The following is a 117,622-nucleotide window of genomic DNA, read 5'->3' as shown; positions in this document are numbered from 1 at the left end:
TGGAACAACAGAATACATCCAGATCACGTAACAATAATAATAATGTTTCTTAATGTTTAAATTTCCTAATTCCTTAAAATAATTTATGCAGGTGTTAGCAGCATACCTGCATTTTCAAATGTTCTTTTTGTCAAATGATCACAATAAAAGGCATTCTGTGATATTGTGATATATTTATGTTGTTTTCTGAAAGTGTAAATAGAGGAGGTATCTGATTCTGCTCATATAGATTTGTTTTATACAGACTTTATACAGACTCTTTAAAATCCATGGCGAATATCTTATTTAATTTTAAACAAGGGCAGAATCAGGATGCTGGTTACTTTTTCTTTAATCAAAAGCAAAGCAAGCACAACTGCAAACACTGGTTGAGAAATCTGAAGAATTGTGGTGACTATACTGTCTTCTTTTTTTTTTTCCTTGCATAGGAAATGTAGTTGTTTTATCACCATTTTTGAATGACTAATGCTGTTGTGCAGAATTGTGTTTTGATCCACCGCAGTACATCCAAAATAATTAACCCCACTGGCTTACTGTTCTGAAATGCCACTAACCTTCTGAAATACGCTTGCTTCTTTTTTGAGGGCTGTTTGCAAATTGTCATAATATCAAAATATTACTTAATTTGGTATTTGAGAAAGGGAGCTCAACTGGAGCACATGGGACCAGATATGCATGAGCATAGTGCCAGGTTTATGTGCCCCTAGCCTGGTTAGTGTGCCTGCAGAAATGTTGCAGAAGGATGGGCTGGGCTCTGTATTTACAGCTGCTCCTGACTACTCTTCATGGCCAGTCCCTGAAGCTAGTGCTTTTCACAAAATCTGAAAACAAGGAACAAAGGATAATTCCTGCCTTCGTTAAAACCATAGCAGAGGAAGGAAATAGTGCTGGAAGGGATTTTGAGAGTCTGTCTAGGTTCTCATCATATCTCAACCTCTGATCAACTGCCCCTGATGTAATGCAGGAAGCTGGTCAGAGACCTGCAGTGGTAGAGATTTCAGAGTGTCTCTGAGTGGCAATAGTCCTTACTTAACTGGTCTGGTAAGCAGGAAATTTCCTAATACCTGACCTAACTGGTACACATGGAAAGTAGCTTCTCCCTTTCCTCTTGATGCAGGTAAACACCTCCTTCCCACCTTCCCTTGTAATCTGGATTTTCAGAATCTTTTGCCCTTTTTGTCTCCCCCCTGTTAAGGTTCTTGAGTTGGTTCTCAACTATCCTGGACTGTAGACCTGAAAACTGAGCAGACTATTCCAGTTTAAATAAAAACGGCTGGATAGATTTAAATTACGTTTTCATTATCTTACTTGTGATACTCCTTTATGCATTCCAGCATCAGCATAATGCAAGGTAGCCTAGCACCATTTGTGATCCGCAGAACTGTGTTTTTTTATCCTGCTACATACTTGTGCAGTTGATTATTCCTTTGGATGTGTAAAACCTTCTGTCTCTCCTTGTTTGGTGGCATTTCAGTTGCTCCAGGCTGCCAAGATCCCTCTGAATTGTAAGTTGTGCTCCAACATAGTTGGAGCCCCTTCCTATAAATACAGTCTCCAAATATAAGTGTACTCTGTTCAGTTATCAATGATGTTGATGAAGGTCCTGGATAGTTCTGGATCCAATATGGATCAAAGTGAAACCCTGTTCAATGTATGATTTCAGCTTTGGAGTACAAATTATTTCCACATAATTTTGTATTTATATTGCCTAGACTGTTTGTTTGGAGTTTTTTTGTTTGGAGCACATTATAAGAAACTCTTATGATCCTCAGTCTTTCTCTACCAACCACAAAGCCTGTTAAAACCTCTTGATTTAGTAGAATTTCACTTGATCAGTTTTTATATTATATCAGTTTGATATTTCCTTCCCTCCTTTGAGAGAGATGCATTCCCTTTTGGGTTTTCTGGAACCTCATTTTATTGATTCTTGGAAATAATCAGTAGCAGTTTTAACATAGTTTGAACCATAAGGGACCTTCACCAGGTCCAGTTCTGTCCAAAAATCTTTAACTAGTCAATTTCAAGTTACTTTCCAGTTTATTTGTTCCTTTTTCTAGCCTTAGACTTTTGATGGTGGTGGTAGAGTGAAATCACATTTGCCTTCTAAAATTCTGAAGGCTGAGGTTGAAAGTATCAGCATCACCAGTGATGATTAAATAGAATTTCCCCTCTGTGGAATAACAGAAAAATTTTTTCCTTAGTATTCTTACTATGCATCTTATTAACAGGTTTGCTATCTTTAAAATCCAATTTTCTAACTTTTTGGGAGCTTATCTTTCAGGTTTTGTCCATACATAGTCTATATATTTATTAATAAATTAGTTATTTGACCTACTTTCTATTTTATTTCAGGTCATTGAAGATCTCATGATTCATCCAACTTAATCTTTATCTCACTTCCTTCCCCACCTCTGTATAGATCAAATCCTGCAGTTTTGCCTTTCAGCAGTAGTTCTGTAATGAACTTTCAGCTGTCCTGAACTCAACAGTTCTTCTACTGGTTCTCTAGGTTTAAGCCTCCATGTAATTCCTCCTTGTTTTTGTAACAAAGAAAATAGATTTAAAAGGGTCAGATTAATTTGTAATTTTGATTTCTTCTCTTTATAGCTAATGAGAATTTCAAGTAAGGAATTTCTTCTATGCATTTTTCCTTTGTGCAGAGATTCCTGCTATTTGTGCTTAGGTATGATCCAGTTCCACCTGAGGGAGATGCAGATATTCAGGTTCCCATGGCAGTTTTTGTAGGATGCTAACTCCTGCTAGCTGATGCTTCACCTAGCATTCCATGAGCACCATGAGTGCTCTCCTTTTCACATCTCCTGGAGCAAAACAACTGCCTTTTTCCAAACATACTCATTGTAGATTATAGGAGTGTGCCAGTGGGGAATAAACACCACTCTCACTAGAAAGGGCCAACAAAGGTTCAGGTTGGACATCAGGAAAATTTTCATCATGGAAAGGGTGGTTAAACACTGGAACAGGCTGCCCAGGGAGGGGGTAGAGACACCATCCCTGGAAGTGTTCCAAGAAGGATGTGGCATTTAGTGCTGTGGTTTAGTTGACAAGGTGGTCTGGCCAAAGGCTGCGCTCAATGATCTTGGTGATCTGTTCCAACTTAAATAATTTTGTAGTTCTGAGATTCAGAGAAAGAAATTTAGGATCTGATTCTGAAGTTATCACTGCATCTTCTGTTACATCCTGCTGGATTTGTAAATGTTAAGAAAATTGTGCCTTTGGTATAAAAAAATCATATAGAAACAAGGAGTGCAAATTATTGGGGCTTTTTAAAAAGAAATACCAAATATTATGGTTTCCCATGAAACTTACTGTATAAAGCTCAGTTTTATATGATGTATGCACACAACACTGTAAAGCATGTTACCAGACTCATACCAAAATGAATTTGTTGTAAACAGTTCCTTTTCAGATGTTAGCACATATATGAACTAAGAATGATCTGAAATACTTTAAGAATAATGTTATTGGCAATGGAATACATACATACTACAGATTTTACAGATTACAGCAGAAATGTGTTGTGAAATCAATGTGCAAGTTAATTGAAAATGCATTTAAGAATAATTTCAGGAATTATTCTGAGTCCTTTTGCCACTGCTTATGGTTTTATGGCAAGAATTTTCTGTTGATTCATAAGGACTGTCCCTGAACACCACCTGAAAGGCACACAGACAAAAACTGAGACACTGTGAAACTGAGGCCCTGGCCCTAAGGTGGATTTACTCTTCAGGTCTGGTGGCTTCATTAGCATTTTACACCAGTAGGAGACTGGTAAGCAATCACACTAAGGCATTGCTAGACATCAGGAAAATTATCTCTAAATTGTTAATTATACACAAGGTGTAGTTAAAACAAGAAATTTCTGTTAGGTGCTAGAGATTTGAATGCCATTTATGTACTATTAGAATATATTTCAAGGAGGTGGAGCTGGAGTACAGTTAGGACACATAACAAAGAACAAGAGCAAAACATTTAAATAGTAGTGAGGATTGGGAACTCTCTGCCTGGAGACAACTGAATGAAATTTAGATATTATCTAGAAGTTAGATTTTTTTTAAATGCACATTGTTCCAGTAAAATGGTTAACAATGGGCTGGGTTTTCACTGGCTGGAGAGAACACAAACACAGTCATAGGAAGGCAGATTTAAAGGCCATAGGACACCTAGTACGAAAGAACAAGAAAAATGAACAGTGAGAGATGCTTTTTTTCCCAGACAGCAGAAGTACATGATGTCTGAGAGAGACAAATGCTGTGAGATGGTATCTCTTCTGGAATTAATGGTAGCCAAGATAGTGTTTAAGAACAATTCCTGACAGACTAGTGCTTCAAGTCCTGGTGAATCTCAGTCTGATCTGATCTGCTTCGCTTTACATACTGCACCTGGAAACCTCATCCAGCCTGAATGAGCTAAACCCATGCATTCCGTATTTCAGCAATAATGCTCTTAGCAACAGTGCTCAAATTCACTGGTGACACAAAGCTGTGAGGAGTGGCTGATACCTGCTGACCTGCTGGGAAGCAGCTCTGTGGAGAAGGACCTGAGGGTCCTGGTGGACAACGAGCTGCCCATGAGCCAGCAGGGAGCCCTGGTGGCCAGGAAGGCCAGTGGTATCCTGGGGTGCATTAGGAACAGCATTGCCAGCTGATCCAGGGAGGTGATCTTGCCCCTGTCCTCTGCCCTGGTGAGGCCACATCTGGAGTGTTGTGTCCAGTTCTCAATACAAGAGAGATATGGAGCTCCTGGAGCGGGTCCAGTGGAGGGCAACAAAGATGATTAAGGGGCTGGAGCACTTCTGTTGTGACAAAAGGCTGAGGGAGCCAGGCCTGTTCAGCCTGGAGAAGAGACAAGAGATGACTGAGGGGGTCTTTAAAATGTTTGTAAGTACCTGAAGGGAGGCTGTCAAGAGGACGGAGCCAGGCTCTTCTCGGTGATGCCAGGCAATAGGACAACACGCAACAGGCTGAAACTGAGGCACAGGAAGTTCCACCTGAGTGTGAGGAAGAACTTCTTTACTGTGCAGGTGACCATGGACTGGAACAGATTTCCCAGAGGAGTTGTGGAACCTCCCTCAATGGAGATATTCTAGAACTATCTAGATGCAGTCCTGTGCCATGTCCTCTGGGATGACCCTGCTTGAGCACGGAGGTTGGACCAGATGACCCAATGTGGTCCCTCCCAACCTGAGCCAGTCTGTGATATTACTTTTGCACTTCAATAGCTTAATTCACCGATGTTGAAAAGCATTTGGTGAAGGTGGTAAAAGGAAAACTACTTTGAAAAGAAGTGTCTTTTCAAGGTAAATTTAAAAAGAATTTTAAAGCTAACTATTCTGGTAGGTGGGATCTAACAGCTGAAAAACCTTCTTCGTAAAGAACAAAGGTTTTTCACAGTGTTGGGAAAATCCAGTGCCACACTGTATAGCTAAAGCATGGACGCACAGCAGGATGAGCTTCAAGCCAACCTTGATCCACATAAAGCAAGACAACTTGGGTTTTCTGTAATCTTTTATGTCGACTAGTTTCCACGGTCTTTGTTTCATCTTGGAGAACATGGATAAAGTCCCAGTCTCTGCAGCAGAGCAGAACAAGAGCATGTCTGTCTCAGCCCTCCTCGTGCTGGCCGTGCTGTGCCACCAGCAGTGACAAAGGCACGCAGCAGTGTCTGGCCCTTTACCCAGGCCATGAGGAAGGGTGAGCAGCAGGAGCTCTCTTGGTACCACAGCTCTTTCCCGAGCTCTGCCATCCCCGGTAGTCTCAAGGATAGATAGAGAAGCTGGAGCCTGGAGAGAGATTTTGGCTGTGGATGTTGTCAGTCGTTTTGCTAATGACTGCAAGGCACTTTTATGACTCTAGTCAACAGTAAAGGCTTAAATGTAGCCAACTTTGCTGCAATAAAATAAACAGTTTTGACACAGAAGGGAACAAAATAAACTTGAGCACACTACAGTTCAACCACCCAGGAGTTTTTCTGGTTTAATTTCCCAGTTTCTGCAGTCTGGCAGCCTGGAGACCAAAAGGATAACATCATTAAATAAAATATCTTACGAAGATCATATAAGATTTCATCACAGAAGCCGCTTTGACGAACGAATGTCTACAAACGTTCCCATGGTGTGAAGACCTTTGAATACGCAATATATGTAATATATGTAATACCTGCGTGTGCACAGCCTGTATACATGAACTCACACGTATATACATGACTCACAGGTGAAAACTAAAATAACAAATACATAGCCCAAGTGCGGGCTGCACGTCGGGCGAGCGGTCGGAGGGTGGAGTGAGAGGGACGGGCTGGGCTGGGCGGCTCGGCTCGGCTCTGGCTCTCCGCGCCGGGCGGGCGGGCAGCCCGGCACTTTCCTTTTCGGCGCGGGGAGGAGCGGCAGCTGCGCAGGCGTTGCTCGCACCCTGTTGATTAGTCAGTGCTGGGATGGCGCTTCCTGGGCCAGGCGCGGCGGCGGCGGCGGGCGGCCCCAGCCGGTCCCGGGGGGCGGCGGGAGCAGCAGCAGCCGCAGAGGCAGCAGCAGCCGCCGCAGCAGCGGCAGCAGCGGGCGCCCGGCGGGCCTCCCTCTCTGCCTAGCCCCGCGCGTCCCGGGCGCCTGGCGCGGAGCGAGCCGCGCTCCCTCCCTCTGTCCCTCCCGGCGCCCCCTCCGCCGCCCGCCCCGCTGGCAGCCGCCCCGCCGGGTGGGAGCACCCCGCCGGCGCTGCCTGTCTGGCTGCTCCCTCCCCTCCCGGGCCGGGAAGATGGACCCCGGCCCGCCGCTGGGCTGCAACCTCAAGGACGTGAAGTGGAGCGCGGTGGCCGTGCCCCTGGACCTGCTCGTCAGCACCTACCGGCTGCCCCAGATCGCCCGGCTGGACAGCGGTGCGTGGGGCGGGGAGCGGGGCCGGGCGGGCGCCGGGCTGCGGGCGGGCTGCCGGACACAGTCCCGGGAGCGCCCCGTGCCTCCCGCGGCTCCTGGGAGCGCTCTCCCGGCGGTCCTCGAGCCGGCATCTGCTGCTGCCGGGGCTCGGTGCAGGGCTCCCACTCGCCGCGGAGTCCGCGCGTTGCTTTGCACCAAAATATCTGGGCAATGTGCCCCTGTGCCCCCTCCGCGTGTGCGGAGGGCAGCTTGGTGGAGCCTGTTTGCCGTCAGCAGCCTGCCCCACTGAGAGAGGTCCTCGCAGTCCCAAATTAAGCGTGGAAGGGCGTTTTCAGCACTGGAGACTCGGTGTTTTGATGAAGTGATGCCACAACAAGGCCAAATGAGAAGGGATACAGAATAGTCAAGTGGGCTAAATCCCTTGTGTTACAATTCCCTAAGAAGGCCACGGATCTGTAAAAAAAAATGAGTAACATAAGAAGACTTTGCAGTCTCCGGATAACTTTTTATTACAGTTCACTTGGGTGCTCACCTGCCGTTTCCAAATGTGCAGCTTTTTGTTTACTCCAGGAAATATGAATCAGGTCTGACAGAACAGCTATGACAGCACCGTTTTACCGTTCCTAGATCCATGTCTTGAAAAGTAACATGTTGGCACAGAGAACTAGGGAAATATGGGAATTTTTATATAAAGGCTTGGACAGCTGCTTTGTAATAATGTGTATGTGCATTGCTTGGTAGCTCTATGAAAACTGTCCAGCTCTCTAAAGGAATGCAGAAGATTACTCACAAATTGGATAAAAATTCTAGGCTTTTTAATTCATTATCTTATGAAGTCATCATGTACTTTTATGATGTAATAGAGCAGTTCTTGCTTTATCAAGTTTTGTATTGATTTGAAAAGTTAAAAATGAGCACAGGCATGGTCCTCTGTTACTTCCCAGTGTACAGGTCAAGACCAAGACTGTTTTATTACTTAACTGCAGTTTTCATAATGCAGTGATGATTTTTGACTTTGCCCCTGGATTATGCAGTATTTTTCTTTTCACTCGTAGTACTTCCTCAGAGCTGGCACTCAGGACTAGATTAAAGAAAGGGCGTTTTTTGCTTTTTTTACTGCATCTGCCTGTTCATCATACTGTCAAATATATGTTGTCCTGTGAGAATGGCAAAGCTGGTATGTTAAGGAGTTCCTCGTGGCAATACCTTCTGTCACTAGGAACAGCTAAGATGGCCTCCAGTCACTGCACTTAAGGCTGTTAATTTACTTGAAGCTCCTGGCACTGATTCAGGCTTTAACAGGATGTATATATCGATGACTTATTAATTTCCCTCTCTCTGTGTTACACCTCCAAATCTCCCCATTTCTCTTGTCTTTCTTCATTGGAAGGTACTTGAAAAAGCTTTGTGGGTAGAGAAAGTTCATGGGTTTTGAAGCAAGCGGCTGTTGGGGTTTTTCTTGGGGGGGGGTGGGGGGTCCTTGTGTTGGAGCTGTTGATGGGAATATCCCATAATTGTTGGGGAGACAAAGATGTTGTGGCTTTTGTGCAAAGGCTTCTTTGTCCCATGTGCCACATTTAAGAGCATATGCGCAGGCAAGTGGATGTAAACAGACCTGAGCTCCTCTGCCCATGCCCTGAGATGGCCAGACAGGAGGCAGCTGTTGGTGTAGGTGTCCTGCAGTAGTGGTTCAATCCTGCACTGCCAGGAGGCAGGATCAGGTGGGGCTCTCTGAAGGGTTTCGGGTTGGAGCTGATTTAGGTCTGCCCGGTTCAGCAGCTCGTGGGTCTGGTTCTACCTACTCAAATGCATGTACTTTTAACTTCAGGCGCTACAGACAGCAGACAAATCAATATTTTATAAAGAACACAGACGCCATGGTCTTGGGGATAGGAAAAGAATGCTTTTCCTTTTTCCAGAGAAGCTTATCTTGCAATAAGAGAAAGCAACCATGAATCAGTGCATAGCCTTCTAAAGGAGGAAAGTTGGGAATGTGCAATGCTTGTGGAATTGACTGGAGCATGGGCTGTTGTGGAGTGGTTGCTCTGCATCCCAGTTCTTGTCTTGCAAGGTTAACAAGTGAAGCTCTGTTGGAAAATTTCTTGATGCAATGCTGAAGAAAATAAATGCAGAGTCCAATCCAAATCTGTGCCATCCAGTGCTTAGGAAGTTTAAGGCTACCTCTGTTAGCAAGGTAGTGTAGTGTGCCACTTCTGTTAGGGTGTGGCTCTTATCTTTGGGTCAGGGTTTGTTTGCAGAGAAATGCCCTCATGTCTTCTTCAGGTGCTGAATTCCTCTCCAGGTCAGTGGAAGCTGCATATGTTTCATGCTGTTGGAAATCGAGCCACCTGTAGATGTCTGTCTTCAGTCACCTTTTGATTCTCTGGTTGGCCTCTGTCTGTAGCAGCAAGTTGTTTCTTGGCTGCTGTTTCATTTCTCATGAAGTTTTGTGAAGGCCAGAATTTGTTTCTTCTGGCAGACCAGGATGTAGGAGAAGATTGTGAAGCTGGACTTGTATTGTGTTCAGAAGATGTCAGTCTTACCTTGTTGTTTCTACATTTCTTAATGGAGTTTAGCACTTGGTGGATAATGTTCTTAGATGATACCCACACAAGGTGTCCAGTTTTGCACTGTTGCTTCACCTTCTGGCCTCTCAGTATGAAGCGGAAGAATGGATATGATCAGTTCAGTTTTATTCTTTGAGCTTGGATGTGCAGCTCCTGGAAAATTGCCCTTAAGTAATTCAGTTTGATTTCTTGACAGGATGGAGTTATGAAATATTTATGTGCACTAAATTTGGTCCTCTGCTGAGAAGGGAGGGTTTTTCTTGATGGTATGGGAGGAAGTAGTCTTTTGTTACATCAAGATATAGTTGGAAATAGTTAGGCATTCATGCCTACCTTATCCATGATAAATATGGTAACTTATGGGTTTTCTGTTTTTTTTTTTTTTTTTTCAGAGTTTGAAAACCTGAAAAACTTTTCAGGTTTTTTTTTTTAAGACTGGTTGTGTTTCAGGTTATGCTTTTGGACACTGTTAAGTCATAAATCAAATTTTGTTTGTTTCAATGTGTTCATGTGTTTGATTGTTTTCCTGGTGAACATTGTTATATTAATTGAACAAATAGACTGAAAAAAACCCCAAACCTGTCACTCTTGAAGGGGGCAAATAGGTTTTGTGTGGGTTAACACAACTTTAGTATTTCTAGATCATAACTCAAATACAAAACTGCTAAAAAAGTGCTGAACACCCTACCAGAGAAAATGCATGGACTTGATCTCACACTGTGGAATTCACTGAGTGGGCTCTTTCAGATGAAAAGAAGCAAGACTTGAAGAACAAGAGAGGAACGAGCTTTGTGCTGTGTTTTTCCTGTCCTCCCCCCTTTCTGCCCCCTAGTCCCGATTTGCATTGTCACAGCTGAATATCACCCCAGTGAGAGACTTGTGGGTGGGTGCACTGGGGGAAAGATTTTGCTCTGGGAACCCACTGCAGAAAGAGATCTTATCGCAGCGTGGTTTTTGCAACGGGGCAAAAGGTGAGCATGGCTGGCCTGTGAGAGCCAGGGCTGGATGTGAGGCTGGGCTTGGCTCTCCTCAGACCATCAGGAGAAAAAGCTGATGGCAAAGCTCTCACTGTGCCTTGGTGCTGGTGCAGAAATCATGTTGTGCGTGGTGATCTCAGGGCTTTAAATTTCTGGTAATTATTTTTCTAGGGGTAATTTTGGAGGGTAAAAGAGAAATGCTGTCAAGGTTAAGATCTAGAAAATATTGCTTTGCATAGAGCTGTGCTTTAGGTCAAGATTTTTTTTGTAAGCTTACACTCCCTTCAGACTCCTAAGAGCCTGTCATTCCTTTTCTTAGTGGAACTCCCTTTTTCCCAGACAGTCTTGATGTGTTTTCACAAGTAAAGATCAGCCTTTGCTTGTAGCTATTTTTTACCCATATATTGGGTATGAACTGGAAGGATTTACAGAAATTCCCAGTTTGTGTACAAAGACTAAGGTTTATGTGATTAAAAGGCCGTGTGGTCCTTTGATTTTTTAAATTTTTTTTTTCCTAAGTGATGTCTTTCCTAAGGAAAAAAAATATGTGGTGGTCCTGTTGGGATCAAATATAGTGGCACTTGACCTCAACTCACAGAAAAGTGATTCCCTACTGTGCATGGCAAGGAAAACATGCTGAACTTTCCTGTGGAGGAGATGATGGATCTCGATGAGCCATCAAGGTAGTGAAGGAGATTCTTCCTTATGCATTGTACGTGTGCTGTAAGATGAAATGGCAGAATTGGTGGCTATGAAGAAGGGAGAAATCTGTAAATGGGTAACAGATTTAAAAGGTGTTTTTCTTCTTTCTTACCCTTAGGTGAACTCCTGTGCATATCAGTAGTGGGTGAATAATGGGTTTGTACTCCTGTTGCTCCTGGGGACAAAAGGATTTTATTTAGTTTTATTTCAGGTTCTCTTTTTCTCTTCCATTTCAAAACTTTCTCGTGGTGGCAACTATCTGCCTCAGTCGTGTTCAGGGGACTATTGTTCTATTCAGCACATTACTGTAGAGCTGATTCCAGTTCTGGAAACTAAGCACCCTCACATCTTATCAAAGAAGATCATACTCAATAGAACAGCGTGGCCATGTACATAATGAAAATTTTGCATTGCATCACTCCACAAATGCGGGTTATCTGTGCAGCTGAACAATACTTTGAAACTACAAAGAGGCTTATTCTTTAAAGGTCTGAATGCTGCTATCCATGCTTTAATTGTCTTGAATGACCTTCTCCTTTTGAGAAGCTAGTGCAGCATGTCTCAGTAGTCTGCTATTGAATAAATCTTAAAAAGGCATCGTGTGGGAGTAGGGCAAAGCTTTTGAACGGACCAAGAAAGAGGTTTCAGATATGCTCAGACCCTGGGTAATGGCCGTGATCTGATTGCCAGCTTAGGTGTGGCTGCCTTGTCCAGTTAGGTGTGGTAGGTGATAGTTCTTATGTATGGGGCAGACAAGACAAGTGTTTGATTTGACTGCAAATATCCTCAAGATACGTTGTATCCACATGGCTTGATTTCTTCCTTAGGTACTGAACAGCTTTGAAACTCCGACTGTTTATGCTGTGTGTTCTGCCATTAAAGAATAATTCCAGTAGTATTTCCTGCTTGCTTCCTCTTCTTTCTACCTTCATTGTGTGGTCTGCTGTTTCCATCAAGACAACTGAATGAAAAAAAACAATTGACAGGTCGCCACTAACCACTGCTCCTGGGTTTTTGTTTTGGTTGTATTGGTTTTTTCCTTTTCCCTTGCTGGCAGAGATGTGTTCCATAAACATTTTAGTGAAAAAGCTTTTAATTCATTTAAAACTTGCAGCTACTGAATGGTATATGTGAAGATTGTTGTGCCTTTCTGGAGATGGAGGCCAGTACCTTGGCAAAACCTGTTCCCAGGAGTACCCTGGACTTCCAGTGAGATAGATAAAGAGTTCAGCTTCATACCCATTTTAGTAGAGTGTGTATTGCGTGTTCTTAACCAGACATTTGAACCCTTGGTAGTGTGTTAGGGCTGCTAGGATGGAAAACAGTTATATTGCTCTTACTTCTTCTTTGTGAAGCCTACGAAGCCTTACATAACTGGATAAACACTTCCTGGATAATTATGTAGTTCAGGTATTGGAAGGTGAAATACCATTAGTCTTTTCTTAACTGGAAGTGCTATAACTTTTAAGTTCTCATCCAACCACCTCCCACCCCCCATTTAAATTACATCTAGCTTTAAAATAAAGCATGAGATACACATAAAATCTAAGGTATTAAGGTGCCTCAAACAGTTAGTCAAACCCCTAAGCATAAAACAAATGTGGTGTGATGAATCATATGCTGCTGTTGCAAGGAATGGTATAAGTCTAGCATAGGAAAGAAGGGCTTCGTTGTTTTCTGCTTTGTCTGTAAGTGCTGTTCTGGAACTAGGTGTTCCTGGCTTCGGTGATTACGTGAACTGGCACTCCCTGTAATGCCCCAGCAAAGGCAGCTATGCCAAGATGAAATGCTGGAGGATATTGGACAGCATGGTCTGGTGCAACAGGATTTGATGGAAGTTGTGGGAAGAGTTGCAGTGTGTTCCAGTCATTCCAGTGGTGGTTTGTCAGAAGCAAAGGGCATGGGTGTTGCTGTATTTCCTTTTGGCATTAGGAGTAACAAGTTGGTTGGATTAGGGCAGCTTAAGTCTCTCCCCTATAGGAAAATATTCATCATCTTAATGTGGATTGCATATGACTCAAAACCAACCTTCATAAAACTCAGTGAGCCAATATTTCAAGTCTGAAATTTTTTTTGCTTTTAATGGTGCTTCTCCTTGGAAAGAGTTTTACGTAGCATTTGTGGTCTGTGATTTTCATACCATTTGCAGTATGAAAAACTTGTGGAGCAAACTTCACTGTGCCTCCACCTGTAAGCCATGTCTGCTCATCTAAAGGGCTTAGCACAGAAATGTAAAATTGAGGTGTATAAGCAGATTGAAGAGTGTCTTTGCTGAGGATTAGAGCCACATCTGCACTGCAGTCTCTGAGGCGGTGTGCAAGTCGGCATAAAACTAATAAATCACAGCTTTGTCAGGGCACCTGCATGCTTGGCTGAGGCTTTGAACCAGCAAGAATAGCTGCTGTGTCTCAGTATCTCCTGTACCATTGCTATGTGATGTATTGCCCTGCCAGGCTTGGTGCTGCATGGTGGTGGGGGGCTTGGTGCTGCATGCTCCTGGGGTGGGGGGGGTGTGGAGTCCAGCCTCCTCATCCTTCAGATTGCCTGTTATGTAGAGGGAGATGCTCCTGAGACTGCAAGGTGCACACTGAGTGGATCAAGCCAGGATGAAGATGTGAAATGCCAAGCAATAGCTGCCAGAGCTGTGTTTTTGGGGGTGTGGGGAGCCCTGTGCCAGGGATTGCAGCTCTGCACACCCAGGCAAGAGCTGATGTGCTGTCAGCAGAGGAGTGGATGGTGATTTTTCCCAGGAAAAGCAGCAAATCTTGTTGCTGTGGGGAAGGTCACTTGGACCTTCCTGGAAGTGCAAACGTTCAAGAAATGCAAAATTACTTGAAAAATGTACTTTTTGGTTTTGAGGTTTCTCTTTCAGGATGTTATAATATTGTAATCACAGAGAACTTGGATGTGTGTGGATTTCCTTGGTCTGTGAGAATGTCACTGGGCTTCTAAGAGAACCAAGAATAAAGATTTAAACATGGTCTCAGAGGCTGGAAGCACAAGAGCCCAACCTGATGAAGTTGATACTGGAGTTGCTTCATACCAGGGCTGAACCGTAGTGACTCAAATGTTATATAAAACACAACATGCTGCAATTCTGTTTGTGAAATGAGCAGGGAAAACATTGTGGTGGCGACAAGGAAGTTGGGGCATTTCTCCTTACAGTCAGAGCTGGGGGAGTGGGAAGAAAAGCTGAGTAAAGAAGTAAAAGCCTTTTTTGATGGGCCATTTTGTGCCGTGTGCTGCTTTGTTTCTGTCCTGGTGCTATCATGGCAAAACATCTGCCTGGCATGGGTAAGGATGTGGCTCGGTGGGTGACAGGTTTCCAGGGACAGGCTGGGGGACTGCAGCCACTGGCTGGGATACAGTGGGGGGTGTGCACCCTCCAAAGGTGATGTGATGGATGAGAGGCTATGTGGGGACATTGTTCTGCTCTGCAAGGAGGATGTGGGCTAGTTGCACAGAGTACATAGATTAACCACCCTGAAGAGAGTACATAAGGATTCACTCTGTCCTGAAGGGCCAGGCTGTGTGCCCAAGGCTGACCCAAGGGCACAGGTGGAGGAAGGTCCCTGCATGCAACATAAGCAGTCATTTCACGACTGCCCTCGACTCAGTGTTGCGCTGCCAGGGCTGCTGCTCAGCACTGTGTGAGCTGGGCAGCTGGACTGAAGCAGAACATGTTTGCCTTGCAGCTGGGTTTGTAAGAGCTATGCAGTCTAAATACTCAAGTTACTACCTTCCAGGAGCTATTTCCAATAGTCCACAAATGCTTGGATACCCCCTCTCCTGTGTTTGTTTTTCAGTTTGCAGCTTTTCTGTTGTTGTGGTTCCAACTGTCAGTTTTGCTTATTTGCCCCACTGAAAGCTATTCTTGTTGCTTCCTGGCACCTCACCATTTTGGAGATGAAGGAGGAAAGATTGGGCTGGGAAAATGAAGGAAACTTTTTCTTTAAGGAGAAGAAGGAAAACGGCATTTGTGCACAGATCTCTTCTTGCCCAGCTTTCCTGTTGCATCTTTCAGTGTATCCCTTTAGAGCATGGCGGGTTCAAGGAACCCTTGGTTCCAGTGTGTGTCATTTTTCCATGCCCTGTCCTGCACTTTTGGGCTTCCAGGAGGTGTTGCAAGGTTATCTGCAAGGTTGCTTGTCAGGTAAAACTCCCAGCACTGTCCAGCAGTGGCAAAATGGAGCAGTGCAAGGAGCTGCTTCTCGTATCCTTTCTTGTCTTCACATAGGATAGTCCTTCCTTTCACCCCTTCCATCTGTTGTGCTGTCTTCTTCCTGTGCAAACTCTGCTTCTCCGTACCTCCATTTTTTGCTCTGCCCTCTTCTTTTTTCCTCAGTGTGGAGGAAGTCAGGGTCTTTGTTGGACCAGAGAACAGTGTGGTGTTTTGCTGTGTGTGTTCCTGGAGGGATAGGTGCCTATGTACTACCAGACATAAGAAAGCAAGCAGGCAAAGTAATTTTAGGCATTTCTAGAGATTTCAGTGTTTCTGATCACTGGGAGCAAAAGCTGGAATTGCAGCTCGTTGCTGTCAGAAGGAGCTGCAATTCCTTCCCCACTGCAGAGGGGCAGCTGCTATCAGCGCAGAAAACATGGGATCTCCCCCTGTGGAATCCTGCATTGTGCTTCTGACATGATGTTTTGTTTAACTTTGGTGAAGGGAGTTTTGCTGGCAGGACTCAAATGTGAATTGATATGTAATGCTTGCTTTTCTTAGCCCACATTGATTGCCGGCTTGACCTAGAGAATGAGAGTGGGTATGCTGTGTATTTGTAAGAATAATAGTAATCCTTGTCAATTTGTGATATGATGTGATGAGCCAAAAGGAGAATCTTAGGTGTGTATCCTTGCTGAAAGACTGGCTTCCAAAACAATTATTCCTGCTTCCTTCTTAACAGTTTTTGTTTAGGCTTCTATGTATTCAAAGGACAAACTGCCCTGTTTCCTCTTTGAAGGGGCCACAGGCACACACATAGAGTTAAATCTGAGATCTTACCCGAGCTTCACTCACGTAATTTCATTATGGTCAGACTTTTTTTTTCCCCTGTCTTAATCTGTGAATGTAAAGCAGAAAGCTCATAGCAGGAAAATAAAGCATCTGCACGTGTGTGACTCAGAGAGGTGAGAGGGCTCAAAATACAAAATGTAGTAACAATGCAGCACAATGTGTTGCTGCAACCCCTGGACCCAGGATGTGGCTGCAGACCAGCAGCAAAGCTGTAACAGCACTGCAGCCGAATGTAGGGCGAGTTGGAGGAGAAGAGTTTTCTGTTGCATGTCTTATGGGTTGCAATGTCAAATATCATTTGGATTCCTGTCAATATATAACAAAATATCTTAAGACCAAATTGCCTGTGGGCAAAGATAAATATGCCCTCAAGGGGAGAGTGAGGCATGATGGGCTTTTTTTATTCACTATGTTCTGCATGCTGCTTACCAAAAGTAGAAGCTTTCCTTCCCACAGGAGGGTGGGTTGTTTTGGGTTTTTTTTTTGTGTGTGCCTTCTTAAGTTGATACAAATATTATCAGAGAGCTGTTAAGAGCTGTTATTCACTTGTCTCTTATGTTTTATTAAAAGCAAATCCATTCTTCTTATGCTTTACAGCTTTACATGGGAAACAATGGAAATAAACTGCATTCAGGATTAAGACTGTTCTTGATCAGAAAAGATGTAGGGCTGCTTTAAATGTGTTCCTCCTGTTAGTATTCCTGTATTACTCAAATACTGTTCCAGGATGTAAGCAGACCAAACAGGTGCCTAATTAGAATTGAACATCCATACTTCTGTCTCTGTATGCGGTCAGCCCACGTTTGAAGAGGCATTACCTGCCTATTAGTGATACTTGAATTTTTCCAGGTTGAGCAGAAGGGGTAGGGTGGATGTAGCTAAAATGCAGAGGCAATGGCAGCTCCAACAATCAGGTGCCATGTGTGCACAGCCCATTAGTGCCTGCTCAGCCTGTGAGGGCACAGGGAGGTGGGCCAGGCCACTGGGCAAGCAGCCAGGTGGCAACCCCACTTCAGAGCAGAGCTGAACTTTTGTTCACTTCCAGCTGTTTTTATTTCATCCTTAACCCAGGCTGCAAGAAATATGAGAGACAAATTAAATTGTAATGATGAGTTCTCTGAAAGCCAAAGAAAAATATGCTTGAGCAGCTCCTGCATTTGGGCTACTTATTTTTAATTGGGAGCTTGTCCAAGATGCCCTGAGTTCAAGCAGGGATCACTGCTGTGCAACACAAAGTGCTATAGTGTCCCTTTAGGACTTGGGATAGATAATGAGAGGATAGAGCATGTTTACTTGGATGCTATTTTAAAATATCATCTAATTATAAATAACTGTCAATGAGAGCTCCCCAGCTCTCATGCTGTGCCCAGGAAAAGTCTGAATGAATAGACTGTTTCTCTGTCTGCCAGGACAATCTGGAATCAAATTCTAGCTCTTAAATCCATGAGGTTGGTAGGGTTAACATTTTCTTCATTGGCATCCCAACTCTGGGGAGCTTTACCCAGTCTTCCCTGACCTCACTGCCCAAGACCTGTGCAGCAGCAAAGGTGTGCAGTGCCTCTGGCTTGATCAGCTGAAGCAACCACTCTGTAGTTGTGCTTGGACATAAATGGGAAGTCAGTGACAGTGTGTTAAGTGTAATGCTAAATGCTGACCTCCCACCTCTGAAGTATTAAGCTTCTCCAGCTGGGAACCTGATGCTAAACAGGCACTTGGAAGTGTGGTCCTCCAGTGGACCTCACAGTATTTACAGGCACATCTAAGCAGAAGCTCTCTAGAATGAGGAATGCCTGCCTCTAGTGAAAGAGAACCTCAGTTCTCTGAATGAAATATTTAAAGGAGCTTTTTTGTATGGCAGCAAACTGCTCAGAGGTCTCATTACTGCTGCATTTTTCCTTTGGTCAGGTAATGCTGTTATTCTCTTTACCTATCAGACTGCTTTTGAAAGCTACTCTTTGCATTCTTCATTTCCGGGCCTGGTGCCTTCATTGCAGAGGGCAGGGAAACATTTTAACTTTTTTACCCCTTTGACTTTGGCCATGAAAATTCAAAATGGAAAATTAACTACCTGTGGGATCAACATAACTCCTTTCTCTTGCTCCCTAAGGTAACAATAAGCTAGGCTGGAGCCTCTCTTGGATGCAATGAAAAGTTATTTAGCTTTTTCTAACCTGTGACCATTTTAAATGCAGTTAACTTGTCATTCCTTGCTGTTTTTCTTAGCACTTCAGATTTGTGGTCTTAGATGACTTCAAAACTGGAGAGCTCTCTTCTGTAAGAATCTCACTTTTTTAAGGAATTGAGTGGTTGTATGATTTTTTTTCCTTTTTTTTTTTTTACAATGACAAATAGTTGCCACTAATAGTTGGCAGATATTCAACATGTTGCAGAGTGTCAGAATAGTTTAAAGAATTGCTGATATTTTCTAGGCTGTTGTAAGTAACCATGGTGTTTGACTGTTTTGTTTGATCAATCATAGAATTAAATCTGTCATGAGGATACAGCAAATCTGCAGTTACATCTGATGATGCTCAATATTAATAAGAAGAGTAATTATGGTAGCAACAGAAAGTTACTCTGTTTTGGAATGTGAATGTTAAGATGTTGTTGTACTGAGTGGTTTTTTTCCCCTGTGTGGGAGTGAAGAGCAGTCTGTGTTGAAAGATGTGTTTTGGCTTGTTTGGCTTGAATTCATAAAAAGTAAGGTTTCTTATTCTGGGATGTTAGTTCTGAAGGCTTGAAATAAACACAAACAAAGCTCAATGAAATCTGTGTTGTTACTACTCTTTCTTTTTTTTTTTTTTTCCCACTAGTTTTCTTATGAACACAAAGCAAGATGCCAAGGTTCAAACTGTGAGATTGCTGAAGTCAGCAGAGAGTTTACCATCAGTGGCAGTGGCACGAAAATTCCACTTACTGCTTATTTAAAATTTTGTCCTTCTCTTCCCTGCAGTAGGTCAAATGGGTTTTTTTGAAGACTCACTGAGATGTTGTCTCTGTGTATTTGCAGCTAGGGAAAAGCTTGCCTTGGAACAAACTGGATTTTTCAGTGGATTAATCTGTCCCATAGCTTTGTAATGAGATTATGGTTTATGCTGATTTGTTGCGACAGTACTAGTATATCCAGTCATTCCAATAGCAAAATGCTAATCCTAGAGAAATAAATCTGTCTTCTTGCTGGCAGGCATGAAAAGAAGAGGTGGTTGGGAGTCTCTGCTCTCTTGTTAGGTATTAGTGGGTGATAGCTTAAGTTCAACATCAGTTGGATTGAAGCAATTTGATTTTATCAGGCTTTTGCAGAGGGATTGGAAATTGCAGAAATAAAGCTTTATCTCCTTTCTCTTGATTGTGAAATATTTAATGGTTGCCCAGAGCAAAGTCTGATCACAGTACTGTGAGGCTGAAGGATTACATCAATGCACAGAGTACCCCAGGTAGTAATATAAGGCAGTCTGTGGGTGATGCTGTCCTTGCTCCTTCCTCGCTGAGCACTTAGGGTCAGTGAAGCAAGCTGGATTCCCTGTTCAGACAACTGAAAATTGTCGCAGTGCAGCCAACAGTAGTTGTGTTTCAGCCAAGGTGTACAGTGGCAAGAGGCTTCATCTGGGACAAACTATTTCTTGGGTAGGTGCATCTTGCCCAGCTCTCCCTGAAGCTGCAGGAAGATACAGTGTCCCTCCCTCCACTATCTCAGGTGGAGACAAGTGTAATTGCTGGTGGCAGACCTTGCTGCAGATGAGCAGCTTTTGGGCAGCATTGGATGAGGTTGGACAAATGTCACGGACATTTCCTACATTGTCTCAGCAGTGAGTTGATGAAGAGATGATGTGAAATTGTTGTTAAGTTTGTGAGGCACAACCTGAGCTGGCTTTGATGTCTAGCTCTCAAACAAAAATATTTTTAAAACATCTTTTTTTAAACTCTTTTGTAATTAAAAAGCAATTCTGAACATCAGTAGGTTGAGTCTTAATCTGACAGCACAGAAGAATTTTGACTAATTTTGCCTGAACTTCCATGCTTACAACTTTTCCCCACTTCTTGTTTTTAGCAAAAGAAGCAAGAATATAAGTCATCTTAAAATCAAATTAAGCATGAATCCTTATGCTGTCAAAGGAAACTTTTCACTCACTGGAAGACATGAAGTCTGTGCTGCTGATGGAAGGTCAAGTCAGTATTACTTGGGGTTTATTTTTTTTGGAGAGAGGAGTGTTAAGTTCAGTTTGAATCATGACAGAAATGCTCATTGATCCAGATAATGGGAAGCAGCACAACTCAATGTGCTGCAGGAATGGAAGTGTTTAAATGGAAGCACGTATTGAAAACTATTTGGGAATTTGTTTGAGAAGGAAGAAAGGAAACTCAAAAGTGAGGCTGACTATCAATAGCCGTAGATATAACTCGAATATTATTCTAGGTCTTTATGTTGAAAGCTCAAAAGATTGTGTAGCTGGGTACAGAGCCTTCTGTTTTCATCTTTTCTACTATGCTCAGACATGGAAAGTCAGTTGAGACCACTGTCAGGCTTGCCTAATGAATCTGCCCACTTTAAATTAAAAATTTAGTACACTACATTATATAGCCCTGAGATGTTTAAATTTTAATGTGGTTTGTTTTGGTTGGGTTGTTGTTTTATTTTTTCATCTTACTCCTAGGAACTACAATATTTGCTCCTAGAAATTATAATATTTACCCTTTTAACTTACTGGCAGTCTGTATTTAGACTTTGCATGATATACTCCCACGCAAGTTGCTATGCTTTCTTTGAAACGAGGGAGTTTCTCGTTTCTCTGATCTGCTTGGTTTTAACTTTTTAATCAACCTTTTTTTGTGTCTGTATGAAATCAGAAAGTCAGACTGATAACATGAAGTGGCTTTCTGAGAAGGTTCTTCTTCAGTAGTAGTAGTGTCTTCTACAATTGCATGCTCTTTCTACTTCTCTGCCATTAGGCATTTTTTGCAGGAGTAGCTCTTTTGAGCATCTGTTCAGTCACAGTGATATAAAAAAAAATTCAATTTTTGTAGGTCTAATGTTGCTAAAAGTGGGCTTCATCATGTAGCAAAATATTTCTGGGGTTTTCTTCCCCTTCCTTTAAGGAACATTACAATGATGTGATTTTTTTCCCTAAAAATTTCCTTTGCTACTTCAGACTGAAAAATTCAGATGCTCTTCTCTACCTAATGAACTTTTTCTGCTGACCTACATCACAGACCAGTGCTTTTGTCAAAGAAATAGCACTGACAGGCTGAACAGCTCAATGGAGATTTGACTCAGTAACAGAGGACAGTGCCAAAGCTTAAGCAAGCAAACCACCCTAATTTAATATTTATTAGCCTTTGACATTCATTGAGGTGCATCTCCATAGATAAAACCCCAGCAGATAGTCTGCAGTATGATGCAGTGGGCAGAGAACAAAAGGTTTGATTTTCTCCCTTCACCCTCCCTCAGAGTTCAGATGGAGTTCTCATAAGGAGAGGTGGCACAGCCTGCTAAATAATAATAAAATAATTTATCCTAATTTAAATATTCAGACTTAGCAAAAACTTTTTGTTTCTTCACCCAAAACGTAAATCCCAAACTCATCATTATAAAAGAAGAAAGCTCTAAGTATCAATGAAATTATCTGTAGGAGAAGAGGCAGCTGTTGTGCCAGTGAAATGCTGTGGCAGTAATACAACTGGGTGCTGGAGGTGGTGAAGGATCATGTGTTGACAGCACTGTGCAAGTCGGATGGAAGCTGTCCCGTGCACTGTTGCAAGGAACTTGGAGTTCTCTTTCAATAGCTTGTTGCCCATGTTAACACTCTGAGGCTTTTTTTGTGGGTGTTTTTTCAGAGACCTTGTATTCTTAATACCATGAAAGCAACTAACTCAGTGCAGTGCTGCTTGAGCTCTACTGGTGCTTCTGCGTGTCCCTGAAACAAATGAGTTTCAAATTGAAATTAACAGTGAATGCTCTTTGTGATGCAACCTGGTGTACATCTTTTTGTTTTGGCTTACTTGGTTTGTGTGGGACAAGAAGTTGCCATCTGCTGTTTTTTTGTGGATTTTATGCCTTGTTTTTTTTTTTTGTTGTGTTGTATTTTAAAAAAATCAGAAGCCCAAACAAACAACTGGCTAAACAAGAGCTAAAGTGCTGAGACCTCTTTGAAGATTATGTAAAGGATGAGCCCACCAGTGAGAGGAAACAAAGACTCTCAGATAAGAATGGCTCTTGAGTTATGATTGATCTTTTCTTTCTTATTTTATTTTTTTTTAAGACAGAAGAATGTTGTGGTACCCAGCCTTGTTTTAACACCTGGTGTTACTGCAAAGCATACCTTGGAAAGGCTTGCAGGTACCTGTGGTGCTCCCAGACCCTTGTTGCCAAGGAGACTGAAGTGTGTGCGATGCCTGCAGTTCACAGCTGCTCACAGGTGCTGCGTGTTTCTGACCTGTCTGTGGTCTCTTCAGGTGTGCTGTCTCATCACTGCTCAGCCTTGAGCTTCCCATTTTTAGATGGGGTCTCCCCCAAGCTTTTGTGCTGAGAGGAGGCCTTGGCTTCATCTTTTACCTTCTGTGGATCTCCCAATAAGAGGAAAAGAAATTGAATTCATCTTAAGGTGTTACCTTGTGTGGGAGCTATGTGACTAGGTGTATCTGTTGAAACACAAATTTGCCTTTCTAGAAACAAGACAGCTTTTATTAGTTGGCTAGTGCCAGATTTTGTAGGTTCCTTCTTTTGCCATGAAAAAGCAGCACTGGCATTTATACTTGTGCTAGCAGTGTGACCTCCCTCTGACCCAGAACATCTCTTTGCACAGAGCCACGCAAGTCTGTAATACTTTTTTATTTTTTTTAAACAAAGATAGATTATAACTTCATTTCATACTGTGTGGAGCTGTCCTTTTGTTTTCATGATGGGGTAGGGTAATGTTAAGGTTTATCTTAATGCATGGCTTGTTTGGTCCTCAGCTTGGGAAAGTCCAGGGAAGCTGCATGCCTAGTGAAGCAGATAGTGTGTGACTAGGGCTCCTCAGTGTAATGGGTACATGATGAATAAGAACCTCACTTCTTTCTTTTTTCTGGCTCCTGATAGTTTTGCTTTCTCTTAGCTTTCAGTTGTTGCCAGATAAACCTCTTTCCCCTGTTACACTAGACACATGCTGACAGTTCTGCCTAATTATTTCACAGCATAGGTGCTTACCTGACCAGCCAGCCACCTCTTTTTCCAGTTAGCACGTCATTCCTAGCAAATGTTAGTGCAAACTCAAGGGGGAATAAGGTGGATGTTATTCTTTTGTGTAGTTTGGTCGGTACCGGGCTGAGCACCCAGTCATGATTTTTAATATTGCTGAGATTTTTCTATGTAATGATATGTAATGTGATTATGGAACATTAGATTGAATAATTAAACTCACCACCTACTTAACTGACCAAGACAGTCGGGGTGATGCACTTAATTGTATGGCATCTGTTACCTTGCATGCAGATGGTGTTCAGGCTTAATGAAAACACATGGCCCTAAGTCTTGCTGAGTTTTCCCTGGGGTTTTCACAGGCATCTTTTTCATCAGTTATTTCACCAAAACCATCTTAAGTTTCTTGTGAGCTCCTGGTTCTTTTCTGTTAGCTGCTTCATTCCAGATAAAGCAAATTCAGCATGCTTGAGCTGATGTGCAAGGGACAGCACTAAGCTCACTTTGCAGTCTTCTTTGATGAATGAGATGAGTGGAATGTGTCCAGAACCATCTTCCTGGCAGGAGGAAATGGTATCTTGCTCATCTGGTGTGTGTAAATGGAATCTCTTGCGTTACTGGAATCTTGCATGCGACGACTTCTCTTTCTCTGAATTACCTTGTTACCTGCTATTTTAATGTCTCCAGACGCAAAGCTTGTGCTTTAAGGCAGTGATGCAAACTCTTAGCCACAATGACAAAGTATGTGGCATTATAAAGCATTTATATTCCTGTACATCACTGCCTATTTTTAGCTGTGTAGTTTCTGTGAGTAAGTGAGTCATATTGGTCTGAACATTTTGCAGTGACTTGAATATTAGTTTTTCCAATATTAGGAGGAGAACCATAAGAGTTTTGTTGTTGGATTGTTGGTTGGTTCTTTTCATTTGTTGCACGAATTTTCTTTAGTGGTTGGTGTTGAAAAGTCATTGTTGTCTTTGGCAAGCAGAGTACGTGGGACCTGTGTGGGTTTTCTTTTGTGGACTGTAATGGGACATTAGGAAAAGGCTCTTGTGTGAGAGAGTGGTCAGTCACTGGAACAGGTTTTCCATGGAAGTGGTCAGGGCACCAAACCTGTCAGAGTTCAAGGAGCATCTTGATGATACTTACCCATATGGTTTAGTTTTAGGCAGTCCTGTGAGAAATGAGCAGTTCGGCTTGATGATCCTTACAGGTCCCTTCCAAACTTGAGATATTCTGTGATCCAGGAGGAAGCAAAGAGGAGACAGGAGTGCTCAGATCCTTCAAAACTGAAGTGGTCTTCAGTTCTTCTCCTGAGGCTTTGGGGGAATTCATAGACATTTTGGAATTGTGAAATGCTAAACTAAATAAAAATGTGCGTGTCTTTAGAAAGTAAGCAGTGCAACAACTTGCAGAATTGTTTCTTTTCAAAAGAAATTACTTTCTTTCTGTGCTGTAGCATAGACATATATAAACTCAGTCCCTGCATGTAATTGACTTCTGTTTTCTCACCTGGTTCTCAAAAAGTATAGGTGAAGACATAATTTCATCTCTGAATTTATAGGTGAAGGTATCCTGTTCCTCCTTCATCAATCTTGCTACAGTTGTTAGCTGTTAAATTGAAATTGGAATGTTTACAATGACAGAGTCAAGATTTGCCAAATGTGGATGATCCAGTTTTGGAACTGGAAAGAAATATTAAAGTAGTATTGGTATTTAATGTAGATAGTATTTAATAAGCATGGGACTCTTGATTAAGCAATTACCATTTTGTAATGACTGTATCAGTATGTGAATGATTTTCCTTTCCTGATCAGTGTTTCCCCTGCAACTACCTTTCAACAAGCGTGGTGTTGGCAGTATTAGAGGGTTTTAGGAATTGTACAGAAATGGGTCATGCAATTAAAAAATGATAGTGAATTTTATTTGCAATGAACACCTGAAGACCTATTGCAGTGCTGCTTTGGTGGTGCTAAGTGAAGTACTCAAATACTGATTGTGGTCAGAGTGCTCATGGGAGATCAGCCTGTGTTGGAACATACTGTCTAAGTTTTTAGTTTAGAGGTGTGAGGCTTTTAATCTCAGGCAAGGATGGGTGTTGACACTTGATTTAGGGTTTAGGAGCTGCTAGTGAATCATGGGTGTCTTAATCTCAGGTATTATTATGAATAAACTTGACTCATATTTTGGAAGGAGGTAGGCAACTCGGGGAAAGGTGGGGAATTGCATGTGGTAGTTCATTGCTTCTCTTGACTTCTGTTTGGGGGAGTAAAAGACCAGCACAAGTATTTGCCTGTAGATTCTTTGTAGTGGTTTAATTATATTGCAGGCATGTGGGGCAGGGAGGAGAGGGTGAAAAGATAGAGCAGCTACTCCATACTGGATCATAAGAGACAAAACTGTTACTAAAGATGAGTGGCCTGTGTTCTCTGTTTTCTCATGGCATCTTATTTTTATGTAAGCAGCAGCCAAGGAGTGTGTTGAATAGGTGAGAACCGAGTTGCGTAGCTGGTGAATGTGAGGGCTGCCGAGTTCTCTCCCACACAGCTAAAATGTGATTAATGAAAGGCTTGCACAACTCCTGCCACTGCGGCGGGGGGAAATCAGATTGAATGTGTGTGGCTGTTTTGCAAGGTATGGTTGGCTGAGAAAGGTGTAAAGGGATAACTGAGACTGGGCTGGGTTGGGCTGGAACAGGAGTCATGTAGCAAAGGTTAGAGGGGTCTCCAGCCTGGAAGGTCTTCCCCTCCAGAAAGAAAGCACTTTAAATCAGTGAGCAATTATTATGGGGAAGACAGAGTAGAAGAAAAGGTAAGAAAGAAGTGAGTTGCTTTGTTGTCCTCAGTCACGTTTTCCTTGCATAGCTTAGAGACCATGGTTAGCCAGGTGTTTTTGAGAGCCCTTTAATCCCTTGGTGACAAGGAGCCTCTTCCTATAAAGCAAACAAATCTGTCTCACCAATGGTTAGGAAAGATCAGGGCTTGGTAAGGACAGACCTGCCCTTTCTTAAGGAGCCAAGGGGAGTGTCAACTCCCTGTCACATCTGCTTCACCTTGTCTCCTCCAGTCTCCTGTGGCAAAGCACAAAATTAATTTCCGATGTAATTGGTTGCAGCAAATAATTGGTGTAATGAGAATTGTGGTTTCCAAGGTTCTGTTTAAAAAAATACAGCTACTTCCAGCTGCAGACTCAATTACGTAGTCACTCTTGGGCCTGCCTTACTAATCTCTTTTTACACTCACCTGTCCCACCCAGTTTTAGTGGAGCAACCACTTAAACAGATCGCAGCATGTGATCCATGGCTGGAAGCACCTTTTCATAATGGGTGTCTTTATTTTCCTAAGAATATCTTCCTCAGATTCTTCGAGGGTGACCCATACTATAATTATTTCCCTGCAATCCTGGATGTTAAGTCCAGCCTCCCTCTAGGTAATATTCTGAAATTATACCTACAGATTGCAAGGCAGAGAAAATGTATACCAGAAATGCTTTGTGTTTTATTCCAAATTTGTTCACCACTGTCAGTGAAATTAGTAAAATACTAGGTCTTCCCTTAGGTATCATTGGTTGGATTTTGCTGTGGGACAGAAAAATTACTTGTTGCCACAGATTATAGGAAGCATGAGTGTAGCTCTCAAAACTGAAACATGAGTTTCAAATAGCACCTATTATTATTATTATTATTATTATTATTATTATTATTATTATTATTATTATTATTATTACTGTTTTTGTTGTTATTATTGCTGTGCTTTCCCTCAAAATCATAAAGCTTTGCAGCAAGCTGAAGGTAATTTTTATACATACTAGAGGTTGCCCTGTGAGCAGAAAACAAGAGACACTCAAGGTCTGATAATTTGCTAAAACTTTGCAGATGCGTAATTCAGCAGATACATCTGAATTTCTTTCAAGATATGGATGGGAAAAGAGTTCCCTTGTGCTGCATGGTAATTTTGCCACTCTTCCATAGGCTTTACCATATCACTTATCCCAGTGAGCTGTGGGTGGAGGGGTGGTGCTTCCCAGGGATCAGGAACTGGTGTTAAGCAGCCTGCTTGTCTGGGCTGCCAAGGGATGTGGTCCAAGGAACACCTGGAAGCCAGTTCATGAAATAGCCTGTTTACCTGGAAGCTACTTTCTGTGGAAAATAAGGAGACCTAGAAATGTACTTTCATAGGAGCAAGAATAACTGGTACTAAGGAGCTTTGTATACCTTCTGACTTCTTAATTTTTTTGTTTTTTGTTTTTTGTTTCTCCTCTACACTCCCATCATAGTAGTTTACCCATGGTTATAAATTAAAGACACAAATGGGCAAAGCAGGAATTTTTTAAGGTTTAACAGGCCATGGAACAGCAGACCCATGGAAGTCCATCTGTTGGGATCTGCAGGTTTGGCCATGTCTCTCCCTTGTTTAGCCAGATCCGAGTTTCTGGAGGAAACAAGCAGAGTCCTGTGGCCAAAGGGTGTCAGAGCAGATGGTCGTAATGGTCTCTTCTGATTTAAAATCTTAACAATTCTCACACACACCAGTTGCTCTGTTTAAAATCGTGTAGGAGGGTGCTTTCTGATAGAATGGGAGCATGAAATCAGGCAGGAATGGGCTATGTAGAAGCTGTTGCCTACGGTGGAAGAGTGCTTGTTGTGGGCAGAAAAAAAGCTCAGTGGGAAGTACCTCTCCTCTGCAGAGATTGAACAGAGGAAATGTCTGCTGCCCCAGGCTGAGAAAATTCTCATTCTTCCACTGAATTTTAGGAATATCAGGACAATGTGGAGAAAGTTCAGTTTGTTGTAGTAGCTGAAGGGGATGGGTTTTGCCCAAACTTGATGCCAGGGCTTAAACTATTTGCGTTATTTTTGGCTGTAACTGCAGAGGGCTGGTGGGAGAGAAGGAAAATGAAATTTAAAGTTTCATTATTTTTGGACCATGTTTAGTGTCTACTGAATGCTCTTGAAAGTCCAAGTGACTGCTACAAAGACACCTGGAGAAAGGCTGGTTTTTGTGTGCTTAATGCAGAAGTGTACTGAGCAGGACTGCAGGTGTGTAAGAGCAGTTCTGTGATGAGCACTTTCCTGCTCTGTGAAATTTTGTACATATATCACACTTGAGATGTGTAGCTGGCACTTTAAGTGGTCTAATATGGCTTTTGCAGCTGCTGGAAAACCTAGCAAAGCACTCTAGACCTGATCACACACTGCAAACTGTAGAACAGGGTAGGATACTCTGAAGGAATGCAAAGTTGTGAGAGGCAAGGGAAGAAAGGAGAGCTGGGTCTTTGGCTGTGTTTAGAATGAGTTTGACAAACACTAGAGTACAACAATACGAGGGAGTGCCTTAGAAAGGTGAGCAACACGTCTGGGTTCAACCAGGCTTCTGAGATGGGACTTAGATGTTTGTGAATTTTTTTCCTAATATTTATTTATTCATTTCTTTTCCTTAAGTGATAGGATTAAGTTTATAGACATCTGAATGGCTAATTAAGCAGTGGCTCACAAAGGGATAGAATGATAAAAATGAAATCTCTGGATCTGAAAGTGTGATATCCAGTAACTACTGTATGCAAGTGTGATGCTTCTCTTTTAAAATATGAAAATGTGTTGGATTTTTTTTCCCTTTATTTAAAAACTAAAGGACCTTTTGAGTATTTGTATTGAGTGAGATGGGCAGACCAAAATAGAAATATGAAAAGTGGGTTTATGCAGAAAGTTGAAAAGGAGCCCCAGAGCCACTACTCAGTAATCTGGATTGCATCTCTGTGATACTGTATTGGAATACACTGCACTCAGGTATTTTGCTTCATGTTTGTTTTCTGGAAGGTAAGGTGTTTAAGTTGTAAAAGTGAATACTGGACAGAGTTGAAATTTACTTAATTGAATTTTTAATTATCAAAAAGTCTGGGAAAAAATAAACACCAATAAGAATAAAATGCTTGTTGTGATGCTTTCCTAATTCATCATGCAGTAAGTATGGTTTGTTTTATTTTTTAAAAAAACACTACATCTGTTTTACAGGAGAAACTATAGAAGGTCTTCGGGAGAGCGATTATCTTCTGATTCATTCGTGCCGGCAGTGGACAACAATTACAGCTCACAGTCTGGAGGAGGGTCACTACGTCATAGGGCCAAAGATAGAAATCCCTGTACATTATGCAGGTAAAGCTAATGTTGACCTGAAATACAAATTCAAAAATAATGAATTGCCTACCACTTATACTGATCATTATATTTGAGAGTGAAGCTAAGCTTCTCATGCCATCGTCTGTGAGTTAATTTTTTAGTAATGTTACAAAGCAAGAGATACTGACTTGCTTGCAGTGCTGCTAAATAGATGTATTTCATTGAGCAACACATTGACAGAACACGTAGCTGTGTAGATGAATTGATTTCAATTTGAGCATAATGAGTTGCCAGCACTTCTCGTGTGTGAATGTGGAGACACAAGTGTGAAAGTTTGAAATTGCCTTGAAATGTTTGGTCAAAGATGGAACAGATTTTATATTCAAGCTGGGGGGGATTTTCTGATGTTTCCATGTTGAACACCAGGGACTCTTCATAATAATACTGCAGTTTTAAGCTAATGCTCCTCACTAGTGCCTTGTCTATGCCTTCTTGAGTGATAGAGTAATACTGTTGTTCCAAGTAGCTATGATCCAACTAATCCATATTTATTTTATGATTTCAAATTATTTTTACTTTGCTAGGAAATTATTTTTAATACTTTTTCCTGCTGTTTAGTGTTCTTATTCACAAGCTGAATAGAACAATACAATGAGAGTGGGAGGTGCTTATCTTACAGGAGTAGATAGAAAACTTTCCAAAGCTGGAAAGTGTGAACTGAAAGAGCCATGGCTACAAAATAAAGATGTGGGCTTAGTGTTTTAATTAGCCTTCTGTATAAACAGTTATCAATGGAATAATGTGCTTGGCTCTGCTACAGTCTCCTTTACAACATTATGCACTGAGGCTGTGCTGAGTTGGACAAGAGCTGGCTGAATTGCTTTGTGTCAGTCACACCAGTGTGGCAGCTGCAGCGATGCACCCTATTCCAGTGATGAAAATTACACCACTTGCCTTCTTAGGTACTGTTTCTCCTTGGAGTTCACTGCTGGAATGTTACTTTTTCTAAAATATGTTTAAAAGCTTTGATCTGATGGCATATAGTGTCATAATGTATGTGGCTTTAAAACTCTCTGAAGTTAACTTTCTTAGGATAAACATTTTCTAGTGCTTATGCTCAGTAATGTTTATTTTTTTTTTTTCTTTTTTTTACACCTCCTGGCTGCATAAGCTCCAGTGGTGTGGACAGATATACACTTCACTTCCTTTGAACTGCATGCCATGTTTAAAATCCTTACACTGATTCCTGGAAGGAGAATGGAAATAAAATGGTTAATGGCATAAAAGATCTTAAGCGTTTTACTGAAGGCTTGGTTTGGTTCTTTATTTTTAAAGTTAACAAAGATGTGCTAAGTAGTGTTTCCTGACTCTTCATGTTTCCATTCATTCATATCTTAAATTTACACAGACACCAGAAAAATAAAAATCTATCCCCTGAGATACTGCAAAAGTGTCAATGTGCTTTTCTTCCTGGCTTGTGTTAATGCAGGAAAAGAGGGTGTGTTTAGTTAGCAAAATACATTTTGCTGTCAAAGAAGGTTCCCTGCCACAGAACCCTTATTAATGAGATGAAAATACCTGAAAGTTCAGAAGCTTCCATCTAGTGAGGACACTTACTGAACACGAGATGAGCTCCAGTGTTGCCAAAGGAACTTCACAAAAATGGTCTGTGTTAACTTGCAGAACCAGAGCATGTCTGATGGACTTGCCTCCATGTAAGGAGAGATGAATCTATGCATGTGAAGGGTTAGTTAGCAAAGCACTGCAGTTTGGCTCTTGGATGCTAACATCTAAATGCAGTTAGAGGTATCTTCCATACCCTCGAGATTTACTTGTGCTGCTGTGGAGTACCATACAGAGGTCTGTGAGCTAGCACTGAGTGTGCTGTCAGTGCTGCCCTGTGCAGTGCCTCCTGTTCACTGCTCTTGGGATCCAGAACCCCCCGCTGGAGAGGCCAAGTTTAACGGAGCTGCCTAAGCCGGCTTGCAGGGCTGGGTGCTGACCTGGATTATAGGACTGATTTTTGCATGGTTAAACTTTAAACTTCTGTCAGCTAAAATGTACTACCTACCAGAATGACCCTTAGAGATGGAATATAAGAGCTCATTGAAATGACTTTCAAGGTTTGTTTTGGCTTTAATAGAGTACCTTTTTTTGTTTTTAACCCTAGAAGAATTTCAATGTCACAAATTGCAGCATGATTTTCGTTGTAACAGTTGAGCAGGAAGAGACACTGAAACTGATTTTATTTTCCTGAGATTACAGTTTAAGTACCACAAAGTCATCACTCATATATATATAACTATGAGCATAAAGTAAATCTTATTTTGCTACTTGCTAAATCAGGTTTTGATACACTTATTAAACAATACAATAAAACAAATACAAAACAAATACAATAAATCCTTACTAAACAGGGGAATGTTGTATTTTACATTTAAGTGGAATTTTATTACCAGAACCTGAGTTGTGCAGTCTTGCTGGTGGTGCTTTCCCTACTATGAAGGTGCTACCCTGATTGTTTCTTTTGATGGTGGCAGACATGATTAATTTTTGCTGTTAAAGATCATATATGACAGCTGTTAGTGTAACCTTTCTCTCTTGAATATTCTCTCCAGTCTGTTTCTCTTTAGAGTAAAAATTAATGTAGCATCAAGTTAAATTTTAATGTAATTAAAACCAAATAACTAATGTGTTTCTGGCACTTAAAACAACAGAAGTCTTCACATGCATATGGAATGGAGAGCATATCAAAATTAATGTCCTGATAGTGCCCCATCTTGGCCTGAAAGAATGGGTTTCACTAGAGTCTGAGGTAAACCATCACAGCAGATGGACATTCCTTTGCTGTCGTTTGCTTTCTTCAAAGGTGCACAATTCACACTTGATACTTATAGGAAGGTCTTATCAGCTCTCTGTCTGAACTAGTTATGTTTTGTTCCTGGTACTCTGATATCCTTAATTTCTACTCTAAAAGCAAGTGTATGTTACCAATACCCTGCAGCTGATGTTAAATACCACTGCTACATTTTGCTTAGGCAGCATGGTAACCTTTACCTTGATAAATGTCTCCCCTGGTAGCCTCTGGAAAATACTGGTTTATGATCTCAATTTGGAAGATACAGGGCCTGTTGGTATTACACTTTGCTGTGCTGAATTACACTTTGCTGTGCTGCTGCTTGCCAAGAAAGATACTTTACATTCTTCTGCAGAAGCTCTGCATAGGAAGATGTGTCCCAGGACATACTGGTTACCACAACTGTGACATAGTCTGTGATAACTAAAAGGCACTGAAGACACTCTCTCAGGGTTTTAATACTGTGGCCCTGAGATGTTGTCTGATTCTTCTTGCATTAGTTTCCAGGACTCTACAGCTCAAAACTATCTTTCTGAGGATTCTGAGGTTTGTGTGTTTGTGTTTCTGAGGATTCATCAGCTCAAGCCACAGAGGTGTTCTGCTCTGACTGTGAATGGCTTGGGTTCAATCTGTTGTAAATGCCTCTGCTACATGGCCATAGTTGTTTGTGTGCAGATTATTGATGTGAAAGTGGATGATCAAGTTGGTGTGGTTGCTTAAAACCTGCTGCACAGGAAAAGTGGCACAGAAGGCTGTGGAGTGTGTGCATACCCCCACCTACACACTGCAGTCTTCTCTTTCAAAGGCCATGCTAGTGTTGGTGAGTGCATGCAATGAAAGAAAAAAGGACTTTGGGATGAATTGGCAGCATCCAGGTAATTTTGCCCCAAATACTCACTCCCATGTTTAATCAAATCATAACAGGACTTTTAGTGTTGGGGTTTTTCAGGGCCTTATCTCTCTTGTTGCAACTGATGGTTCATTTTTTCAACTGTTTGGTTTTTTCCATTCTGAGAGGAAAGCTGTTCCTTTGAGATGATATTTAAAAAAAAGGACAAACACAGAAATGTAAAAATCCTTTTCTTTTTCTGTAGTCTTCTACTCAGTTTTGCCCAGAGTTTGGAGGGAATGCCTCTTAGGTCTCTGCTGCCATCTGTGTGCACAAAGGAGGCAACTAATAAAAACATTTCTATAAAGATATTAGAAAGTAACACCCTATTCCAGGGTGTGCCACACTGTAACACATCCAGGATGTTGAAAATACTCCTGTGAACTCGCACCTCCCTGCCACAGTCTAAAGGTGTGCAGTTGCTTATACAGAGTAATCACTGGTGCCCTGCTCTGGTTGCTTACCTAAGTGTGCTGATAGCTTTCTTAATGTCTTTTAAATGAGGAAATATAAAACCTTGTCATGTGAACCTTCCACAGGTGGGGTGTTGGATAGGAATGAGTCAGAAGGCCCTTCTCTGGTGTTGGAACTGGTGTACAACAAGCACCCCACTGAAACCTGTTTCTGCGGGTTTGATTTGTTCATCACGGAGCAGTGCCTGATGGGCCTGCTCTTCCCCGTGTCCTGCTAACACGGAGGAAGACGCTCTCTGCAGGTCTTCTCAGGAGTGAACTTGCCTTGGCAACAGGAGAGCAGGACAGCTCCCTGAGATTTGGCAGCTGCAGAAGTTCTCTCTCAGGTCCAAAGGCACGGCTGCCTCCAAGGCGCAGTTTGGCCATTCCTGTAGGCTTATTGCTCTCCCCTCTGGAAGAGCCATCCCTTGGACACTGAGGGAGGAGAGCATGGTGTGACTTAGGTATCTCCCAGTTGTCTTGAAGTGATGACAGTGACAGAAGCTGCTGTTCCTCATTAGCCACCTGAATCTGCTCCATCCTGGTTTAGGAGGTCTGGAAGAGCTCAGATTTTTCCTTTAGTGATGCTGTGCTCTCTTGGATGTTTATAATATGTTGGGTCTTCTGTAAGTTTGCTGTAGAGCTCTCTTCCTGGCCCTGGGGAGAAGAGCGAACATTAGACTGGCACGCATCCTTTGCTTGTCAGCATTATGGTATCTGCTGCCAGCTTGTGTTACTTTGGGGACAGAGCCTGCTTAAGTTCAGTTCAGACTCTCCACTCCCTCAAATGCAATTTAATGCTGTCTGCTGCTCAAGGAAAGTGGTGCTGGACAAAGAGCTCTTTGTCTGGTGCTTTGCCTGTCTTGGAAGAGCGGGTGGTGCCAGGGAAAGCTATGCCTGTTCTTCTGAGTGAGCTTAGCAGCACAGCTCCGATGGGGTAATTTTAAGTTCAAAGAGGTGGATGAGATCTAAGGCAGGGAGGGACACTGCCTTAGAGAGAAAACTGAGTAAAGAACTTAGGTGAGTCCTTTCCAGCCAACAGGCATACCACTCCCTGATATGAAATGTTTTGCACTTTAATTTGTGTTACGCTTTGAACTTGACCTGGCACCAAGCTATCACACAGTTCTCCTGAGGCTTTTGTGCTCTGCAGCTGAATATCTTTCTAGAGAGCAGGGCCTGAATGCAATGCTCCTGAGAGAGGCAGGCTGCCATGTGTATGTGGGCTGGTAAATGATTAATGAATGGATATCTTCTTCCTCAGAAGAAAACCAAGAAAACAACCTACCCACATATTTAATTCCCCCAATACTCAAGTTTTGTTTAGTTTTTCCTTTTTTTTCTGAAGAGTTGTGCATCTGCAAAGCAATTGGAGATTTGAAAACTTTTCACAAATATTCATAATAAAAGAAAGCATTGCCACCAGCATATAGCCTTCATGCTTTTAAAAGAGAAATATGACTTCTTTAGTTCTGAAGACTTGACTGTGTGAAGTTTCTTGAGAACAACAAGCTTTCTCTCCCCATAAACATGTAGAAGAAAGTGTATTGGGTATTCATTTAAAAGTCTGATTGTAGAGTAGTGCCTGAATATTACAGAGAGAGGGGGCATTCATTTTATTGAACCATTTGTGCCTCCTCAGCTCTGAGATCAGTAATGTCCATAACACTTACAATCGCCCATACAGCATCAGTACATGTTTTTCTGGAAATATTTATGTGACGTGATTTTATTTTGTTGCTACCTCATTTTCCCCACAAAGACTTATTTTTTTTAGTCTAGGAAATCACAGCTTTGTAGTCTGGAAATTCTTCATATTCCTGACTTCTCAAACCTGTCACCTTGAAAAACTGGATGCACTCATCTTATATACAAGCAAATATCCATATTCATATTTTTTTTTTTTCCCTCAGAGAGTTACCTTCAAGTTGCCAGACTTTCCCAAGATCTTGTCTGTGATTTCACTTTCTGTGCCCATTTAAATTTTAGCAAACACTTCTCCATTGATCTACAGTGCAATATCAAATTGCAGACTCAAAATGCAGTTGATGAGATTGCTGGCAAAAATTGCTTATTTCTTTTGCATCTCTGGGTACACTTGTTCTTCCTGTTCTTTCATCTCCCCCTGTTAGCCAGTCTGGTGAAGCAGCAGCTTTTTATCTAATTTTAATGAAATATTCCCCTTTTTTCAGATCACCTGTGTTGGAGAATCTTGTCTACTTTGCATTTTGTTTTATAACTGCTAAGGAAAGTATACATATGTCTTTTTTTTTTTTTTTTCCTGTTTCTTTCTTTGTGTATATACAACCTTATGTCTATGAGAGATTCCTGGTATCCCCTACAGAACTTGTAGAATTTGCTTGATGTTCAGTTTGATGGGTGGATATATCAAAGTTTGTATCCAGCTTTTTAATGATACCACATTCAACACTCTTTTAGTTCCAGTTTACCTTTCAGATATTTCAGATGGGCCAGACAGCAAAACTGGAACTGTTATAAGAGTCTGCAGCCCTCAAAGACTTATGCTCTTTGATGTAATGAAAAAAGTGGGATTAATTCACAGGGTAGTAATATTCCAAGCAATGGAGGAAAAGTCTGTGTCCCAGGAGTTCAAGGAAGAAAATACATATTCTCTCTTTCTTTGTAACCTGGAGTAAGAGTCTATGGTTTGTAGGTACCAGTTCTACTCTAAAATATGCTTGGTGCCTTAAAGGGACCAAAAGCTTGTGATGACAATGATATTTTTCAATGCTATTGCAGTGAGGTAGTAGGTGGGAAGAGGTGTATACTTTTAGATACAGCTGTCTTGTTCTCTTACTCTCCTCTACCTTGACTTCAGCACAAGTATAATCTTATCCTTGTTTTAAAAAGAAAAACCCTAAGTTTTTCCTCAGCATTGAACTTTGTGTTTTATTTGTGAGAAGGGAGGTAGGAAGAGAGAGGGAAAACTTGCAGCTTTTACAGTTGATGGCTCCTAATATCACTCCTAATGTTCCTCTCGGACTTCCACAGTTCTTGGCTGTTACTCAAAGTCTGCAAACTTGAACCTTGCTGAAATTCAGCTGTGACCTTACAAGCATTCACTGTAAGGTGGTTGGTGGGGTTTTTTGTTTCGTTCTGTTTTCTTGTTTCAGATCTCCATGAGCAGCAAAAAAAGCCAGTTGGAGTTGCATCAATTAGGAAAATGTTCTAGAGGCTTGTACAAAAGAAATTAACTGGAGAGGATGACTTTTTGAAAGATTGCAATTGAGGGAAGGGTAGAATAGCAGCCAGGAAACTGGTTCCCAGAAGACTGGGAGATGGCGTGAATCACACGGGATTTGCTTGGCATTGCTTGAATTACTTGGCCTTAGCTCTTGGCTGGTACAGTGGAGTGCTGGGCTCATTTGCATGATGCTGGAAAGACTTAAGTGCCTGGGAGAGGGTCTTAAAAGCTGACTAACTTAACCACTGGGAAGCTGAGGGAAAAAGGCTGATCCCCACTGGGAATGAGGTGTATTCAGTGCTGCACTCGAGGTTCTAGTCTGATCGCACATTTCTATTGATTTGAAGATACCCTAAGCACTAGCTACAAGAAAATTGGAAATGTGGCTCCTGAGTTCCCAAGAGACAGCTGTTCTCTTTCATGAGGTCTAACTTCAGAATTCAGAAGGGAGGAATTGCATGAGCACTACAGCCTACCCAGCTGGTGAGCTCCTGCCAGCAAGGTTGGGGCAGGGAAACAATTCCTGTTTCTAGGCACTGAGCAAGGCATGAATAAAGTGAGAAGCTGCTTCACCCCTTGCCTACCCCAACAGGCCTGGAGAAAACCATACAGTTAAAAGTCTTTAAGGATAGGTAAGGAGCTCAAAGAGGGTTTCTTAGTCTATACTCTGTAATTACAATCTGGAACTTCACACCAGTTTTCCTAAAGTAGGAATTTTACAGTTTTAACACCACCCATCTGGCTTTGAAGTTATCCCTTAATTAGGTAAAGAATAAAAATAAGGGAGTTGTAATGGCTGTGTTTAATCAGTTAAAAAATATGCTTTCTCTTCTGTGCAAACTCGGGGGAAGAATTTTTATTAAATTCTGAGAAATGGGGTATTTTGAATTGATGGTTCATATGGCCAATGATTTTTTATTAATCTCTTACATAAGGCTGCATGAATTTTCATTTTTACAGAGTACCAGGTACAGAAGAAAGTGAGCACATGTAACTTCTAGGAATGAAGCAGTTACCAATGCAGCTATCCCATGACTCTTATCTGCTAGTAGTGGATGAAGACTCTTGCAAAGAAGTAAAGCCCTTAATGCTTGGGGAATTTGGTTATGTACTATTGCACATTTCATTTGGTTGATTCTTCTGCTTTTGGTTTCACTTTGTTTCAAGTTCATCCCCACTTTTTCCTTTACTGATGACTTGTTACGTGGACTAAATCTGTATGGGAATTTGTGAGGGAAGAAATTGCCATGAGCTTTCTATAATTAGTCTATGAAATCTCTTTCAGACAGACTGTCCCTTTTCCTTCTGGGGGCCAGAGGGGGAACTGTTACAACTGAGCTAACATGACAAACGAGCAAGGCAAAAGTTACTGATGTCTTTCCCTTCTGTAAATACAGAACCCAGCTGGCAGGAATGTAGAGCAGGAATTTTGATAGGTCATGTGTGTTTAGGGAGGGAGCTGCAGAGAAATCTTGTCTCACAGGGTGACGTCGTCCTGTGAATTTTTGGATGCCCAAACAGATGATTTTTTTTTTTTTTTTTTTTTCCCTGCTGGAGCCAGTATTTGCTGCTGAAAACAACTGATAGGAAGTGTTGTAGGAATTCTTCAGTCAGCATCCTCCCTGTGGAAACCAGTACACTTCATGTCTGGGAACAAGTGCTGGTCACGTCAGTGCTGCCAATTAAAGCAGCTGACATCATTGATGTCCTAAGCTTTGACTGAACTACTGTGCCAATAGGAAAATAAACCCGTGCTATTTAAGTCATGTATAACTGTTTATATGGAGAATGTAATTTGTGTGATTAATTTAGCCTGTGATCCAAGGCAGTGATTCTGCTGTGTCAGGGAAAGGCACTTCTGTGAGCTTTGAAATTTAAAGAAGTGGAAAAACTGGCGTTTTACTCTGTCGTGGGCTGTTGTGCAGAGATTTTCTGTTCTCAGTTGGCAGAGATGAATTTGTTTCAGTGGCAGGGAGGGGAGGGAAGCTATTAACACTAATAGCAAAGGTGACCATTATTACCTGCATAGGAGGAACATGGGTATTTAACTTCTTGCTCTGAAGGACCTGTGTAACAGAGAGAAACTGAAAGCCTGTACTTACTTTCTTGCAGCTTTATGTACAGATATGAAGCTCTGTCATCCATTCATCCCCTTTACTGCAGGTGAGCCTCAACTCCTCTGTTGAGCCCAAGTGTACAGTTTGACTCCAAAGCTGGGTGGAGCAGAAGCAAAGAAGGAAATCCATTGTACCTGTAAGAGGGCTTTCATAAATGTCCTCAAACTAGGAACACCAGGCGGCTGAGCCACCTGTCACAAAATCTACAGCACTGACAGATGCTACTGTCATCTTGGATGGTTGATAGCCTATGTAGAGTTAAGAAAGACCTTTCAAACCAATGTGTTAAGGTTATGTTTTTTAGGGGAGGCACCTTGACATCACGCTCTTTAAATCTTTGTCACCAGTTCAACCTTTCCGGTTCATCTCACACGAATGCTATATTGCAGTGGACTGGGAATAGCCAGCCAAGGCTGGCTGGCTGCATTTGAGTGGCTGAAATAACTCAAACCAGCTGCATCTGTTCCCTGTTGCCTTGTTTCATGGCAATCACCTGATCCTTCTTTTGCTGTGTGTGGACCAGCTCATCATGTGAAAGGTCCCATTTTTGTTATGATGGCTGCACATATGCTCAAAAAGGAAGAGGGATGTGTGAGTAGGATGCAAGATCCCACTTGAGAGTCTTTATCAAAATGATGAAAAATGCATTTGTTGTGTTCTGCCAGAATAATTGGTTTGTGTATTTTATTTAGTTTTTTTAAACAATTTATAACTTTTTGAGCATAGGCAAGTGTGTGTGTCTGTGGAGGAGAAAGCATTCAGAAAAAGTACTGACTGGGAAAGCTGTCTCTGCTAAAATGCTTCATGGGCTTCTGCATTTCCAGACCCCAAAAGTAAAGTCTGTGTAGGCCAAGTGAGATCACTGTGAAGCTTGATGGGAAAAGTGAAACAGGTGAGATGGATGGGCAGGGTGACTTGAATAATCCAGTTCTTTAGCTACTATGTCTCTACTAAATCAATTACATGGGCTCAAAGTATGTGGGAGAATTTTGACATTGGCTACACAAATGGCATTGCCAAAAATAGAAGAAAAACAAAGTAGTGCTGCATTAGATTCATGGATCTGAGTTGAGAGATTCTTGCAAATGTGGCTTAGAAACCCAGAACCAGCTGCTGGGAAGGATGTGTCCCTCAAGAGTCAGTGTAGGAGAAGAGCTAAAGCATGTCCTGGGGTGTGGGATGAGAAATACTCTGAGTAGGAATGAAGTTGCTGTATGATACTAAATCAGCCTTAGGCTTCACTAGACATTGTGGGACTTTGGATGGGGGAAATGGTCAGTACTTGTAACTGTTCATGGTATCACATTTTTTTCTGTGCAGTGCTGTTGAGCCATCCAAGAGGAGAGTTGCTATAGAAACATAACACGTGAATTTAGACAAGCTTTCTAAACAAAATCAACAGAAAACCTGAATTTGAGTTCAGACTGGTAGTGTCTTAAAACAGAATGTAAATAGAAGAGAGTAACATTTATAATCAGATCTCGTATGCATATGTTCCTATCTGAAAAACTGCTTTATCTGAGTCTAAAAAAAGTCTGAGATGGACTCAAAATCATATGGGTTGGGGTGGGTTGCTTGTTCGCCTTTTTTTTTTTTTTCAATTTGATTGCTGCTGACTGACCACTGCCCCACTTCAGGAAGTTTGTGGCTGTTTGTCTACTGGTGTGTCAGTACAGCTGTTTGTCCAGTACCTGTTTACTGGTGTGTCAGTACACACACTGTCAAAGACACATAAAAGTGTCAGAGGATCTGATGGATCTAGTGAATCCAATGGTCTGCAACAGCTGTTCCAGGCAGATGGCTGGGACCAGATGTGCTTGTGCTGACTTTTGTCACCCTCTGGCTGTGGCAGTGTTAGGGCAGTAGTATAGGGAGGGAGAGGAGTGAGTGGGAAGTGCTGGTGGAGGGGGCAGTAGGGGACAGTAGCAGCAGCAGCATGGGTGGTGGTGGATGGCAGCAGGAGGAAGAGATGGAGGGACAAGGGCTCCCTACTGGGAGGTCAGGAAGCACCAGCCTTGCAAGGATGAGGCGTTCTGCCAACCCTGCTTTGGGATCGGGGCTCTCCTGTCAAACTGGTATCTCACTCTGAGCACTGAGTAGCTCTCAATGCTCTACTTAGGAAAATTTCTGGTGCCATTTTAGCAAAAAGTTGCTTTGCTACTCTGCATTTCTGGTTAAAAATTTAATGACTAGAATTAGTCTGTCTAGAAGAAAGAGACATATGGCAAGCAAATGGCCTTTTTTAATGAGCCTCCCACTCAGCAGTTGGCTGCTCATCCAGTTTGTGTGTGGCACAGTCTTAGAGCAGCATCTTCTTGCCAGATTAAAAAAAAAAAAAAAAAAAAATCCTGCAACTTTTTGGTGAGTCTCCTTTCAGGAAGGGGGTTAGGAAACATCATCATGTAAATATTAGAGAAAGACAAAACTTCACTGTAGCTTCTGCAACACTTTGTTACCAAAGCTGTAAGAAAATATTCCAGAACCTGGTTTAGAAAACTGGAAAGCAGAGTTCTGTGCACCTCTCAGTGGTGGTTGGGTACCATGTATACTTTTCTAGAGCACATGAAATTTTCAATAATAAATAAAACAAAGTAACATAATATCTGACTTCTGAAAGTCACAGTAGTGTGAAAGGCTGTAATGAATTAGTGCAGCTGGTCTATAAAATCTTATTAAAATTTATTACAGTAAATACTTGTTGGAAAATACTGTATTTGATGGCCAGTTGTGAGTCTGGAGGATTGATGGGACCATTGTTTCTAAACCAGGGTGCCACCAGTATGGGAGCATAAAATTTATGATAATCAGTCTCTGCTGTTAGTAATGGCTCTGTGACTGATCTAAGAGAAATCCATTGCCAAGGTGTAGCTGTCTAAAGATTCATGGAAGCAAAAACTTCCTTATTTATGCCCAACTTCCTCATTCAGCCGTAAGACTTCAGATGAACTTGTGGCAAGGTAACACGTAACACGTAACCTTGCCTGCTGAAGAATCTTCTGTGCTGTGGCAATGACTTTTAATATTGGCTCTGACGTTTGTGTTTGTTCTCACGTTGGAATTAGTTTATGTGTAGCAAAGGGAGAATACCTCATGCTCCATCATCTTGCTGCTAACCCCTTCTGAAGTTCTGCCTCGCCTCTTGTGCAGTAGTGCTGCTTTTCCTTCTTGCTGTGATTTCTAACACTTTTCCTGACCACTCAGTGATTGCTTTGAAAGTGTGAAGTACTTTGCTACCCTCCGCAAGCATTTGTGGCTACCCAGCCCTCAGCTGAAGAGTGAGGGCTGCTTGTGCAGTCCTTTATCTTGAGCACTGCCACTACATGGTGGGTTTGTTGGATCCTGTGTAGGAAAGAGGCTGGTTAAATACTTCCACAAGAAAAAAAGAGAGATGTGTTTCAGACCTGTTTCAGTAGGACTGCCTGAAAAAAAAATATCTGAGGTACTGGAGTTCACTGGGGTGGTAGCAGCAGCAGTGTGCACCTAACCCTTTACCTGGTGCTATTTACTTTGTCTTTAGTTGCCATTACTAAAATCCTTATGGCTCTTTCAGAAGAGAAAAGGAAGCTATTAACAGCAACGACTGTGTTCATCCGGCTCTTTTGATAACGTATGAACTCATAATTGCAACTTAAAATAACTTCTCCCAGTCCATCCCTTGGCTGCACAGTTGTTATCTAAGCAGCCTGGAAACAGAGCTGTGCTGCTGGCCTCAGGCACTGCCAGGTCTGGTGTCTGCAGACTGGTTTAGAATCTGGGGATGAGCTTTTCAGCTGGCCAGCACACTCTGGGTGTTGGAGGTCTTTTTGTAGACTGTTAATCTTCAGTCTTGCAGGCTTTCTTCCAACTGTGGTGTCTAGCAGGGACTCTTGGGAAGCTCTCTCTCCCCAAGCCCTGCCTGGACACGTGCTAGCTGAGTGTGAATGTACAAACCTTTTCTATGTCACATTGCTGGGGACCAATTATAGCAGCACAATATGGAGGGGGGGAGGGTGGAGGCATTTGACCCTCTGTATTTGCCAAGTCATATTATCATAGCAAGGTGTGAGTAATAGCCTCTCTCTCTCTTTATATATATATATATATATGTGTGTGTGTGTGTGTGTATGCACACCACAGTAGCAGATCTTACTTTGATTTGCTTTCCAAACTATCAGTATACCTGACGGCAGACTACTCCCAGATACTTCTTCTTTGTGTGTAAGCAGTAAAAATCATTCAGTGTGAGTGGGTTGAGCTTCTCAGGGGGGGAAATGTAAATATATTTTAAGGAAGGTGTGCTCTTACAGGCAAATAACTAAAAAAGCAATGTAGCAAAATTGCCTACCTAATTTTACCAATGTAGCTAACCTAAACTGTGTTCTTTGCTGTTGGGATGCTTGTGGGGGATTTAATTTTTTTTAAGCTACATTTTCCATTGTAAAGCATAAAGGGTGTTTACACTCCTATAACATGGTAATTAAATAGGATCAATGAGGAGCTGATAGGTCCTGCTGACTGTACAGTAAGTAGTTGACAGTTTCCTACATGGGAGTAAACTCATAAGGTATCTAGCTTGTTTCCATTGTCTTAAGTTCATCTGAAAAAAGGTAAAGAAAATTTAAGGCAACTCAAAATCAGGTTTTTGCTCTTTCTATCTCTGGTTCTCCAAAAATAGCCAGAAGAATTCTTTCATGTGCAGTTTTCAACAATACTATAGTACTTTAATATATTTCAGTATTTCATTTAGTTTCAGGTGTCTAATGTCACAAATTTTAAGAGCACAGAATAAAGTTAACTGATGTGCTTGAGGGAGATGGTGAAAGAAGTATGTTGTGCTGTGAAATTCCTCTATGACATGTTGCCACAACTTGTATACATCTGAGTGGGTGTGCAAGGAAGCTGGTGTTTCTATTAGAAAGTTCCTGCAAAATAAATTTGAAGTCCAAACTTTCCATTTTGGAAAAAGCTCTTAAAGGCGTGGGGAAGGAAGGTTAAGTCCTAGAATTACAAACTCAGTAAGTGTTTAAGGGCTATGAAAATTAAATTTCTCTTCCCCAAGTTTTGAAAACCAAGCTACTATATGAATGCTTCTGAGAGGATTGCTCTGCTCAAATCACTAGCAGAGTTATCTGCTACCTTGCTTAATAGAAGGCTACTTTTTCAGGGTAAGAACATTTTCAGCTTTAAATGCCTGTTGTGCTCATAAGTTGCTCTGATGGATAGGAGTTGTACTGCATGTAAACAGAGACCCTCACTTTGAAGGGCCTGTGTCATAGGAGCCATATGTGTGATTTATGTGCATATTTCTAGTGTTTGCATTGTGTGTGGTGGTGGTGGGTATTGATTGTTTTCCATACTTGCTGGTCCAGTCACCGTGATGCTTAGATGCATTTATAAAATAAAGTGGAGGAGAAAATAAGCATTGCTGCCTGGGGCCTCCCCTTGAGCACCAGTAAGTCCTGCTCTTCCAAATCTGAATCAAAAGTTTCAGCTGTTGCATTTTGAAAGGCAGCACTTGAGTAATACTTGATCTTGTTCATAATTTAGTTGGATCGGTTTAAAACATACTCCCTTTGTGAAGGCTTAGTTGTTTATAAAGCTCAAAACCTTGTTTGGATAGCTATTTGGAAAACTAAAATGGGGGACCTGGTTGGTAAGCATTTGCCCAAGGCTTCAGTATCATTGACTTCAAAAGAAATTAACAATAGAAGCAATTTGGGCTGGTTTTGGCAGATGGGGCTTTTTGTTTTTTGCTTTCCTCAATTGGAGGGATGATCTTGGGAATAGAGACTGAATACTTTGACTAGCATTGTTATAAATATCAGTCTCCCTTGCAGGAATTCTCTGTACTAAACAAACAAAACTGTTTTAAAAGTTTGTTCTTATGTGTGAGGAATCATTAAAATGAATACAGACACCCTCTTACCTATGTCCTCAGACAGTTTCTCTGAAATAGATTTAAAAATAACATTGTGTGTTGTCTTTTTACATTTAGGCTCCATGTTGTTGTATGCTGCAGCATGTCGTATCATGGCTTCTTAGGCCAGATGAGTTTCACTAGTTAGTCATGCTTAAAATTAACAAATGCTGTAACTCTGAAATTTATCTTGAGTGATTGGTTTTGTTGTTCTAGGGCTTAGTAACCCTTGTCAGGTAGTTCTTCAGCAAGTATTGTCTTTATTTGATATACTCAGCAAGTTGTTTCCCTTGGTAATTCCTCACTGGAGGAAAAATTCTTCTTTCTCTGCCATAAGGAAGTGGCTATGGCACATGGATGATGTCAGAACTTTTGGGTAATGTTTGGTGTAAGTGAAAAAGCAAACAGCATCAGGAAAGGATTAAACTCTTCACTGGCCTTTCAGGAAAACTTTTGTGAATGTATGTAACATTTCCTTATCTGAGCCATTGATTTTTTTTTTAAATCATTTTCCAAGACAGTGATAAAAGTCACAATAATTTCAGTGGGAGCAGAGCTGTATTACTGATAAGGGCTCTTGAGAAAAGAGATTAGTTGTCCCTGAGTATTTGGAAATATTTGTATTCTCTCTCTGGTGTTCTGCTCATACTACTATGGTTCAAAAAGGGAGAAATATAAGGGAAGCAATGTAGGTTGCTTTGGGTTATATGAGCGCAGTGCTTTGGATCTATGGGTTCACCTCAGTGAGAGATGGTGGAGGCTACAGATGGCGAGGTTTCCAAATCTTACTCAGGGACAACTAAGGTTCAAAAGCCTTTTTCCTTAAACATTGGCTATAAAAGAACATCCATCTATATACAGAAGTAAATGATAGCAATATCAGTTTAATGCCTAGGGATGAATGGAGATAATGCAGATAGGAGGGTGTATATATTTGTTTAGCTGATTTTATATGAAATGTGGATCATATATAATGGCAGCGACAACAAAAATGTTGTCATTTTTAAATTAAATTTAGCTGATCGTAATAGCAGCAACAAAAAATATGTCCTTACAAACTCAGAGCATGTAAGTACAATTACTAATTTTAAATGCACAGAATTAATGATTCCCAACCACCCAGAGCAGTGAATTTATGTGTGTTGCATTTTGGGAGCACCTTTTAGGTTCCTTACTCTTGACTGCTGTGGCTCAGAAACACTAAGGAGTGAACAGTGTAAATGTGGTTTCCACTGAAAAGAGCAGGTGCAAGACCATATAAAAAGGATTTGTATTATTTAATGAGAGCACCTCTTGAAGAGCTGAACTGCAGACTCTTTGAACCATATCCAATCAAACATTTGTAAACAGATGCCTTCAACTGTTGCTTCTCTCTTTCCTTCCAGTGAAAAAAATTGCAAACATTAAAACTAGCTGGTAGAGGTTAATACTGTATGATCACTTTTTAGTTTTTTAGTTTGAAGAAGAACAAGAACAAAAAAAAAAAAAAAAAAACCCAAAAAAAAAAAAAAAAAAAAAAAACCCCACAACACTCTACACATCCAAACTGTAGTTGTCAAATCTCCTTTTTTTGGTGGCCATGTACATTTGTAGGATTTTTCATTGTAAATGGAATGTATACTGTGCAGAAGTCAGTAACTCAGTAAATGTAAATCCCCACAGTACTGTTTTCATGGATGTCTTTCAGTCCAGTGGTGATGTTTTCTTTCTTCCTTTTCTACATGGGAGTTATCACTTATGATTTGTGGAGACCTAATAACTTCGGTGTTTGAGTATTCCAGAAGGTCTGGCTAATAGAGATGACAAAATTTTGTCTGAACAGTTACAGAAGAAAGCGTTCAGGCCAACATGGAAATCAAACTTTGGGTGTTGACACCAGTATTCTTCTAAATAGTGTAAACGACCAGACAGATTATTCTTAGCAATGATTTACAAACCCACTAGAGATGTGATTGCATCCAGATTATAACGCAACGTTTCCCTCTGAGCTGCAAAGTCAGTTATTTTGTCAGTAGAGATTGTTAGATTGCCACTGTTTTATTTTTATTCCTGTTGTGCCCATGTGTGGTATCACCTCAGTGTTTTTGGCTGCTTAACAGTCTTGCAGTAACTAAAGCAAAATCAAAGTAAATATATGAACAATAGCTAAGACATTGCTAAACTCATGTAAAGATTTGGTAAATCCCCCCAAACAAAATAAAGAAATTCCCCAGAACAAAAAAAATTCTTCTGTGCCTGGTAAATTCTTTTACTGGAATCTTTCCCCTTATGTTATCAGACTTATTTAACTGTTTATTTATTTAATTATTTACTTTTGTTTTTGTCTGCAGATGTACTGGCTCCAGGCATTGGCGACTAACCCGAGTTATATTTGTGGAGTTGATGTTTGTATTATATTGATTGTGCTACTCCTAAATATAGCAAAGTCACTTTTAGACTGTTCTCTCTCTCTTGTTTTGCAGTCATTCAGAGATACATGTTCATCTGTTAAGCACCACTGTCCTGCAAGTTCAATACCTTAGCATTTCAGTTTTGAGTAAAAGTTTTGTGATCTTGAGATTTGTGAAAAGCAGTAGTGGAAAAAATCCCTTTATGTTGTATTTGACTATGAGAAATTTGTAATTATATTTTTGAATAGCTGTTAACTGTGAGAGTAGATTTTGGGCCATTTAAAAAATCCCTAAACATTCCTTTATTTTAGTGTGCAATTAACAAGACAAACATATTGTCTGAGAAAAGCAATTATTAATTTCCTAAAAAGTTACTGGTATATTATCTTAAAGGGTGCTTTGTGTTAGAATAAATCCTTCTCAGGTCCAGAATGGTGGCAGTAGGTTTTCTATGGTTTTTAAGTTCTGTAAACCTTCCAGTAAGAGGCTACTTATTGTTGTAGTCTTGTAATGACAGGACAGTGGGGCTACTCCTGTGGTTCTTTGTGAGATGAACTGCATTCTTGGCTATGAACATACTGTTCAAAGTCTTGTTCTGGAGGCATCTCAACGTTTAGGTCCAGCCAGGAGAAAAGGAGAACTTCCCAGGTGAAACAGGAAGGCAGATGAGGCTGAACTTCCACAGGCTGTACACAGCAAGAAAGTTTTATAACCCATGTCTAGATAAACTGCTCTTTTTAGATGAGAGACTCTGTATTTTTATTTACCAGATGCTACAGGCTGAGGTGATGGAAAATGAAGGGGAATTCCTGGCTCTGGGCTGAAGTATTTGTGTGGGCTTGTGTAATAGAGACCCAGAATTAAGAATAGTAACTGAACTAGCCTGATCCTGACCAGAGACCAGCTTTAAAAGTACTTGGTCTCTGGCTAGAAAGGAATATTTGTGAGAACAGTTGCAATTTGGCACTGAGTTGCAGTGTATTCGTGAACACAGATGCAAAGCTAGAAGAGCATCATGTAATTCCAATGGAAAATGTCTGCCCAACCACTAACATTTCAGAAGCAGCAGCAGCAGCTTTTGGTTACGTAGTGCTGGATTTTGAATCCGTTCACATGCCCCAGCTGTGCCTCATCTCTGGAGTTGTCCTCCATCAGCTCTGCAGAGGTGCCCCACTGCTGGTGTGTGGCCCGTGGTGGCCAAGTAGGACACTGCTGCAGCACAGCAAAGTGGAACACCTGCTATACCAGCTCCTTGCATGCTATTTCTGTTTGGTAAACAGAATGTAAAGCACTAGAGGAAGTAGTAAAGACAATCATTTATAATCTCTTAAATTCATGACGTAATCAGGACTCTTGCAAGAACAGATTTTGTAACCATCTTTCCTGTTTTATTAGTTTTATCTTGTGTTGCAAAACTCTTCCTATTATCAGATCAGTTTGTAGGTGTGTTTATTCTTAGGGGCTGGGATTTCTTTCACCCACAAACTGAACTTTCAATGTCTGGTGTATTTACGTTACACCCATTTGCCATTTTTGAGTTCTTGAAGGATTGCGGTCTGCCGTTTAACATTCTTCACTGACCATGTAGTACTAGAACTTTCTTGAGTCTGATTTATATGACCTTTCAAAGGAGCAACCAGCCTAGTTCAGTTAGTTAGTGCATGGTGCTAATAACTCCAGGGTTATGGATTTGATTCCTGTATGGGTTGTTCTTGTAACAGTTGGCCTTGATGATCCTTGTGGGTCTCTTTCAACTCAGAATATCCTGTGATTTGTGAATCTGTACAGTATATTTCCTCTAAAAATGCTTAATTCCATAGCATTTTCTAGTCCTTTCTTCATCCTGCTGAAACTAACTGGTAAAAATATCTTCATATGATCTGTGTGTTGGCTGCTTACACATAAATGTGGATTTAAAAAAGCAGTTAGTTGTTAGCCTGCTGTATGTCTAACATACTGACAAAGGTTTTAAGCAGGACTGAAATCAAGCTGACAAGGGCTTAAATCATACAGCTAAAGGATATGAATGCAGATTTGTCAACTGTTGTAGCCCTAATATCTAAATAGTCCTTTAAAAAACAATTGCTGCTTTGTTGCCAAGATTTTCTTGAGGAGTTTTTTTTTTGTTTATATTTCTTTAACAGAGGTGGAAAAGGTGCTTGGGCTGAATTTTTTTCCCCTCATCTTGGAAGGTAATACATCCAGAAGTACAAATGTGTACTTCTAACAACTTGTTTTCAAAAATGCAGCATTTAAAAAAAAAATATTTGTGCTGCAGAACATTGTAAGCATTCAGAAAAAAATGCTACTGTAACTTCAGAAACTTCTTACTTGAACAAAGCTGTGACTGATCTTAAGCTTATTTAGTGGACACTCCAAAATTAAAATAACACTTGCACAATCTGGTCAGAACATGGAGCCATAAAACCATTTTTTATTCCATGCTTTGTTCTTGCATGCTGACACATAGCAAGAAATGTGTTTCCAGGTGTTTGTGCATGTGTATATATGCACACAGTAATACCCATGATCAATCACCATACTACAGCTCATTTTCTTACACCTAATTCTTTTCTGAAGAAAAGTGAGTATCTGTAGGACATGTTCAATTTCAAACTTGGTTCAACCAGTTAGAGAGCTTGACAGTTCTTTATTATTTCTCTCTGTAGAGCAGCTATAATACCTGAAGCATCATTCAGATACATAGGCAAGTAGTTCTTGTGGTGGGAAACTTTCTTCCTGCTAAAGGCAAGTTAACAGAGGAGAGGTGAAGAGAAGATGGCAACAGAGCATATACATTCAGGGCATATGCATGCAACTCTTTAGAGCTGCATGGATCTTCTTCAAATGGCTGTATGATTTTTTTTTTTTTAATCTGGCAACCTCTTCCTCAACTGAGTGATGCTTCCTGTCTCCCTTTCTTGGTAGGGAGCCTGCATGTTCTGCCAGAAAGCAGCTGTCACTTGACACAATCTGTTCTGTGCTCCGGCGTAGGCTGGCTGCTCAAAGGGGAGCTCTGTTGATTCTTACACATTAGGAGATTAGAGAGTGACTTCAACCTCCCTTGGTTATTAGGGCTTAAAGACCAGCTGCAGAGTTAAATATTTGGAGCCTGTTTCACTAGCTTTCTGCAGTGAAGTGTGTCAGGGTTATGTGTTGAAGGAGAGAGGGGTGTGCTATTCTGACATCTATTCCAACATCGACAGATGCCTTAAGTGTATCATGGTAGATGTGGAAAAGGGAAAGTGGGGGGAAGGAAGGTGTGAGATTAAGGGTTTATGAAGTGGGATTTTGGTTTTGTTTTTTGCAGAGGTTTACCTACAGTCCATGTTTTAAAATTTATGTAAGGTCCATGTTTTAAAATTTGTATGTATATATCTGTTGTCTACATACATATACTCATATGCTCATACATATCCAGATATACACACACCTGTCTATCTATCTATCTGTTTGAAACTGTGATAACTAATTACTACTGCCACCTTTTTCTGGTGCCTGTTAGCAATTCAGAGTTGCAATTCAGATGTTCTTCCTGAAGGCCAAGGTCTTGCTGCAAACAGAAGAATAATGGGGTAGTAATACTAAGCTTCAGTAACAACATTAAGTGAAAGAAAAAAAAAATACTTCTGCAAAATAATTAAGTCTGTTTGGAAGATAATGAACTCCAGAATCACGTGCCAAGGCCTAGTTGCAAGGCGTTTCTGAGTTACAAGAGACACTTGTATGTCAGCTTAATTCTCTAGAATAAGCTTTAATTAATAATTAGCAGTACAGGAAGTTTTGCCATCTACTGAGTCACCTGAGAGTCCTGTCTAAAATGTCTCCTCAGGACAACTTTGAAAGAGTCAGTAGTACCCTACATAAATATCTTACTAATGCTCTGTTTCTGTGATTATTGTCCAGACAGTCTGATATGAAAGTTACACATTTCGGGGTATATTATTTAAATTTAATTGAAAAGCAGTGTAGCTGAAGGTTGTAAGAAGAATTGATTATCCTTCGGCATTTTTCATAGTCCTAAATCTGAATGAAAAAACATTATTTTTGTGTAATTTTAAGGCATCCTTACACTTGCAGTGTATTCAGCATTAAATTTAGGAGAATTTCTTCTAAATACATCTTTTTTTTATTCTTAACATTTATACTTCTATGCAAAGACAGCACAATTAAGGCCTATTAGCTAAACTAAAGTGGTTTGAGAAGGTAATGTTAAAAATCATACTTCAGTGTATATTTAGAGTTCTCCAATGGTCTCATAGGAAAGCAGATTGTATACAATTTGACTCATTTATTTTACTAGAAAAGCAATTGTAGATAACATGGAATGACTCCCATCTTGGAAAATGATGAAGAATATTTCAAAGAATGCAAATGGGTCAACAGGAAAAATTGTCTGTTTAAATGCAACCTCATATTTAAATGACAAGCGGTGACTTTTCTTGGTTTCTTAAAGTGCTTATTTTCTTCCTTCAGGTTGTGAAATTGAGATTTGTCATAATAATTCAGAAAATTCATGAGTTCCACAGACATTGTCCACAACTGTTTCAGCTGTTCAGCATTGTTAGCAATCATGAGATTGAGGCTCCTCACCACTTTCCCACCCCTTCCCTCTCTTCTGTCTGTAAAGACTGTTTTGTTTGTGTAGTTCCTTGGAACGAAATCCACTGACAGCAGTCTGTGCAATAGATTTATTAAGCAAATACAGTAGCTCCTTCTGTAGCTTCCTTTCCTGTATCATGCCTGTGACCCCTGGAGTTTTTCCAAGATAATGTCAGTCTTATGCTTCATAGTTGGATCCATTAATTATGTTTATGTGGAACTGAGCGTCTTAGAGTTCATTCATTCATTCATTGCTTCTCTCCACAAATCTTGCCAAGTTAACTGGTTCCTAGAGGTGTCTGGTTCCACCAGAAGGCCTTTAGGTTATGCTCTGTGGGACCACCTACTACCTGGTCATTGGTGAACTAGCAGAGTGGTGGTGACACCGTGCTGCTCCTTGTTTCCAGCTTTTGCCTAACACTTGAAAGTTAAAATCCAGGACTACCCTGGAAGCTATTTTAGTAGCAAATTCATGTGGGCTTGTGTAGTTGGAGATAGTCACTGTAACCTCACTGAAGAGGTTGGACCACTTGAGATAGTCACTGTAACCTCACTGAAGAGGTTGGACCACTTGAGATAGTCACTGTAACCTCACTGAAGAGGTTGGACCACTTGCCTCCTGTTGAAGTTGTTCAGGGTTCTCTTTTTAATATTACGTCTTTGACTCATTTGAATTTTTTTTTTCTGTAAAGATCCTGATATTTCTATGGCCAATATAAGCTGAATAACAACAACAACAACAGAAAAACTCCTTGCTTTTCACAATTGCATTAAGTATAGTCAATAAAACATTAAAATTCACTGCTGCAGGGGTAACAAACTTGGAAGTCTTCCTGTTCCCTCCAAAGTCTCTTGTGTATGAACTGTGTGTACTCTTAACATAACTTCTCTAAGCCTCTGCAGGAAAATATAAGGCAAGTGGTAAAAAATCAAATGCAAAGCAAAAATTAAGGGTCATGCCTCACTGATTAAACATACCTGAAAAAAATACCTTCTCTTTTAAGTAACGTGATGATCATCGACTATTTGTCAAGCCAAGTAAAAGACAAATGTGTGGTGCTTCTCACCATGTTCTGCTGCTGTAGGTGTGAGCTGCTTGGTGCTGCACAGACCTGGAAATCTTCTGCAAAGGTGTCCACTGGGTTCATTTGTACTTTAGTGGTGTATTGAAGTAAGAACCTGAATGAAAACAGAGCAGAAACAGTGGTGGAGCAAGCCTGGCAATACTGAATGATGACATCTTTCATGTGATGGTAGGAACAGGAAGTGCAGCAGAGTGGGATGACAGAACGAAGCTTTGGTTACTAAATATGTTGATTGCTGTCAGTTCTCTGCTAGTCTAATCCTTTCCTAGTGGATGAGTAGGATGTGCAGGGCTTGCTGCTCTGTAGGTTATTTTCTACATAAAAACTGTATTACCTTTGCAGGTTGATGTGTGCTTACATCAATCAAAGGACAAGCTGGTCTGACTTAGAAGATGAAACTTCTGTTTATGAGGACTCTTGATTGCATATTGACTCAGTTATGCCTAGCTGATTGTGATGACACTGTACCTCGTTAAATTGAATTAATTTGCATGTTACCTCTGGAGTAATCAAGAATATCTATAACTACCAAGTGCTTGATTTTGTTCACATCATTACTCTGAAGCATAAACTTTCAGTAGTGACAAGAAAGGAAAAGAGTAGATTTCCTAGCGCAGTTTCCCTGGGAACTTGATTTGGAGTTTTTGATTAAGATGGTATTTGGGGCTGATGGATTTGCCCCATTATTTTAAAAGTAGTAGATGACAAATCAGAGTTTGTAGTGGATGTTGATTGCTACCAGTAAAAGATTGTTGGGGGCCTGCCAAAACATTTGGTTATCTGGCTTTTTCCAGGTGTGTTTTTATTTGTGAATTCTCTTACTTTACTAAATTTTTCCTAAGGGCTTTCCTGGAGATTTAGATGTTGTCTGTAATCTTATAAGGCAGTTTATAAACACATTTAATTAAAATCCATATAAGGACTTAAGGTTTATGGGTAATTATGGCTGTCCTGCAGCAAATGAAAAAACTGCCTGACAATTTTGCATGGGCAAATAAATGTAAGTAGACTGATGAAAGCTTCCATTTGAAGCTTAAAGTCTCTGCTTGTCCTCTGTCTGAATTGAAACTAGAAGCTCATGACTTAGATGTGATGAATCAGTTCACATTCAGAGGCTATAAATCCTGCACAGATGAGCCAAAACTGAGGAATACTCCCCATAATTTTTATTAACAGGAAAACTAGCTTTTGATGGGTGGCCACCCTGTGCTTGGGAGAGCTGAGGTGGTTTTGATCTTCTGTGATCAGAGCAGAAACTCAGCCCTAGGCACAGGTCTGAGACTTACAAATAGTGGCAGATTACTAGTACTTGACCTAGTTGTAGAGGGGGAGGGAGTTCAGGATTAAAATCGTACTGGAGTGACTCTTGCTTAGAGACCCTACTTGGAGCTACAGCTGCCAACCACCTCTTCCAAAGGGCACTACAGGGGGTTGGGAAGCCAGCCTGGCTCTGCAGGGAGTGTGCTGTCTTCTCTGGAATGTGAATGGACTGCTTGGAAGAAGATGGAGGCCTACACTTTTATAATCTGGGTGCACAAACCTGAGCCACTTTTCTGCTGAGGCTGTTGCAGAGCTACATCATAGAATTATAGACGGGACCTTAAAGATGCTCTAGTTCCAACCCTACTGCCATGGGCAGGGACATCTTCCACTAGACCAGAGCCCCATCCAGCCTAGCCTTTAACACTTCCAGCGATTCTCTGGGCAATCTGTTCTAGCGTCTCACCACCCTCACAGGAAAAAAATTCTTCCTAATATCTAATCTAAACCTTCTCTCTTTCAGTTTAAAGTCATTCCCCCTTATCTGTCACCACACCTGTCCTGGTAAAAAGTCCCTCCAGTTCTCTTGCAGACCCCCTTCAGGTACTGGAAGGCTGCTCTAAGGTCTGCCCAGAGTCTTCTCGTCTCCAGGCTGAACAACCCCAACTGTCTCAGCCTGTGCTCCAGACCTCTGATCACCTTTGTGGCCTCCTCTGAACTTGCTCCAGCATAGCCCTCCTTTGCTACTTGCATCAAGGCCAGTGCAAAATCCCTGTGTGTCCATAATGAGATAATCAGTGCTAGTTGATTATACTGGCAATTTTGGTGGACTGCAGAGCTGTTAATCTGATGGTCTGTGATTGTTCAGAAACCTGAATTTAATGGCCTGAACTTTCCAGTCCCACATTTCTGTGGAGTTTACATCTTGCTAGTGCCAAAATGCCAGCTGATATCTGAGGTATCAGAGAGCAGAAGACCTTTGGCAAGCAGTCTGACCAGTTTCTGGCTTTTCCCCATAAATCAAATAACTGACAGCTTTTTGGGTAGCTGTCTAGTCTCTGATTTAAATCTTAGCTAATTTTTTAAAACCTGGATACCCTGGAATGTCCTATTTCTTTATGGGAGAAGTGAGGAGGAAGGAAAGGAATATGCAGGCAGAGAGGGGCAGAAGCTGTAGTGTTTGTAGGTATGTTGTCTCACTGTGACAACAAGTTATATAGAGAGGCATAATATTTTTGTTAGACCAGCTGGAATTTCACAAGATACATTTGGAAAAGGCAGGCAGACTTTTGGGCACATGGCTCTTAGGGAGGAACAGCTATTTTTGCACTGCATGGGAGGGATGAGACACATGGAGTCCTTGGCGGGAAGAATAAATGGAGGATTTGAGTATTGAAGTAGGAGGGCAAAACAGTTTGACGTAGCACAGAAAAAGTTCTCAGCCTCCAATCTCATCTTTACAGGGTGAGATTTTACACTTTCTTTTCTCTGTGACTAGGCATTGTTATTACTAGCAGATAGCAGTGTGGAAAGCACCCGGTTTAGACCTCTGTGGGCACCACGTTGGTTTTTATGCACAGAGTGGTTTGGTTTGGAAGGGACTTTAAAGCCCATCCAGTTCCAAGCCTCCTGCCATGGGCAGGGACACCTTCCACTAGACCAGGTTGCTCAAAGCCTGATCCAGCCTGGATGGAAAGTGGTGCCTTCAGCTAAGACTAGTTCCGATTCTTGGTTCTTGGGCATCTGGGAAATTTGCATTCTGTGGGAAGGTGCAAGTGAGGAGAGTAGGCTTTCTTGTTATACAGGGAGAAGAAAAATAGCTGTGTTGGAGACCTTCTCACAAGCAGCCAGTAGTGCTTACCTGAACATGAGTCATCTCCACATCAATATCTGATCTAGCTGAGTGGAGAGACAGACTTCTTGTGTTGCAGGGGAGCCTGATGACTGCCTGGTTTTTGAGGCATGAAAGAAATGCTGCCTACACACTTAAATCCAAGAAGTGAACCATGGTAAAGGATGTTGTAGTAGGAAAATCCACTGAAGATTTCTTAGAAATAGCCATTTTTTTTTGTTTATACAGTTAAAATAGATTTCTTTTTAAATGAAGGAATTCTAGTAATATTTTTAAAAGTAAACAAAAAAGCCAAACAAACCCGGACTAACGTATGTCTGTGCTGTAATATATCACTAACTGTATGTGCCTTCCTACCCTCTAATCCCAACCAGTTCTTCAGAAGAGTGAAGATGGTTGCTTAATGTGTAGTTTTACACTTAATTGATTGAGAATAGATTGAAGGGGACTTCTGCAAGTCCTCCTCAAAAGCATTCATTTACCAGCTACCAATGTAACAAGGGTCCAGAGAGTGAGCTGGGTGAATGTTGTTTTATACTGCATGTGTTCACCATCTGGGATTAATCTGGATTAAAGAGGGCACACATGCAAGATTTTAATCTAGGCATTTTAACCATGTGAAAAAACCCTACTGGTGTTTTCTAACAGGACAGAATTCAGAGTGATTTTTAAGAAAATTTTGATTCTCTAAATAACATCCTAGCACCATTTTACTTCACAAGCTAAATGCTTATATTCACTATAAGCATTGTTTGGGAGGCATGTAACAGAAGATAAGTGTCATGGTTGATGTCTTACATGCATTTAGAATTCTAGATTTGTTTTTTTAGTTTTTATTGGGAGTAGTAGGGTTACTAGTATTTAAGCAAACAGCATCCTTAAAAGTCAGACAAGCCAAGGAGTTCTAAAAGATGCTTGTTGATGGTTAGGGGGCAGAGAGATCTACTCACTTGATTTAAAAGAATATCCTCTGGACATCTAGAAATATTTCTAGAACTCAGGACACTTTCCTATGCTGTTTCCAGACAAGACTGTTGTGGAAATTTATATAGTGTTTATCTTGGTAAAAATAACACTGCTTCCATAAAAGACTTTGAAATGTTGGCTGTGGTTAAGTCAGTTTCACCCTACAGCTGGAAAAGGGTTCACATCAGGAAAACTGGAAAAGTTATGGTTTAATAGAAACCTATTTAGTAAAATGTGAAAAATAAAGTTTTAGAAAAGGCTGAACTGTGTTCATTGACAGAAAGTGCAATTCATAACTGTTGGTCTCATGTAAGTCAGTAGCATCTTTCATTATAAATGAGCGTGGTTTTAATAATATTTACTACAGTTTAAAAACACTTCCCTTTCCTGTCAGATTTGAGTGTTGCACAGTGCTGTATTCAGACATTTTTGATATAATCTACCTTAAGTAGCAATTCAGAAACGAGCCAGGCAGAGCTGTTTCTTAAATGATGTTCCCTTTTAGAACCAGGACTTGCACTGTGTAGCTGCTAATGCTTGAAAGCAGCTTTGAAATTCAAGTTGGTTTAAGGATGGCCTCTGCAGTCCATGTACAAAGGAGAGGAGCTGGCTCACTTCAACTCCTTCATGCTACTTTGGTTTACAACAGCTGAAAGAAGAATCCAGGGATTTTTATTTCTTTCTTGAAAGAAGGCTATTGCTAGGCCTGTAGCAGCTTGTAGAACTTGTATGGGTATATGAGGCAAGGAAAACATTAATCATTACTTGGGAGGCACCATGGAGATTTCACATTTTGTAGTTCTTAATGTTATGGCTCATTTCTGCCTTTTATGGTATTACTTCAGTGGTTATTTCTGTAAATCCTTACATATTCTTAATGCTTCATGTGACTACTTTCCTTAGGAGGGAAAAAAAATAGAACATGTTTGCCTGACACATTTCAGAAGGAGAAACACATTTCAACAGAAGCTTCTTTGGGTATTTTTTATTTGTTTCTTGGACTAATTGACTTTGAGGAATTCAAAGCCCATATCAGAACTTTAGGAAGATCTTAACAACCCTTTACTAGGTGATGAACAAAGACATACATTCAATTGTTTCAAGCAACAGATTTTGTCTGTCACTCTCTGTCTGTCCAACAGAATTTAGAAAAAAATAGGAATATTTTTTATTAAAATGAAGGCTATGAAGGAAGTTCCTTCATAGTGTTTTTTTCATCTCTTTCACTAGGAACTATTGAGTCTTAAGACATGCTTACATATGCATGATATATCTCCTACCCAACGCTTCATGTATTAAAAATGCTTCTTTTGACTCTTCCTCAACTCACTGACCATTTCACTGCTCCTGCACACCAGCATCCCTTTTGGAAAACTATTGGGATGTTTAACACAAACATCATATATTCTGTGAAGTTGCAATGCAGCACAGTTTGTAGTGCATGTTATTTACACACGTTTCTAAAATATGGGGAGTATATTTGAGATTACAACAGTTGTTATTTGTAGGGGAACACAAGCTCTCTGAACTCATGAATGTTTTAGAGAGTTGTAGCCTGAGTGCTCCCTTGCTGGGTTTTTATAGTCTTAATTTGATGTTACTACAAAGACAGAAATCTCTGTGTGCTACTGAACACTTTGCTTGTTTACCTCAGTGATCATTGCTGGTGCCTCTTTTTTCTAGTTGTTGGTCAGTTCCCCAAGATATTCTACCTTACTGAAGCTCTAAAGAAGAGGGCAAATAAAGAATGTGTTTCTTTTGCTGTTCCATGTGACACTTGAGTTGTTTTTTTAAAAATACTGTGTTTGCCACCAGTAGCTCTTTTACCCTGTTCTTTCTTTGTTGTTTATTTTAATGATAGATTTTCTTTCTCCGGAAGAAATAGCAAATATTGTCCAGGCAGACTTGGTATGTTGGAGGGTGCTTGGGGGCAAACAAAATGAAATGCCCTTTCACCCATACAGACAATTTAGATTCAAGCAAGAAGTGTTTGTGGTCTGCATCTAGTACTCTGCTCTGCCTTGTTTTTTTTATTATTATTTTTTAAGAAAGTGGTCTTTTGATATGTCTGAAAATCAACCATCCAAGCTCCTGATTGTTCCAGTTTTAGAATTCTTGACAGCTGAAATGGACTCCGCTTTAGAACAAGAGCATGAATAAAGGTTAAAGGCAGGCATCAAGCACATTGCTGGCACCAGACATCAAAGATTTTATTTTCAGCTGGATATTTAGAGATGGAAAACAAATTTAGTAATAGTTTACTTCTGTTTATAAATCTGAACATGAGTCAACTGTGTCATGCTGTTGCCTCAAGGAAAGAGGAGGGGTGAAGTGTCTGAGATGGAAGTCAGTCCGTAGGATGATACGGTTCTGCTCTCCCAGCTGTTGGTAAGGCAGGAGCTGAGCAGCATGTTCACTTCTGACACCAAATATCAAGAAAAGTGCAGGCAACTGGAAATCCAGATGACAGCAGCAAGAATAACCAGGAGCTGGAAAACACAACCTCTGAAGAGAAGAGTCCTAGAAAGGGAGATTTAAAAGAGTTATTCCAAATAATCCAAAAAACTTTTCTGCATATGAGGATGCTACACATTAGCTTAAAGTGCCTTGACAGTTTAAGACATCTCCTATGTTAGAAGCTTTCAAAACAGGTCAGATATTTGCCAGAATTGGTTTAGAGGTAACAAATTCTGCATTGGAAGTGAGAGAATGGAGGGAAGAGAGAATCTTTGGACATCTGCTCTTGTTTCCTGTGATTTAAGAACTGAGCTATTATAAAGTTCCATTCATACCCATTCTTTCTCAAATGTGTGCATGGTTTTTAGCATTTTTATTAATGAATTGAATGTCTGGCAAACAAACGATCAGGCATGGATAGAAAATTAATTTAGGTTAAATATTATTCTAGATTAAAACAGCATTTATTTCATTATAGACAGATACAAAACTTACATATGTAGGAACAAAGGCATGTAAGTTACATTTACAGGATCAAAAACACACTATGTTAAGAAGCATCATTTCTGAAAAGGTCTTGATTATCCACTGTGAGATTTTTTAATCTAATTTCTGTGGTAAATGGGCCTCATAGTAACCAATGGGTTGAGAAACAGAGGCATATACGAATCTCTCTTTGGGACTGATGTGACTGCAGCCACAATTTATGTCTAGTTTTCACAGTGGAGCAGATACTAGGAGAAAACAAGAATTCCTAGAAGAGGCACATTAACATGATGGGCTGGACAATAATATCACTTGTGAGCTTTGGAGGCTTGGAAGGAAAGTTAGTTTTATTCAGCTGTGGTCTTGAGGAGCTTTCCCTTATCAAAGCAGTGAAATGAAGCCATGTAATGTTAAAGCTAGAAGAGCCTGTCAGGCCAAGTCACATCAGAGTAGGAATCAAAAGTAAACAAAATGGTAACAATCAGCATGAGGACAGAAACATTAATTTGAGGGTAAAACTTCCTTCCCTGGAAACATTTCAGTCAAGATTGATAGAAGAATTTTTTTCTTCCTTTTTGGAATAAGCAAAAACCCATAAGCCTTAACTCAAACGAAATAACTCATTGCAATCCTCTGGCTTGTTCTATCAAAGAGATAAAGACTTAGATGATTACATTGGCTCCTTCTGGCTTCATAATTTATTTTGCAAAATGAGGAAGAGGGGGATGATTAAATAGGAGATTAGCAGCTCTAGTGGGAGTGGAAGGGGGGTTTTCCCATGACTGGCATTTTGTAATCGCTCTCTGAAAATGGTGTTTTCAGTCTTTGTGCCTGTTCTTTTTAGATCATTAGTATTTCTATCAATTTTCATATCAGAGAAGTATATTTTAGCTTTTATTCTTCTCATAGCAGGGAGGACATTGTTCACTTACCGTCAAGTGAATTCCCCTCAATTACTGAGTTTTTTTTTCATTGTTTAATTTGTTATTTTGTTTGACACCATATTTTCTGGAGTCACATAATTACAAGCAATCTTCTTTCACAGTAAAGAAACTACTATAAAAATATGTCCTGAAAACTGTAAAATCTGACAAAAAGGCAGAACCAGGTAGTTGATGGTGTGGATCTTGTACATGTTAAATATATAATGATTTTCTGGGGGGGAGTGGGGTAGAAAAGGCTTGGTTTACATTTCCAGTATTTAACCATTTATAGATAAAACTATGAAACTATACAACCTTCACGTTGAGGGAAATTGCAGTAACATACTGTATCAAGGGCATGTCAGAGAAGGAAGGTTGCTAGCTTCAGAATGATCTTACTGGCAAGCTTAGTTTTAGCTGTGAAGAGCTCTCTGCGAATTTTTGTGCATCTGGAATTAGTGATCAGCAGGAAAAAGTCACTGGGATAGCTGGGGGCTGTAGCATGTGGTGTTATGAGAAAAACTGGAGGAAGTTAGGCTTGGAGCCTGGAGAAGAGAAACACTTCAAGGGGTGACAGTGTCCACCAGCCACAGGGAGTTTTGAGGCAAGACAATGAAACACTTCGAGGGGTGCAATGAAAGAGCAATGTATGCCATGTCCATCAGGGCAACTTAGGCTTGGATGTAAGGAAAAGCTTTGTCACCATCATTGTGCTTAAAGCTGGGAAAGAATCACCCAGAGGTGATATGAAGAGTCCATCCTTGGACACCTTCCAACCCAGATGGAACTGGATGCTGGAATCCACCTTTTAAGTTAGTCTTGCTTTGAGCAGTTCATGACCTCCAGAGGTCCTTGCCTGATTAAGGACATTACAGATTTGTCTTGTGAGGACAGACATCCCTCCCCTTTATTTCCTGCTTATTGCTAATTGCTGAATCTGTAGCACTGAAACCTTACTTTAAAATGGACAATTTTATTCTGATGTTTGTCTGATTTTATGAGATGCTCTTAAGAGTTGGACAGCAAGATGAGGAAAGGAAGGAACCTGTCTTTATCACCTGCAGTCTACTGGTGATGTTTCTTTCTGTGGGAAAGGAAGTTTGGTGGTGTACCACAAGGTGTAGTGGTAAGGGTTATAGGCATCTAGTTTCTCATATTTCCCAGCTTTCTGAATTACTGCCTAAAATCTGGAGCTGATGTTGAGATTTGCTGTTTTCTCCCTTTCTGCTAGGAAGTGGGGATGTGTGTGGGCAGCTTTTTGTCCCACTCCCTTTTCTTCTTGTATCTCTCCAAAATACTTCTTCCTAAACTTTGCAAATGCTGGCAGGAGAAATTTTGGCATGTGCATAGCATTAACTGTTCTCCTATTTCTAATCGATAAGAATACACCTTCAAAATTACTAAGAATTTTTTGCTTTGGAGTTGGTTGTAAGGTTTATTTTGCATCTAATTTGTGACTAAGTGGCTGTAGCATTTATTTTAAAATAAGACACCTCCATGATTATTTTTTTTCCCAGTTTTGTTGACTTAAAGGAATTTTTATGTTTAGCTGTTGATGTTTTCTGGACACTTCTATTAATGTTTGAGCCTAGTAAGGGCAGGTCTTGAGTTCATAGCTGAAGTTCACTTAACAGATGGCCATCCTTGGCTAACTTACTTGTTCTCCTCCCCCTCTCTTCCCTTCTCTAGAGAGAGAAGGTCTCTCTGCTCATGGCTGTGAACTTGTGAAAACTGGATTCTACTGGTTTAAGCCCTTATGCATCTAGGCTGGGAATACTCATGTTCATCTGAGTAGTTGCGCTGATGTACGCAGTTTTCTTTCTTGTTCAACCTCTTTTGTTTTTCCTGCTTCCACCCACAAAATCTTCCCCACCCTTCCAGGTTGCCTCTCTGGCTACTGAAACATCCACAGTTTTTCACAAAGCAACTGGATGGTTTTCACAAAGCAGAAACTAAGCTCTGTATTTTAGGATTTAGGGGTTTTAAGCATAAACAGTCTTTTACGTATTTTTTATATCACCTCCCATAAACTATCTGTGCACTCAAATTTTCATGCCATCAGACATAATGACCCCGATATCCTTGAGCCTCACTGTTTCCTATTTTATAAGCGTGGCACCAGATTTCCCTCTTAACTGGGACATAAGTTAGTTCCTTGGAAACTCTTCTTTGTGTTCTGGTAGGTTGGGGCTTCAGGCAGGGATGGAAGGAGAGGGCTTAGCAGTTCTCTGGGATGGATGCCAAATAGCTTCCTCTGAATCCTCACCTCAACTCTCTTTTCCCCTCATTTCTTGGAATAGAATAGATTCGCTGTGCTAAATAGGGTAAATTTTCCTTTTCGTAGCTGAAAGACCACAATTTCTAAGCTTCATAATTTTATCATTTTATGTGAATTTAGTTTCTTGCTAGATATAACTATTAATATCACCGATCTTTCTTTTTCCTTTCCCATCTTCCGCAATTTCTTTGTTGCAGGGCTGATAGTGACAGTTGCCAAGAGTTGCAAATAAAAGATAAAATTAAATACCTCTCAGTGCAGAATTTAGTACAAGAGTGAAACCCATGTCTCATAGCTCAGCATAGGTATCCTTAAAAGGTAGGTTAGTCATACATTCTCCTCAGGGGCAAGTGCATGAAGTGCCAGTACTGTGTTTGGGAGCATTTAGGTTCAGAGACCTGAAGCTGACAAGTATGAATTTAGGATAACAAATGAGTAAATGAAGCCTTAGTGTTCTGGAGGAGTTCACAGGACGTTCTTGCTTTTAGCATGCTTGAACAACTCTGCTCTCTGTCACACCTGCTTCATTCACACAGCAACTTCCAGCTTTGCACCAAATGGCAAAAATTTGACATCCTGAACTTCCTTACTGAGCAATAAATTCCATCCTGTTTAATGAAGTGCGACCAGAGGTCTCCTGCTGATCATGTTCAGTTGGGTTTTTTCTTGAAATTAAGGGTGTCTTTCTGTTTATTTTACAATACCTGAGAGCAGTATTGTTTTAGGGAGGCAGCTACTTTATTACTGAAGCATTTAATAGTAACCAAACCATTTTACAAAAACAGATTCAAATGCAGCTTTACCTAGGAAAGCCATGGAAACACTTTTTTTTTTTTTTTTTTGGTTTTTTTTTTTGGTTTTTGTTTTTCATATGGAAACAAATGTTCTGTTCTTGTACCATGTGAAACTGGAATAGATTCAGGTCAGGCAATGCATATTCATTCCTTGAGACTCCTTGACAGTTTTAACTACAGTCATTTCCCTCTCCAGCCCACTCCTTTCACTTCTAACTATGAGAATGGGAATTCCTTCATCTTTTTGGAATTGTGCTTGCATGTCTCTATGCCTTTATGGATAAAAATCTGTTAAATTTTGTCTACATGGAACAGATTTAGTGCGTGAATTGTGTTCTGAGGTGTTGCGATATAAAAATATCAGCATTCACCAAAAATGGCTTTCAGATGTAGGCTTTTTTTCTGGATTATTGTGGGCCCTTTTTATACTTCTTTCAGTATTATGAAATTTGTTATGGGAAGTATTAATCTGGGTGAGTCATGGTAGATCAGCAAAGGTTCCTTGGCTGAGATCTGAAATGTCACTGATAAAGCCTTAAACCTTGTCCTCACATAAATGAATGTATCCACTAGTCTGCAGTGATGCCAATTAATTATGTGCAAGCAGACATGTAATGCCTTTCCTCTCTGATCTTCACCAAACATCTGATGGGAAATCTGTTCAGGACAATAGCAACTGCCTCTTTTCTTTGGAAAGTTGAGAAATAGCCATAGGGAGCATTTGTATGAACTACCAGGTGTAAAAAATGTTCCATAAAAGCTTTTACTAAGCTGGGATCCCTTAAGCTGGGATGTGACATTACACCCAGAGGAGACTCAAATCAGTTATTGGCTTTATTCATTTCTAAATTGTTCTTCTCTCGCCTGTTTTGAGAGTTTGAGGGTTCAAGTGGCAGCATTAGGAGTTGAGAAGGGTGTATTGTACTGAACAAAATGAGGGCTGTTCTCCAAAACCCTGTCCCCTGTTACACAGGGTCCATCTATACTGCAGGAAAAAAGAATAAGTAACAACAGATTAGTTGTGCAGGGAGCCACACAAAACACATTGCCTGTGTGGAAGATTCAAGCCTCTTCTGAACACTGAATTCATGTGCTGCTGAAAAGGTCTCCCCTCCCCCCAGCTTCTTGAATCAACACCTTCTTTTCTTTTCTTTTCTTTTCTTTTCTTTTCTTTTCTTTTCTTTCTTTTCTTTTCTTTCTTTTCTTTTCTTTTCTTTTCTTTTCTTTTCTTTTCTTTTCTTTTCTTTTCTTTTCTTTTCTTTTCTTTTCTTTTCTTTTCTTTTCTTCTCTTTTCTTCTCTTCTCTTCTCTTCTCTTCTCTTCTCTTCTCTTCTCTTCTCTCTCTTCTCTTCTCTTCTCTTCTCTTCTCTTCTCTTCTCTCCTCTCCTCTCCTCTCCTCTTCCTCTTCCTCTTCCTCTTCCTCTTCCTCTTCCTCTTCCTCTTCCTCTTCCTCTTCCTCTTCCTCTTCCTCTTCCTCTTCCTCTTCCTCTTCCTCTCTCCCTTCTCCCTTCTCCCTTCTCCCTTCTCTTTTTTATTTTCTCTGTTACAGAACCTTAATGTGCTGGAGGTCACTGGATATTTTCCTCATTAAAATTTATGTTTTGAATAGTTACCAGGTCACCAAACTGGCTAAATACAAAGAAGGAGGATTTAGCTGAGTCTGAGCCAACCATTTACTAATAAATCTCTTGAGGTCTCTAAACACTGGTGAATCTCAGCATCACTTTGATTTGAAGGCAGATTAAGGATTACAAATACTTTATAAATATGTTTTTAGCTTTGCTGCCATTACATGAAGGTGAAGGATTCAGTGCTACTTTTTCACCCTTTCTTACCTCTAGCAGCAGACTGGAGTGATTTCTTTTGATAGGCTGAAAAATGTTAAGTGTTTATACTCCATCTGTACCCAGTGCATGAAAGAGTGGTAAGTGATGTGGCCAGAATGCATTGGTACAGAACTTGGGGAATTTTGGTATCACAAAATGGGGGAGCCATAGAAAAATAAGGGTTGACTGGTAAACTTCTCTTTCCCACAGACTGGATGTGGATGAATAGTGGATGAATATTTCAACTTTCATGGCTGTCTTAAGTCTGGATATTTGTGCCTGATTCCCACTGAGGAGTGTGGTCTCTGTGGGATTATCACTCCTGACTTGTTCTTGTGTCTGGTAGGGAAATACCTCTTGCTGTACTTTGCCCTCATCCTCTTAGATACAGGGATTTCAAATAACAATAGAAATTGCCAGGTGAGTTTATGTAGGAATAACTAGGTGTTTGGATACAAGGTGATGGACATGCCTTCTTCAACCGTACATGTGCTATGCCTTTTCCAAACTTCCAGGAGCCTCTTCTGGCCATGTGAAACTGCAGGAATTCTGTGAAATTCTATCACAGAAGAGCCCTGTCCACAGGACTGCACAATCAGCATCCCTTCATCCCCCAGTGCATTACACCTTTTCCCCCATTCCCCTTTTTGTCATCTGCACCAGTTGTTTGAACCATTTTGCTCTGCTGTGTAAATTCAATTCAATCCCAAAGCAGAGTCAGGAGGGGCTGGGAGAAGGCATGATGGCTCCTGTTTCTCTGAAACCTTCTTAATTTGGTGCTTTATACATCTTAGAAATAAAATCCTGAGATTATATGTAAATGTTAATGAGCCTTAGCTGGGCTAAAGGCGTTGAGATTTGCCTGCAAAAGCCATCTGGATATCTGTCAGTGCAATGTTTGTTCTTCGTATTATTCTTTCAACCTGCTGTAAACAATTTCAATGGCTTCTGGATTTCCCCTTGATATACAAATGAATCTTCAGTGCTGATCCTTCTTTTGACTCTCTGTATCAGTTCTGATGCCAAGTGGAAACAAAACTCCTTTCTGTGTAATCCTGAACTGTGTGCTCCTGTGGGACTAGTCCTGAAAGGGAAGGAAAGGCAGCCCCAGCCCTTTCCCTGCCACCAGGCTTCAGGAGAGTCAAGCCAGAAGAGTGCAGAAAGTCAAGGTGGAGACCTGATCCTTGAAACCTGTCTCCAAGGCACCAGATCTGGCACCCCAGGCAAGGAGAAAAAACAGGGCAGAGGGTGAATTGCAGCTTGCCCCTTACACAGTTTTGTATAAAGCCTTTGAACCCTTGCCCTAAGGGGAGCCAGGGTGCCCCTGCAAGGCAGGGGGCTTCTAACAATGTGCCCCTTGTGCTGGCTGGTTTCTCCAAATGCTGCAGCATCTTGGATTATCTTGTTAATTGCTTCATCAGAAGGCACTCCCTCCTGATGTAAGAGCGATTTCCTACTCCTGTTGCCGGATGGAAGCTGAAATAAAGCAGTTTCATCTTTAGAAAACTATCAACCCTGAAAGAGTTGGGCTATTATTTTAAGTAAAGTAATGAGCAAACGCTGCTTGGAAATCATTAAAAGAACATATTCACAGCTCCAGACCCTGCTGTCCAATGTATATTGATGAAGCTTTTCCTGAACCAAGGAGGATGCAGGTTAATTTTTTCTGCTAAAATGACAGCGGCGGGGGCAAGATATTTTGCTGCTGCTGTGTATTGCATTTCCATCACTGAAAATTTGAAGTCAAATACAGGCTATTAGTGTAAGTGTGGGTAAATGGTGCGAGTGAACATTCATAATGATTTCTTCATAGAGGTTTGAAATGAGAGTTGGCAGAATTAATTTTTAGCTATATATTTTTTTTCATGGGAATGCTGAACTGTTCACACTTTTGTAACATCCTGAGTTCAATCTGAAGGTAGGCTTGTGTTTTGGTTTTGGGGTTTTTTTTCTTAATTGAAAAGCTTCTCATATCTGCAATGGAAATAGAAAATTGTACCCTACAATAACTAGTGATTTAAAACTTTTGCAAATAACTTATAAGATGTGTATACTCATGCATTTCCTGTCCTGCTGGATGTGGAGCAGTGACTTGAAGTTTGCTTTCCATGTTCACAGTTCCTTGACCATAAAGATGTATAATCAGCTATCCTGCCCCAAGGATTGTATTTGGAGCAATTGTTTTCTTTTTTTTTTTTTTTATTCTTAGGTATATACAGTTCTGACTATGGCAGAAAGATTGAACTTGTACCAGGGATGTAATAAATTCAGGTTGATAGCTCAAATGAAACAGAAGAGGGGTAGATTGAACTCCAGCTGCCCACCAAGATGTAGGGTTTTCTAAGCATAGTGGGTGGCACTGCAGGCATCCCGTGCAGGCTTCAAAGCACTGGGAAAGTATCTCAGAATAATTCTGTTGTGGAAAAAAAAGAAACAACTCTAAAACTTCAGATCAGTATGAGGGATAGAAAAATTTAACCACATTTCTGAAAACAGAATTCGTCTGTACACTCAGTGAAATAAAGTTTTCAGAGGAGCTTCAAGATCCTTTGGAAAGAGGCTGCTGAAAAACATGGCAAGCAAATTGCTAGCATAAGGTAAAATACAGATGGAGCATGCAGGCTTGTGTTCTTCCTTCAGAAAAGGAGGTGGTTTTTTTTTTGGTGTTAAAACTGTAAAATAACACCTACAGCTGTTTTTTGGAGTTAAATCACCACCTCCATGGTTCTCCTGTGTATAGATGTTGTTCAGATGACAGGAGTTGACTGGAGTGTTGAATATTTCTGGATGCTCATGATGGGCAGGTTTCTAAAGCTCACCATGCTTTGTGTTGCTCAGTAACAGCAGGGGACGGGTGATGAAGGTGACAGATGAGCTGATCCAGCAGAAGCACCGTGTCATTTCTTTGTGTGTACCTTGCACATGTGCAGTCTTTCTGCAAGGTTTTCTCAAGGAGAAAGCCAAAACCAGTGAGAGAGCACTACAGCATGGGAGAAATTGTTCAATAATGGCTGAGATCCTAATTAGCTGTAGTCCTAAAGAAAGGAAATGAAAACGATTTAGGGCATATTTTGTGAGGGAAAAAGAAATCTGATTATTCTTGCATTTCCCTATTGCCTTCTTCACCTGTGAAGAAAGAATTATTGTATTCTAGGATTTTTAGTATTTAGAGATTGAACTCTCAGCTGTAAGGCTAAATCAGATGACCTGACACTTGTTCTCTTTCACTCACTTCTTTCCTTCAAAGATGAGCTGAGTTTGCTCCTTGAATTTGACCGTGGAGGTGGAATCAGATTTCATAAGGGAAATGAAAATCTCATTTTCAGACAGATGTTGGATATTAAAACCAGGCACATGTTAGGAAGCTTAATCTGAAGAGCTATGCATATGGTTTAATTTTTTCAGTAGAAAATGTAATTAAATTGTCTGGTGTTCCTGGATTAGCCCATAGTGCTTCATGCTGTAATCTTGCACGAAAATCTAAAGTGTGTGGTTTTGATATTTCTGGTATATGTAAGCTTTTTTTATTGTGAAGGATTTGTATCTGGTTCAATTTATTTACTAATTAACCTTTTTTCACTGATTGTCGGAGTTGGTGTTCTATGTGGTCATAGATAAACTTATCCTCTGTTGTTACTCTGGGAAGAATGCTTTTAAACTTTGATTTCTCTAAATATTAATACAAGCTGTGAAGCTTTTCCTAATGATAAAGAAAATAATCATTTTGTGCAGCATAGATTTCTTTATGTTTTCATAAGTTTACTATGAAATTTGGGTCATACTGATTCCTGGGTATGCCACTTCGTAGAGAAGAATCACCAAAGATAATTTCAAACATACTCTTTTGCTTGTTTTTCCTTTTCTTCAAAGGGAAATAATTGTGGATGAGGGAGAAGGGGAGCAGAGAGGCATTGGTGCACATGATTTTTGTCAAGGAAAAAGTGAGTAAATAAAATAAAAAGGGCCACGCCTTCAGCATGCATGAAGATGTGTGCAGGCTTTGCAGATCAGCTATCTGCAAGGGTTGAGACTTCCTCTAGAAACCCTGGAATTGAAGCATGTAGGGTCTGCCCACATACCCCTGTGAATGTGTAAGAACATCTCCTTGCCTGTTTTACAGCAGCGGGGACAGAGCAGCAGCCCGACACGTGATGGCAACCAGGGTCTGTGTGCTGGGAGTCCCTGCCAGGGAGGCATCCTGTGCTGCTGGGGGTGGAACGTGCTGCTGCCATGTCTGCCTTCCTGCTGTCAGACGTGCTGGCTCAGGGGAGCAGGAGTGTGTACATCCACTTGTGTTTGGATGTACCACTCGTCTTCTCCACTGTGGAAAATGGAAACAGCCACCTTCTTCCCGTAGTGCGGATGTTTGTCGCTTTATGGTGTTTGGCTCCTGTAAGGCTCATTTAATGTGGATCAGATGGAAAGTGTGCAGAGTGGTTTTCTGACTCCTGTCCAAAGAAAGCCTTGGGTCAGCTGGCATACAGCTTTCTGAGAGCTGGCTCAGCTGAGTCTTCCTAAAGCTGGCAAATGAGCTGCCTGTTCAGCCATGAGGAGCCTGCAGCAGGCAGGGATGCATCACTGGGACAGGGTAATACGTAGGTAAGACATCAAGTAACTGCTGTAGGTATTTAAACTCCCAGCCACTTGGGCAATTCCAACTTGAAGAGTGGCTGGGGAGGCCAAAATAATACGTGCTCAAAGCATGGAGACTGCAAGGAGGAAAAGTAAATTGCCCGCTTTGATATCACTCAATTGCTCAAGAGAGCCCCCAGCAGACAAAAAGACAAAGACAGTAAACCAGGTTGTATCTGGCTTTGCTTAGGTGGTCACAGTCTTTCTCGTGATTTAACTGAATGTGTTTTGTACTGATTTATGTAGGCAGGCACTGAAGCTTTTTTCCTGTGAATCCTGCACCTACCGCTGGCCAAGCTGAGACCCTCGCCTTCAGTGGCAGCGTTTTGGTGGCATGGACACTGTCCCCTCAAGGCAGCTTGGTGTGGCAGGAGGAGGTGACAGAATGAAGGGGCAAAAGAAGTGTTTGTCTGCTTCCTTGGGGCAGGTGACCTTTCTCCAAGCGACCTTCTGCAGCACAGTGATGACTGTGCCACTGTGTGCTGTTGGCTTTTGCTTTGCTGGGTAAGCAGGAGTGCGGTTGAAAAAAGGAAGGACTGGACTTTTTTGAGGGAAAATGTGCTTTGAAAGAGCCTAATTTATGTCATTTCAAAAGCAGGAGTTTTTAAAACATCTTTGCCTCTCTGTTTCCTATGTTCAGAAATCTCAACTGAAATAGTCATTTTCCTGAAAGGAATATTAAGCTGGCAGGAAAACTTTGCAACAGCTCTAGCAGACTGATCTTATGATGAGTTTTGGTTTTGAGTTACTTTTAGCTTGGGATGTCCCAGGTTGTCTGGTCTCTAAGCACCATCTACCTCCTTTCTAAATACCTACAGTAACCAGTTCTAATTGTCTGAAACTGTAATATGCTTTTTTCCCATCATGGCATCTTTACAACTTTAAATCTATGTTTTAAGTCAAACTATCCAGTATTAATTTATCTTATTTATTCAAGGAATAACTTTTTTTTTTTAATGAAAGTTTTAACATTTTTCCTAATCTTAGAGGCAGATTTAAGATTACCTTGTTTTACAACCAAAGTTCTTGTGCAGAAATTTAAAGTGCAGAATTTCCCTCGAATACTTGCAGCTGCTAATGTTAGATTTTATACTTAGAAATCAGTATGTAATAATATATCTCATGATAATCTAGCAGCTGGGAAGTCCATGAGCACTCAAAGACAAACAGGCGGCCAGCCACTCTGATAATTGCCACTTCACAGCCCTTTCAGTGGAAGGCTACAAAGTGGGATTGGTGCTAAAATGCCTTTCAACGGGAGATGCCCAGTATTAGTGAGAAGTTTTCACTAGAAACACATGGAGGGAAAATATTCACTAGTACAACTCTAACTCATGAATTATCATTTAGATGAAGAAAACAAAATCCCATAAGTGGTGGTCTGAAAACATTTTTTGGAATTAAACCACCCCATGTGTAGTCTGTAGCATTTTTTTCCATCAAGCTGTTTTAGGCTAGGCTGGCAGCCTCTAGTAACGGGATTCATTTGGCTTTCAGCAAGCTGGCAGGCATCTTACAAGGGGGAAAATTTGGCTGGGTATTCTGTTTCTTTATACCTTTTGGATTCAGCTGTGGTAAGTTGAACTGCCAGAGAGAGATTTAGATGGTACCCTCCTTATTTAAGGTGTGTGACGGAATGCGTTCAAGAGAACTGAGGCAGATGCATATCTTGCCTAGATCTGCATTTTAGATTCATCATCTTTGTTGCCTTCTTGAGTAGCAGTGAAAATTAAATGAAGTGGCAGTGCTGAAGCAATGTGCTCTTACTCATCATCTCTATTCACCCACCTTTTCAGCTCATCTCTCTCTTTCCCTTTTTTCCCTTTTTTTTTTTTTTCCTGGTGACACTTCAGCACATGCTGTGAACATATGCCAAAATGCTCATTCTTAAAAGCTGCCTTCATTCATCTTGAGCTGTTATCAAGAACTTTGTCTGCTTCATGGGTAAATTGCACAGTGCCGAATCAATGTCCTCTTGTACTGGAAACCAGACAATTCTGACAAACTCTGTTGCATTCATAGGGAGTGAGTGAAGAGATGGCTTAGCTCATGCAGAATGCAGGGATCAAAACACCTTCTGCCTCTCAACTGAGGCGGTGACACAAATGTGACTGCTGATCCTAAACCAAAAAAAAATTAGAAATGTTTGCTTGCTGCAAGTTACTTTGTATGCTTGATAGATATTCCAGCATTACAGATGACAGTTTTTGGAGCATAAGCTCCTATGTGTACTTCATCAAGGTGATTTTCAGATCATGTATTATTTTGGCTCTGCACTTGTTTTAAATTCTCCTTAATGTAATTTTAGCTGTAGCATGAATGTACTTAAATCTGAATACTCTCCTTGACAGGAAACCTCAGATGAATAAACCAGACCTATTGTGTAATTAAAGAGTTTCTTTGGAAATTGGCTTCATTTCAGTTTTTAAATGTTGTTTAATTTGTTCCAGAAGTAAAGTGAATTTGTTTTTTCAGAACTTGGTCATGATTGCTGGTGGTCGGAGCTATAATAAATTGAATTCCTTCCTAATAAATTGAATTCCTTCCTAATTTAAACACATTATAAATATGTAAACTAAGGTATCGTCTGCATTGACAGGCATTGGCAATACAAAGTGATAGTACCTTTCCAAAGAAAATTGTCTCTTTAATTACACAGAATAACAGAAACTGCTTCTTCCTATTGCAGATTCACAAATGTTGGGCAGTTGTTTGAGTGACAGGTTCTGCAGTAATTTGAGTACAATACTTTAGTAGATTTATGTTGAGGGAGAGGGGAGAAGGGGAAAATATACAGGCTCTACTAGAAACTACATATATATTCAGCAAGCAAATGAGATACAAGCTTTGAAACAATAAGCTGCTCTATCATGCACAGACGGTCTTTCAGGATACCAGGCCTCAGCTCTGAAGTCTCTCTACACATTGATAAAAATGTCTAACTGAATGAAATAAGTTTATTCTGTCTCATGTTAAAGCCCTGTTAAGCTACTGAGAACTGACTGAGCTTCTGACTCAGTCATTGTTCCTGTTTTTTTACAACTCCTCCCATTCAGTTAATTAAAAAACCTGTTCCTGAGCAGGAAACAAAAGCACTTTTTATACAGAATTGGTCTATGTGCATTTGAAAGATTTCTGCTTCGTGAATGCAGTTTTTCTTTAGCTTTGTTTACTGCATCACAAGTGGCAGTGCTGTGATGTGAGTGCTCTCCTTGCGTGGAGGACGCACCGTCCCACACTTGGGCCAGGGTGTGTTGCCCACGGGATGGGGTCAGAACCTGAAAGGCACAAAAGACTCTCAGTGAGCAAGAAGGCAATGAATGGTGCCCAGGTCAGGCCACAGACATGGGGATACTCATGTGGGAGTGGCAGGAGGAAGAAGATCTGTCGGCAAAAGAGCAGAAAGCGTAAAGGATGGTCAGTTTGCAATTGAAGAAAAGTGTCTTTGCACTGTGGCAGAACCATTAAGAGCTTGAGTTTTGGTGAGTGCTGGCTTTGAAGCTTTTGCCGAATCAATAAATAAAAGCTGTTACTCAGTAAGGCAAAGTTAATGATTAAGCTCAGAGGTTGCTGCTGTTATTTTAGTGAAAGTTTTGACTTACTAAGAAATAGAAGAATGTGTATGAACTTGTTTGGGAGAGCTGCTTTCACTTTACAGTTTTATTTTTTAAGAGATGGATACCAAATCCAAAAAATTGTCTGGTGTAAATCCACAACTTGCTTGTGGTTAGGATGCCTGGAATCCATATTGTGGTAAAAATGCACTTCTGCACATCTTAAATCTCTCCCTATAATTGCAATCTCTCAATTTTTTTAAATCAAAGTGAAATGATAGGATTCATAGCAGGCCTGACACAGAGGCTGGAACCTGCTTGTTTCTAATTTGCAGGAGTTGGCTCTCTTCAATGCAATCAAATTTTGGTCCCCTAAAATTATTAGCCCTGTTTTCAAATTCATCTGTTTGTCTAAGAATGAAGCCTCTTCCATCTGTCACTATAACATTTTTCTGTTACCACAGGTGAACACAGTTTCTTTCTTGAATGCTGTCTGGTTTTTATCTTTCTGTCAGTGCAAAAATTAATTTTCATAATTTTGGCACAAATATAGGCACTGGAATTAAAAGAAACTGTTCCACTAGAACTATTCCACTGAACTCAGGTCCTGAAATATTGCTGCCCTCAGGAAATACTCCAGCTTCCTTCATTGACACTTTATTTGCACAAGGAACTGAAATTCACGGTTTAGCAACCAAAATGGCAAGTGTGAAAGGTGAATTTCCTGAGAGGAGGCACCTGCTGAGGCCAGGGAAGGATGTCATTGGGTTTCTGTACTCATTAAGTACTTGTAGTGCATAATCCCCATGCAGATTATGGACTACAACTGCTGGTGTGGGCATCAGCCTACAGGAACAGATTGTGTTACTGTGTTTTCTCCAAATTATTAATTACAAATTTGTTCTGAAATAAAAGGAAAAGGAATTTCTTCTGCCAACACTGAGGAGGAAAATTTACACATTCATAATTTCTTCTGAAATCAGTGTTAATGAGGTGTGTAATCTGTGGTATAAAGGCAACGTATTTGGATGCAAAATCTCAGCATGCTTGGCTAACCTTTAACAGGTATTCTAACACAGTCTGCTTGAGCCTGCTTGAAACTAATAATATTAATTACAAGTGTTAACCAGGAGTTTGTTCTGTTACTCTCATCTCAACTTTCTTCTGTGCTTTAATGAGCTGTTAATCTGTTTTAGACAACCCTGTTTGTTTAATGTATGTATGTCTTGGGATGATGATTTGGGAGGAGATCACCTAGCTAGGACTAGATCCAAAACGCAGATTAGGTCTGTGCTGCTTCATACTTTTAAAGGTATGTGATGTCTTTCAAATAGAAAAATCTATGGGCACAGCAGTGTGAGGTTCTGTTAAGGGTCTTATCTGCCACCCAGTGCAAGGTTGGATGTTCAGTTTGCATTGACATATCTAAGCTCGGTCTCCGCTCCTTAGGATTGATTTTTGGCCTCAATTCAGTCTTAATGTATAAGTGAAAGCAATGCATTTACTTAGTAAGGCAAATGTTTCAAAGTATAGTAAGAACTGTAACCATATATCTTCTCACCCTTGATTCTGCCTCATTTTCTTTTCTGGTAGTTGTTGTTAGAGGCTTCTAAGTGAGGGATTAAGTTGCCTTTGTCTCCTTATCAAGTCTTCCTCTCTGGTGGCAGGCAGTTCCATTGGATGTTCCCATAAGGATCCTGGATGCTGCTGCAGCAGGTTGGAGCCATAAGCTTTCAGTGACTATTAAACATTGTCATAACTGAGATCTGCATGGATATTATCTACTCCAGTACCAAAGGAATGATGCTCACACAAGGAAAGATTTTGCCATTGGGCAGCTGCTGTAAAATGTAGTCACCTCAATACTATTTCATGCAAGCTCTGGGTTGGTTTAGCTGGGCTCTCTGTAACTCTTTCTCTCAATCCCTTTTTGAGCTGTGATCAGGGTAAGTGCTGATACTCACCAGGAGAGCATCCCATCTTCATGTGTGTGTCTTTATATTCTTACTCTTCAACAGGAAACTTACCACAGCTTTTGTTAAAAGTAATTTGGAAAGTCAGACAGTGTGGTAGTCACCAGAGTCCTCTGCATGGTCAACTGAGTGTGTGAACTAACACACTGCTTATGGAACATACTCTTCATGTCTGTTGGAAGTACATGGGAAAGGAAAAAAATTATGTTAATTACAGGTTAGATCAATGATAACCCAGTAAGTTAAATCTAGTTAACTTACAGTCCAGACACTCAAAACATGTGACCCTGTAGAATGGAACATTTCATTGTGGTAATCTTGTATTTGTGATGATAATAACTTATGAAACAAGGGTTGGAGGTTAGGCTTGTTTTCCCTGTCTGTCTTTTTACATGATCTGTAACCTAAAATTCCCTCTCTTGAAATATCTGTGAGTTAAATCTGCTTTAAGCGATCATCAGTCACCATTTGAACTGATTTTTCTTTGTTATGCTGCCAACAGAATCTTTCTCTTTTTTTTTTGTTATGCTACTTACGAATCATAAAAGTAAGATAAGACAAAAGAGAATGCTAGGCTGTACCATCCCCTTTGCTTTGCCAGCACAGGATTAGAGGGTTTGATTAGCAAGCATTGCGTTGCTGTGTGGGAAGCTTGGTTGGATTCCCTTCCTTGATCTCTCAGGTGGTGTCTGTGCATATGCACAGGTGATGTGTCAGTGGGCTGATGCTCTGCTTCAGCATGTCTCACCAGGTTGTGGTGCCTGACTCATTCTCTCTTGGTTGATGGGGTGTTTGTGCCACAGACATGACACAGTGAGGAATAAAGGCATTCAAGCCTTCAAAATCTTCATAATACTTCCCGGAACTAAAACTATTCATTCTGAAGGGCTCCTTTGCCATGAAATGTTACACAATATCAGTTGACTGAATGTGCCTTTGTGCCTTGCCCTCTGCTTTGCAGTGCCATAAGTTTAGTTCCAGTACACTTGATAAATTCTACTGGTGTCATGTTTACTTAGATCTGTCTCTCGTTCATGTTCCGTCTATTTTTTTTTAATACATTCCCAAAATTTCCAGAAGATTGGGTATAAATTGGGACACAGGAGGTCCTCTTCTTCACCTGTCTCCTCAAAAAAAGTATTGACAGGCAGTTCTTAAAAAAACAGAAGGAATATTTTGGTTCCTTACAGCTGTTTCAAGGTGATTATGCCTTAAGAATCAATCATAGCATTTCTAGTTTGTGTCTCAGTTGTCATCCTTTGGAAGCTGTGCACCAAAGATACATTTGTGTATTTTCCTGTTGTATTCTCCACCCTTTTATAGTTTCCTGTGTACCTTCAGCAGGCTACAATATGAAAATAAACAAAGAAGTTCTCATTAATAACTCAAAAAAATACCTTCTCTGCCCCCAAGCCTTTTTTTCCATAGCTCTCAGAAGCTATCAGTGTGGCAGACAAGGATGAACCTATGCCACTGAGTTATCTTGCTCTATTTTTGACTGAGGGGTTGAACTTATCATGGCACTGCATCCATGTTAGTTTGCTGCCACATCCCAACCTGAGATGGAATCAGCAGCTCCTTCAGTGGAGAGTTCAGAGATAACATAGCAGGTGATTCACTTTCCTGTCTTCTCTGTGAGCAGCAAGCCTGCCTGCACTACTCCATTTGTGGACTACTGTCTGCTCCTGCTATTAAAAACAGCATTCTGTAATTCCATGTACACTTGCAATTTCTCTCTTTGCAGTGAAGCTCTGCTGCTGAGTGTACCTGCACTCTTCTCTCCTCTGGAGAGCTGGGAACAAATGCTCACTGTTGACAAGTTGGAAGATGACAAAAGTGAAGCAAGGCATTTATTTCCCACTCATCGTGACTTCTGCTTCTCTGCCAAACCCTTTCACATTGGCTTAGTGATAGGTCCCTGGAAGAGCTTCAGTATTAATTTTACACTGTGGTCCCAGTTGGCCACACGATAGCTCTGTCAAAGATTGTGATGGGCTTTTCTTCCTTTTCTCAGGTCTAGACAGCTACAGCCACTGCTAGGACAACACTTCTTACAACAACAAAATGCCGCATTTAGGTTCTATGCAAAGACATATTGGCAAATGTCAATCTAAATTAAAAGTTGACTATTTTTTTTAAATTGCAGGTGGGCTGAAGTGTTATGGTTATAGCTCAGTCTATTATTTTAGAGTCTTTATTTTGCCATGCTCTCTCTTGACTGGCTGTGTGATCTAAGGATTAGTTAGGGATGCAATAGCTCAACCGTACGATCTAGTTGATGGGCTGATGGGGAGACCACAAACTGAGATTCCTTCCATTGTCCCCCACTAAAGTGAATTTATATCTTTATCAGACATTGAGGAGAGTTGTATATGCAATCAGATAAAGACTGTACAGGTACATCTAAGAACCAGATCTCCTGAAGTGTACTTTGGGTTTATGCTCTTCAAGTCTGCCCAGTTATACCAAAGATCATCATTTTGTGAAGAAAAACAAAGCAATTTACTTGTGTTATGCACAGGAATGCTGAAAAATGTAGGCAAGAACTGTCTTTTTTCAAAATGATGTTATTTTGTCAGGTAGAGCCTTTTCTTTTTGAGTAGCTCTGTAGTTCTTTGAAATACTAAAATGCTGTCAGCAGTCAACAAGTAATATGAAACATAAACCTCTGCAATATTTTTGCTACCCTGCTGTGCTGTCTGCGCATTCTTGATTAGCACTGGGCCTTGCACACAGTTTCATAGAGGGCTGTGAGACTTCCTAAATAATCAAAGAAAGACAATACAGCTCCTGCCTCCTTGGAGAAACATTTAGCAGCTAACACAGCTGAGCAGATGTTTCAGTGACCTTCCATGTTTCCTATTGACGACATGCATTTTTCTTTAACAGAGTTTGTTTTTCCAGCTTTTGGTGTATGAGCATTAACGTGCTCTCATGCTTTTATATCAATGAAAACTTGACAGTTTGTCCAGCCAGTGAATGCCTGCCATAGATAAAGACTGCCTGGGTCTAGGTACAGTGCAGACACTGTACAGAATGTTTCTGTTTCAGGAACATTCTGGACTGTTGGAAACTGCTGGACTATTTGAGGGTAAGGTGTAAGTCACTTTGAAAACCAGGAGATCTTACATCACAGAAATAACCTGTATAAGCTGGGTTGGAGTTAGGAATGCATGTAAGCCTGCAAGAACCTAAGCATTGGAAGCAGCAGAAGCTGGGACAGAAAGGGCTGATCAATGCCCCTGCTTACAGCCATTCCAGGGCCAATCTGGCAAGGAGGAAGATGGACTGATCTACCTGCTCCTAATGGGTTTTTATAAATGCCTTCATAAACTGGAGAATACGCACTGGTTTAGGTCCTTCCTTGCCTTTTTAGCTTTCCAGACTCATTTCCACCAGTAGTAGATTTACTGTCTTTGCTGTAAGTACCTTCACAGAGAAATAAGAATTCATAATCTACAGAGATAATATATACTAGAATGAAACTGTTCCAATACTGTGTCTGCCAGAGGCCAGACAGAAAGATAAAGAGATAAAGAGCTTGCAGTAGTTGTTCATTTCTCCCTTGTGTTTGGCTGCAGAGGAATAGCCATACCTGCTCAGTGGACCATGCAGGTATTACGAATCTTTGATCTTTCTGAACCTTCACTGATTTAGTACAGAAACATTTCATTATTCTTTTTGTGCTAGTGAGAGAGAGGGATGAGCTTCTATAAAAGTATAGTTTTAGCTTTATATTTTCTTTATTTTTTTTGTTAATTTCCTAATTAACACAAAGTGAAATTGCCCTGTGGTTTGTTCAAGCTATCTGTCAGTTTTGTCAAGTGTTCCAAGGAAATTGCGCCTCTTGGAAAGTGGAATAAATTTCCACTTCAACATGCAGTCAAGCCATACTTATGTCCATTAAACTTTTGTTTCAGCCGTGCTGTCTTTGTTTTTTTTATGGAGGCTTGAATAGAGACCAGGCAGAAACATAGTAAGAAATTGTCTGCTTCCTCCCCATTAGTTAGTTAGTTACTGACATCTGGTTCAAATATGTATTATAAGTTCTTCAGCCCTTCTTTCTCTCCTTCCAAAAAAAAAAGTCTGTTTTTTTCAATGAGGAAATAAATTTTTAAAAGCTGTCTACAGAAAATCTCAAATTATAAACCCATCTTTTTCAAGGAAGAGGCATTTTAACGTCTAGCCCTGACAGCTCTCATGCACAGCATACTTCTTGATTTCGTAACAGGCAGAGATTAATGCTGCCCTTCTCTTCTGTGCTTTGGGATCTGTGTGTACTCCTCTGTCGTCAACCTCCTCGTGAACTGCTGCTTATTAGCAGTGAGGGCACAGACGGCTTTGTGTTTGTGAGGCTCAGCTGAAGGACGGGGAGGATGGCACAGATAGTGACACAGACAGCTCTGAGCGTCGCTTTGTACCAAACCAAAGCTCCCAATTATGATTTTCTCTTTTTTCTTTTTTTCCTTTTTTTTTTTTTTTTTTTTTTTTTTCTGCAGGAATGTGTAATTCTGCAGTAAAGAGCAAACTCTGCTCCCAGTCGCACACAGCCCAAAGAGTTGGTTCTATGCTGAGGAATTTGGGACTTTTTTGTAGAACTTTGGGTTGCAGGGAGTAACTGGCCTTGTCTTGCCACCAGATTCACTGTTGTTAAATATATAACAGTCCTAGAAAAATAGTATTATTATGCTTGCAAACAGAGTAACTGGAGAACCTAGAATTAAAGGCCACTGTCTCATTCAAAGGGCTGGATGAGTATTGTTCGTATCATGTATTACTATTCAGTATTTTGTTTTCCTTCCTCGTTCATATGAATTCATGCTTTGTTACTGTACCCAACTCAGCTCCCACTCTGAAGTGAGAATTCTCAATTTCTTTCTGAACTAGTAAAATTTTATTACTGCAGTATACCGCAGTTTCAAAAGCTGTTTAGCTTCCATGCAATATCATGTTCACCTCATTTCTGTGCATAAGCATGGAGTACCAAATCAGAAGTAACTCCACTGAGTTTAGATCTGTCTGAGATGACCTAAACTTGCTGTAGTTTGAGTTTGGGGGTTTTTTTGTCATTAAAAACTCTAATCACAGCTTGCCTCAAATGGAAGCCACAGCCAGTAATCCTGCAAATCAGACCCCTAGCTCCCAAACTGGCCAATCAGTTAGGGCTGCATCCCACTGCCTGTGTCGGTAGTCAAACAGGATAACAGTTGAAAATAAACATAGCCTCAGGTCAGCCCATGGTGAAGGAACACTGTGTGACATCTCTTAAATTTAAGAGCATCCTGCTCTTAGTGACTATCAGAAGTAAATTTACTGGCTCTGTTCTTTAAAGTAGTGTTTTTTCTTTGCTGTCAGATGTTCCCTGGTGCAGCTCATAGTCTCTGCTGCTACACAATGTCCTGGCACATCCTGGCTCCTTGCACAAGGGCACCTGACTTCACTCGGCTTCCCCACTCCTCAGTTTCTTTTACAGGAAAGTGGGGTGCCTGTGAGGGAAAGGACCTGTTCAGCCAGGGAATGCATCTTCCTCTTGGTTAGGCTGTGGCTGACAAGGAAATCCTGAAGACAGGATTTTCATGGTCTGTGGCAGACTGGTGATTAAAAAGCACAGTTCTCTCTTCGTCTCTCCATGTGTGTGCTTTGGCATCAGTCATAACGCACTTCCCAGCATCAGTTAACTGAGCAGCTTCCTGCTCATTTTCCAGATTCCCTTAGCCCAAAGGTGTTGGCTGCCTGGCCCCTCTGTTGCTTTGCACCCAAAAGGGCTCAAAGTGGACAGGCTGAGGAATTCAGCTTTAGTATGCTGGCATGTTTCTGTTGAGTATGTGAAGCATTTTCCAAATGCTCGTCTGCTGTCAGGTTTCCTCTGGCTACCCATACTGTCTGCCAGGTATAGCTTTATCACTCCTACAGTTTGTAGTCTTAATCCCAGAGGTACTTTAAAGTTTGTGGAAAAAGAGTTTACCAATATTTTTCAAGATAAGAGGGTATATCTACAGTGAAAGTTTTCTATACTGTCAGAAAGCAATTAAACAAATTTACAGGGAAGAAAACCTCTGGGGCTGCTAAGCCCAAAAACCTCTTCCCTGCACTGGGCATCCTTCAGCCATGAGTTCCTCTAAGAGCTGGGAAGGAGATTCTGGGTAGTATTGCTAATTGTGCATTAAGTCCAACCTTCTTACATGGCTGTTGCTTACTCCTGTCTAAGGTGGAATGCTGCTTGAGGCAGACCTTTGGTCTGACCCAGAGAAGCCATTCCTGCTGTGGTACACTGCAGGAAGGGCTTCCTCAGGTCAGACCAAAAGTCTGTGGCTTCTACCCCAGTGCTGGTCTCCAAAGTACATGAATTGCCTTGGTTGAATGTCACATCATAGCATGTCCTGAAGCAGACGTGAAGTTGGGAAAACTCAACTGATTATGGAAAGTGTGAAGGTTATTAAAACACTGGAAAAATAGTCCTGCAGTGAGAAACACCATCATATGTAGTTACCCTGCTGATAATACTTCAAAGTTACCATGATCACTTTAGAAAGACAAAACATGTGGAAGGGTATAAAGGAAGTCCTCTGCCTTGCAAGTTGATATTCAGGGTTGCAACCACAGAGCTCTCAACATACTGATTAAAAGGGTGTGCCCCTGGCAGCAGGTGCTGGGGGATAGGCAGCAGCACTGAGCCTCTTGCTTTGGCACCTCTCCTGAGGGGTGGGTGGGTGGGTGCACGTGTGTGCACACACCTGGCAGGGGCAGGACAGCTCTCTCTCATGGGCATCCGGGCTCACTGAGTTTGCATTGTCTTCTGCTGTTGTGTGGCCTGAAATAGTTCAGTGTGGGTGGATTCTCCAAACGTGTCACAGAAGTCTCAAGCCTGATGGGATGTAAAGGGGCAGCAGGGTGCTGAGCACAAGAATGCTGAAGGAGTGAGAAAATATTTCTGTAGGTGGCTGACATCCTCATGTACTGTATGTATTTTAATGAAGTTCAGTTCTATTTGGGAACAATAATCCAGTGCATGCATTGCAAATTTTAAAATGTGATTTACAGGAGGTGCACCAGCCACAGATTTTATTCAACCTTTTTTCTCATTTTCTAAAGCTGTTTTTTACATCAAGTCTTGCTGAGACCAGCCTTTAACTTATTAGTAGTTACCATTTCTAAATTTGGAAAGATCACTCCACTGATCTTAAGCTTAAGTCATACAAACAGTAAATTGTCTTAAGCTTTTCTTATATCTGTATTTATAAAATAAAGTTTTAAAACTTTGTGTTCATAGTGCACACAGGTGATTGATGTGCCTGGCTGTCCCTGGCAGGTCTGCCTGGGGTGGCTTCCTCCATGTTAGTTCTTGTCTTTTACAAGAGAGAAAATAGCTGAAGTTTCCATGCTGGGGGGAGGTAAAGTTAGCAAGAAACACTTCTTTCTCATGCTCTTCTGAAGGCAGACACCTTCAAAAGAGTTTTAAGTGTGTGGTTTAATATCTTATGTTAGCTAAAGTTCTCAAAGGGTTTAGTTTATCATTAAGGAAAGTTAGATGCTGTTCCATTCTTACGGAAGCCCAGGGATAAAAGGGTTTAGATTTAGCCTGCTGTTTGATGATGCTAAAAACAAACCCAAACTCCTTATGTTTATTGTTTTGGTGTTTTGTAGGTGTGGTTTCTTTCTGTAAAACTTTTAATATTAAAGGCCCAAAAGTGCTATCTGTAAAGATACTATGACACTGAATTAAGTACATGAATGCAAATGCCTCCATAATTATTTACTATTTCTAGAGAGCATGTGATAAACCCATCCTTTTTAATTTCACTTTGGCTGCCACATGTTCTTTTCATTCCAAGCCAGTGAAAGTGGGTGTCTTTCATGGCAGGTTCAGGAGACTCGACAATCTTTCGTCTTCTTGTTTAGTTGCTAATAACTGGAAAAATTGACCGAGCAAAATGGTGAAGTTGAGCCAGCAGTTGCCACAGTGACAGTTGTCCAGTATAAATATCTTACAATTCTTCTGTTTATCATCTGTTTTCAGGGCAGTTTAAGCTGCTGGAACAAGACCGAGATATTAAGGAGCCAGTGCAGTATTTTAACAGTGTGGAGGAGGTGGCTAAAGCATTTCCTGAACGAGTTTACGTCATGGAGGAAATAACATTCAACGTTAAGGTAGTCCCTGAATAAATATTTGTCCCTGTCTCAATGATTAACTGTTGCAACCTTTATATACATGGCAAGTGAGCAGCGGCGCTGAGTGGGAAGTGTGATTTTTGAGACAAACGAGCCTTTAGTGTTCCACATTCGGTGATGGTGCTCTTTGGGATCATTTTTGCAGTCTTAAATCAACATGTCCTCTAAGGGCTCTCCTGCCCTATGGCACTTTGGGGAGCAATCCTGATGATCCATTCAATAATTCATCTAATTAGGATGCCCCTGCCAGATTTTAAACAAATGTTGTTTGTTGCCCCCTTTCTCCTCCCCCTCCAGCAGTCTGAATTTCATTCTCTGCTAAGCAGCAGCTGCTCAAATCCCTCTCCAGAAAGCCTCTTTCCCAGAGAGCGCACAGGGTGAAATGATGGGGTCGCTTGTCTCAAAATTACTGCAGCTAAATACCACTGTGAATAAAATAATAATAATAAAAAAACCCCACACCAAAATAAAAAGGCACAGTTGTTCTCTGTGTGCATGTGTGTGTGTTTGCTTGTGCAAGCACACAAGCTCTTGGGCTCATGAAAGGGTCACTGATCCCACGAGAGGGTTTGCTATCACCAAGCACACTGCAGTGTAGTGGCATGAAACAATGAAGACACAACTTGTTCTTCTTTGTCCTACCTACATGTGTGATACTGCAAAAGGTAGGTCAGCTCTGCCCTGCGAGCAGAGCGGTCTTCAGGCTTATCTGGTTGGCTTGAGAGCAGCATCATCTCAGACTGGTATAAGAGCACGCCAGAGCTGGTGTGCAGTGGTGGAGATCCACATCGTGTATCCTGTGGGGAAACCGGCTGATACTGCTGGTGCAAAACCAGCCTGGAATTTCCTGGTCCCATGTGTATCAGGCTGGGCTTTGTACAACAACCTTTTAATGGCTTTTTCCTTTTTCTTGCACTGCTACAGCTGGGAGACACCAGCTAGTTCACAATTTTTATAGGTGTTAGTGGAAGAGCTCATCAGTTAATTTACTCAGTGACTAAGACTCACACCTTGCAAGACAGTAGGTTGTTTTCATTTGTGTTCTGCATTAACCTGATCCTGTAAAACAGAGGCTTTCATGAATGAAGGCGACATGAAAAAGTTGGAACACTTCGGTATCTTTAGGCAAGGGAACAAGAAAATTTTATCTCTGCTCAGAAAAAATCCTTGTGTCTGCTAGCCTTATCCAGAGTTGTGCTGTTATTTCTCTTTTGATCAATGACCAAGAGAATGGCACAGTAGAATGTGCAAAAAAGTATTTGTCTACAGGTTTGTTTAAACGTAAAATGCCCTATCTTGAGTTTACTTTGAGTGGTTTTAAAACTCTTTTTCATATGTAGCAAACTGAGAAATAAGCATAGCTTTCTGTTAGATATCAAATCCATTTTTAAAAGGTATTATAGTGATACTCCTTAATGTAAATAACAGTAGTAATAATCCAGGTTTAACCTAGTTACACAGTTATCTTGGCAGTATTCCTCTTGGCAGTTTTTCCAGTTTCATAGAAGTCTATTCCAAGGTTATCATCTTCCAAAAAATAAATGAACTTAGCAGGATTTATTAAAGTGTTTAATAACCCTTTACATGCAAGAGAATTATGTACGCTAAAATTTTAATATGGGAGAGATTTTGTCAAGCTGATTAGAGCAAAGGGAGGAATACTAAGTACAGTTGATTCCTGTCCAATGTAGTGTGCCTGTTTAAATTCAGAAGAGAGTATCAGAAGGTAGCTAATCCGATATAAAAAGAAAAAAAAAAGTGCCCAAAATATCTGATGAAGCACTTAAGATGAGAAGGAGCTCTGAAGTCTGGGAATTCTTTCTTGTTCCAAACACTCAAGTCTTCAGTGGATAATTTTTGAAGAAGGAGCCTGTAGAGCTCCAAGGTGACCAGACAGTCACTGCGTGCTTTTGTCTGTGCTGTTGAGGTGAGCCTGCATGTGCCAGTACCCCACGGTTATGATTCCACGTGGTGTGAGCCTTGCTCCTGAGTGTAAATCCTTGGCAGCTCTAGCAAGATTTCACAGCTGCCATTCTCCAAACTGCCTTCTCGCTGCAATGGGCTACGAGATCATTTCCAAGGGGCTTATTTACTTTTGCTTCTTGTAATAGTTGTTAAAGGGAAAACTCAGCCACCTTATCCTGGTGAGGCAGGGGAGATTGTTCTCCCTTCCTTCCCTGTGGTTTTGCAGCTGGATAGGCTTTCTGGGCAGTGTCCTGAGGCAGGTGGTTGAGGACCTGATGGGTGTTTGAAGAACAGCTGTAATACATGCAAGCAAGTGCCACTAGGAGGGAAAGGCAGTATCTTTTCAGAGACTAGCAAACAAAACTTTTAGGTTAAATAAAACTTTTGTAATGGCTGAAAGTACTTTGTAACTTTTTTATCCATACATACTGCACTGAATACCCACTTGGTTGTTTCAAGTGGTGGCCAGCAGCATATACAGGCACAGTAATTTAGAGTGTTCTGAGGATAAGTGAATTTCACTCAGTCAATAGTTTAATCTCTTCCTGATCAAAAAATAGAGGCATTCTGTCCTTTCTTCAATGACCAGATAGGTGAGAACCTTTTTTGTATTAATATTCAGTACATAATTGAAGAGGATTTTGTTTATGTTACAGCATTATGCTACAAATACGAGAATTATTTTATTTTCTATTGCTGAGAACAAAATACTAAGAATATTGAGCTACCCCAGGACCATATCTTTTGCTGAAACAACAGTAGTAGATTTCTTCTTTCAACTGCTCTGGTCTCATACAAATGGCAGTGTGTACAAACACCCAGGAAGCTATTTGCACCAGGTCTTAAAAACAAGACAAGGAACAAACACACCCCCACCCCCCCACACCCAAATAATACTGAGGGCAATTCACAAAAAGTTCCTTTAAAAAAGCAGCAGTATTTACTGATAGATTGAACATTGGACAAACTAGGAGTTCCTTCACTCTAAAAACCAGCTCGCTCAGTGTTGCGGGACCCTTCAGATCTTCCAGAGTAACATTTCTGTTCTGAAGACATCTTTGGTCTCCCTGGAGAGTCTGTGAAGCTGTTTGCAGACACTTTGTAGAATGGAGAATGGGTTAGTCAATTAGCCTTTTAATGATTCTTTTCTTACCTATCAAAGATATTGTAGGACTGGTGTGAACTTTTGATACCTGATTTGTTCATCTTTTTTAATGTAATCCTCTTTTCACAGTGATTTAACCATGTTGGCCCGTACAACGTGCATTTTGGCAGAAAGAAATCTGTAGTGAAAACTTCACGCTTTTTTTTTTTTTTTTTTTTTGGCAGATGGTAATGCAGTACAGTGGAGCAAAATTGATTTCCTGGTTGTAATTCTAGTGCCTCTGATAAACTCACCCTGAGTTGCCATAAAGCACATATATAGTAGGCTGTAACTTACGGTGACATTCTTAAGTGCTGTAGTAGTGACTTTTTTGAAATGAGGTGGTGTGTAGATTTTGGCTTCAGACTTTCAGGCAATTCATAATACTTCACCTCAAGAATTAGTGCTTTAGTGGCCTTGTGGCTTGATGCCAGCCTTACGAAGCAGCAGGAGTCAGTTCCAAGCAGTTTAAGTTTTTTCTGCTTTTTCCCCTTTGCTCCCAGTGCACACAGGCTCGACACCTCGGTGTCTTGCATTGGTATTGCAGTCCTGTGGCTGCCTCTCTCCCTCCTGGAAAAAGGTGGGTGGCTTGAGTAAGAGAAGCAGAGGAAGCAGAGCTGCTGCTGCTGTGTGCCTATGTTGAGGTGCCTGTGGGCAGAGGGAGCCTGGATGGCAAGTGCCACTGCCTGGGTGGCTCCTGACGTCCCACATAAAGACACTTCATGATACAGCTCTGCAGTGTTACCTGCCACATTTTGGGTCAGTTTTAGAATGCTGATTTATTTGAGACATTCCTTAAAGAGCACTGAAGCCAGCTGTTAATGTAGCAATTAGGCAGAGTCCCTCTCATCCCAGAGGGAAATACATGTATGCTAGCATGAAGACTTTTACTTGCTGATTCTGTCTTGGGAAACAGACATTTATAAAAGAAAAATGGGATACTGTCTCACTGAATTTAGCCAACTTCCTTGAAAATGTTTGCTCATTTTTTTTTTCTGCTAACAGCTCTTCTGAAGACACTGTTTTAAATTTAAAAATCTTTTCCCATTTCTGTGACCTGTAAAAAAAACATATCTAATATATATGATCTATTAAATATATACGTAGTGCTACAATTGGTCCTAGTAAATTGGACCTAAGGAAATTAGTCCCTTGGCTCTTAAGTAAAAACCATAGGCTGTAGGTATGAATCAGAGACTTCACAGTTACAAAAAGCTCTAACAAAAAGAAAAAAAAATCCTAATTGTATTTTTAAAGTGAAAGCAATACTCACATTAATCTAATAAAATCTAGCAGCTATACCGACCTATATAAAGCCACAAATCATTTTTATAAAGGTGTTCTTATGTGTCCAATTAAAGACTTCTGCTTCTAATTATAACAAATTAGAACAATTGGAGTCCAAGACAGCATATTGACTCAGGTGTTACCAAAATCTATTATTGCTAGTTAGCCTTTCCTTAAGCAAAAGGAAGATTATACCCAAGCTTTTCCAGAAAACAGTTTCCTAAATAATCATTCATTGCTTTTCTGATGCCTGTCTTCTGCAGGACTTTTCAATGGCTTTTCAATGTTACTGAAATTGCATGAGTCTTAAAATATAAAATATTACAGTGACTTACACCACTGGTGTTTTGCAGTGTGTGTCTGTATGCCTGTAAACTTCCTGGTCAGTATCCTAGCATCAACAGTGAACAGATAGTTGCAGTAACAGCTGGCAGTCAGAAGGAAGAAGGCAAGTACAACAGGGAGGAAGTTCTGGATCATTGTTCAGCTTGAATATCTACTACTGATTCCTACATGGCATTGGGAGTGTAGTGTGGCAAGCACTGCCTCTTTCCCAAAGCTGGGATCACTGGTTAGTCTCACCTGTTACCTATGAAAACTGGCTGAGAAGAGCAGAAGAGGGGCAAGTGCAAAATAAAACCGCAGGAGTTTTTACAGTGCATGAAACATTATTGTTAAAATGTATAAAGCCTTCCTTGGATGTGTGATGCAGCTGAGTGAAAGCCTCTTGGATGTTTTCTGCCTTCTGAGTGTTACCTCTTTTCCAGAATTATTATGAGACTTTAGGAGTTTACCACAAAAATGCATGTGATCTGGACCACATTAACTCTGCCACTCTGCACTGCTGTCTTGTGTCCATCATATACCAGGGATATGCTGTGTCACATTCACCAGCTGGGACCTGCCACTAGCAGGTCCAAGTGTCTGAAATAGTTTAGGGCTCTGCTACACCCCACCAGCAACTGCATAGCAGGAAGCAGAGGGGGCCCAGAGAATGCTCTCAGCAGGGCTGTGAAGATGCACATCCTGCTGCGTTGGTGCTGAACCAACCCTTAGAGGGTAGAGGGAGATGGGTCTGGTGTGGGGCTACCCCTTCTTCCTTCTAGGAATAATTTTTGATATGCACTTTTGTGTTGTCTATAAGTGTCCTATTTGGCATAGAACCATAGAATCATTTAGGTTGGAAGAAACCTTTGAGATCATCAAGTCCATCCATTAGCCCAGCACTGCCAAGTCCACCAGTAAACTATGTCCCCAAGTGCCACGTCCTCACGTCTTATAAATGCTTCCAGGAATGGTGACACAACCACTTTCCTGGGAATCCTGTTCCAGCGAATGACAACCCTTCTGGTAAAAAAAAAATTCCGGATATCCAATCTAAACCTCCTCTGGTGCAATTTGAGGCCGTTTCCTCCTGTCCCATCTGTTCTTAGGAAATGCTCTGCATGACTAATTCCTGGGCTTCTGGAGGCCCTGTGGAACTCACCAAAGGCAGTGTAAAGCCAAGCTAAAGTCCATGGCTTTTTGTTGATTTTTCTGTAAAGTTTTGTGGCCGCTGATAAAGTGAAATGTTTGAACAAGACAGAGCAAGTCTGATTTTCATATGTCATTGCTACAAGGACAAAGTAAGGATCATTTAGCCTAATGTAATCTTCAGAACAAAAACTGAGCAGTATATGTGCACTGTTACATGTATTGAGAGAGCGATATAGGATATGTATGGAGTATGTTTATTGCCAATATGCTGGAAAACATATTTACCTACCATTTACCTACCTATTTTAAAGTATAAGCAGCCCAGTGGGATATATCAGCAATCTTAACATCACTATAAGTAGAATTTAGTAGATAAATTTCTGAGGTCTTAGACTTTTAATTTCATGTTTTTGATTTTTATTATAATTTTGAGCAGCAACTGGTACCTTATATTTTTTGTTTAGAAGAAAGAATGCAGAACAGTATTTTTATCAGAGTGCTAAACTAGAACTATGGCCTCATCTTTCTTAGCATAAAATATCATAGAATATACAGAGTTGTAAGGGATCCGTGAGGAACATAAAGTCCAACTCCTTGCCTTGCACAGGACACCCCAAGAATCACACCATGTGCCTGAGAGCATTGTCCAAATGCTTCTTGAATTTTTGTCAGGCTTGCTGCTGTGACCACTTCCCTGGGGAGTCTGTTCCAGTGTCCAACCACCCTCTGGGTGAAAAATTTTTCCTGATATCCAAGCTAAACCTCCCCTGACACAACTTCAGGCCCTTGGGTCCTGTCACAGATCACACAGAGAAGAGATCAGTGTCTGCCCCTGCTCTTTGCCTCATAAGGAAGTTGTAACTGCAGTGAGGTCTCCCCTCAGTCTCCTCTTGTCCAGGCTGAACAGATGAAGTGACCTCAGCTGTTTCTCATACAGCTTCTCCTCAAAGCCCTTCACCATCCTCAAGGCCCTCCTTTGGATGCTCTCTAAGAGCTTAATGTCTTTTTTATATTGTGGCACCCAAAACTGCCCCCAGCACTCGAGGTGAGGCTGCTCCAGAGCAGAGCAGGACAATCCCCTCCCTTGCCTGATGCTGACAATGCTGTGCCTGCTGCACCCCAGGACACAGTTGTCTTTCCTGGCTGCCAGAGCTCTGCTGACTGATGTTCAGCTTGCCATCAGCCAGGACTCCCTTTCTACCATGCTGCTCTCCAGTATCTGATTCCCCCATCTGTACACTGATTCAGGGTTAAATTCAGCCTTATTTCACCTGCAATGATTCTGTGACTATATTTTTTTAACAATGAAAACAATGTTTTCCGATGTTTTTAATTGAAAATAATTTTGTCTTTAAACATGTCGGTTGACTCTAAAAGCCCGTTTGATATTTGGCTGGTTGAAGTGGATGACATCAATAAGTAGCTGCTCCACAAGACCTTCATTGTAAAGCTCAGCCATTTAGTTACCTCTGTGGTTTCACATCTGACCCACCATTTCCTCCTACAGTGGCTTGTTTGTTTGTGAATCACCAGGGAACTGTAAGTTGGTCCAGGAGGAGCTCCCACAGCTGTAGGATGTGACACCTCCCTTGCTCCGGACAGTGTCCCACAAGTAGTGAGGAAAAGCTGTGATCGTGCAGCATTGAGTGAAGAGTCCAACAGTGTAGCTGGCATTGTCAAAGCAGCTATTTGCAGGGACTTGTTGATTCTAGGAACCAATATTCTTAGAGAAAACACCCTCTCAGAAAGAAAAGGGGGAGATTGCATGGTACAGGCACAGAGCCCTGTGTGTCCTCAGCCCTTATCAGCCCCTCGAAGGCAGGGCTGTGTGGCTGCAGCTCCAGTGCAGCGCTCTGTGGCAGTTTGAGGAGAAACCAGCAATGGACATGACATGGGCATTATCAGCAAAAGAGCCCCCAGTGCTTTCATTTCACATTGTGGTGTTTCAAATGCTGCCAGGCCAGTGGTGCAAGCTGTGAATGAGTGTTACGTACCATAAACCCTAGCGGTTTCCTGGATTAGACCAATTAGTGTTTGTTTAGATAATTCAGGGTTTGAATGACTTCCTCTCCGGAAGCCCCGAGCCTGAAGTGCTAAGGCGGCACACCTCGCCTGAGCTGCCTGTGCAATTACTCCTGTGCAACTACAATTCTGGCTTGCAGAAGATAATCACAGTTCTGCAAATACAGGGGGATCGCAGGTCATGTCTTACAAGAGGAAGAATTAATCACTGTGCTTGTTGGCTATTGACTTACTGGAATTACAGCTTTGATTTCATGCGGTGGCTATTGTGTGATGATACCAGGGTTTGAAGCCTGGAGTTTGGACTTCACTCAAGTCCATGAAGTCTTTAGGAGTTTTGGAGGTGAGGAAGGGATATACAATTTTAGCATATGTTTTCATTGGCAATTTCTTTAGTATGTTCAATTTCTCAAATAAAATGGTCTATAACAGACCAATAGTGTTTATCTGGTGCACTTCATTTATGGGTAGGAATCTGCTGCTACCAAAGAATTGGGTGGGTTCTGTTAGGTCCCTGAAAAGGGCTTTTCATGTTAAACCACTCAAATATGAGGCAGAGCAATCTTGTCTATAAAGAGTTATTTCAGTCATAAGGAAATAACTTCGAGAGCAAATGAGCCTTGGACATCTGTTTCGTTGGGGGATTTTTCCTGGTACAATTTCCATACTAGAAAAGCTCACACATGGCTGTGCATATGTTGTTTAATCTCTTAAATTGCAATTATGATCAAAAAATGAGGAAGGAAGTCTATGACTAGGAGAGCAAAGCAGGGGGGAAGTGAGGCATATGGGATAGACCGATAGTCTTGATTTCTCCTTCGTGGAATAGATGTCATCTGTCATTCCCCCTAGCCTGGAAAAAATTATATCAAAGGGATATGCTTCATCTGTAATGATGAAATCACCTTTTCTGCTCCTCAGGGAGCTGAAGATAGTGAAAGAAGTTTGTTTCCCTCAAGAGCCTGGCAGTGACTTCGAACAAACAGCAAAAACAAATGTGGGAAAAGATATCCAAGAGAATCCAGACATGGTCTGTCATAGCTCTATGACACAAGCAACTATTTGAACTGCTATATGAGGATATAACTGGGATATGTGGATTTGCCTTGTCTTTAAAAAATGGTTATGTTTGTTCTCATGCCTTCTTTGGCAGTTTCAGGTGGCTCTTTCCTCTTAAGTAAGATGCAGGAATGTACTGAACAAATTAAAAAGGTTATTTAGCTGAGCTTCAGCTTAAACACCTCACACTTGACCAGTCAGCTGTTCAAATACAGCTACTTTCATTTTTTCCAATATATAGTCTTGTAAGTTCAGTCTCAAGAGATATGATGTGATATGAAATATTGTCTTCATTGGGGGAAAATAAATTTTTTTATTATTATTTTGCAGGTAGCTTCAGGTGAATGCAATGAAGACACTGAAGTTTACAACATTACCCTTAGTACTGGGGATGAGCTCACTTTAATGGGGCAAGCAGAAATCCTTTATGCAAAATCTTCTAAGGAGAAGTCACGGCTCAACACCATCTTCAAAAAAATTGGGAAGCTTAATTCAATTAGTAAGCTAGGCAGAGGCAAGATGCCCTGCCTCATCTGCATGAACCACAGGACCAACGAGAGCATCAGTCTCCCTTTCCAGTGTAAGGGCAAGTTCAGCACCCGCAGCCCACTGGAGGTGCAGATGCAAGAAGGTGAGCACACAATTCGCAATATAGTAGAAAAAACCAGGCTGCCTGTTAACGTGACTGTGCCAAGTCCTACACCAAGAAACCCTTATGACCTGCATTTTATCCGTGAGGGGCACAGGTACAAGTTTGTCAACATTCAGACCAAGACTGTGGTAGTTTGTTGCGTGCTTCGTGGTAACAAAATCATTCCCATGCATTTTCCCTTGCACTTGACGCTTCCGAAATTCATTCTACCTGATAGCGTAGTGAAGGGGGAGCTGTGGCACGAACCCCTCATCCAGCACTGGTTTAATATATGCCAGGAACAGTTTGACATAGATGAGTATTCCCGTGCCGTGCGAGATGTAAAGACGGACTGGAATGACGACTGCAAGAGCCCGAAGAAGAGCCGGTGCGCGGGGCACAGCCACGTGCCAAACTCCCTCAGCTACGCGCGGGACGAGCTCACGCAGTCCTTCCACCGGCTCTCCGTGTGCGTCTATGGGAACAACTTGCATGGGAACAGCGAGGTGAACCTCCACGGCTGCAGGGACTTGTGTAACGAGTGGGCCCTGTTCTCTCACGATGCTCTTCAGTACCAGGAGTCCGGGGACAGTAGCAGTGATTACCTTTTCCCTGAAGTTAGCGAAGAATCGATGTTTCTGCCTACGAAACCGGAACTTCCTTACGAAGAGCTCTGGTTGGACCAAGGATCTGGAAAGGGCGGTGATCAGCCTCTCTCGTGCTCCTTCGAGAAGAACAAGTGTGACAACTACAGAGGATCTTTCCGATCAAAGTGTGGTACCGCGTCTCTTCCTGTGCCTGCAACTATCGGAACAAACGCAAAGTCTTCAGATGTTTCCCTACCTCCACCTCCAGTGCCTCCCAAATCAGAAGCAGTAAGTTGGGGTTATTTGTGTTTGTTTCTTTTTTTAGGTGGTGAAGAGTTTGCATGCAGATCTTTTTAGGGAATGTGGTGGAGAAGGGCGGGGCACATACAGGGCAAGGGAACAGTCAAACTTTGCAAGATGTGCCACTTCAGCTAGTTTCCTACCATGTGTAAGTCATGTCTTAAAAATCACAGGAGTATATTTAATATTATTGATCTAATAGCTTAATCCTGATACTTTCAGGTGATATTTATTTTGGGTTTCTTGCTCACACAAACAAGAATTGCTGAGTCACTTTATTCTCTTGCTTTCAATATCATCTCTCCATGTGACCTCCATGTTTTCTCATATCTTCCGTGGCCAAAGTGTATGGGGCATGACCCACTTGGAAATGCCTCAGTTTGCCTTAGTGTGTCAGTTAACAGTCTCTGATAATGAGAACAGCTTTTTACAGATTTTACAGATTGAAGAGTTTGTTAATGAGAGACTGATTTCTCTATTATGACCCTTTAGCAGATTTTGAAAAATACTGCATCATTGTCCTTTATCAAACTAGACCTGAACTAACCGCTCTGTACTGCATATTGAAAGAAAATATGTTTAAATAGGAGGTCTGCAGAATTGATAAGTGAGCCTTCTAGAGGACTAAGTTGTAAACAGAGCATGTTTCCTGGCCTAAAGTTTTTAATGAAAACTCATGGGAGAAATCACTTCTCCAAACCTGAAATGTCATGGAGACTTAGGAGGGAAAAATGTAAATGTATTTTATCAACAGGAGCTTATGTGGACTGGCTGGAGAATCCACCCATTATGTCGTCTCTTGATGTAGTCCTAAACCTTATTTAAAAAAAAAAAAAAGAAAGAAAAGAAAGGAAGAAAGAAGATTCCCACAGGAAAGTGTGTCTAGGAGTCTTTATCAGAATGTCAACCATACATATATAGCGTGAATCTTGGTGTGTATCATTATTTAACAAATTTGTTTTGCAGGAGTTTTTCTGGAATTAAAAAAAATACCATTCCATTTGCAAGTCCTATGGTGGTTTCAAGAGCATGGTTGTACAGTAAATTAAGACTAATTTGAGACAAAACTGCAACAAACCATGATTGTCCTATACCTTTCCTATTGCCATCTAACAGTCCAGTAGTGTTGGCTGTAGCCTTGCCCTCATGAGTCGGGTCACAGCCTGGTTGAAAGCTGAGATGTGCTCATTCATGCTGGGTCAGCCTGCAGTGGATTTCTGTGGGGATGCCCCTGACCAGGCTCTGCGCTTCCTGGGGACATGCAGCAAGGAGAGGGGAGGAGGACACTTGCAGGCACAAAATGCCCAACTACAGTCCTTGGACTGTGCCACCAAAACTTTCCCAAAAATCAAATGCAGCAGCTGGAGCAGCCAGGAAAGGCAAGACATTATGTCTTCTTAGCAAAGTGTTTATGTGCAATGTTAAGTGCAGGAACCCAAGAGCACTTCCCTTGCCTCTGAGGTCAGGTATGCACTGACACTTTGTCCAGACTCTTGGACAAGTGCCCAGCAGCACCATATGGAGATGAGGCTCCCTGGCAGCCTATGCTGGTGTTAACTGGAGTGGGGCTAGTCCCACCCTCCTCCACCTCCTCCTCCTTTCCCAGACACATCGTCCTGGCTTCCCTTTTGTGCTGGCTCTGGCACTCCTGTGCCTGGGCAGGCAGCCAGGTCTGGATCTGGAAAATGATTTGTTTCCTGCTGATTTGTGTGAGCTGAACTGCTTCTGCACAGGGTCAGAAGAGAGCTGGAGTGTTGGGAGGTGGGTGGTGGGGGAGGAAGGCTGCCCCCACAACGAGATGAGGGCAGCCCTTGTGGCGTGGGGATGCCGATCGCCTGGGTCATGCCTGAGACATGAGGGTCTTACCCCTGAGGTGTGGGCACTGGAGTGCTGGGAGAGCTGTGGAGCACCTGCACAGCATCACTGTGGACCCTCATACCTGGGGAATCCCAATGAGTCCCTTCTGGGGACAGCCAGGTGACACTTGGGGTAGATGTGTATGTTGCCCTTTAGAGTTACTTTGGAAAGTGTGCAATTTTGTCATGTGTGTCTTACATTACTGAGGTAATGTGTGAGTGCTGTCAGCAATTTCAGTGTAGCTTTCTAGCCATTTTGGAGAAATAACTTCTGCTAAAGATATTAGCTGGGATTTAGAGGTGGGCAGGGGTTGTAGCTGCATTAAAAATAAAACAAAATTAAAATCCTACATTTTCATAGATTATAATAATGTAGACTTGCTTTTATGGCTTCCTGGAACAGCTTTGGAGTGAGTATCAGTGACCTACAGAATTCATCTGTGGCCTGGGGCCGAGGAGATGTTTGCATGGTTTCCATGTAGGTATTTATAGAGTAAGTAGATCTCAGGAGCTGCTGGTGAACATGCGTTTTAGTCATCACTCCCTCTAGAATGATATTCCATAGCATTTCTGTGTAAAGGTTGGCCAGCAATTGTATTTTTGCACTAAATTTAAAATGTGTGTTCAGGAGCTGTTTGCAGGATGGGAAAGGACATCTGGGTATTTCAGAAGCTGTTCTGGTTTTCTTCTCTCCAGCAGGATGGAGCATTGTGATACATTATGTGTATTTTCTGAATACCTTCAGAAAATGAAAGTAGCGTGAAGGCAGAAGGCGGAGGAGGGGGGAATAATCTCTGAATTAAGGCCTGTAAATTAGGAATTTCTTCATTCCCCAAACACTAATTTGCATAACATCAGGAGCTGTTTTCCTGATTGATACAAAGCACATCCCTAATGGAGTGGGCCGGAAGTTCAGGCTGCTGTGGGCGAGGAGTGTGGAACTGCTCTGTGTTACGCTTGCAGTCAAGCTGGTGACAGGGCATGTTTTATCCAGGCAGCCTCAGAGCTGGTCACTGCAATGGGCACCCGTGATGCCCAGATTTAGCAATAACACCCCAGGGCCCAGGTGGTGCTGGCAGGGCTTGGGCTGGCAGCAAGGAAAAGGAGCAGAGGTCTTAAAATCAACACAGCACCTCATGGTGCTGGAAACAGGTAACCATTCCCAGGTCACAGGAAGGAGGATTGGAGCACGAGAGAGCTCAATGTCGAATAGAAGTTTCAGGTTGTGCAGTCTTAAGTGTTTTATCTGTATCTGACAGCCATGTGACATCTAGGGCAAAGAGTATTTCCAGCTAAGAGCAGCAGCCATCGAGGTCATTGTCCTGTCACACTGTGGCTGTTCCACTCATCTCCTGCATTTATTTCATTGCCATTCTCTTGGACCTAGTGAGCATGGCTTTCCAGAAGCTTCCCCTTGCTGTTGTCAGTTTAATCTGCAAAATTTCACCTTTTTATTCCTCTGCTGGGTTTCCTGGGGGCTGTAATTGTGGTTTTGTGACAGGGACCAACTGGGACTGTAAACAGGTATTATTTATGGCTTCATTTTGATCTGTAATCTGGGTCAAGCAAGGGTGTTTGGCACTGTTTGTTATGCCAGCACCTTTGAATTCCTCAGTCTTCCCAGGAAAGAAAAGCTTTAAGCCTTTTACCATCTGCTGTGCTCCAAAAGCTCCCCTGAATGGTCTCTGTAACCCCATGGATATATATTCAATAGCATTCACTATTAACTTTGCCTATTCTGACTTGGGGGGAGAAAAAGTCTTCAGGCATCCTTGGGGCACAATACTAAAATGGTTGAAGAATTTTATGCCTGAATTCAATAACAAACATGAATAAAATTGATTCATTTTTTTCCTCTTTCCTTGAAAGACCAAATAAGATCCCTTAGAACAAGATTTATTTCAGTGTTTTATGCTGACGGGCATTTCCTGTAATTTTGACTTGTTTTGAATTAGGGAAAAAATGTACTACAATGTCTTAGTCCCTAGTTTTCCATTTCACAAAAGTACTAAATATGTTGTTGCATTTTGAAAGCATTGAAGTGGATTGCAAAAGGTTCCACATTTATTTTGTTTTTAAATAAATTACATCACTTTAATTGCTAATTATGTGTTGCAGAACTGCTAAGATAACTTTTAGTTCTACAGTGTTGTAAAATTTAAAAATAAACTTCAACTTTCAAACACAAAAATTATTTCCTTTTTCTGATGCATCTAAGACTGTTTCAGACAAGGAGAACATAGAGGTCTCCTCCTGCCCAGGGGCAGGTGGTGAATCGTTAAAAATCCTGCCTGGCAGCAGAATTCTCAGCAGCCTCCTCACCTCTAGCCTTACTAAATAAAGTTGCTCTCCCAAATATGTCCTGATGAGATTAAGTCCTTAGTTCCATCATATTTTTAATGGGGATGGATCCTGACATTTTGCTCCTACACAGGCACACCACACTACATTTCAGGTGCTCTGTGTGTTTTATGAGATAAATGTACTATTCCTGAGAGAGGAGGCTGGGAATCATCTTAGGGTTGGATGACTGACTATCACTGGTGAAGTAAGTCAGGAAACATCAAAGTATATTGAGATCTTTTCATTACATAACCTTGGTTTATTACATCTAAATAAACAACACTAATGAAGTTTAGGTGTAATGAATTGCTCCTTACAGAATGTATAGTATCAGGAACAGTCTGTCTGATTTTCTGTTACTGGAATGTTCTTTTACATAGTTTCATTGCTGCTACTTTTTAGATGAGTTGCTATCAAACTGCTGAAATGTGCCCTAAAAAAGATTGCTGGTCGTTCTACCAGTGGCAAAGCATTCTTTTGGACTTCCTTGACAGCTACATACTGTTGCAAATGTATATACTTTTTCATTTCTCTCTTCTCCTCCCTTTTTAATTATTTCCTTTCAAAGAATAAGGCAGAACCAGATATGCTTCATCTGGTTGAGGCTGCTGTTGCCCAGATTTCCTTGCTGCTTGCTTACATGTTCTTCTTTTGTACAGGTAAAAGAGGAATGCAGGCTCCTCAACGCTCCCCCAGTCCCACCACGGAGTTCAAAGCCGTCCTCCACCAGTCCTTCCATCCCTCCTCGCACAGTGAAGCCTGCTCGACAGCAGACCCGCTCTCCCAGCCCCACTCTGTCCTACTACTCTTCAGGACTGCACAACATGTATGTGTTTGAGCTCTGGGAGCTCCGTGCTAGCACTTTCTGAGAAAGTTAAATTTAGCACTGGTCTTTTTGAAGGCACGTGTTTCTAAGGTACAGTGTGGTGTCAGACTTGCAGTAAAACCAGCTAACCTGTCAAGTTGTTTTGAAAGATTCAAAAGGAAGAAAAGATCCAGCAGAAACTATGTTTTACCTGATAGGACATAGCAGTTTATATTAAACACCTGCATGCATTGCTAGAGGTAATATCACTCTTAGGTGACATAGGCTGTCTAGTTAAAAGATCATGTATAATTTTCCATGTTTCTTGAAAGGCTTGAATCTTCAAACCAGACCACCTCACTGCTAGTTTTTGGGTGGGATTTCAGTGTTGCATGCAGCACAGCCAGCTCTGATAATCAGGGACGCAAAAAGAGTGTGGTAATCCAGAAGTGTGTTGTGCTAACTATATGGACACCTACGGGGTGGAGATGATGGAGGACAGAAAGACCAGCAGACACCACCGAGTGCTAAGTGAGGTGTAGCAGAAGGGGGCTGGACAGCTTCCACATCAAACACACTTCAGCACGAACCCAACCCACAATCCAGAAGATCCACCCAGGCTAGCTGAAAGTTGACAGTAAATTCTGAATTATGTGGCTGCATAGCTTTTCTTAGTGGTACAGTGTCCTTCCTTTGGCTTCAGAAAGTATATGCACATTCTGAAGCCTCACTTCCTTTTTGCCTTGGATGTCTTCTTGCCATTATTTTTGGTACCCCTTCAATGACACAGTGCTACCTGTGTGAATATTATAAATTCATCCAGTACATCATTGAATTAATTTTAGCCTGGATGCAGTTGGTATAACAACTTATGCTGAAATTGCCTTACTAAGTCATACTGCACATTTGCAGCTTAGCGTTGTGGATCTGGTAATGATCACTCTAGATCAAGGCTGCTTGCTTATTTTATGAAAGCCTTTTGGGTAGTTCTGTCAAGGTCTACTCCACAGGAGGCTGAGCACAAGACCTCCCAGCTTTAGGGGCCCACCAAATGCTGCTTTCTCTCTTTGTAGCTAAGAATACAGCTGCCAAAAACTAGGGCAAAAACTAGGAAAACAGAAATGAAGTTTCTCAAGAATGCAGTAAGTTAAAGTGAGGTGAGGGTCAGTCTTTTCTCCCAACTAACAAGAAATAGAATGAGAAGAAAAAGCCTCAAGTTGCACCAGGGGAGGTTTAGATTGGATGTTAGGAAAAATTTCTTCATGGAAAGGGCTGTCAAGCATTAGAACAGGCTGCTCAGGGAAGTGTTGGAGTCACTATGCCTGGAAGTGTTCAAAAAAAGTCTAGATGTGTCACTTGGGGACATGGTTTAGTGTGGACTTGGCAGTGCTGGATTAATGGTTGGACTGATGATCTTAGAGTTTTTTTCCAACCTAAATAATTCTGTGATTCTATGATTTGCCTTGACTTTCACAGTAATTCATCTCCAGCTGGGTCCAGGCCATATGTCTCCATTTTGGTAGAGCTGACCTGGTGTTGCAGAGGAAGCTACTAGAAATTTGCCATTGTGCGGAATAACCAGATTGCTTTGCCATTTATATCAATAAACTTGTTTTCTGGATCATGAAGGGTTGCAGACAGTATTTTAAACAGAAACAAAGTCAGTATGATTTGTCCTTATCTACCTCTCAAAATGCCTGATACCTGATTTCAGCTGTATTTGAGGCTTGTCTTTTCATCCTTTCACACTTAGTCCCAGGCAGTTCATTTTAGTGGAGGCCAAGTAAGGAAGCACTTCAAAAATGTTAAAATGTTACTTCATCAGTTTTCAGAAATTCCATTAATCTTTGAACTCAATAAATGTTCCAGTTCTAGTATGGAATTGGAGTACAGAAATTGGATCAATTTAATTATTCTACATGTTGTTTAAAACACCTCACTGTCTGTTTTCTCAGCTTGATGACTTGGTTTGTGAAAAATGATTTTCACTGTGTGCAATACACAGTGCACACAGTTGCACACTGTGTTGGCCTTTAAGCAGCCAGAAATAATTAGTTAATGGTGTATCCGTGTTGAGGGGGCAAAACTCCATGTCTCTGTAAACATCCAGCTGCTTTACCTGTCAGACTTGTATTAGTGACATAAACAGAGGAAAAATTTGGAAGGCACAGAATGGAGACTGAGAGATGGGAAGAAAGCAGGAAACTGCATTTGTTGGGACAGATATTTCCCAGTGATGTAGATTAGGGCTGTTTTTACACATCTGCACTTTGTATTTGATCTGGGGAAGTCCAGATTGGCCTCTCTGATCCACTGTAAGCACACGAGGAAGTAATTTTGTGTCAATCCATTGAAAACTCTGCTGGTTTTTTGATAGCTCCATTGATCTATTTTGATAGCTTGATCCATTCTCAAGCAGAGTTCACTGAGCTGTCATGGGGTGACTACTGAGTTTTTACTTGAGTAGTTAGTTTTCAGGAGAGAGAGGCAAGTCATTAAAACAATTTTTTTCAACTGTTGGTTTCTGTCTGTTGTGTTGAGTAAGGATTTTATAAGTCTGCTAATTATTTTTCCAGTGTTCTGGTTTAGTTGGCCAAAATTCCAAAGATCAGCACAATCTTTCAGATTTTTTTTTAGAAGGTGGCATAAAATCAGCAAACATTTGCTTTTGATAACAGGTTGTGTCCTTTTGTTGTCATCTCCGTCTCTTGGAAACACCTGGATATAAACCATCAGTTCCCTTGGACAGGCTGAGCTTAGTTCACCACCTGGAAGTGGATCCAGAGTAACTTTCTTTAGGTGCCTTTGAAGAGCGAGTGTTTAACATCAAAGCTTGTTTAAAGATCCAGACACACCAAAAAGTTACTCTGGGTAAGCTTAAAGCACATGCAGCCAGGTCTGCTTACCCTTCCAGATAAAACTCTTCCTTTGGAAGTGAGCATTGACTCACTCTGTTGTCTCTGTACTCTGCACTGGTTCACATGGCCTAGGGCAGTGGTGACCTGCCCTCATGAGCTCTTGAATACCATGACATATCTGTGGTACATATGTGTAGAAAAATGCTGGATTAGAACATCTTTCTAGTGTATGTGAGACTGTTTCTTATCTGTGGTGGTATCCCTCAGAAATTCAACGGTGAAAAACTGAGTATTTGTGAGATGACACAGAACTGAATTGAGGTATCAACATTTTTATGACCTTAAAAAAACAAGGCATGGGGCTTTTGGGTATATCAGCATCTTGTCAGGCTTGTAGAAGGGGAGAAGGAGCTCTCAATACATGAATTCAAACATGTTAATTAAAATGTGAAAAGTTCTGCTGGAGGAAAGAAGATTCTTTCCTTGTGACGGTCACCTTCTATCAGATGATTTTTGAGTTTATTGAAATGCCAATTTTTCTCTTACTAACAACATCCTTTCTGCTTTGTTCCTTAAGTAATGTCACAGAGAGCGACAACACCAACCCAACTGAGAGCACGCCTGTTTCCTGCTACCCATGTAACATGATGAAAACTGAATCCAAAGAGCCTGAGAGCACAATGCCTTTGGGAAGCCCCTCAGCTGAAGCTCTGCCTTCAAGGTTATCTTGGCCAAACAATTTTTCAGGAACTGCTGAAGGCCTGAATAGGAGTGATTTCCTGCTTGATCCAAGCAGGAGCTACAGTTACCCCAGACAGAAGACTCCAGGTACACCAAAGAGAAGCTGTCCAGCACCTTTGACTTTTGACTTCGATGGATGTGAGCTCCCAACAGGGTACTCCCCGCTGACTCCAGCAGAGTTCACAAACACCATCTCCAGCTGTCCAAAGTCAGCAAGTTACTCTCTAGACTGCACTGATGAGAAAACTCTGGGAGTCAGCAACACAAAGCAGAGCCATTCGTGTCCTGCCTTACCTCCTCGGGCACCGAAGTCAAGTGAAGATAAGACAGTTACAGACATGTGTCCCTTGCCACTGAAAATAGATGGTGCCGAGGAGGAATCAAAAGCTGGCTCTCCACTCGTCTTGGAAGATCAGTATCTGGCTAAAAAGGGCATGCAGGATGCATTCTCTGTGTCTTACCCCTTCTCATCTCCCCTCCACCTCCAGTTAGCACCAAGGTCTTGTGGGGATGGCTCTCCCTGGCAGCCACCCACAGACCTTTCTGGACTCTCTATAGAGGAAGTGTCTAAATCGCTGAGGTTTATTGGTCTGTCAGAAGATGTCATATCATTTTTTGTTACAGAGAAGATTGATGGCAATTTACTGGTTCAGCTTACAGAAGAAATCCTATCAGAAGACTTCAAGCTAAGCAAATTGCAGGTTAAGAAAATACTACAGTTCATTAATGGCTGGCGACCCAAGATGTGATGTTGGCTAGTTTTTAGTGAAACTGTATACTCGATACATTTGAGCTAATACGTCACTTCCTGGTTTTTTGCACTAAAAATCCTTCTTGTAAATAGTAGTAGAAAAATTCTTACTATGCAGATAAACATTTTTCAGTGGTGAATGGACCTTTTTTTTCTATGTCAATAATAAAGGTAGAGAATCTGCAGAGGTGTGCCTTTGTGCATCCCTGAACATTCAACAGCTGCTAAAAACAGGACACTAAGGGAACTTTGACTCCATAGTCTGTTAAGACTTAGCCGTATTTATTACTGAACAATTTGATGCTGAAAGACACACACCAATCCAGTTTACAGTTTTGTGTTAACTGCAAAAAAGGTATTTCTTACGGGATTATTTCTGTTCACATAATATTTGGCAACATGCTGTGACTTGCAGATATACAAAAGCATTGGTTTTGACACTACATCTGAAAATGTTAAGAATAGCTCTGAAGTGCCACTAATACACTATTCTTGCAGCATTATTTTTATGAACTGTATCTTCCTGACTATCTGTAACGTGGATGCATTTTCCATGTTACTTTGAGCAAAAAAGAGTTAAATGTTTTTAAACCAAGAGTCGTGCTTAGCTCCTTGCCCAGAGGGGAGGGAGAAGGGGGATTTTCTACTGAGCCACTCTGCCCTGGCCAATTAAAAGTTTATGACCTGTAGATTTCAAAAGTTGCTTTTGTAGTCGGATGACTGGAGTAAATAGCATGACTTCTGGTCATGCAGCTTTCTCATGGGAAAAGCAGTTCAGTGCACAGGCTCTTTTCTCAGCAGATCCTGCCTGCTGCAGCAGCCTGCTAGCACAGCCCTTGCAGGAGCCGTGCTGTGGTGAAAGGTAACACCTCCTCGTGTTTCTTCTGCTGCTGTTCTGATTGTCTGAAAAGGCGCTTACTCTGCTCTCCTCTTCCTGTGGTCAGACCTGTGTAGGAAGGTGATAGTGCTCCTGTGTCATGCCTTTGAAATAAACTGCTGGCAAGGTGGGAGGGATCGGAAACAGAGCATGGCATGCTGCTGAGAATGGGCTGAGGGAGGTTTTGGGCCATGCCACAGGAAATGCTTGTGATCTTTTCAGTTCACCTGTCTTGTTTGCAGTGGGCTAGGAGGATGTGGGTGTCAAAATGGGAGGGGCTGTAGCATCAAAGGATGTGCTAATTCAATTGCCCAGCTGCAAAAACTCACTGCAATAGATGTCACATGGAAGTAGCAGTTAAAAGGGAGCACAGAGATGGTAAGTGGGTATTAGTCTACCCCTGGAGACCTCTTAAATTTAACTGCTCAAAAGGCTAGGAATAGCATTAACTTTTGATAGTCCTTTGTGGATTTCTTGTTTGTTGACAGAGCTCTCTGAAATGTGTCTAAATAACCCCAGGATCCCCCTGCCTTTATATACTGGATTTGAGGATTTGTGGAGATCCTCAGGAAACAGTCTGTGTTATCCCTTCCTCTTCAGCAAGTGTGCATGCCCAGGATCCTCAGGTGATCAGGGCTAGGAATGCTAGAGCAACTTCACTTACTGCTGAGCAGAGCCCTGGCCAGGAGAAAACCATCACCTGCCTTGCTTACCTTTTTGTTGTATTAAAAAATATCTCCATTGTAGGACATGTAGTTGGGAGCATCAAGAGAAAATACAGAGCAGAGACAAAAATGCTAGATTTGCCTGTTTTCTCAACCATATTGACTCATTAAAAAGAATTTATTAGCAAATAGAGCTTTCTGTTGTTGGGACACATTTCATGTCATGTCGCCTTGCCGAAGCCAAGATGCATTATTTGTCTTCCAGTAATGCAAACCACCATTTCCCAACTAGAAAGCAAAGCCCAGTTGTTGTGAGTACTACAGAGCCAACAAATATCCCAACAGAAAAAAACCCCAAGAGTTTATAATCCTGTTTTTCGTAATGTATTGACTTTAAGCAACAGATCAATAGCTTTCTCCAAATGCTTTTAAATTAGCATTCTAAAATATTTTAGCTTCAAATAAGACTAGATCAAATTCAAATATTGTTCAGACGTGTATGCTTGTTGGTAGACCACATGCAAGTTGAAACCAACGGCCTTTTAAAACCCACTCTGTCAAATGAGTGTTCAAATATGAAAGGGCCTAATCTTTAATGTCAGCTACTTGCCATTGTTTTGCTCAGCTTGTTAATTCTAGATAAAAAACCCTAAAAAAAATACTGCAGTCTTGGTAATGCTAACATTAAATATTGCTAACACCCCCCAGAATATTAACATCCCTGAGAAAGTAGTTTTCTTTGACTGTGGATTCATACCTATTTTATTATCTCTGCTTACCTGCTTGAAGTGGTTATTCTTGCAAAGAGACTGGTGGAATTTGCATTCATGACCGTGCTGCATTAACATCCCATGTGCATAAACCAAAATAGAACTGGCCCACACAAAGGCATAGAAATGTGCATTGATTGCAGAAGCTGAGCCTGTGTGCCAAAGGATAGCTAAAACCTCTAACTGCAGACTTGCTATTGATGGCCTTCCAGTTGTCTCGTTCTGCTTGGCACTGCTTACTTACTTTTATGCATAATGTATTAGCATTTAACATTTTCTTTTGCCCTTAGCCACTCATCACCTTCACTTTCCAAGCCATTTTTGGGGATTTAGGTGTTCCTAACATTTGTATTCTGTGAATTATATGGCTCCGGTGTCAATCTGCCTGCTGTGGTACTCAAGCTGGAGTGAAGTGTCTGCTCTGGTGAAATCAGCAGAGTGATGAGAAAACTGGGTGTGTGGAATGTTGTAGCTCAGCCTTTGGATCCTAGGTTATAGAAAGGGGTACCTTCCAGTAGGTAGCCAGGCTATGGCAACTCCCAAGCACAGCACGGAGGTCAGCAGTGGGGAAAACCAATCTGGTTTTGGACAGTAGTGGAGTCCAGCCATGTTGATGGGAGTTGTGTTGATTGTCTTTGGGGCCCGAGAGCTGAAACCATTGAGCATTGTGCCAGAGTGGGCCTAAAATCACTTACATTTTCAAGGCAGTCCACTAAAATAGGCCAGTCCTAACCTTGGATTTTGTCCCTCAGATTAAATAAATGTAAGGCCTCTGGTGCTTACTTGGTTACCAGTGTCTGAGCTGTGTGTTATCCTTGGGGTTTTTGTTTTTCTGGGGGTTTTTGTTTGTCTGGGGGTTTTGGTAGCAAAAAACATGTCATGTCATTCTGTATGGAGCTGTCTCTCTGTCCTGCACCAAGAAACACATCCTTTCTATGCAACTGTCATGTGTTGGCACAAGGACTGATGCTGCCTTCAGCAGTGAAAGCTGGATTCTGGCATGGAGGCATTCCTGGAGGTGGACACCGAATTGGGCAGGGAAGGGATGGAGAGAAAGCTTGAGGAGAAATGCTAGTTTCTTTCAAATGCTCATTGTGCCTAGGATGATGAATCTTTGTCTTGCTGCCTGCCTGGCTAACCAAAGCTGTGTTGACAGCAACTCAAAGTGCTTATTTGCATTCTTATTCTTGCCATATTGTAAAAATTGCCTATGGCTAGAAACTTAGACAGAAAACATTTGCTCCATCCAAAATTAGAAGGGAAATACATTTTGAAGTGTTCTTTTCAGCTAGAAGCAAGGTTTAGAATTTACTGTGTATTGCTGTGTATTTTCTACTAATAGAACAGGTTTACTCGCCTCTTAAAAGAACTTTGTTCCACAACAACAGCTTCAAGAGAAACAGCGTAAACAGGCAAAGCTGCCTGAAAAAGCTCTGTGTTTCAAACCTGTCTATAAATAATTGTTTTCTCTTATGTTTTCATCTTGAATCAACTTCTTGGTTGTCCCCCCACAAAACAAATTGTGCTGGCACCAGCTTCTTGTGTGCTTCCCAGCAGGTTGCCTGCCTGTAACACAGGTGAGCCAAGTCCTGCCTGCAGGCCAGGCAGGAGGTCACACCATGGTACTTAACAGCCAAACACCAGCCCTGTGAGAGGACTGCGGCTTAGCCCAGCTCTCCTGGCTCCTCTTTCTGATGCTTTGAAATAGCAGCAGTCCTGTATGCAAACCAGAAGATATAGATTAAATCTTAATAAGCAAGAGGAATTGTCCTTTTTATTTATAGGGATGGCAGGGCAGTGGGGAAATGGGGAAATGTTGAGACCTAGCAATAAATTACTCTCCATTTTGTTATGTCTTAAACTCCTAATAGTCAAGGAGTTGTTCAGACTTCACTATTTTTCTGTGTAATAACCAAATTTTCAGTGTGAAAATCTGCAGAGTGATTCTCTTGACTTGGACAATCTTCTGAATTGTATTAAAAATATGTTTGTTCTTAGCTCTTTAGATTCACTTCGGGTATGTCAAAAAAGTAACACTTGGGAAAAATAAAAAAAGAAAAAGCCCCAAAACTTTGGCTTAGTACATTTCCGTTATAAAACGAAGCATGGGTTTTGTGGAATTCTGTGCTGTTTTGGGCTTTTGTGTAAAAGGCTGGAGGCAGATTGTTATTTAAACCAGGTGCAAATAAATATCCCTGTAATGTATATGAACAAATTTAAACTGTGTATTGTAAGTATATAAACTGTATATTAAAGACACTATTTTCATGGTACTTCAAATGCGTACAGAATTTGTTATACTAAATTGGTTGGGTCGCATGTATTATATAAAAGGGTTGGTTTTCATTTAGTAATTTCACTGACTTATCCTCTTGCTCATCTCCGTATAATTTGGAAATAAGCACTTCTCAAATAGTGAATTTCGCAAAGTAAGATTGGATAATTGAGAGGAGTAATCAGGCGTTTGCATTTAACCTCTCAAGACATGTTACTTTTTCCTGTCTTGTAATTTCACTTGCTCCCCTTCAGCAAGAGTATCCTGCTGTGTTTCCCCAAAGAATTTGTTGCCAGACAGCTTGCCAGTCTCTAGCAGATGTTCATCTAAAACATTATTTTCCCAAGCCCTATTATCTTTGCTTTGGAGGAGAGCATTCCATTATAATTTGGATATGCTTTTAAGGGCAAGACTATGCACAAATATTCCTGCTTTGCAGAAGGTTTCTGAGGCATTTTTTGGATGGGAAGGAAATCGGAGACAAAACAATGTTGTGCTGTAAGGTTGCACATTGCCTGTTCTCACTTCCTTCCATACTGGCAGTGGAGGGAAATGTCAACTCTACAACCATCAAGGTGTTATGCAGCTAAGTTGCTATTGTGCCAGATTCCTTTGGGCTGAAGCTTCATTCGCTGATACCAGGCCAAGAGAAAGTTTACTACAGCACAGCAGTAGTTGTGGAAGGGTTTATGGTAGGAATCATTAATACATGTTTTTGAGACATAAAGCAGGGCAGAATCTGACACAGTAGTTGCCGTTGGATTTGAGACAGTTGGGGTTTACTTGCCTCCAACCCTCACAACTGGGAGAGGGACGAAATGTGTCTGGAGGCAGGATGTGTATCACAGGGAGGTGAAGGGAGGGACAGAGAGAAGCAGATTGCTTTCACAAGTTAAGAAAAATCTCATTCACCATGAGCAGGTCTGTCTAGGGCACATCTCTGCTCCCCTCTCCTAAGAAGGGAAAGAAAAATATTTAATTTTTTGAATGCTCCAGTCAATTGGGTCCAGCGTGAGCAAAAATATCTACAGGTTACAGGATAGCATTCACTGCATGGGGGGGGAGTGAAGGGCTGTAGCCCAAATCAAAATATGTCCACCTCCCTATAAGGAAAATGCTGTTCTAAACAAGCAGGTATATTATTTTTATATATATATTATGTATTGCAGTCACCAAGCCTGACATAAATCTCCTGATTAGTCACCATAGCTACCTATAAACATGAATAAAGAATAGAGGCAGGGTTGGGACCTGAAATCACAGCTCTCTTCTCTTTGGAAAGTGGAAACTTAATGCTCTTGGACATGCTCCTCCTCTAGGTGCAATACAGTCAACTAGATCTCTCCTGGTCTGTTAGGTGTGTATATCCCCTGTCCTCCCTCACGCTAGGGCTCCTGTCCTTGAGCTGCTGTGGGACCTGGGGTGCTGACAGAGCCTGACATCCTGTCTCGTGTCACCGCTGATTAATCCCTGAAGTCCTTGGTTGCAAAGGACTGTGCTAGCTCAGGTTGTCACTAGCTTGGGGCACTCTACACCACGCTCTGCTGCCCAGGTATAAACACATTTTATGTCACCAGATGCACACGTCACATGTAACCACTTTCGCTTGTGCACTGAGTGACTCAAAGCTGCAAACTTGGGCAAAACTCCCATGTTCTCCCCTTTTTCTGTGCCATGAGTGCATGATGGGATTTGCCATTGCAGAATGAACATAAAATCAGTCCTGCTTGGGCAGTTTGCCCTTGGTGATTTTTTCTTAGGCCCCCAGTGCTGCTGTACCATTTCCCTAGCAACCTCATTTCTATGGCAGCATTATTTTTAGGGATTCCCTTGGCATCCCTTAATGACCACTACCTCTGCCTGTATGGGCAACTGTTGGAACAGAGCTCTGGTAGTTCCATAAAAACTCACTATTAATTGTATTCTGTATATAGAATTCTTTTTCCTGTGATTGTCTCACTCAATGAAGATCAATTTTTGTTGAAAGCTGGCAGGATTTATATTTTTATTCAGTTGCCTGGATCCAGCATTTCTCCTTTCCCCTCAGGATAAATCATTTTATATTCATTCTTGGCATAATGGAGAGCTGACGCGAAGAGTGGCTTTGAGAAGTAGGTGTCTTCTCACCATTCTCTCCATCAGATTCCAAAGGTGGCAAGCTCAAGATGGGTAACCAGGCCACCACAATAGGACAACAGAAATATAACTCAAATATTTAGTTATTGCTCAACGAGACCTCAAAAAGCCCTTTACTTCTGGGCGGGACAAAAGGAATCTCTTGCCAAACACGCTTGGAATAAATGAAAACCGCTTCTCACAGGGAGTCTGGGGTAGGAGGAAAAAGAATAAAAGGAGAAAAAATAAAGACATTTTTTTTACCACAATAAGAAAATATTTCTAAGGTGCCAAGCCTAAGGAGCTGGCAGGGAAGTGTAGGGATGTGTCCCCTGGCTGTGGGTGGCAGCAGTTGCTGTAGTACTTGTCCGTGACACACAGTGTCAGACTGGCACACAGCCACTGAGAATGGAACCTGCCGGAGGGGCTGCAGTGGGTTATGGATGGGTTCAGGGACCTCATTAGGACTCTGCCAACCCCACAAGAGCTTTGTTATGAGAAGGAACAGTTTTAATAGTGCTGGTGCTGTTCCATTGTACAGAAACAACAATTATTGTTAAAGAACATGGGGGTCAGCGAGGCAAGTCTCCGGGGCTGGGCTCCCAGTGGATTAGTGCAAACAGAAAGAGGAGGAAACTGTAGTAGGTCAGCAGTGTAAGACCTGGCAGAATGTCTGGCATAGCCCTGAAAAACTGCATATATCTTAGCTAATCTTATTTCTTTAACTGCAGGTCTGCAAAGGGGAGAAACATATGACAGCTAGAAACTATCCTAAGTGCTAGTCCTAGATAGCAGCTTCTGCCTCTGATGAATGAAGCCTTGGCCATCCTGGTAACTGGCCCTCCAGTTTCCTACTGGAAAACATGGGTGTTTTTATCCCCCGAAAAAGACTGAAAAATTGCACTGGATTAGCATTTCATTGAATGATAGAATCATTTGGGTTGGAAGGGACCTTTAATGATCATCTCATCCAACCCCCTGCCTTCCACTAGACAAAGCTGGTCCAAGCCCTATCCAATTTGGCCTTGTGCACTTAAAGGGATCCACAGCTTCTCCAGGCAACTTGTTCCAGTGTCCCACCATAAGAAATTTCTTCCTTCTGTCCGAACTTAATCTACCCCCTTTCAGTTTAAAACCACTGCCTTTTGTCCTCTTGCTACAGACCCTGATAAAAAGCCTCTCTCCATCTTTCCTGTGAGCCACCTTTATATGTTAAAAGGCAACACTAAGGTTACCCTTGAAGCCTTCTCCAGGCTAAGCAACCAAAATTTTTGGCCTGTCTTAATCAATCAAACAAGAGGTGTTTGACTTTCATGGCTCTGAAATTTCTCCTTTCATAACAAATCAGTGAAACTCCAATAGAGATGGGCACAGTGCTCCCTCTGCATCTTGTAGGTTTGCAGTTACTCCTGCCTTACTGTTGACTGCTGAAACATTTTTCTCTTCTGAGTCCTCTAATAAAAGGCAGTGATATTTAAAGTTTTATCTTACCTGTCAAGTAAGGCTTCCAATAACTCTTCCTTCCTGATTAAAAAGAAAAATAAATTCAATATTGTTTCTTCTTCTGATTCTTCTCTGCTACAGTTGATTTACCAAAAAATGAAGGGTCATTTTACAGATTCCACAATGTTCATTTTTATTTCATGCAATTCAATCTGAGCTCCTTGTACAATGCTAAAAACTAGGACTTGGAAACTGAGCCTCCAGAAGGAACGTGGCAGGCCAAGAATACAGATTTAAAAAGCAATAGAAGGTACAAATCTAGGTTTCCCAATTTCACCTACAAACCCAACCCAACATATCCTTTCATTTTGTCACCCTCCTTTGCTACCTTTTGGTCTTCAGAGCCTGACTGGATGCCTCTTGCCATGGGTGATGGTGTGGTTGCAGGGGTGGGTGGCTGCCCAAATCTGTTCCTATGTGGACCCCTACTGCCATGTCCTGGCAAACTTCATCCTCTTCCTTATCTGCTGCTGCTATCTGCACCCCTCCTCCTCCTCTGAGATCTTTAACCCCTAAGCTTCCACTGCAGTGAGTTTGGCTTCCACCATGCCTGCAAATCCTGAATTAATCAATTAAAGTGATATCCACATATAAAAGCAGGTAAGTAATGCTTATAAAATACCCCACTGCTGTTTCAAAAAACAGAGAAAGGCAAAGCACAAGTAAAATTAATTACATTTAGGCAGCAGGTTCTTAATCTTAAGCTTGAAATCATGAACCTGCCCAAAGCCATGAATTTCCATATCCAAGATGCAGCTTCAAAATCTTTTTCAAAGCCTTGCGTTTGAACTGTGGAAAACCAGAGATGAGGAGCAGTTTCTAAAGGGGAGAGGAGAGGCCTCTCTGTCACACTGCACCTTTCATCTCCAAACACAAAGGACCAACATATAGGAAAAGAACAAATGTAATCGAGCCACAGCACCTCAGCCTGAGGTTGCAGCCTGGCATCACCTCCCTTGCAGCAGCCCCAAGCAAAGGGCATGGCAAAGGAATGGAAACAGGAAACACCTGAATGTTTTTTGTGACTGCTTTCCCCACCTCTAATGATTTACATCTCAGGGGCTTTCAGAGACAGTAGTGGTATTTTGTGTTTAAAAGTCACTGTCTTCATTAATGAGTTTTGAAGTCTCATGCTAAAATGCAAATTTTTACCTGTGGCTTATGTTGGATTTTGTTCAGAAGCACTAAGCAAAAATCTAGGTTATAGGAACAGATGCATTCAAATACCCCAGTGCCACCACTAAAACAGTGACAGTATGTTGTGTTTGTAAACAGTATGTGACTCTGCCTCTGGTATTTTTGTCCTTGGATGCTTTTCTAAGGTGTTACAACTTTCTGTTGGTACTCACAGAGCTTGATATTCATGCAATAACATGTGGAGCACTTAGAATTAGGGGATGCTTGTTTTTGACTGGTTAAAAAAACCGTCCCAATTGACAAGGGATGCAGTTTGCACCAACTCATTCATGGGGATCTAAAGGAAAAGTGCCAAATTCCAAGGAACAAAGAAAATGTTGCCTTGGACCCCAAATCTCAGCATTTTTCAAGTTCTGTATGAAACCAACCTTATTGCATGGTTTTCTGAATTTATTTCTAAGACAAAATTTGCTTTGAAATGAAATTGTATTTTTAGAAGCCAGAGGGGATTCCAGCCAAGAAACTAAGGTAATGTTCATCAGCAAAAATTTGACCCAAGGCATTATCGAGCATCTTAAACCTGTGTTATAGATCAGAAAAATTCTTTCCAGAGAGCTGTTCCAAAACAGCAACTGCTTATTGCTCTCCCTTTTGCCATAAGCCAAGAAAATAAATGTATTTTTAATTGACGTAATGTAAGTCTTGAAGTTTTTTGGAGAAAAAAAGGAATTATAATTTCTTCAGTTAAGCTGAAATACTTGTGAGATCATTTTAAATAGGTGTCTCCTAGAAAGCTTTGCTATTTTTCATTTTTAGATCTTACCACAATCTATTTCAGACGGGAGTTGTCAGAGCATAATAAAAAGTTGTTAAGTGCAGGCTAGCTTCCAGTGAGCTCAGGTTTTTGCTGAAGCTGTGTTATATGTTACTGAATGCAGATGTGTGTATGCACCCGTGTGTCTGTCCATATATGCATGTAACTAACAAAAAATTCACAAATAAGACTCATCTGCTGCTTATTATACAGCTTAAGTGCTCCTGCAATATTGAAAACTCAAGTTTTTCTGGCATGTGAGAACAAGAAGTGAACTTACTTGACAGATAGGAAACAAAGTCTGCTCATGAAGACAGACTGACAGTTCAAGAGCAAGGCAGTGGGGAAAGGGTAATCCAGAATCCCTTTTAAGTTTGCTTAATAATAAGGTTATCTCCTATTCTGGGAAAATCAAAGATTACATTCAAACAGGTAAAAGGCTTTTTAATTTAATTGTTTTAACTGAGTTTCTTTATGCAATTTTCCATTTGATTTAATTCTATTTAGTATGATAAATGCTGCTTAATCTGAAATTCTTTTCCTTGTTGTTTTCATGTATGAAAACCAGAGATGAAAGATTAGCTTCTAGTGACCTGCATCAAAATATAATTTGGCTGGAAATGAAATGAATTTGGATTTAGCTGTATCTCTTGGGTAGTTGTGCTGCAACAACAAATCTTCATAAAGTTAAGCTGCCTCTGCTCAAGGAGTTGTTCAGGCTGTGAGAAGCTCCCGCGGTCTCTGCCCTGCCTGTATGTGTCTGACTGGGAGTCAGTGCCATCAGATCCTCAAAATGTAAAGGAATTTAGGATTTTTAAGTAAGATTACTGCAGCAGCTTTTCATGGTTTAATTATTTTATATTAGAGGCTGTTGAATGATGCGTTCAGTGAGCTGATTGCTTTTCGGAGAGCATTAAAAGATTTACTTGCTTGCCGTTTCAAACATTTGGAAGTTTTTTGCAGTGGGATTGAAAGGAGCCGTGGAGCAAATCGTGTCTCTCCTTGGGTGCTGGCATCTCGCTTCCTTGGTAGCTTGGACTGTGTGGAAGGAATTGTGACAAAATGTAATTATTTTGGATTTAAGCTTTGTTGTAACTTGGTCTGTGTTTTGTCTCTCGACTGTATAAAAGGCAATATGTACTGGTGGTTGGGTTTCCTTACCCAGAAAGTATTAATGGCAAGAATTAATACAGCATTTCCCCATGCTCTGCTGGTAGTACTGATCTCACTGGGTGCCCACTGCCTGGCCTGGTCCTGTGGCTGCAGTGGGGAGCTGCTGTCCCTCACTGGAGAGCAGGCATATCCAGGTAGATCTCTCTTCAGATCCTCGTGTTCTTACATACCTTTAAGGCATTGGCTGCAGCTCAGGTTGAAGCAGGCACTGGAACAAAAATATGGGCAACTTGTGAGCCATTGCATCCTCCTTTTCTCAACATACCAATTTGTAGCTGCCAGAGTTGTCATCCATCCTCTTCCTCCTCAGTGGGGAAAAATCCAAATACCCTATGTCTCAAGAGCAAATGATCTGCTTACAATATTACAATATCCTGTGGCAGGTATCTACAGAAAAATCAATTTGTTTTGGCCAGTGCGCAGGAGGAATAAGTGGTCATAAAACTGCATAGACGGGCATGGCAGCAGAAGAGGCTGCCTCAGCACTGGCTTGAGGGGAATTTGGTGCCCCATGGCAGGGACTGGCATTTACCAAACAGTTAAAATTTTCTTCTCAGCATGTTTCCAGTACTGAGAAGGATCCCTCTGTTTCAGAGCCAGGGGCTGGCCTGGCCTGTGCTAGCCACTGCCACCCTTCCCTATAGCTCTTGGAGATGGCTGCCACGCTGCCACCTGGAGCTGACAGCAACCCTTTCCACCTAATTCCATCTCCTCTTTGACAAATTTCCTCCCATTACCCAGCCCTGGGCCCTCCCCAGTAGCAACTTGATGCCCCTTATTGTGTCCCTGCTTTTCCACGAGTCCTCTTTGCAGGGGCTGGTGTTGGAACTTCATTGAATCCTCTTGCAGTCTGGATTTCACTTGCCGAGCCAAAATAAAATGGATAAACCTAATGATTTCTTTGAATTATATTTTGTATTGTGTAAAACAACGGTCCAGTATTTATTTAATAGTTAATCTCATGACATTTCTCTGCACCTGCAAGAAAATACCCAGGACAATAATGCTTCCTAATAATATCAAACTGATGAGCAAAGAAATAGCACCCACATTCTCAACTGATGATGTGGCAAAGATCAAGAAATTCTGCAAAACTCAAACCAAAGTAAGATATAAATTGCACTAATACTGGCTAATGGATAATGAGATTGCATTTAATGTTAGTAATGTGCAATGTAAGTGTTTGCTGTATCTTAAATAGGGTATCTGACCATTTAAGCAAGCCTTTAACACCAAACGTTCATGGCCATGAGTATATTAAAAAAGCCATTTTTTGTATGCTACTGCAGGGTAATGAGAATGTTCTCAACAGTGGGGCATGCATTAAAGGAGACATCAATATCTTATTATTAGATAAGAGCTTGTAGAGTTAATAGTGCATTGATAAGTTATTTTATTATCCCCCCTCCTCATCATGCCAGTGTAGTTCTGTTATGCAATATTAGCAAGAAAATAAAAGCCAGCCCAGTACAAAGACTCATTTTGCCTTACACAAGAATGTTTGTTAGTGTCTTAGGATCAATTTATTTTATCCTTGGGCACATTTTTACAATTATTTCTGTTTTGTCCCACACTTCCCTATTTACTTGACATCTGTTCTATGTTTCTAACTAGTGCTGGCATGATGCGCAATCGAGTCTAATCCTGCGCTGCTCATTCGGGCGAGACACCCACTGATTTCACGAATGGGCTTCACTTTATCTCCAAAGTTGATGGAACTATTCTACTTCTGTCACTTCTAGTCACGGTAGCTGTTCAGTTGTGACTTCACTCCTAAATGTTTTGTTTTCAGTACCCATAATTAAGTTACATTAGCTGCAGACTCTAACCTGCTCCAGAACAGCTCCTGGCAGAGATGTCAACTTCCTTACATAAATCAAGCTCTTTGTTTCTCTGCAGAGTTTCAATCAAATATTTGATAACTTGCTTTAAAAAATAGAATAGTCTAAAACAATAATCCGTGCCAAATGTTTTGGGTATATAGTTTCTCTCCTCAAGAGGGCAACTTGAAAATCTTCCTCCACAGTACCTTGCTGTGGCATTTTAACCATGTCAGTACAGGTGGGATCTGTTGGCCAATAATCCCTTGTCCAAAGCACTTGCTCAGCACCTGCATTGCCTGGCTGGGTACCCAAATGTGGCATACATGGAGCCATGGAAGTTCAAAGCAGGTGTCTAATGACACTCAATGACATGCTAATGGATCTGCTGTGCTTTGCAATCCAAAGGACTGTCTACTAAAGCTTTAATAAAACCAGAAACTGGTCCCTTAATGAAATGCAAAGCTAGGTGGGACATAGGCAAGCTTCTTTGACATACAGAATGAGATCTTAAGTTTAAAATTTTAAATATTTATTCTGGGAGGATTCTGAAG

At 41.2% G+C, this 117,622-nt stretch overlaps 1 protein-coding gene across 2 annotated transcripts; it reads left to right on the top strand.

The window, feature by feature from the left end:
• Nucleotides 1-6,434: 6,434 nt before the first annotated feature.
• GAREM1 (GRB2 associated regulator of MAPK1 subtype 1) lies at nucleotides 6,435-108,504 on the top strand. Of its 2 annotated transcripts, XM_053953296.1 has the most exons (6): nucleotides 6,435-6,885; nucleotides 29,328-29,468; nucleotides 83,943-84,073; nucleotides 93,378-94,553; nucleotides 99,424-99,590; nucleotides 103,005-108,504. In XM_053953296.1, the coding sequence occupies exons 1-6, from the start codon at nucleotides 6,765-6,767 to the stop codon at nucleotides 103,915-103,917; spliced, it is 2,649 nt and encodes an 882-aa protein (XP_053809271.1). In that variant the 5' UTR covers nucleotides 6,435-6,764; the 3' UTR covers nucleotides 103,918-108,504. The 2 variants fall into 2 exon arrangements, with proteins under 2 accessions (XP_053809271.1, XP_053809280.1); XM_053953305.1 differs by lacking the exons at nucleotides 6,435-6,885; nucleotides 83,943-84,073 and having other exon boundaries at nucleotides 29,381-29,468.
• Nucleotides 108,505-117,622: the final 9,118 nt, after the last annotated feature.

Source organism: Vidua chalybeata, chromosome 1, assembly GCF_026979565.1.
Source record: "Vidua chalybeata isolate OUT-0048 chromosome 1, bVidCha1 merged haplotype, whole genome shotgun sequence".
NCBI classification, from domain to species: Eukaryota; Metazoa; Chordata; class Aves; order Passeriformes; family Viduidae; genus Vidua; species Vidua chalybeata.
This window is presented reverse-complemented; position numbering and strand designations above follow the sequence as displayed.

What these genes read in the sequence shown, in the direction of transcription:
- GAREM1 (XM_053953296.1), top strand. Translation starts at nt 6,765, where the DNA reads ATGGACCCCGGCCCGCCGCTGGGCTGCAACCTCAAGGACGTGAAGTGG. An exon ending in GATCGCCCGGCTGGACAGCG is followed by an intron (nt 6,886 to 29,327) that starts GTGCGTGGGGCG and finishes TCTGTTTTACAG; the next exon opens with GAGAAACTATAGAAGGTCTT. An exon ending in AATCCCTGTACATTATGCAG is followed by an intron (nt 29,469 to 83,942) that starts GTAAAGCTAATG and finishes ATCTGTTTTCAG; the next exon opens with GGCAGTTTAAGCTGCTGGAA.